General features: G+C 38.2%; 1 protein-coding gene across 6 annotated transcripts; it reads right to left on the bottom strand.

Moving 5' to 3' along the window:
* Nucleotides 1–46305: 46305 nt before the first annotated feature.
* On the bottom strand, nucleotides 46306–121460 carry NPNT (nephronectin). 6 transcript variants are annotated; one of them, XM_023220162.2, is made up of 13 exons: nucleotides 121183–121460; nucleotides 118922–119022; nucleotides 104450–104500; nucleotides 89891–89983; nucleotides 80175–80294; nucleotides 78752–78871; nucleotides 76970–77104; nucleotides 76538–76660; nucleotides 74485–74874; nucleotides 59629–59715; nucleotides 59112–59210; nucleotides 50571–50827; nucleotides 46306–49111 (listed from the first exon to the last, which is right to left on the bottom strand). In XM_023220162.2, exons 1-13 carry the CDS (start codon nucleotides 121251–121253, stop codon nucleotides 49016–49018), a joined length of 1743 nt encoding a protein of 580 aa, XP_023075930.1. In that variant the 5' UTR covers nucleotides 121254–121460; the 3' UTR covers nucleotides 46306–49015. The 6 variants fall into 6 exon arrangements, with proteins under 6 accessions (XP_023075930.1, XP_023075929.1, XP_023075931.1 ...); XM_023220161.3 differs by lacking the exon at nucleotides 104450–104500 and adding an exon at nucleotides 84552–84641 and having other exon boundaries at nucleotides 121183–121459; XM_023220163.3 differs by lacking the exons at nucleotides 59629–59715; nucleotides 104450–104500 and adding an exon at nucleotides 84552–84641 and having other exon boundaries at nucleotides 121183–121429.
* Nucleotides 121461–144179: the final 22719 nt, after the last annotated feature.

The raw sequence follows: 144179 nt of genomic DNA, 5'->3' as shown, positions 1-144179 counted from the left end.
CAGAGCTTTGCTCTGTCGCATTATTGCCAAGAGCCACCTCAAGCCACACTCAAAAGTTGGAGCAAACCAAAGATTCAAAGCTCACACAGTGCATGAACTGTCTCCAGGAGCCTGAATTCTCCATCCTATTTTTAGCTCTGATCCACCTCAGGCTCATCAGATGCCACAGTGATGATCACTGTAATTTCATGGGAAAGATACAGGAAACCCAATAATAACAGCAATAATTCAGCAGCCTAGCAGATGCCAGATCTCATTTGTGTTTCTCCCATAGCATGACTGATGATACACACTATCAGGGCAAAGGAATGTTCATCTGTGGCAAAAGACCTTTGGCACATTTCCTGTAACCTCCAATTTGCAGCAAGTTGTGTTCCAGTTGGTAAGTTAGCTTGTGTCTTCTCCTAACACATTTCCCGCAGAAATGTTCGACATAGTCTAGACTTCCTAGAAGGCCCCTTCCTCAAGGACCGTTTAATCCACGATGAAACTATAGTTCAAGGACTACTCCTCAAAGGCTCAACATGGGAAGGCATCCATTTTGTCCTGTTCTCTCCCGTTTTTTTCTCCATTGCTTTACAGCCCCTCTTATCTTATCCTCCAGGCCTCCTACCCATCAGTTGCTTTACTAGTCCACCAAATATAATAATTTCTGCAGTAAGAGGGAAGAGGGAGAAGACTACACAAATGATCGTTCTTCAGCATTTAAGGGACCCCCCCACCTCTACACCCAGAATGGTGTTGGTCAGTAATTCATACATAAGGAACGTGCAAGTGTGAAGTTCCGGAGTCAAAACCTACATTGCCTGAATGCAAGCAAGCAAACCTCTGCTTTAAATGCATAACATGGGAGGGTCAATGTGTTTTCATCTATGATGGCAACGGAGGCACCAGCTTGAACATAAATGGGGCCCTCTGCGAAGATGCACGTGTCTAGGTGTGTCTCTGTTGAGGGGCAGGACCTCTAAGACAACTGGTGGATCAGAGGCCCTGGGGCAGCATAGTTATTGTCCAGAACAGTGGTTCTCAAAATGTGGTCCCTAGAACAGTAGTACCAGAATTATCTGGGAATTACTTTGAAATGTAAAATCTTAAACCCCACTCCAGAGTTACTAAATCAAAAAGCCTGGATAACACCCAGAAATCAGTGTTTTAATGAAACTTTCAGGTGACTCTAATGCATGCTGAAGTTTGAGAACCACTAGTGTAGAATGTGGATCCTCCTACCTGAATCTTTGTAACTGCATTGCATAGAAAGAAGGAGCTACAGGCAGAAGGTGGAGGCTATGTTCTCACAGGGTTTTGCATGACCTGGCAGCATGATCATGGCTCCGCAGGAGGCGAAGGTGACGGAGTGGGGAGACAGTGTTGCTTCAGCCTGGTGAGAACTCCAGAAAGTACAGCCATTCCTTGGTACCCTGCAGGTTGCTGATGTGGCCACTAGAAGAAGGTGAGCCCTCCATTCCTTGGCATGAACATTTAGACTCTCAAGAATACCACTGAAGCCATGCAGAGGTAAGGTGAGGCACAACCACCCTCAGATGGCATCTTGATCCCCAGCTATGAAACCCTGAACAGGAGAGCATAAAAGAACTGTTCCTGAGGGCACGTGAGATCCCACTAGTGAGTATCCAACACTGGGTGAGACTTTGATGGAGCCGGAGCCTCTGGGCCATGCATTGGTGGTAAGGGGTGGGGGCTGTGATATTTTGGCTATTCCCATTAATATAATCCTGTTAGATTGGGGAAGCTTGAGTTACAGGTGAAATAGAAATTCATCCTTAGTGTAGGGTTTAGCACAACGAAAACTTCACTTCTCTCTGCTGACTCTGGTTTATACACCAAGCAGATAAAAATTGGATTTAAAAGCAAAGAGAGATAGCCCATTTTCCTCCTCAGTTCGCTTGCTCTCTCTCTCTGTCGCACACACACACACACACCATGTATGCACACTCACACGCACAGGTCTGCATGGCACACTGCAGTAAGTAATTCCCAAGTGCTTCCTGGCTGACAATGAAAGCCTGCTTGCCCAAACAGCAATCAGATCCACAGCCTACCCTGATAATTACCCCATCAACTTTAGCCCCAGTAAAATAAATGAGCCATTCAAAGATTTCTGGAAACTTCAGTCCCAGCAAGCCCTCTTCAGATACAGTGGTTTGGCAGTTTGGGGTCTCCTTGTGCTCTCACAGAAAGGATATCAAATTTCAGACCACTTTCCCTGTGGTTGAACTGTTTCTCCTCCTTTGAAGATCATAATTTCTGAAACATTGGCATCTCCCATTTCTTTCCTACTTGTTTATCCTCTGTAACTTGAAGGTTCTGAAAGCCAAGTCATAGAAATTGTTAATTGCACTCTTGGATTTTGTTAAACAAAACAACTGGTGATGGCTCTTGCTGGGGCTGCCAGAAAATACAGCTTATTTGGCTGGGCATGGCTGGAGCCCACACTAAATGTCAGCTCCTCTATGGAGCTATCTCCTTCTCACGATGTCAGCTTAGACCTCATTACTTTTTAAGCTACTGAGTATCTGGACATTTCATTCTTCTGAAAGTTTTTCTAGAAAATTAACTTTTGTGGCGGAAATCATGTGCTATATTAATTCACCCCAGACACTATCAGTTTCAAAGTGAAATCTCCAGGCATTAGTCAATACTGGCTCTTTGTAAGTGTTTCACGTCTCCCAGGGCATCAAGAGATCAGACTCAGAGAGACAAGGTTGTAAAATTCTTGTCAGTGTTTCAGTGCCCACTGTTTCTTGTCTCCTGTGGCTTTGTGCCACTGGATCCTGTAACACATCCTTGTCTTGCCTGCTATCTTTCTTCACTGAATTTCCCATACCAGGTATCAGGTAAGTCAAAGAACACAAATATTTTCTAATGCCAGCACCTGCTTAGAGCCCTGTTCACAAGGCCTATCAGAGAACCCAAAGCAAAAAAAATCTTCCCATCATCTGCCTTTCAGTCATTTGGTGAGGAGTCCTTAATGCTGGAAAAGTAACTCAATGAAATGGAGCCAGAGGGAGAGAGCAAGTGAGCCATGTTCACTATAGAGTTCACAAACTTCAGGCGTGAACCTTAGGAACCCAGAGTTGTAGTAAGCAGCAAAGACCCCCTGAAGATGCAACCTACAATCTCTCAACCATGGGACTGGTAGGACATGTGTGCATTCCAGGTCCATTTACGTCAGGTCAGACTGCTTTAGTCCTGCCATAGAAATAAAGCCCTAAACTAGGATCAGGTGTATCCTGTTAAGACCAAAATACAAACTTAGTAACAATGGCTCCTTTGGTGTTCTGGAAAGGAAAGGCTGTTGGCACAGCTCACACATCTCCTTTTGTGAGGGAAATTGCTCCATCTTCCCTGTTTCCCCTTCTTTCCTCCCCTTGTACTGCATGATAAACAAACCAAGTGATATCTTCCATTTCACCTTGAATGAGCTCTCTTATCCCCACGTATTGATATCACTGACATTTGATTCTGCAATAGGTGATAAACAGCTATACCTTTTATAGAGGATCTAAAAAGAAAGGACAGTAAGAATAAGTAGACTCATTGTTGACAAGGTCTGCAGGCACCTTCCGGCAAGGTGGCCTGTTCACCAGGATACTTTGCTTCCCTTACAAATGGCTTTGCCAATCTGGCATGGCACAGTGACAGAGGTGGGGGGGGTGGGGTTTTGATGTTTGAGAGACTGTAATTTAAAATTGGCTAACGTGGTATTCCTCAATTGAAAGTTTTCTGGCCTGGTATCAATAGCAGTAAAGTTAAGTAATGAACTGTGTTCTTTTTTTATGTTTCTTTTTATAATCAATATTAATTATATTTTGTTTATTCATGATCTCGTGTAACCAGATGGTAAGATATACAACATCCTTTGCTTTCAGCCCAGTAATGGAAATAGTTCTCAAATAATGAATATTTACAACTATGACTTTCCTGGCCCCATTTTGTAAAAACTAGTCTAGATCATTTCCTGTGGCAGAAAGCTTAACCTCGTAAGTAAACAAGTGAGCCCTGAGCCCCAAATATGCCATGATTTCTACCCTTAAACTGTTTGGCTGGAAGGCCTTGTAGAGTCATAGGAAGGACCCGGAATTCAGAATTAGACAGATCTGCTGGATTTGAATCCCAGCTCTACAACTCACTGACTTTGTGAGTTTGGGTGTGTTGTTTGACCTCTTTAAAAGTCAGTTTCCCCATCCATAAAATGGGGGAAATAATACCCATCTTGTGGGAATTTAATTATCTAGTTTATGTTAAATTCCAGACATTCTCTCATCAACTATTGCACTTTTTGTACCTCAATTCTATTCTTTTCTCTGTTCTATATTTTAATTTGTTTTGTCAATAAACATTGAACAGGTAGGATGCCATATGCTTAGAAACATTTTCCATATAACCCCTTAGGTTAAAAGAGAAGAGGTTTGAAGATACCCAAGCCTTTCTAAATTTAATAGGTTCCTAAACATAATAATTCTGTTCCCTTCCATTTGCTGTCAGCTGACTCTTGCATATATATGCCCAAACCAGACCTCTCCTCTACATGCCAGACTCAGTATATCCAATGATCTCCTTAACATCTCAATTGGATGTATAATTGGCACCTCACACTTAAATATTCAAAAAGAAATTTCTGCTCTTCCTTTTTAGACCTGCTCCTCTCACAGTCTTCCCCATCTCAACTAATAGCAACTTCACCCTCCACTGCTCAGGCCTAAAACATTAGATTTCTTCTGAATGCCTCTCTTTCTCTCATACCCCACATGTATTCTACCAACAAGTCCTGTTGGCTCAACTTCAGCAGAATCTAAAGCCATCTCACACTTTCACTGCCATCCTAATTTAAGCCGCCATTATTCTGTCACTGAATTATTCTGTCCTAATAGATCTTGCTGCTTCCATACTCTGTTCCCAATCTCTTCCTAACACCACAGTCAAAGAAATCCTTTTAAAGCCTAAATCATATCATGGCTTTCCAAATGGCTTTCCATCTCACTCAAGTGAAAGCCAAAGTCATTACATGTAGCTCTCAATGTCCTATTTGATCTGCACCCCTTAACATGCCCCCAGTGTGGCTCATTCTGCTCTAGCTGATGCTGCATTTCTAGCCAGTTTCTCCAAACTCACCAGAAACATTCCCACCTCAGGATTCTTGTACATACTGTTCCATTGACCTGAAACATCTTCATCAGATACGTGCATGCCTCACTTTCTCACTTCATTTCAGATCTTTACCCAAATATTCGATTTCCAATTAGACCTTCCCTGCCTACTCTATTTAAAATTATAACCTGTTCACCATCCCTGGAGCCCATTTCCTATCCCTTCCTTGCTTTATTTTTTCCCATGGCCCTCATCACTATATGAAGATAATGTGTTCAACTTGTTTGTTTTATTATTAGTCTCCTCTCATTAGAATGCTAGCTCCATGAGGACAAGGGCATTTTTTCCCTATGTACCCATCACATATTAAGTGTTCAGAAAATATTTTTAACAAATTGAACTGGTGAATGAAATCCTCAGGGTTTCTTCCTGGTTCACTCCATACAATTTTGCTTGATCCTTTATACTTCCTCCCAGACTTTTGCTTCTGGCCAAATTAGAATAACAGAGGACTAATTTATCCTTATATCTTATAATCATGGTCAGCAAAGGTATCAAGTTATAATCCCTGAACTTGTAAATGAGAATTTATTTGGGCAAGGGATGTTTGTAGATGTAATTAAGTTGAGGATTTTGAGATGAAGATGAAGAGATTACCCTGGATTATCTGGGTGGACCCTTAATGGCGTTATAAGTGTCCTTCCAGAATAGAGGCAAAGGGAGATAACACAAACACTCAGAGGAAAAGATGATGTGAAAACAGAGGCAGAGATTGAAGTGCTGCGGCCTCAAGTCCAAGAGTGCCCAAAAAATGACCAGAAGCTGGAAGAAGGAAGTACTGGATTATCTGCCACTTCCTTTGGAGGAAATGTGGCTCTGCTAACATCTTGATATTAGATTTTTGGCCTCAATGACTGTGAAAAAAACATAGTTCTGTTGTTTTAAGCCATTCAGTTTGTGGTAATCTGTTATAGCAGCACTAGAAAACTTAGACTCTTTTTTTTTTTTTTTTTTTTTAAAGGATATGGAGTCTTACTCTGTCACCCAGGCTGGAGTGCAGTGGCACGATCTCGACTCACTGCAAGTTCCGCCTCCCAGGTTCACACCATTCTCCTGCCTCAGCCCCCTGAGTAACTGGGACTACAGGCACCTGCCACCACACCTGGCTAATTTTTGTATTTTTAGTACAGACAGGGTTTCACCATGTTAGCCAGGATGGTCTTGATCTCCTGACCTCATGATCCACCTACCTCGGCCTCCCAAAGTGCTGGGATTACAGACGTGAGCCACCGCACCCGGCAGACTTAGACTCTTTTTAAGTAACTTAACAAGGCCCTAGAACAAAGTTCAAAAACCTATAAGGAAACATGAAATATCCAGAACTCATAAAAAGGTAAAATCCACACTGTTTGACATCCAGTCAAAAATTACAAGTCATGCAAAAAATCAGAATTAAGACGCATAATGAGGAGAAAAATCAGTGACTTGAAACTGGCCCAGAAATTATATAGATGATAGAATTAGCACATGAGGACATTAATTAAAATAGTTAATACTATATTTTATGTGTTCACAAAGTAAGGGAAAGCATGAGCACATATAGGAGAGATATGAAAGATATTTAACTTTAGAAATGATGAATACAATATCTAATATGAAACATGTACCATATAAAAGCAGACTAGACACTGTAGAGTAAAAGATCAATAAACTTGAAAACAACAATAGAAACTATCTAAAACAAAACAAGGTAAGAAAAAAGACCAAACAAAATGAACAATAACAACAACCTCAAGAAATTTAATGTACATGCAACTGGAGATGGCTCAAAAGGGTGCAAGGTTGGGGGGCAAGGGTGACAGAAAAAAATATTTGAGAAAAGAAACAATTTTAACAAAAAGCATAAACCCATAGATCCAAGACACTCAACAAACTGAAAACACAAAGAACATAAATAAAACTGCACTGAGGCACATTAGAATCAAATTGATTAATACTATTGGGAAAGAGAAAACCTTGGAAACTGCCAAAGAAAAAAGAAACATTATGTACAGATAGCCAGACAGAGGGATGACAGCAGATTTCTCTTTAAAAATAATGGAAGCTCAAAGGCACTGAAATATTTTCTTTAAATACTGAAAGGAAAAAAAAAAAAAAAAATCCTTTCAAGTAGAATACTATATCCAGTGACTAGATCTTCCAGAAACAGAGGGAAAATAAAGACTTTTTAAATTTATAAATCCTAAAAGAATTCATTAGCAACAGATCTGCTCTACAGTAAATATTAGAGAGAGTCTTGCAGGCAAAAGGAAAATAATGCCATATGAAAATGTGGATCTATGTAACAGAATAAAGAGTACTAGATAATAAACTCATGGGTAAAATATAAAATACTTTTTCCTTATTTTAAAAATCTCTTGGCTGGGCGCAGTGGCTGACACCTGTAATCCCAGCACTTTGGGAGGCCGAAGTGGGCAGATCACGAGGTCAGGAGATGGAGACCATCCTGGCCAATATGGTGAAACCCTGTCTCTACTAAAAATACAAAAATTAGCTGGGTGTGGTGGCACATGCCTATAATCCCAGCTACTCAGGAGACTGAGGCAGGATAATTGCTTGAATCAGGGAATGGGAGGTCACAGTGAGCCAAGATTGTGTCACAGCACTCCAGCCTGGCAACAGAGAGAGACTTTGTCTCAAAAAACAAGCAAACAAGCAAACAAAAAACACACACAAAAAACCTCTCTGAAAAGTTGGTTGACTGTTTAACAGCATTCAAGAAAACCTGTGCACTAAACACAACTATGACCAAGGACCCTCACTGAGTCCACTTTACTGTGGACTGTAAAGCTGTCTCCACCAGAGCAAGTGCTGGTATCCATGACTGCAAGACTTGAAGATGGATTACATCCCAGGACTCTTTGCAGACACTCCCCAGTACCAACCTGGAGCACAGTAGCTCTGATGGGTGGCTAGACCCAGAAGAGCAATAACAATCACTGCAGTCTGGCTCTCAGGAAGCCCCATCCCTAGAGAAAGGGGAAGAGCAACACACCAATGGAGCACCCTGTGTGACAAAAGAATCTAAACAGCAGCCCTTGAGCCCTAATCTTTCCACTGACATAGTCTATCCAAATGAAAAGGAACCAGAAAAACAATTCTGGTAATATGACAAAACAAGGTTATTTAACACCCCCCAAAGATCACACTAAGAAATCTCTGAATTGCCAGAAAAAGAATTCAGAGGTCAATTATTAAGCTACTCAAAGAGGCAACAGAGAAAGGTAGAAACCAACTTAAAGAAACTTTGTAAGAAGTACAGGATATGGACAAAAAATTCTCTAGAAAAATAGCATAAATAAAAAACAATCATAACTTCTGGAAATGAAAGACACACTTAGAGAAATGCAAAATACACTGGAAAGTTTCAACAACAGAATCAAACAAGTAGAAGGAGGAACTTCAGAACTCAAAGACAAGGCTTTCAAATTAACTGGACAAAGACAAAGAGAAAAGATTTTTTGAAAAAATGAACAAAACCTCCAAGAAGTATGGGATTATGTTAAACAACCAAACCTGAGAATAACTTGTGTTCCTAAGGAAGAAGAGAAATCAAAAAGTTTAGAAAACATATTTAAGGGAATAATCGAGAAAAACTTCCCTGGGTTTGCTAAAGAGCTAGACATCCAAATACAAGAAGCTCAAAGAACACCTGGGAAATGCATCGCAAAAAGATTATCACCTAGGTACATAGTCATCAGGTTATCTAAAGTCAAGATGAAGGAAAGAATCCTAAGAGCTGTGAGGCAAAAGCATCAGGTAACCTATAAAGGAAAACCTGTCAGATTAACAGTAGATTTCTCAGCAGAAACCCCACAAGCTAGAATGGATTGGGGTTTTATTTTTAGCCTCCTTAAACAAAACAATTATCAATCAAGAATTTTGTATCCAGTGAAACTAAGCTTTATAAATGAAAAAAAGAAAGTCTTTTTCAGACAAAAAAAAACAAAAAACAAAAAGCTGAGAGAATTTGTCACTACCAAGCCAGCACTACAGAAACTGCTAAAAGGAGTTGTAAAACTTGAAACAAAACCTTGAAATACACCAAAAATAGAACCCCCTGAAAGCATAAATCTAACAGGGCCTATAAAACAATAACACAATGAAAAAAAAAAAAGGCACAAGATATTCAGGCAACAACTAGCTTGATAATTAGAATAGTACCTCACATCTCAATACTAATGTTGAATGTAAATGGCCTCAATGCTGGGTCAACAATGAAAGCAAGATGCAAATTAAAAAATTATTTGAACTAAATGATAATAGTGACACAACCTATCAAAACTTCTGGGATACAGTAAAAGCAGTGCTAAGAGGAAAGTCCATAGCATCAAATGCCTACATCAAAAAAGCCAAAGAGCACAAATAAACAATCTAAGGTCACACCTCAAGGAACTAGAGAAAGAAGAACAAACAAAACCCAAACCTAGCAGAAGAAAAGAAATAACAGCAATCAGAGCAGAACTAAATTAAATGGAAACAACAACAACAACAAAAAATACAAAAGATAAGTGAAACAAAAAGCTGGTTTTTTGAAAAGATAAACAAAACTGATCCATCATTAGCGAGATTAACCAAGAAAAGAAGAGAGATATAAATAAGCTCAATTAGAAATGAAACAGAAAATATTACAAACAATACCACAGAAATACAAAAGACCATTCAAGACTCCTGTGAACACCTTTATACACACAAAATAGAAAACCTACAGGAGATGGGTAAATTCTTGGAAATATACAACCCTCCTAGATTAAATCAGGAAGAAATAGAAACTCTGAACAGACCAATAACAATCAGCAAGATTGAGATGGTAATTTAAAAATTGCCAACAAAAATCTCCAGGAACAGATGGATTCACACATGAAGTCTATCAGACATTCAAAGAAGGACTGGTACCAATTATATTGACACTATTGCAAAAGACAGAGAAGGAGGAAATCCTCCTTAAATCACTCTGTGAAGCCCTATTACCAAAACCAGGAAAGGACATAACAGAAAAAGAAAACTACAGACCAATATCTCTGATGAACATAGATGCAAAAATCCTCAACACAATAGTAGCTAACTGAATCCAACAGCATATCAAAAAGATAATCCACCATGATCAAGTGGGTTTCATACCAGGGAAGCAGGGATGGGTTAACATATGCAAGTCAATAAATGTGATACATTACATGAACAGAATTAAAAATAAGTACAATGTGATCATCTTTATAGATACAGAAAAAACATTTTATAAAATCCAGCATCCCTTTATGATTAAAACCCTCAGCAAAAACAAATTCGAAGAGACATACCTTAAGGTAATAAAAGCTATCTATAACAAACGCACAGCCAACATTATACGGAACAGGGGCAAGTTGAAAGCATTCCCCCTGACAGCTGGAACAAGACAAGGATACCCACTTTCACCACTTCTATTCAACATTGTACTGAAAGTCCTAGCCAGAGCAATCAGACAAGAGAAAGAAATAAAGGACATCCAAATCAGTAAAGAGAAAGTCAAAGTGTCTCTATTTGCTGATGATATGATCATATACCTAGAAAACCCTAAAGACTTCTCTAAAAAGATCCTAGAACAGGTAAATGAATTCAGTAAAGTTTCAGGATACAAAATTAATGTACACAAGTCAGTAGCCCTGCAATACACCAACCATGACCAAGCTGAGAATCAAATCAAGAACTCAACGTCTCCTACAATAGCTACGAAAACCTTAAAATATTTAGGAATATACCTAACCAAGGAGGTAAAAGACATCTACAAGGAAAACTACAAAACACTACTGAAAGAAATCATAGATAACACAAACAAATGAAAATATACCCTATGCTCATGGATGGATAGAATCAATATTGTGATAATAACCATAATGCCAAAAGCAATATACAAATTCAATGCAATTCCATCAAAATACCACCATAATTCTTCACAGAACTAAGAAAAAAAATCCTAAAATTGTATGAAACAAAAAGAAGCCCACATATCCAAAGCAAGACTAAACAAAAAGAACAAATCTGGAGGCATCACATCACCTGACTTCAAACTATATTGTAAGGCCATAGTCACCAAAACAGTATGGTACTGTTATAAAAATAGGCACATAGATCAATGGAACAGAATACAGAACCTAGAAATAAAGCCAAATACTTACAGTCAACTGATCTTTGACAAAACAAACAAAATATAAAGTGGGAAAAGGACACCTATTCAACCAATAGTGCTGGAATAATTGGCAAGCCACGTGTAGAAGAATGAAACTGGATCCTCATCTCTTACCTTATACAAAAATCAACTCCAGATGGATCTAAGACCTGAAATCATAAAAGTTCTAGAAGATAACATCGGAACAATCCTTCTAGATATTGGCTTAAGCAGAGACTTCATGACTAATAACCCAAAAGCAAATGCAAGAAAAACAAAGATAAAGAGATGAGACTTAATTACACTAAAAAACTTCTGCACAGCAAAAGAAATAATCAGCAGAGTTAACAGACACCCCATAGAGGGGGAGAAAATCTTCACAATCTGTGTATCTGACAAAGGACAAATATCCAGAATCGACAAGGATCTCTAATCAGCAAGAGAAAAGCAAACAATCCCATCAAAAACTGGGCTAAGGGCATGAATAGATAATTCTCAAAAGAAGATATACAAATGGACAACAAACAAATGAAAAAATGCTCAACACCACTAATGATCAGAGAAATGCAAATCAAAACCACAACTTGATACCACCTTACTCCTACAAGAATGGCTATAATAAAAAAAAATTAAAAAATAATAGATGTTGGGATGGAACAGGGAACACTATTACACTGCTGGTGGGAATATAAACTAGTACAACCATTATGGAAGAATATGGATGTTCCTTAAAGAACTAAAAGTAGATGTACCATGTGATTCAGCAATCCCACTACTGGGTATTGACACAAAGGAAAAGAAGTCAGAAAAAAAAGACACTTGCACACGCATGTTTATAGCAGCACAATGTGCTACTGCAAAAATATGGAACCAGTCCAAATGCCCATCAATCAATGAATGGATAAAGCAAATGTGGTATGTATATACACATTCACACCATGGAATACTACTCAGCCATAAAAGGGAACAAAATAATGGCCTTTGCAGCCACCTGAATGGAGCTGGAGACCATCATTCTAAGTGAAGTAACTCGGGAATGGAAAACCAAACATCATATGTTCTCACTTACAAGTGGGAGCTAAGCTATGAGGATGCAAAGGCATAAGAATGATACTATGGACTTTGGGGACTCAGAGGGAATGGTGGGAGGGAGGTGAGGAGTAAAGTACTACACATTGGATACAGTGTACACTGCTCCAGTGATGGGTGCACCAAAATCTCAAAAATCACCACTGGAGAACTTATACATGTAACAAAACACCACCTGTTCCCCCAAAACTCATTGAAATTAATTAAAAATAAATAAATATGCTGAATGCAGTGGCTCATGCCTGTAATCCCAGCACTTTGGGAGACCAAGGTGGGTGGATCACTTGAGACCAGGAGTTTGAGATCAGCCTGGTCCACACTGTGAAACCCCGTCTCTATAAAAAATTAAAAAAAAAAAAAAAAAGAACCAGGAGTGGTGGTGCTCGCCTATAATCCCAGCTACTTGGGAGGCTGACGCAGGAGAACAGAGTGAATCCAGGAGGCAGAGATTACAGTGAGCCAAGACTGTGCCACCGCACCCCAACCTGAGCAACAGAGCAAGACTCCATCTCAAAAATAAATAAATACATAAATATTGGTTGACTGTTTAAATGAAAGATAATAACAATGTATTGAGGGGTATATAACATGTAAACATTAAATTATAATAATAACACAAAGGCAGAGAAAGGTAAATTATACATGAAGGAATATGTTACTTGAAGCTAGGTTATGATAAATTAAAGTTATATGGTATAAAACCTAAAACAAATATTAAAACAAAACCAACAACAAAAACCTATATGACAGCAAAAACCAGAGAGCTAAGAAGCCACCAAACGAGATAAAATGGAATAATAAAAAAATGCAATCAATCTAAAAGAAGGCAGATAAGAAAAGAGAAAGGGAAGCAAATAACAAATGAGAAAAATAGAAAACAAATATAACAAAATGGTAGATAGAAGTTCTACTATGTCAACAATCTCAATAAATTTAAATTGCCTGCACACCTTCATTAAGGCCTGAGGACATGTAAGTCATGTGCATTTGCAGCATTTGTGTCTTTAGAGCAGTTTCCAGATTTACCACCTTGACTTCTTTCATTCAGGTTTGGTAATAGGCTCTTTCAGGTTATGGGGAGCTGGGACACATTTGAGTATATTCTAAAGATACGAAGAGAAGTAAGTGAGGCAGAAAATGGTCATAACTCCCACATTAGCTGCTTTAAGGAAAACCTCAATACCTTTTAGAACAAAGTGGAAATTGTAAAATTGAAAGTCACAGAGAACACAATTACCATTCAGGAGAAAATACAGATCTGAACTTCTGGGGATCTTCTAATGCTATGCTATTCTCTGCCTCAGCATTTACTGCAATGCTAATTTTCTGTCTCAGGTTCAGACTCAGGAGAGAAGTCCCAGCTGTACAATACAAGTGACTGTCTTCTGTGAGGTGCTATATCAGTTAGGCTTAGCAGGAACCACACAACCCATACCACATGGTGCAATACAGTATACCGAATACGGGCAATTAATTATGGACCTGTGGGAAGACCCAAAAAGGCAAACAGCAAGGGACAATGAGGCAATCCAAAAGCCAATATCTCCCCTAGGGCTGAAGAGACTCAAAGGAAAAAGAGTTGTTACTAGAGCACAGAAGCCCAGGCTGCCTAGGAAGCTCAGAATACACAGTTTGCAAAGGTCAGTCCCATGTTACTCAGAACAGAGAAAGAGAAAAGACACTAGATCTGAGAGCAAACACAAACAGGCAAATGACTAGCCTAGCTGCCTTACTGGGCAGAGTCTTAACACTAACCAATTAAATGATTGTGGCTCACATGCCTATCACTGGCCTCTTGGTTTGGAAGGCTTTGAAAATCATGACTTTGACAACTGGAAATTTCCATATTCAAACTAATCTCAGATATGAAAATGGGTCTACATTTGGTTTAAAATCCCACCTTCTCTCTTTATGTAAGGAATTCTATTGGGATTTCTGGAAAGCAGTTTTTTGTTTTTGTTTTTGGTTTTGGTTTTTAACAATTCTCAGCAATGCTCACTGCTAAATTTTATTTTCCATCCTATCCTGCCATGAGGCACATTATCAATTGCCCAATTATAGCTCAATAGCTTTCTCTTGGTTCTATACCTAAGGCAATACTTGTGGGTTTTGTTTTTGTGCCTCAGTATTTCAAAGACTGGGAGACTGATAGAATTCTGACTGTGACATTCTGCAGGATGTTACTATGGATCACGTAATATCTGACACACTCAGCTCCTTTTGTAGTGTGATTTCATGGTATGAAGGTCATGACTCTGAATGCTTTGCCATGTAGCTAGGCATTTGTGTGCAAGGGCTAGATTGCTTCCTAATGTTGGTCTAACAAAATATTTTACTTAATCACCCTGAAAGAGCACCTTTTGTTTGTTTGTTTGTTTTTGCTTGTACAGTTCTTGGTTGAAAAGAAACCAACTCTTGATTTAGCCTTTTCATAGATTGTGAATCTCATTTAACTTAGATTTGTGTTTAATTTTGGCAATTTTTAAAAGGGAACACAAGGAATTTCCTCCTGTAGAATATGTTCCTGATTAACATGTTCATAAAGACTTTCATTGATTTGTTCCTTTAACTGAATGGAAAGAAATTTAAAATCTCTAGTGTGAAATACTGCTGGCTTAGAGGTCACTAAAGTTTTCTCATCTGTTCTTTATTCTTCTCCACTAGAATATAAATTTCCTAAGAACAGAGATATTGTGTTATTCACTGCCATATCACCACTAGTTAGAGTAATTCCTGACACAGAGTCAGTTATCTTATTTGCTGACTGAATTAAGTGATTAGCATCATTTAACTTAAAGAAATAAACCCTGTATAGTAACTGGGACATGAGCATCAAAAAATACAATGTGCACTATGGTAGCTTATTTAAGAAGATGGCACAGTGTATTAGTCCACTAGTGCTGTCATAACAAAATACCATAGGCTGAGTGGCTTAAACAATAAAAATTAATTTTCTCACAACTCGGGAAGCAGGAAGTCCAAAATCAAGGTGCTGGAAAATCAAAGTGCTGGGTGTCTAGGGAGGCCTTTCTTTCTGGCTGGCAGATGAAGCCTTCTCACTCTGTCCTCTCATGGCCTTTCTTCTGTGGGGGCAAAGCAGTGGGATGGGGAAGCTCTGGTTAGAGCTCCTCTTCTTATAAGGACACGAATCCTGTCAGATTAGGATCCCACTCTTATGACCTCATTTAACCTTAATTATCTCCGTTCTGGCCCTATCTCCAAACACAGTCACATTTGGGGTTAGGGCTTCAATGTATACATTTTAAGGGGGTCCGAGTGTAACATACAGATTTGTTTGTTTGTTTTCTTCCTAGGAAATGTCTAAACCAGTGTGAGTCAAATCTATAGCACTTTGGAAAAATGGAACATTTAACTGCTAAAATTATTTTCTCTAATTGAATGTTCTCTTTATTTAAGCATTGTAGAGAGTGAGGTTCAAGGGTTCTTCTCCCAAAGTTACAGCACCTCTGAGGTGGTGGAGGGTGGCAGCAGGACAATGAGATGAGGGTCAACCCCTGTGTCCCAGTGTGCTACATGCTGCTCAGCTCCATGTGCACTAGGGCAACAGCCATTGTTTGTAGGCTGATTTGATCTAGAACCACAATTGAGTCTAGTTCTGAAATCTCGGACACATGCAGAACCACACTTTGTCTCCAGCTGCTACAAGTCAAGTCCACCTGTGTGCAGACATCTACAACTGTCTTGTAAAATTAGAAAACAGAGATACAGGGACAACAGTATTATCTATATTTACTATAGATTAATTATTCATTTGCATTGATTCTTTGTCTTTTGCACTTATAAATATGAAATTTGTATATAAACCTGAGTGTGTTTTATAATATAAGATATATATATATATATCTTTGAAAGATTATTCTCTGTGCTCTTTGGCCTAAATTTCTAAATGGAATTATCCTGTGTTACAGTAACCTGTGTCTGAAAATTTCTATCCACTTAGAGTAATGAAGGCACGGGGTCATAATGAGAGCAACAAAAAAGTTACACTTTACACTGGGAAAGATACTCACCTTATTGTTCATTTACTTAAGTTTTTCAGTTTGTTTTTTTAAAATATATTTTGAAATATTGAAGAGAATAAAAAACTCAAGGCACATCTCATTTTATGTCTAATCTGTACAACTAAGAAGCAAAAACAGTCTGTCAGGAAGCCTTTCCCTGGGGATCTGGTTAATGTTTCCACGTTTCTCTAGAAATAAGTACCCTGATTTCAGAAACACACTGGCTTTCTAGTCTATACCAGATCACACCAGTTAGCTCATTCACAGGCAACAGGTTATCAAAGAGGAAAAACCTTCCCTCTAGCATTTCAACATTCTTTTTCAGAGAGTTAAAGCCAGATATCTGATGTATCTGGAAAGAAGCCTTTCCTGCTGATAGCAAAACCAATTGTGTCCAAAGGTCTTGAATTTAGAGATAAATTAGGCACCTAACAGAGACTCATGCGGAAAAGTTTTCTCACTAGAAGTCCATTAGAGAATAATCTTATTAATGATTTGCTCTCCAGGCTACCGTTTGTTCAAAGGATCACAGCATTTTTTTTATTTTGGTGAAATATAACATGCAGAAGTGAATTAAATATAAACGTACAATTAACAAATAATTATAAAACAAACACCCATGTAACATCTCCCAGGTCAAGCAATAGAACATTGCCAAACCCCAAAGTTTCCAGTATGCCTCTAACCAATTATAAAATCCTCCCTTTCCACTATTCTGATTTTTATTATAAATACTTCTTTGCTTTTCATTACCATTTCACCACCTATGCATGCATCCCTAAAAATCATAATTTACTTTGACTAAGTTTTGAACTCTACATAAATGCAATCATACCATATGTATTATTTTGAACTTGCTTCATATGTACATTATAGTTATAAAATCCACATGTTTCCTATAATATGATGTATTTTTTCTCATTGCTATCCAGCGTTTTGTCATACGAACATAGCACAATTTATTTATTCATTCTACTTTTGGTGGACAGTGGTTTGGTTCAGACATTGTGCAATTATGAACCATGCTGCTATAAACTTTCTTGTACATTTTTTTTGGGGCACATGTGTATTGGTTTATCTAGGGCATGAAATTCTCTAGAAGGGGAATTGCAGGTATGCACAGAGGGCATATATCATCACATATACCAGACAATTTACTTTCCAAAGTGGTGGTACCAGCTTACAATTCCACCAGCAGTGCATGAAAATGCCGTTGCTTGACATTCTCACCTATAGAGTTTTCTAAGACTTCTACATTTCAGATTTGATTTTTGTAAAAGTTTCCACCTTAACTTTTAATGAAATACAATTATGAAGCTTAGTATGATATCTTTACCATATGCCCTCTCCTCACAACCTAGCAGAGCAGACAACTCTGTTAACACTAGTGCCCACTTCTGCACAAGTGACCAAGTGGCCAGTAGGTTGGTTTCATTTAGCATGGATCCAAGCCTCTTCACAATCCGAGACCTTCTCCTGTGCATATACTTCACTTTTTCCACATCTCTCTTAACATGTGGTTTCCAAAACTGAATACTGTCTTCCCCAAATGAGCTGGTGAGCGTGGAGAATAAGACTCACTGAGAAACTATTCTGAAGCATCATAAAGATATGTCAAGGTACATACAGGCTACTTGCCAAGAAAACAGAAGCAAGACAGGGCACCACGAGTCTTTGTCTGCAAGATGAAGGTGGTCTAAGTGCTTAACTATTAAGAAATTTTAGGTTTTCCCTTCCTTACATCTGAACTAAAAAGTAATGGGACTGCTGGAAAGGATCTATGAGTGTGTTTTGCAGGCTCAGTAAACAGCCAACCTTTGCTGCCTCCGCTTAGTAAAGCAGTGCCCTGCCCGCCACTTAACATTTGTAGAGAATGCAAGAATAGCATCCTTTGCTGCTCACAAATATAAATTAGAACACAATTGTGGTTCTTTAGATGATCATATGTTAAATAATGCTGGTGAGACTCAGAAAACCACTTGGTAGTTAATGGAGAACATTCATTCTGAAGCTGGATGAGCAAATAGAAAAACACATGTATTTCAAATGTTCTAAAATAAGGGAATTACTGCTATTTATGGAGCACATATAAATTGTTGGACACTATATTAAGCAATTCCATACATTGTCGCACATGTATTTCAAATGTTCTAAAATAAGGGAATTACTGCTATTTATGGAGCACATATAAATTGTTGGACACTATATTAAGCAGTTCCATACATTGTCGCATTTAACCTTCCCAACAGCCTGAGACCTGAAATGCTCTTCCCCTCCCCGTTTTTCCATGCCCATTGCAACCTAGCTCACTCCTGCTTAGGGCTTAGCACTCACCTTGAGGGTCTCTTCCTCCAGGGAGCCTCCTGTGACACACCAACCCAGGTTGAATCTAACTCCCAAGCATTCCCATGAAAGTCTGTCCCTCCTCTGTCTTAGAACATAACACACCACATTGTAATCTCCTTTTTCATCTCTGTTTCCCTATTAGCTTGTAATTTTCAAGATAATAGAGACTCACCTGTTTATAGTTTTAACTCAACATTATTTCAGCATATGAGCTAGAATGGAGGCAAAAAAATGTTGAATAAATGAATGATTATCCTGATTTTAGAGACAAAGTAGGAAATTAAGGCAAGATTGGAATCCTGGTCAGCCTGAAGTCCCAAGCCTGTGTTCCTAATCAGCACAGTAGCATGTTTCCCAGTAGCTGCCTTCTTTTAGTATCTGTAATAGGCGAGGCACCGCTCTCATGCTTTATACACCGCATCTCTCTCAATCCACACACTAGGTCTGTGAGAAACGTCTCTCCTGCTACCCCTTTACAGATGAGGAAACTGAGGCTCAGGGGATTTAATACCTTGCCTTAGAGCTCCTATTAAGTCCAGAGCAAGGAGCTGAACCTCTTAGGCTGTTCCCCACTCATCTCCTGCTACCTGCTCCACCCCACAGCATTCCTCTTTGGACGAATTAGTTGCACAGAGTTTGGCTTTTGCAAAGGAAACCAGTGTCAATGGAGCAGAGAATATTCTTTGGAATTGTGGGTAGAACTACCCTCAAATTCTTTCTTTTCATCTGCTAATAACTCATGGATAAAAAACATCAACTGAGCAATGGCATGTCTTACCTAATATTAAATTAGGAAACAAATGGAACTACTGTGAGTATTAGATTGGGGCCCTGGAGTCAAATGATCTATGTTCTGCATATACCATCTGGTATGGAGGAACAAATGCATACCTGTTCCTCCAGGGTTGTGTAACCTGGGCAAGTTTCTAAACCTCTGTACGCTTTCGCTTCTTGTTTTCCTACCAGTATGATAATGATGTATGTCTTGGGGTTGGGTGAGGATTGAATGAAGCAATACACATAAAGCCTTAACACAATGCCTGGCACACGTGTGCTTATTAAATGCGGGTGGATCCCTTAGGATGCTTTTGTTGCCAGTAACAAAAAAAAACCTTGACTAGTTTAAGCAACAGAAAGTACTACATCAAATAAGAAGACCCAAACTCAGGTGACTCCATAGTTCAGGTTGATTCCCCAAGGGCTCAGTGGCTCCTACACACTCCAGCCTCCAACTTGACACTGTCCACTTCCTCACAGAGTTTAATTTCCCCCAGTATACTCTGAATATTTCCAGACCTGGATCAAGGATTTGAGTTCACCAGAAGACTAGAGAGATGTTTTCATGTACTCCAAATTCCATTAACGCTGCAACTCTGAGCTTGGACCAATTGCTGAGCTTTCTGCGAGTCCCTGTGGATGCGTACTGCTTTTTATTCACTTTCCTAGAGCAGGCACTAAGTAACACCAGATTGTTATTCCTGCTTCCCTTTCCCATCTCCTTTCGCTTCCTCCTAAGATCCAGCACTTCTCAGACCCCATAGATGGGGTCTGAGAAGTTCTGTCCTCCCTGGAGGGCAGCTCCTGCTTCGTGGTGTGAACCTGAATTTCCAGCAAGGCCCTGTTCTAGGCTCTTCTAGATCGGAGGCAGCTAGTCTGAGTTTCCAAGCCACGGGATGTAAGGGTAGTAATTCGTGGCACTGTCCCAGGAACTCTTGTCTGTTGAAATAGTTTTCATACATAAAGTGATAATGGTGGAAATTCCAGACACTGAGACAAATAAGTGGAGTGAACATTTTAGCACAGTTTAACTCTTAACTTTTTCTGTAAGGTTTGTCTTTTTCTTGCTTGCTTTTTAATTTTTATTTGTAGTCCTTATTTCAAAAAGCAAAATCTCAAACCAGAAAAATTTGAAGACCCAGAAAAACAAAAACGTGTAAGCATAAAAACATTCACAATTCCACATTACTAGTAGTCCTTTCGTGTATGTATGTATGTGTATACATGTGTATGTATATGCGTATATTAATATACATATTAGTGGTTTTTTGCTATACAAATACTTTTTATTTTCAAACAGAGATTCATACCCTATATTCGGTTTGGTAACTGCTTTTCTAACTAAGCAATGTAATATGAATATCTTTTTATGTTAATAGATATGGTCCCTCAAAATAGATCTTAAGAGCTGCAGATTATTCCATTGTTTGAATGTACCATAATGTATTTCAGGAAGCCTCAGGGTGGGACAAAATGTTGTCATTACAAACAGCATCTTTGTACACAGTTGGGCAGGTGCATTCTTGGGTTTGTTCTTAAATCATTATCTAAGTTGGTACTTACACTTCCAGCTGTGCAACTTTGAATAAGAAATTTCTTTTCTGACATCTGTTTTGTTCATGTTAAAATGGAAATGAGGTCTACCCCTCAGGGTCATAGAATTGATATCAATGAGAGAATATAAAAAGCTATAAAGCTTTAGAAAGCTGGAATGGTTACTCCTGGGTACAGTTATCTTAAAATATAAATTGAAATGATGAGTCCTTGAGGACCTCTCCGTTTGCTTGTGTTAACTCTGAAAATGATTGTGGATGGCGTTTCATCCACCTTATCAGCACGAGCGGGTTTGCTGTGTTTTGAAGGCATCATATTCATGTGGTTTCTCCTCAGTCTTTCTAGTGCTTCAGGTGCAGGATAACTCATTTAAGTTATGTTCACAGACCAGACTCACGGCAGACGCCCTTTTCCTCCAGAAATCCCAGGGTATGAGCTGACGTTGATAGGCACCCTTGACTAATTTTTAACCTTGCAGTACAAGCCATAAGTCATTGTCAGAGGCTGGATGGATTGATCTGGAATGTAAAGGTTTATTTATTTACCAGCTCCCTGATGTGCAGGGTTATGTTACCAGTGGTGATGGTGTTGTCTTGCCATGCAGGAAATGTGCACCCTCTTTGAAACCAAGGCTTAACAGGTGCATAATATTCTGACCCCAGTGAGTGGTGATTTTCCACAGCAGCTAAAACTTTTAAAGATACAGTAGTGGCAGGCAGGCTTACTGACCAGAAGCTAAAGCAGAACACAGCTTTGAACACTAGATTTTGCTTTCACTTCCTGAGCCTCTTTCCTCCCCACCACACACACACACACACACACACGTGTTCAGTTTCCAAATCCTTCTTTTAAGAACCATCTCAAGTCCTTTATCTTTCATACATCTTCACTGATCTCTTTCCACCCTCTTAGATTATCTCTGTCCTCTAAATTCTTTCAGCACTTAAAAGTCTATGCTACACACAATTGGCACTTAATTGTGAACTGCCATCTGTTCAAATACATTTGGCTTGTCTCCCCAAGTCCACGTCCACTTCTGTCTCCAGAAGCTTTAGTCAGGGGCCAGCACAGGGATAGTGCTCAGCCACTTCTTTGGAAAGACTGATTCAAAACAGGACTGCCTCTTTTTCTTCTTGCTTAAATTTCATTCAACCAACATTTATCAAGGGCCCATGTGTTCCCGGGTTCAGACACAACACTTCACAGATGAGGGCAATTTCAGTCACTTCTGAGACCATCAAATAATGGAGAAAACACCACTGAATATACGACTTGCTAACTGTACAGTGCACATCTACATAATATTAAAACTGAGCATTTTTTTTTTTTTTTATCATTTGTCTCTCCCTCTGCTATATGCGGTGCTCTTCCACACAGAGGGAATCTGAGATAGCAATAGACGCATAATCTCCAAGGAATGCTGCTGGAGGACTCTAGCATGGATAGTCACAGTATTAACCCCCAAGCGCAGGGAGTCAAAAAAGGAAACCAAGGGTCATTATCACGCTACAGGGCGATGGGAAGTGGCTGACTCATCAGGTTACTCACGCACACTTGTTAGGTGACCATCACGCACAGGTGCTGCCTGGCTGCTGACCCAGTGGCAGCCAAGACAGAAGGATCTACCTCCTCGGTGCTCAAAGGTGCTGTCACCCCATACACATTTCAAGTACTTATAAAATTGATGTCAATATTTCACAGCAGAGTTGGGTCTATATTTTATCACTTAGCCACTGTGTGTATAGGAAATGCATTTGTATAGCAAACCTAAATCTTTCCTGCTATGTCCTTCTCAGATATGAAGTCAGTGCCACAGAATTCTGGGCACATGGTAGGCACCTCAGTGAATATTTACCGAATGAATAAACAAAGAATAAAATCTTTTTAAAAAAACTTTCACTCTAGAGAACAAAAAGGTTGCTGAAGTCATAATCATTGTCTTCTTAATTCTAGAATCCTTTACTATAAATGCTACATAATAGGATTATCTAATTTTTAAATGAATAAATGAAGGAGTATATTGGCATCTTGAATCTCTGTAATATTAGTGATTTATAATAATAATGACTTAAGAGATTACTGAGAACAACTCTTCTCTTACCGAGGACGTTCCAGCCCAGAAGAGTTAAATGTCCTGCTCAAGGTGACACAGATATTTTTAAGGCATCAAAATTACAGGCCTTTGTGCAAAAAGCTATAAAAATCTTTTGTATTCCTCAGTGACAGACACTACAAAAAATGCATTGTTCAGTAAAATAGTTATATGTCAAGATCCCATCTAAGTAAGAGACTCTAAGCACTTAATTCCTTTAGTTGTATGGAAAACTTTAAGAGTTTCTCGAGGAATTCTTTTTAGTAAGATAACTCCACATAAAGAATCTACCAAATAAATGAAAATTCACCTAAAGCTTTCTCGAGTTGGTCCCAAAGTGCTTGCTGTGAGAAACAATTCCTTGTTAGTGCAATACAATACAGCTCACAAATCTTACTTTAATTATGTGGCCTGTACCTGGAGCATTCAGTTGTGTATAGGAAAATGGTAAAAATTCTCAACTTTGTCCTGGCAGGTTAGTATCACAAATCTAACCATGAAAAACATTTTGTGCATCAAGGAAAATTATAAGAGTAATATCAACATAGCTGTTTTAACAGCTGTCATTAGTTATGAATAATTACTTTTTTATTTTGCAAAGTATGTTTGAGTTATTTATTTAGAACACATTAGCAGACATGGAGGAAGCACAGAGCAGTAAGACACAGAAGCTGTCCTCAAGGAAAAGGCTCTGGGTTACAGGGACAGAGCGCTGGCTTAGGCCTCCAGTACACTTTACTGCTCCATGTAACTAAAATGCTAAGAGACAATTCCACCTTCCATTGAAGCTTGATCCAGTGACTCACCCATGTCTCCAAGGACCGAGGTTCTCTCTATAGCTCTCTGTTTTCCATGGGGTCAAATCTATCCTCAGGCTCCAAACTTTTCGTAAGAGCATCAGATGCTCTCCTGGTGGGGGCAGGTGCTGCCACCCTCACCCCACACCGTCAAGGAAAGGAAAGCCTCTGATAACTTTCCTAGCAGAAATTGGGGTCTACTTGGTTTTGGCCAGCTCAGGAGGAGGGCCAACATTTGGACCAGTCACCTGAGCAAGGGGAGTGCTCCAAGGGGCTTGGGTCTGTGTCACCTGCTTGTGCCTGAACCACTAACTACAAATTAATCAGCATAAGCCAAGCAGGGCAGGCCCTAGGATGGAGACAGCTTCAGCTAAATCACTCTCAGGGAGTGGAGAAAGGAGAGTTCCACTTAATTAACCACAGGCTTCTGTTGTCTACAGTAAGCTAAATGGAAAGTAGGGAAACAATCTACAAATGTCTGCCAACAAATGCCTAAAGGTAACCTCAGGGTAAGATAGAAGTGAAGATTCCCTCAACCAAGAGCTGCTTGTGCCCCGCAGGTGACACTTTGCTGCTGCAGACAACCAGCCGTGCTGCAGGAGCCACTGTGCAGTATTCACGTGTGAGTGGGTGGCTTCAACTTTCACCTGGAGGACTCATTCTGCAGGAAGGCTGTTGTGCTACAAAAGATATGTTTCATTTCACTCTTACTGAAGTGACAGAGGCTAGGAACTCAAAAGCAAACTGCAGTCAGAGCCATCTGAAAAAAGTCAGATCTGGGGGCTCCTGCCAGAGCCAGAGCCCAATGAATCTATGTCCCACCGCACACACCTTGGCAGCAACTTCTTCAATACATAATAATCGTATGAGTGTAATGTTGTCAGAGGTGTATTAGAAAAAGGAGAGAGAACATCTGAGAGACAGAAGCAGTATAATCACAGTGAAGAGCTTGGAAATGGAAGCTGAAAGGCTCAGCTTCTAGTCCAATCTATGGCAGGAATTCACTAGAGGCCATGTTTGCACTTGGGCTCTGGAGTCAGTCGGTTTCACAGGCCACTAACTGTGTAACCTTGGGCAATTTACTTAACCTCTCTGGCCCCAAACTTTCTCCTCTTATTATAAAATAATAAGAAGAAGAATCCTTATTCTTAGTGCATCTTGCTGCACTTCAGTTTGCTCCCATGTAAACAAGTGAGTGAATGTTTTAAATAGCACTTATTGATTGCCTGGTGGATGGATATGAGAGGTGGTGTTATACCTGTGACATGGAAAAACATTGGGAGGTGAACAAAGTTGACTGTAATTTGTGCAACATAACAATTTGGAGATGAACCCAAACCTGCTCACTCCCCGTGCACGTGATCTGGTTGCTGTGCTGTTCCCGGGAGGACGGGCTCTATCCTGAGGACATACGCTGGTTGGACGTGACCCAGGGCTGGCAGGAGTAAACCGATGGTGTCTCTTTATAATCATTTCACCATTTCATGCTTCATTAATAACCACGTTTTCTACTCTGAGAGTGTTGAAGTCAGAAGAATCGGCCCCTGTTGAAGCAAAACCTTTCCTTAGGAAATTTTTCAGTTATCAGGAGAAATGCTCCCAGACTCTGGATCTTTCCATTGCAGGAGGGTCTTGTCTTCACCTATGAAGACAACTACACATTCTAAACAAAGCCCTGCAATGTGGCCAGTCTTGTAGAATACATAGTTTGGGTTTGATTTCTGGTTACACCCTCCCTATGTGACTTTGGACAAGTTATTCAAACTCTCTGAGCATTAGTTCATTTCCTCATCTATAGAAGAGGTGTGGACAATAATACTTTGCAGGGTGGTTGTGGGGATAAATTTGATGAAAAGTATTTCACTTGATTCCTGGCACATAGGATTAGTGAGTGGTGGCTTTATTTGTTGAAACCACCTTTTTTACTGGAATTTTGGAATTTGGGCTCAGAAAACTAAATTTTAAATATAAAAGGTAAATAAATTAATTGATAGTAAATAGTCTGTCAATTAAATTTGTATTTAAATGGAAAAGTATTTAGTGTTGTTGTTGCTTTAAAAGTGTCAGCTTGTCAGGGTGCCCAGGTATTGTTTTGAAATATAGACGATGGGTTGCTGGTCAACAAGACATAAATGCTCATAGAAAACATGGTTCAAGGAACCAATCACAGGATTTCTAAGAGGAGAGAATCTTAAGGAGTGCATTTGAATGTTCTGTCCATGTGACCCCACCTCCCGCCAGCCGTTCTGATTACTGTGCTTTAAAATGGCACTGTCTGTATGCAGGCGCAGCTGCCTTTTGCAGTAATGGTGCTGATGTGACAATCGGCAAAGCAGCATGTGGGTTATCAGGAAGACTGTGAACTTCCGAGCCCAGCTGCTGCTTACTAACTAGTATGTTAGTGACTCTGACCAAGCCGTTTAAACTCTCTAGGTCTGAGTTTTCTCATCTATAGAATGAGCATAATGATATGTCTCCATAAAACTGCTGTGAAACTTATATAAAACAATGTGTCAACTGCTTGGCCCATAGGGAGCAGTCAATAAGCAGCTATTTGTGTGCTCGTGTGGTTTTCTAATTTTCCCTGGTTCTTGGCACGTATTGGGTTCATTGGCTTTGTCCCTATATTACACTTTCTAGATTCAAAGAATATGATAAATGTCTAACTTATTCCTAAAACTTTGTCTTGTCCTATTGGTTAATTAATAATTTTAGTTTGGATGCCAGAGTTTTGTGCTCTTTAGACATCTGAGTCCTGTTGTCCCAGATGGAGTTTGAATTCCCCATGCCTTCTGACTCACAGGTATTCTAAGATTCTCTTACTTCAAAGGTGAATGGTCATGGTCTCATAACCACTAACCAGTGAGTTTCTTTGTCCTAGACCTGTTGCTTGAAGTGGATTCAAGAACGTGCCTCATGAAGCCATTTCCACTTACATGGCTTCCTTCATCCTGGAGAATCCCCAGTTCTTTCCTGGGCTGATCTGTGAGATGACTGGACACGCCCATTTGTTTTGTTCAAAATGACTGCACTGTGAAAATCGAGGATAAAAACCCAAACACTGCTCTTTTCTCTCCAAACTAGCTGTAGAAATGAATTTTCATTGTATGTTGATCTTGTTGCTCTGAAAATAACAGGTATATTTTATACATAATATAGGTATGCTATGTGTCATAAAATAAATGCTAGACATTCAAAGAGTTAGGTGTTTGGAGTCAGAAACTGGAGCGTATGTGTTGGAATATATACACATATGTGTGTATTACAAATATATGAACATTAGCCAACCTAAATAAGCCACAAGTAATAATAATAGTTATTACTATTAATAGTACATTATTACTATTGTTATTACAAATATAATTCCATTTATTATTAATCTTAATAATACTGCTAATAAGAATAATGACTTCCTGTTTATTGAATGCCTCTCATGGCTCGGTACTATGTTAAGTGCTATACAAATGTTACACTCCTCAAACTGATCTGCACATAAATCCTGAGGGGAAGTATTGTATCTCTTATTTTAAGAAAAAGAAACTGAGAGTCAGAGAGGCTGACTAATTTGCCCAAGGTTACAGTTGGCAATTGGCAGAGCTGACCATTAATGGGTTGTGGGGACAAGCCTGTGATAGTGTGGATAATGAGAGGCCTCTTGGGCCCATGAGCCAGGAGGACATGAAGAAGGATGGGGATGAGGTGCCATCAGGCAGAGTCGGTGCCAGTAGGGGCAGTGTCAGTCCCTGCAGCCGCTTCTCCCTCACTCTACCCAGTGCACCCCGAGGCAAACACAGTTCTATAGAAGAATGAACTGGACCACAGAGACAGAGTTCAAACTGTAGGTTCTGCAGGAGTGCAGCCACTGCTCGAGATGACGCTGTCATGGCAACAGGGCCCAGCAATTCTACCGATGCTCTGGGAGCTTATAGTGGCCTCACAGAAGCCCTTAGACAGATATATCATTTCCTTTGGGCCTGGGGCATCCTGTTCAATAACAAGCAATAAGCTTGCTCCCATCACCAAAAGGAAAATAATATAGACTCATCTTTCGTTCTCTGCCTGCACACGAATATTACCTTTGCTGAGCTAAAACCAAGGCAAATGCTAACAGGAGGTTGGAGGGGAGTTCTCTTTTTGATGTGCACTTTGGGTGAAGCAGGATGTTTTAGATTCTGTGTAGATAATCAGTTCTCTACATCAGGCCACTGGCCACACCATTTTCCTAGTCATCTAGGTTCCTTTTCTGTCTTTTTAATGGAATCTTTGAGTCCAATATACAAAATGGTCACCTTGGCCAGGTGCGGTGGCTCATGCCTGTAATCTGAGCACTTTGGGAGGCCAAGGCGGGCGGATCATGAGGTCAGGAGATCGAGAACATCCTGGCTAACATGGTGAAACCCCGTCTCTATTTAAAAAAAAAAAATACAAAAAATTAGCCAGGCATGGTGACGGGTACCTGTAGCTACTTGGGAGGCTGAGGCAGGAGAATGGCATGAACCCAGGAGGTGGAGGTTGCAGTAAACCAAGATTGTGCCACTGCACTCCAGCCACAGAGCGAGACTCCATCTCAAAAAAGAAAGAAAAAAAAAGAAAATGGTCACCTTACTGAAGTCTGAGTTGGTCAAAGTCATGACTCTTAATTTAGAGTATATGACAAGTTAGGGACACAGTTTTGCTCCTACCTCAAATACACTGGAGACCACAGCCAGCACTGAAGCTGAGTCAGCTCTGGCTCCCTCAAGGATCATGACCGCTGTCCTTTTCTGTCAGCATGACTCACTGAGGATGTCCACCTTTTGATTCTCTCATGCTGTGCCCTGGATACTGACCAGGCCTATTTTAGCAGGTTTCACAGGCCTGGCTTCCTGCCCAGAGTCTCCACCAGAGCTTTGGTCTACCTCCTGTGCTTGGCTGAAAGCAGGAAGAACTAAACTTGGCCTGGTGGCCCACATCCCAAGTGCCCTCATTTCACAGGACATCCGGCTCTTTGTCTGCCTTCCTGATCAGGCCTCATGAAGTTGCTCACAAGCTGTGCTGCCCACAAAAATCCCATTTGCTTCCCTCAGGTCTGCTTCCCTGTGAGGGAAAGGGGAGAGCAGAACCAGGTTGATGCTCGTTATTGGCATTTGAGGACATTAATTCATAGTACCCATCTCTCCTCTGGATAATGGATAAACTGAAAAAGACCCAGTCAGAGACCAAAATGCCAGTTGTATCACTACTAAAGCAAGATTGTGAAGGGCTAGATCTTTACCCAAGATGGGTAAAGGCATCATATCATTTCCTTTGACCCTGGGGCATCCTGTTCAATAAGCTTGCTCTCATCCCACCCTTGACCCAAGAGATGTTCTTAGCCAGAATAGCTGGATGATTATAGAACTTCACCACCCTCCCCCTTCCAGGGGCAAAGTCTTTTCTGAGGGTTTACAAGATGGAAGAAAACATGAGACTGGATGGGACTGAGAGAGCTGAAAGGAAGGCTCCATTAGCCTCACTCAGTTGGGACTCATAGACCAAGAGTGTGGCCTGACATCTGGACATCTCCCCCAAGAGAGGAGAGCGAATGCAGCAACTTCCCTGATCCTTCAGGGAAGGTAGAAGTTCTGAAATTCATGAGCTGGTGGGAATCTAGGGAAAGGGGAAACAGCACTTACCACCCCACCCCATTCTGAACACCCATCACTATACACATACAAGAGTTGTAAGAACAAATAACCAATGGGAAGACTCTAGAGGCAAATGAGAACGGCAAGGAAGAGAAAACGGGCAGGGACCCGGGGCGTAAGGTTAGAAGGAAACATTAGAAATTTAAAATATATTGACAGGTAAGTTAGGGACCAAAGTATCCATTATCTTGTTGACATTTTTTTAAAGAACTAAACATTATGCATTCTGACCAAAACACACGTAGGTTATAGAAGAAGTAAAAGAGAGGAATGGCTGGCATTCTCAAATCACAACTACTCACTCAGAAATATATGTTTTATGAGGTTTGTTGAGACTAGAATTTTTAAAATGACTAATACTTGTTTATTGGAACAGTTAAGGGCTTCATTGGATGTAAACTAAGATCACATCTTCATTATTTGATTTTTTCAAGTTTTAAATTAACCAAAACAACTACGTTAACCCAGATTTCAATAAGGCATTTTTTCATCTCCTTTGAAAATGCTGGGAGTGTAGAGGTGGCATTGCCAGGTCAAAGGGAAATCTTACGCTTGGGACAAAATAGCCCGTGACCTCATATCAGGAGTTGCCAACCACTCCCTCTAATGGGAGGATTTCCTTCATGCCCGAGGAAATGACAAGTTTTCTGTAGCAGAACAGGAGGGTGGGAATCAAGCCGGTATTTAACAGTGAGTCTTAAAAGGCCTTTCCAGGGGTGTTCTAATAAGGCCACACAAACTTCGGAGCAAAAAAGAACTTGTTTAGGACAGCTGGCTAATCTTCTTGGATTAATCAAGTTGGAACCAACTTGACAGGATACAGACTTGTTAAGAATACCAGTGCACACATGACCAACCCCCCCATTAATGCTATTTTTAAAAATACCTTGAGGCTTAACATTTTAATAAAAATAACTTAACATTTTAATAAAAATAACTTGGTATTCTTTGCATACAAGTGTGACTCATTTAAGGAGAAAATTTATGGCAGCCAGTTCCTCAGTGATATCATAAACATATGAACAGAGGGACATTTGCTTTTGAATATAGGGTAAAAGCTAGCACATCAAAGTGGAAAAAGTATCTTGCAAAGTAGTCCTCCCAGGATTATCACAGCCCCGTGAAAATGCGTCATATACAGAGAAAGTTTCTTATGATCTTGAAGGACTTAGATGAAGGATTCTAAGTTCTTGACTCCCATTCAGATACTTCAAACACAGATCATATTTAAGAATATTTTAGGGTAGAACTGAAGATACTTTTTAATGTTACAAATCAGATATATTTAAATGGACCATTGTACGACATGTCCATGACTATATGCATACGCCATGTATGATTTTAGAACCCATCTTGCCGGGGTCATTTCTTTGCTAGCACTGAGGAAGCAAGTTGTCCTATTGGGGAATCCCATGTGGCAGGGAACTGTGGGAGGCTTCAGGGAGTTGAGGGCAGCCTCCAGCCAGCAAGAAAATGAGTCACATGCAAAGAACTGAATTATGCCTACAACTGCCTGAACTTGGAAGTGGATCCTTCCACAGTTGAGTCTCGGCTGAGACCACAGCCCTCCCTGATACCTTGATTACAGCCTCGGAAGACCCTGAAGCAGAGAATCTAGTGACACCATGCCCACCCAGACTCTTAACTCACAGAAACCATGAGATAATAAATGTGTGTTATTTTAAACTGCTATTTGTGGAAATATTGTTAGGTAGCAATAGAAAACAAATGTAATCCATCTCCTATAGTGGATTTCAAATATAGGGTATTCAGTCACTCATCTCAGAGGCTATCTATAAGGAAATCCATGAAGGAGTCAAATAAGTAGATGATGGTGTAAATATCTAAAAATTACAGTTAGAATAATGCTCATGTAAAACTCAAACAAGTACCTATTCACCACATAGACTGTAGCAAGGTTGGGCATTTAGAAGGTCTTCATGGTCTTATAGAAAAGCATACCTTGGAGATACAGAACTCTCTATTCCTTTAAAGGCCAGAACAATAGAGTCTCTACAGTATGTTCTCATCAAGCTATCAAATGATATTGGAAAAAGTCAATTTCCCACATACTTCTTATTAGACCAAAAAGATACCTTTAAAAATTAGCCATAATGCAAATGCAGAAACAGTAGGTACATCTTTCTTATTCCTTAAAATGAAGAACAGCCTTCTTAAAAACCAAGACTCAGAAATAAGCCAGGGACAGAAAGATAAATATCAGATTTTCTCGCTCATATGTGGGAGCTAAAACACAAAATTGAGGCCATGAATAGTAAGAGTAGAATTGTGGGTATTAGAAGCTGGGCACTTTGGGAGGCTGAGGTGGGCAGATCACGAGGTCAAGAGTTTGAGACCAGCCTGACCAACATGGTGAAACCCTGTCTCTACTAAAAATACAAAAAATTAGCCAGGCATGGTGGTGCATGCCTGTAATCCCAGCTACTCAGGAAGCCGAGGCAAGAGAATCACTTGAACCTGGGAGGTGGAGGTTGCAGTGAGCCGAGATTGCACCACTGCACTCCAGCCTGGGTGACAGAGTGAGACTCCATCTAAAAGAAAAAAAAAAAAAAAAGAAAAAAAAAAAAAGAAGCTGGGAAGGGTATGGAGGTGGAGGAGGGGAGGATAGCAGAGTTTGGTTACTACAAAATTACAGTTAGGTAGGAGGAGTGAGTCTGGTGTTCTGCAGTACTGGAGGGTAAATATGGTGAACTATAATTTGTTGTATAGTCTCAAAAAGCTAGGAGAGAGAATTTTTGAATGCTCACAAGACAAAGTAATGATAAACATTTCAGGTGATGGCTATGCTAATTACCCTGATTTGATCATTACACATTGTATACATGTATTGAAACACCATACTGTATTTCATAAATATGTACAAGTGTCAACTAAAAACAAAAAGAAAAAAATTATTTAAAAAACTCCAGAAGTTCAAAGGTTATTTTTTTCTTATTATTTGTTAGCAACTAAAGTGATGGGGGTGAAGAAGTTCAACAGAGAAGAGAAGACTGCTTAAAGTGCAAATTTTCTTTACCCTATTTTGTGTCTGCCTCTCGAGCATGACTTCTCTAGGTTAGTGTGCTGCCAGAGCAGGAGGTCCTTTGGAACAATCCAATACAGCTGAGAACAGCTGTGAACAGTGCAGACCATGGCAATGACAGAGAGATACAAGGGACCTGAATCCCTCATTCCTCTGCGGGAGAACAAATAGTCATATTATTTTCCTAACCTGAGAGTAGATATATTACAGAACTTGGTTGCATTCAATTTCCAAATGAAAACCAGGACCAGGCAATTCCAAGATGGCAAAATAGGAACAGCTCCACAGCGACGCCAAAGACAGGTGATTCCTGCATTTCCAACTGAGGTACTGAGTTCATCTCACTGTGGCTTGTTGGACTGTGGGTGCAGCCCATGGAGTGTGAGCCAAAGCAGGGCAGGGAATTGCCTCACCCAGGAAGTACAAGGGGTCAGGGAATTCCCTTTCCCAGCCAAGGGAAGCTGTGACAGACAGTACCTGGAAAATCGGTACACTCCCACCCTAATACTGCACTTTTCCAACAGTCTTAGCAAATGGCACACCAGGAGATTATATCCCACACCTGGCTCAGAGGTTCCCACGCCCAAGGAGTCTAGCTCACTGCTAGCACAGCAGTCTGAGATCCAACTGCAAGGTGGTAACAAGGCTGGGGGAGGGGTGTCCACCATTGCTGAGACTTGAGTAGGTAAACAAAGCGGCCTGGAAGCTTGAACTGGGTGGACCCCACCTCAGCTCAAGAGTCCTGCTTGCCTCTGTAGACTCCACCTCTGGGAGCAGGGCATAGCTGAACAAAAGACAACAGAAACTTCTGTAGACTTAAATGTCCCTGTCTGACAGCTCTCAAGAGAGCAGTGGTTCTCCTAGCACAGAGTTTGACATCCAAGAATGGACCAACTGCCCCCTCAAGTGGATCCCTGACCCTTGAGTAGCCTAACTGGGAGACCTCCAAGTAGGGGTCAACTGACACCTCATATGACTGGGTGCCCCTCTGAGACGAAGCTTCTAGAGGGAGGATCAGGCAGCAACATTTGCTGCTCTACAATATTTGCTGTTCTGCAGCCTCCACTGGTGATATCCAGGCAAACAGGGTCTGGGGTGGACCTCCAGCAAACTCCAACAGACCTGCAGTTGAGGCTCTTGACTGTTAGAAGGAAAACTAACAAACAGAAAGGACATCCACACAAAATCCCCATCTATACGTCACCATCATCAAAGATCAAAGGTAGATAAAACCACAAAGATGGGGAGAAACCAGAACAGAAAAGCTGAAAATTCTAAAAATCAGAGTACCCCTTCTCCTCCAAAGGAACACAGTTCCTCACCAGCAACGGAACAAAGCTGGATGGAGAATGACTTTGACGAGTTGACAGAAGTAGGCTTCAGACGATCGGTAATAACAAACTTCTCTGAACTAAAGAAGGATTTTCGAACCCATTGCCAAGAAGCTAAAAACCTTGAAAAAAGATTAGATGAATGGCTACCCAGAATAAACAGCATAGAGAAGAACTGAAAACCATGGCACAAGAACTATGTGACGCATGCACAAGCTTCAGTAGCCAATTCAATCAGGTGGAAGAAAGGGTATCAGTGATTGAAGATCAAATGCATGAAATGAAGTGAGAAGAGAAGTTTAGAGAAAAAAGAGTAAAAAGAAATGAACAAATCCTCCAAGAAATATGGGACTATGTGAAAATACAAACTCTACATCTGATTGGTGTACCTGAAAGTGATTGGTGTACCTGAAATGGAACCAAATTGGAAAACACTCTTCAGGAAATTATCCAGGAGAACTTCCCCAACCTAGCAAGGGAGGCCAACATTCAAATTCAGGAAATACAGAGAACACCACAAAGATACTCCTCGAGAAGAGCAACCCCAAGACACATAATTGTCAGATTAACCAAGGTTGAAATGAAGGAAAAAATCTTAAGGGCAGCCAGAGAGAAAGGTTGTGTTACCCACAAAGGGAAGCCCATCAGACTAACAGCGGATCTCTCAGCAGAAACTCTACAAGCCAGAAGAGAGTGGGGGCCAATATTCAACATTCTTAAAGAAAAGAATTTTCAACCCAGAATTTCATATCCAGCCAAACTAAGCTTCATAAGTGAAGGAGAAATAAAATCCTTTACAGACAAGTAAATGCTGAGAGATTTTGTCACCACCAGGTCTGCCTTAGAAGAGCTCCTGAAGGAAGCACTGAACACGGAAAGGAACAACAGTACCAGCCACTGCAAAAACATGCCAAATTGTAAAGACCACTGATGCTACCAAGAAATGGCATCAACTAACTAGCAAAATAACCAGCTAACAGCATAATGACAGGATCAAATTGAAGTGAGAAGAGAAGTTTAGAGAAAAAAGAGTAAAAAGAAATGAACAAATCCTCCAAGAAATATGGGACTATGTGAAAATACAAACTCTACATCTGATTGGTGTACCTGAAAGTGTTATTCACACATAACAATATTAACCTTAAATGTAAATGGACTAAATGTCCCAATTAAAAGGCACAGACTGGCAAATTAGAGTCAAGACCCATCACTGTGCTGTATTCAGGAGACCCATATCATGTGTAGAGACACACATAGGCTCAAAATAAAGGGATGGAGGAAGATCTACCAAGCAAATGTAAAAAAAAAAAAAAAAAATGCAGGGGTTGCAATCCTAGTCTCTGATAAAACAGACTTTAAACCAACAAAGATCAGAAGAGACAAAGAAGGTCATTACATAATGGTGAAAGGATCAATTCAACAAGAGGAGCTAACTATTCTAAATATATATGCACCCAACACAGGAGCACCCAGATTCATAAAACAAGTCCTTAGAGACCTACAAATTGACTTAGACTCCAACACAATAATAATGGGAGACTTTAACATCCCTGACAACATTAGACAGATCAATGAGACAGAAAGTTAACAAGGATATCCAGAAATTGAACTCATCTCTTCACCAAGCCAACCTAATAGACATCTACAGAACTCTTCAGCTGAAATCAACAGAATATACACTCTTCTCAGCACCACATCACACTTAGTCCAAAACTGATCACATAGTTGGAAGTAAAGCACTCCTCAGCAAATGTAAAAGAACAGAAATTATAACAAACTGTGTGTCAGACCACAGTGCCATCAAACTAGAACTCAGGATTAAGAAACTCACTCAAAACCACTCCACTACATGGAAACTGAACAACCTGCTACTGAATGACTACTGGGTACATAACGAAATGAAGGCAGAAATAAAGACGTTCTTTGAAAGCAATAAGAACAAAGACACAACATACCAGAATCTCTAGGACACATTTAAAGCAGTGTGTACAGGGAAATTTATAGCACTAAATGCCCACAAGAGAAAGCAGGAAAGATCTAAAATTGACACCCTAACATCACAATTAAAACAACTAGAGAAGCAAGAACAAACACATTCAAAAGCTAGCAGAAGGCAAGAAATAATTAAGATCAGAGCAGAACTGAAGGAGACAGAGACACAAAAAACCCTTCAAAAAATCAATAAATCCAGGAGCTGTATTTTTGAAAAGATAAAAAAAAAATTGATAGACGCTAGCAAGACTAATACAGAAGAAAAATGAGAAGAATCAAATACATGCAATGAAAAATGATAAAGGGGGATATCACCACCAACCCCACAGAAATACAAACTACCATCAGAGAATACTATAAACACCTCTATGCAAATAAACTAGAAAATCTAGAAGAAATGGATAAGTTCCTGGACACATACACCTGCCCAAGACTAAAGCAGGAAGCAGTTGAATTCCTGTAGATCAATAACAGGCTCTGAAATTGAGGCAATAATTAATAGCCTACCAACCAAAAAAAGTCCAGGACCAGACAGATTCACAGCCAAATTCTACCAGAGGTACAAAGAGGAGCTGGTACGATTCCTTCTGAAACTATTCCAATCAATAGAAACAGAGAGAATCCTCCCTAACTCATCGTATAAGACCAACATCATCCCAATACCAAAGCCTGGCAGAGACACAACAAAAAAAGGGAATTTTAGACCAATATCCCTGATGAACATCGATGCAAAAATTCTCAACAAAATACTGGCAAACCAAATCCAGCAACATATCAAAATGCTTATGCACTACGATCAAGTTGGCTTCATCCCTGGGATGCAAGTTTGGTTCAACATATGCAAATCAATAAACATAATCCATCATATAAATAGAACCAAAGACAAAAACCACATGATTATCTCAATAGTTGTAGAAAAGGCCTTCGCCAAAATTTAACAGCCCTTCAGGCTAAAAACTCTCAGTAAACTAGGTATTGATGGGACATATCTCAAAATAATAAGAGCTATTTATGACAAACCCACAGCCAATATCATACTGAATGGGCAAAAAACTGGAAGCATTCCCTTTGAAAACTGGCACAAGACAGGGATGCTCTCTCTTGCCACTCCTGTTCAACATAGTGTTGGGAGTTCTGGTCAGGGAAATCAGGCAGGAGAAAGAAATAAAGGTATTCAATTAGGAAAAGAGGAAGTCAAACTGTCCCTGTTTGCAGAAGACATGATTGTATATTTAGAAAACCCTATCGTCTCAGTCCAAAATCTCCTTAAGCTGATAAGCAACTTCAGCAAAGTCTCAGGATACAAAATCAGTCTGCAAAAATCACAATCATTCCTATACATCAATAACAGACAAACAGAGAGCCAAATCGTGAGTGAACTCCCATTCACAATTGCTACAAAGAGAAAAAATACCTAGGAATCCAACTTACAAGGAATGTGAAGGACCTCTTCAAGGAAAACTACAAACCACTGCTCAGCGAAATAAAAGAGGATACAAACAAATGGATAGGAAGAATCAATATTGTGAAAATGGCCATACTGCCCAAGGTAATTTATAGATTCAATGCCATCCCCATTAAGCTACCAATGACTTTCTTCACAGAATTGGAAAAAACTACTTTAGAGTTCATTTGGAACCAAAAAAGAGTCCACATTGCCAAACCAATCCTAAGCCAAAAGAACAAAGCTGGAGGTATCACACTATCTGACTTCAAAATATACTACAAGACTACAGTAACCAAAACAGCATGGTACACCAACATGGCACATGTATACATATGTAACAAACCTGCATGTTGTGCACATGTACCCTAGAACTTAAAAAGTATAATAAAAATAAAAATAAAAATAAAACCAGGACCTTGGATTTGTAAAGAGGCATCTAATCTGCTTGAAGAAAATCAAACTATATAATATGAGAGAGAATGGAGTGAACTGACCAGGATCAGTTCTCTAAATCAAAATGAGTGCTAGAGGTTCGGACAAGAGGTTGGTATCGAGCTGTATGACTATGTAGAGTGTTGTTTTGTATATCAAAGTACCAACTCCAGCTCTCGGATGGCTAATGGGTCTCAGTGTTCAATGCTAGCTCCAACTGATTAGGAAGGACTGCTTGGCAGGGTGGTGCAGTGCTCACAGCCATAATTCCAACACTTTTGGGAGGCTGAGGTGAGCTGACCTCAGGAGCTTGAGACCAGCCTGGACAACATGGCAAAACCTCATCTCTACAAAAAATACAAAAATTAGTTAGAATGTGGTGGCACATACCTATAGTCCTAAATAGTTGGGAGGCTGAGGTGGTATGAGCCCAGGAGGGTGAAGCTGCAGTGAGTCATAATCTACACTCCAGCCTAGGTGACAGCAGAAGACCCTGTCATAAAGAAGAAGAAGAAGAAAAAAGAAGGCCTGCCTGCTAGGTGTTGTCTAGAAGCACTTAAAACTGAATCAGTGGGAAAGAATCCTCACTGATGGAAGAGTTAGATCTCTAAGCTGAGTTCTCCATACAGGCCTGTAAACTTTGATACCAGCCAGCCATGTGTGCTGAGGAGAGCTGAAGGACACAAAGCCAGAGCCAGGAGGTGATATATGTCATGGACCGAGAATGTACAAGAAAAGCTCGCTATAGGAACCCCACAGGAAGGGGACAAATCCCCCTTCCAAACCACTTGAAACTGTTGAAAAATCCTTCTTTTGTCAGCTGAATACTGTCAAGGCTAAAACTCTACACATTTCCAAGCAGATTAAAGCAAGGGTTTTAGTTTTAGTTTTTTCTTATTTTGTTTTCACATATTACCCCAAAGCTCCTGGATCTAGTGACATTTTAATGAAGAATTCTTTTTCTTAGAGATTTAGAAAATCTCCAAATTGGAAGTTTTCTATCTCCAATTTGGCTAACAGGTATTCTGCCTTCTATGGTAAGCTTTCAGAATGAAGCTGAGTTATCCACAAAGGCATCTAAACTTTAACTTTAGCTTCAATGTTATAATGCTTTAATTATCAAAAACTTAGAAGAATGGCACAATGAGCTCAACTATGCTGCAAACTCAGCAACTTCCATGACTGCACTTTGCTTCTTCCCCTTCACTGAGCAGCTGGGAGGAAGCAGGAAATTTTGTTGCCCTTTTCCTTCTGTTGTTTAGAAATGAAACGTTTTTGAATCTAGAAAGATTCCTATTGGAATGTTTCTTCCCTATTTCTATTTCTAAAGGCTGACCAAGTACTCAGGTCTGGCTTTTCTGGGAAGCTAACATCAGGCCCCCAGGGAATGCTTCCATGGTTCACTGGAGCGAGTGAGGAAAGGAAACAGCCAGCTATTACAAATAGATCATGAATCATTTCCTGCAGCATAATTAGGCTTCTGGAACCCCTAAAAGACCTGGTTACAGAGACAGTCCAAAGTCCCAGAGAAACAGTTTAATGTTTATGGTTAATCCTTTCAATAGAATACTATGCAGTCATTAAAATGAAGTAGTAGAAACAAGTTTGTATTAGTCTGCTCTCACGCTGCTAATAAAGACATACCTGAGACTGGGTAATTTATAAAGAAAAAGAGTTTTAATGGACTCAGTTCCACATGGCTGGGGAGACCTCACAATCATGGTGGAAGGCAAAGGAGGAGCAAAGGCATGTCTTACATGGTGGCAGGCAAAAGGATGTGTGTGGGGGAACCGCCCTTTATAAAACCATCAGATCTCATGAGACATATTCACTATCACAAGCTATTCATGAAGCCTTGTTAGTTAGAAGTCTTTACATGTAGGTTTGGATAGGTTTAAATAAAGGAAAATAATCTGAGAGTATATATACCAAAGTGTCAGCAATAACTATTTCCAGATTGAGGTATAATGGATTTTCTGTCCTCCCTTCCTCCGTCCTTTCTTCCTTTAAAATTTTTCTCAATATTCTACAGTAAGTATTTATGACTTTTGTGCATTTGCAAAGATGTTCACTGAGTTCCCTGGGTGCAACCAGGTGATTGTTCAGACTTTGAAGGCTTTTTCTGTTCCTGATCTTACCCCACACTCCCGCAGAGCTCTTATGACTTGCCACTCTTATTCTGCATAGATTAGAAAAACTTTGAAATCAGAACCCAGGTTGAATCCCAGCACTGAAATGACCTTTGGAAATTTGGTTAACTCAACGACCCTCATATTCCATGTTCTATAAAATTAGGGACTTACTACCTACATGAAAGCACTTCAGTCAAATGAGGAAATCATTTTCATCAAATGAGGTTAAATGAGATATTAAGTGGTATTTAGAGGTATTAAATACCATTTAATTCCTCCTTTATCTTAGTATTTGTCAACTGTAAAACAATCTGCATTTGGTAACTCTTATCACAATTTCTTTGCTGTTTATACAGGAATAGAAAAAGTCAAAAGGACTCAAGCACAGTGTGGCAGGATCACTTCTTACAAGTGGGTTGGGAGCATGTAACCATTCATCATGCCCCTAACACACTTTTAAATGGATTCATAATCATTCATTTTTGACCAAAATGCTATTATCTAAATTAAATTTCCCTCGTTGTTTCAATAATGGTCTTTCTACTTATTTTTTCCCAATCTGGCATTTAATCGAAAAGGCTTTAAGAAAACATGAGCTGTGAAACCTGAGGAAAGTGACGTACAAGTAGAAGGAACAGTTTACTGAGATGTACAGTACAAGGGTCAAAGCAACACATTAAAAGCCAGATTCTCAAAAAACCCCTAGAACTTCTCTGTGTGAGATTGGGCTTATGCCTGGGTTAAACAGAACACAATCATATTAAAATAGCGACAAAAAATTGCCCTTTTGACAGTGATTTACCCCAATGAAGAATATTAGAATCAACGGTAAGCTTCACTGCAAAAAGAAAGAAGTTGTAATTGCACCTTGCTTGTTACTCATTTGTCTGTCCACTGCTTTCTCTGAGTGCTGGCACAGATAAGTTCTTTCGTACTTAGAAGCTGTTTCACAGAAGGCCTGAAGACACACACAATGATAAGGAAGAAGTATACAGTCTAATCTACTTGGGCAGATAAATGTTGAAAGCTTTGTGAATTTTACTTTTCAAAGAAAAGTTGCAGATACTGTGCAATGAAAACTCATAAATCTTGTACCTAGATTCACCATGTTAACATTTTGCCTCATTTGCTTTATCTCTTTCTCTATATGTACATATATTATTTTTGTTGTTACTGTTGAACCTTTAAAGAGGAAGTTGTGAATTTTCTTTTTCATGGGTTTTTCTTCATTAATCTGAATGTCTGAAATGTATTTTCCAAAAGGTAGAAAACATTTTGGAGTTTTCAGCTACTTTTGAAACTTCTCTATTTAACTTTCAGACTGCTGTTAGAAGATCTCTCAGTAATTGTGCTTTGTGCGTTCCAAAACTCACCCTGGCCCTTAATAATACTATGGGCTTTTGTGAGTAACTTAATCCTTCTCAAACTCAGTTTCCTCATCTGCTGCAGGAGGTAATTATATCTATACCCTTGGATAGCAGTGAGGGTTAAATGAAATATTGTGGAAAGCACTTTGAAAGCCATATATTTTCTGTGCATATAAAAATGTTATTCAGACTACCAATGAAATAACATCGACTCAAGTTTTCCTAATTATGCATTGGCCCTACAACCAGCAGTGGTTTTTAGGCTTCAGTGTGCATCAGATTCACTGAATGGTGGTGAAAACCCAAACTGCTGGGCCTCAGCTGCAGAGTTTGATTCCGTAGGTCTAACATGGGCTTGAGAATCTGCATTTCTAACAAGTCCTCTAGTGATGTTGAAGCTGCTGATTCTAACATCAGACTTTGAGAACCCACCACTCTAAAGCATGGCTTACCATCTGCCCATCTACCTTAGTTGAGTAAATTTGTTTCATGGATGTTCCTATGTGGGAGAAAGCTAAGGTTAATAGAAAAAGTGTTACACAGTACTCTAAAGTGGTACTTTGCAAAACTTAATGGGCCTACAACTCACCTAAGAGTTTTGTTATAAGTGGATTTTACTTCATTAGGCCTAAGGTGGGCCCATGATTCCCAGGTGTTGCTTGAACTACTGGTTCACTGACTACGCTCTGACTGATAAGGCTGAACAGTGCAGCTCATGGCTGTGCCTTTGCTTTCTTTAAAAAAGAAATGGATATTTTTGAATTTATTACTAAATATGTCAAGTTTTCTGCTCTCTGCTACTTGTCTGCTCTTCAGATAATTTGACAGTGAATTCAACCTTGCAATAACCAAATTTTTTTCTTTTAAAAATTATATTATTTAATAATAGATTTGAAGGAGTTTACAAAAATACATATGAAAATACATACATAACTTCTGCTCTACATCTGTGGCAGGGCTGTCCAAGGCCACAGACATTTGGCTTCCCTGGGCCACATTGGAAGAAACTGTTTTAGGCCACACATAAAATACACTAACTCTAATGATAGCTGATGAGCTAAAAAAAAAAAAAAAATCACAAGAAGACTCAATGTTTTAAGAAAGTTTATGAATTAGTATTGGCTGCATTCAAAGCCATCCTGGGCCACAGGCAGATTGACAAGCTTGCTCTATGACTTCTGGATGCAAAAGAAGTAAGACTACTTCATGAGAGGGAATGCAGCAGTACTATTTTTTCCCCTATTAATTTTAGGTGACATGTAATAATTATACATACTATACAGTACGGGAGTGATATTTCGATACATGTATGCAGTGTGTAATGATCAAATCAGGATATTTAGGCTATCCATCACATCAAACATTTCTTATTTCTTTGTGTTGGGAACCTCTCCTCTAGCTTTTTGAATATATACAATAAATTATTAACTATGTTTGCCCTGCAGTGCTATAGGATGCTAGAAACCATTCTTCCTGTCTAACTATAATTTTGTATCTGTTAACCGTCTTCTTATTTCCCAGCTTCTAATATGAACAATTCTACTGTCTTTCCATGAGCTCATTTTTCTCATTAGTGAGAACATGTGATATTTATCTTTCTGTACCTATTTTAACGTAAGTCCACCATGCTTATCCATGTTGCCATGAATGACACCATTTCATTCTTTTTAATGACTGAATAGTACTCTATTGTGTGTGTGTGTACAGCAGTTTCCTTACCCATTCATCTGTTGTTAATTTAGGGTGATTCCTTATCTTGGCTATGGTGAATAATACTGCACGAAACAGGCAGGAGAGCAGAGCTATTGACCAATCATTTAAAACACCTGGTGAATTAAATCATCAGGGAAAAATCCATTCTCTTAAGTTTAAGATTTAAAAAATGTTCTCCTGTATTTTTGCATTTTTGGTTGGTGGGTTGGGGGAAAACTATTTCAGAGGCAGAACTGTTAGAATTTGTCAACGATTTGAAGAAATAAAAATAAAAGAAAAATAAAACAGAAAACCAGTGACAAATTTCAAAGATTAACGAAATTGATGTTAGTGCTTTTATTCAAAGGAACGAAGGACTTAGTAAGGGCAAGCAGGCTTTGGGGAGAAAGAGGGGTAGATTAATAAGCTGTAATTAATATTGTTTGGAGCTCCTTTATGGCATCTCCTTGGACCTTTCCAGTAAACAGTTGGAAATGTGGGAATGTGGCTCAAGGAAGCCAAGGGAGAAGTGGATATCAAGGAATATCAGATGTGCTCATCACTGCCAAATGCTGCTTATGTAATGATACATGTGGATTAAACACTGGAACTTATACACAATTATACAAGTTAATAAGCAGCCTTCAAAACAGTAATTTTGGTAGAATAGTGATGTTAAAGTTCAGAGTTAGGGAGTGAGATAGCAGTGGTAGCAAGGCACTGGAAAATTGGTCTCTTTCTAGATAGATGATGAAAAACAGAAAACAATAAGGAAAGAATCTTAAACTAAAGCACATCAAAGTCACCTGGAGAACTTGTTATACACAGATTGTGGGGGCTCCACCTCAAGTTTCTGATGCTGTTGGATGGCCATGGAGGCCAAGAATTTGCATTTCTAACATGTTTCCAGTACTGAGGCAGCTAGTTTGGGGACTACTCTTTGGAAATCATTGATAATAATCACTGTATTATCATTCAAGGCCAGATTATTCTTAATTGTGTGGAGTTGTCCTGTGCTTTATGAGATGTTTGAAAACATATCTAAACACTAGATACCAATAGCACCTCTGCGTTGTGACAACCAAAAATGTGCATTACCAAATGTCCCCTGAGGGTGAAAACTGCCTGCAGGTGAGAAAACTGCTTTGGTTGACCCCACAAATCACAAGTGTCTGCAACCAGATCCCGAACACCAGAGTGGGGCTTGGTCTAGAAAATGAAGATATGTGTGAAACAACAGAACAGAGCCTCCAGGGTCAGTCATCTATACTCCTCGAAATTACATGATCAGGTTATGAGTGAGGGCTCAGTTTTTAGCTTTTAATGAATTAATCCCAGAAAAATCAAATTAGAACTCACCTCTACTGGAATTTCAGATTGCTTTCAAGTTTCTGAGTCCTGGAGCCCTGAAAAGCATGCTCTCCAACTCATGAATGTCCCTTTGTCTTTTAAAAGACATGCTTCCTGGATCACTGCCTCACTTATATTTAAGTGTCCTCAATTATAACTTCCTTATTCCGAAGGCCCTGCCATTTGTTTAAAAAGCAATGTTCTGCACCAGGTGGGCAAGTTTAAATATTCCATGCTCAGAAAAGAAGTTTTTTGAAAGAAGAAAAATACACTGGGACTTTGTAAATTTTTACGATCCAGATCTTGCAACTATGGGCCTTCAGGCCTTTCAGCCGCGAATGTTAATGAAGATGAAGGCCCTAATCCCCCTCAGTACACTTACCATTCAGGCCTTGTCACTCAAATTGTGGAACCAGGACAAGCAGCATAGGCATCACCCAGGAACTGGTTAGAAATGCAGCATCTCAAGCCCCACTCCAGATCCATTAAATCAAAAGCTGCATTTTAACAAGATTCCAGGTGCTTCCCATGCACATTAAAATGAAAAGCAATGGGTAAGAGTCTTGAAATCCACCACGCTTCCAGAACCTTCAAAACACCACCTGTTTATTCAGAACAGCAATTTTGTGTTTATATGACTTTGATAAATGCCCACCTCCCTCCTGAGACTGAATCATTAAAGGGAAAATCTCCCACTGTCGGACCCTAGAGGCCCCCTCCCCTCCCTTACACATCGGTATTTGAAAATCTGCTAAATCAATGAACTACACCCTGGAATCGAATCTCATCGTTATCTGCTCCTCCCAACCCACAACCTCAAATAGGTTTCAGAAGAGGTTTAATTCTTAATTAACATGCTAAGAAAACCTGAACCTTCTCAAGATCTCTGAGGGATGATTATGAAAGATCTCTGAGATAAGTTATTCCTCACTTTTTGCTTGAATTATATATTTATCCAAGATTTTGTCCCCAGCTAAGAGTTCTCTGCATATTGGAAAGAGAGAAACTATTGAGTATATTCTCTATAATTCTTCATGAGGACTAATTTTTATTCTTGTATAATTTTTAAAATTCTCTTTGTTGTAGTTGTTTTCTCCATCAGGAAAGGTTATTGGAGTATGAGTAAAGTGTTATAAATTTAAAACATTACTAGTAAAAAAAGACTTCACTTACAATTCACATATTTGTATATTTACTTATAGCTTAATCTGCCTTTCCATAATAGAATTGAAAGCACCTGTGCATAGTAGCGCACACCTGTAATCCCAAGCACCTTGGGAAGGTGAAGTGGGAGGATAGCTTGAGGCTGGGAGTTGAAGATCAGCCTGGGCAACATAACAAGACCCTGTCTCTACCAAAAAAAAAAAAAAAAAATTAAATACAAAAAATTAGCCAGGTGTGGTGGCATGTGCCTGTAGTTCCCAGTTACTTGGGAGGCTGAGACCAGAGGATTGCTTGAGCCCAGGAATTTGGGGCTGCAGTGAGCTATGATCGCACCACTGCACTGCAACCTGGGAGACAGAGTGAGACCTTGTCTCAAACAAACAAAAAAAAGAATTTAAAGCAAACGTTTACAACGAAATGATAATAAAACATAACTAAAGCAGTTTACTAAGGCATGGCATGGCATGGGTTTTAGTGATCTTCCGATCTCTTTCCCTGTTCATGCTGATTAAAAAAAAAAAAAAAGGTGTCTCATGTTTTATAACCTAGAAAGTGTAATACTGCAGGCAATGTCTTTGTTCCCACCATCCAAACAGTAAAAGGGATTCTACTATGACTTTTGTGAAATATCATTTAACTACCTCAATGCTTTTTTCCAAGTCAATAAAAACAAAACTCAAAAAACAAGAATAGACAACTAGTATTACTAACAGTGGTTTTATTTACAAAGAATTGTTTTTATTTGGCCATTTGGAAAACCACTAACATTTTTTACTTTAGAAAACATTAAATAATAAACAAGATGTTATACAGTACTTTGGATAACTTCTTCCATCAGTTTAGTGCAATGCATCATTGGCACCAAAAAGTAAAATTTTCATTTCTTTTCCCCTTTCACCTTCAGTTGTGCAGTTATATGACCATAAAGGAAATGAATCATTAAAAATGGATCTACAGCCATATATTCTGCCGTTACTCAAAGGCTTAATGATTTATTTTCCCCCCTCCAGCCCTGCCTTTACCAGGTTAAATGACAAAAGACCTTTTATTGTACCTATTGTTCAAAAAATATTACTGTTCTGTGGAACCTGGGAGAGTCCAATTGGTAAGGGAAACTGAATCATACTGATGAGGTGAAGGAAAGGTCTGCCAGTGTGGGGCAGGGCACTCTTTCTCAGCAGCCAAGATAACTTGTCACACACGAAGCAGAGAGAATGCACCAGATGAAAATCTCTCTGAACTGTATTCCTTGAAAGATCTCTTAAAAGAAACAAACAAACAAACAAAAAAAAAAAACTGAAACATCATCCATTGAACAAATGAAAGGTTTACACCTTTACCATGAAGAAACATTTAAAACTACCACCACACTAGGACATTACTGAGATACTAAAATATCTGTCCATCATACTCTCATTTGGAATAAATAGTTTCCTTTTTTCTTCAATACTGCTAGGATTGCCGTAAGGGAGAGACATTTCAGTGAGCTCAGCATTTGGTGGGCTCTTCGCCTTTCAATTCCTCTCCATTAGGAGGTCAAGAGGGAAATGCCTAAATTAAGCCTTGTCCAGATTACTTAGTTCTAAAGATTTTCATTGCATACTACTAGTAGGATCAAAACATCTTTTGGGAAATTCTATAATTTGTTACTTTACCTTGGGGTAAGAACATCTTTAACCATCTTAAATAGATAAAATTTTATCTAATTTTTTAGAAAGAGAAAGAAAGAGAGAGATACTGAGATTTTCATGCTTCTTTTTTTATGAAGTATTCTAATTTAACAATGGCCCCCGCCAAGAAATGCTCCCTTATACTCTAGTCTAAGCCCGTTTCCTCTTGTTCTATTCTTAGTGCATATGGAAAACAGCTGGTCACCATCCTCTCTGTGCCAACCCTCCATATACTTGGAAACCATCAATGGTTTGCCCCTCAGTCTTCTCTTCTCCAGGCTGAATCATCCCAGTTCCTTCAATTTTTCATCATAGATCTTTTTTTACCAATCCTTTAATCATCTTTGTGATTCCTGGCAAAAACAGCAGAAAATATTTTGATTACTTAATAAGAAATTAAGAAAAACCTCAGGAATAATGCCTTTAAAAGGTACACTGTTTTTCAATATATAGGTAAAAATATGCAGGGAGGAAATACAGTTGGGGGTTCATGGATCTTACAATTCCAACTTGCCCTGCTCCTCCAGTGTGTGTTAATCCCATTCCAACACATCCCATGTCTCTGAGCATGGGACTTGCTTCCTATCCCATCCTGACATAGCACATGAGCAACAGAAGTTATGAACTACAACTGCCTAAACTTTCATCTATTTCAAATATTGTGTGAAAATCTGTTCCAATGGAGTTTTCCCTATGCTTCCTCTCACCCTGCTTTAATACACAGGATCCTTTTTCTGAATCAACCAAAACTTTTATAAAGCTTCCTACATATTACCAGAGAGAGCAATGCTATGATGGTAAAAGCTGTGAGAGTTTTATGTATTAACTGCAGTTTCTTGTCTTCCTAAAGGGTTCTTATCCTTTGCAGGGATCAAACTCAAGGCCATTAAAAAAAAAAAAATTCATCACTCCGCTACCACAACCCAACACTTCTGCCAATTTCCTACTGCTGCCAATATAAGGTCATGGAACTGGATGACATTTTACCATGTATTTTTTAACTTGAGATCGCAAGCTGCCCTTTACATTGCAACTAGAGTCTGAAAATACTTGGAACACGTAAATACTTAATATCAATAGCACATTTACACAAAACACAATACTACTAACGAGGGATTATGTGCCCACTCTACATAATTGTCTTTAACAGAAAAAAAAAACAGATAAAAATAAATGTATCTTGATATATTACATACCCTTATTTTATAAAGTGAATGGCAGTACAAGTCAGAGTTCAGGTCAGGCCACAACTAACTTAAGTGAAGAGGGTAAGTCAATTTCACAAGCACATTGTACATCATATCTCAAGGGAAGTCAATACTACTCATGGTACAACACCGAACAGATAACATCATGGCCATTTGCAAAGATTTCGTTTAAAAACTGCTCCCGTAATTCACTCCCATAATTTGCTACAAGGAGCACCTTGTAATCAGGATGGAGGATGGTATGGGTCACACATGCTGAAGGCCTTCCTGAAGGAGACATAGGATGGAAGGCAGCACCTACAGATGGCTTTGATGTATCTATGATGCCCCTGTATTTCAAGGAGGGTGTCAGTGTTCATGGGATTGCACAAAAGCAGGCCAGCAAAACCTGGGTCACCAAATAGAATAGACTTCCTCCTGACCCACTGACCCACTCTTCTCCTAGGCCTGACAAAAGGGAGAAGAGGAGAGAAGATAAGAATTGGAAAAAGAGGATGGAGCAACATAGGAGTTCATTGCTGGTTCTGGAGTTATTAGCGTTCTTCAGAGCAGTGGCCTTTTTTCAGGCTCACATCATCCAATCCAATCTCCCCAGTGTGACCACGCCTTTTTTCACCTTTGAAGATGACCTAGGGAGAGAACGCACATACCAGTCAAGCCTCCTCTGCCCCTTTCTAATGCTTCCTTATTAAGCAAAAAATAAAGGCAAACCTTCCCCCAAATCAATTTTAAACTTATTTTACAGGAGGAAAAAAACAGAATATAGTTGCTGATATCACTGAAGTTTTCAGTAGAAACTGAAATCATCAAACTGTTCATCAGACCACATTACTCAGAATCAATTACTCTTTAAAAAGCCATTCTAAGCTATACACCAGTTCGATTTAGGATTGTTTATAAAGTGGACACTTGTCAAGGATTACCAAAGTTAGAAGAAGAGTGTGATAGAATATAAAGGAACAGATATTAGGAGCCAAAGATCTGAAAGATCATAATCACACAGCCTATCTTAGATGTTTCTTAGTTCTTTTTTGGTTAACATAGCTTTCTTACTGAAAATGGAATAGAATCAAACACCATGATCCAATCATACTGTTGTTTTACCTATGTAAAAACCAAAAACTTTTATTGTTCTTACATTATATTTTCTATAGAGCATCCTTGCTCCTTATAAAACAAGAGAAAACCTGAGTGCTATGATTTAAAATGATTTATTATCTTGTTTTATTTCTCTAAACAATAAAAATACTGAGAAAAGTTTTAAGAAAAAATATATAAGAATTAAACAAAATCCAAGTACTCTGGTAAAAAACTGTGTTAATGAAATCTATCTTTTCTTTCTAAAATAGTTTCTTATAAACTATACCTATATATAGGCATAGGTATCTCCCAACAGCAAGTTTCATAAGCACCAGCATAAAGATGACATTTTCCCAAATGCATTCATGATTTTGCTGGGATGCCATAGACCATTTTCTTGCTACCTATGTCTTGATTACTTAAGATCAAATTTATATATTCCATCAAAGCACTTCCCACATCCTGTCCTGAATAGAGTAGTGCTTTCCAATTGTAGTTCTGAGTTCCCACCCTATGCTAACTGTGATCTCTGAAACAAAGAAAAAAAGTTGAACTTGAAAGAAACATTTCAAAAAAGAAAAAAGAACCATCTCCTGGGTAATTTATGGTAGTAAAAGTTTGAAATATAAGGAATTAAAAGGAAAGGGAAAGCAGGAACAATTAAGCTCACCACGCCACCCTTGGAAGTTTCTGTTGATCAACTTAAAAAAACAAAACAAAAAAAAACAAAAAATTTCTATTCCTAGATTTTTTTTTTCCATTCAAAAAAAAATGGATCTTTACCAGGGTTATGGAGAAGTGGTGATCACAGGTTGCAATGAAGAAGGATGAAGAAGCAGAAAGGGGTTTCAGAAAGAGACACTGAATGGAGTCATCAGGCCCAGAAAAAAACCCAAACCTTTGTCTGAGCCTGAATTTACAGAGCAAGACTTCTTCCAATTCAGATTCCAGAGTTCTCCTATGAAAGGAAAACATCCCAAGTCCCGCCTCCTCTGTGGATCTACTTACACTCTTGATGTCAGCCCCTCGCAAGGTGATCTGTGTCTGCCTCCAGCCGTGGCCACCATTTCTTCCCCACAGGGCTGCTCCGTGGGCACTGTGTTTTCTCACAAACACCTGGAGTGTGCCAGAGTGCAACCCCGTCACCTTGTGCCTGAACGATAGGCACAGGTCCCCTGAATGCATGAGGCGGCCAAGAGGTAGCACCAAGCGTGCAGCTTTCCCCCCTGGGGCTTTGGCTGCTGACACTGTCAGATACTGTCCACCTGGAATGGGAAAAGCAGGGCTGTGTGTATGTGCCAATATCCCTTTCTAGAACAAGCAGCATGGACAGGAGTTTTAGTTTTCTTTGTTTTCTTGGTAAAGAATTCCAGATTTTTGAAGAAGAAAAATACGACTTATTTGTATGCCTGAAGTTCTACGGTATGTGTTTATAGAAAACATTCACTTACTTTGCTCATGGAAAGTAGAAGTAATGCCAGAGACACACAATAGTTAGTAATCCAAACACTATGAGTATTTCCCATTGAATATGATCAGACATATAGGCATACAACAACATATACACATTCACCACCTTCTGACCCTCACCAGTTTATGATTATGTTATCCAACACCCCTGCCTATCTGGCTTGGTGGTTTGGTAAAACTGACCCTAAATTTCCAGGGAGAATTTTCTGGTGGATAATTAACTCCAGACAGTAAAGCAGAAGGTGATTTAAAGGGCCCTATATCTGTTTATTCTCTCCTCCCCCAACTTAAAAAAAAAAATTTCTAAATGTAAAGGTTCTTTAAAAAAAAAAAAAAAAAAAATCAGGGTTGGCAGTGCTTCTCACACTGGTGTAAATCTAACGGCAGGCAGATACAGACGTATTCAGGAAACCCTCCATGTCTTCCTGGAGCATCAGTTTTATTTGGAGGTAAGCCGTTTAAAACATTTTTATAGTAAAACAAATCTATATCATACCTATTCTATAAATATGTCCTATTATATATACATGAACACAAATATTAGTAAAAACTTTCACTGTAGATATACCACTTTGATGATGTTCTCAGATCCCTAGGACTACAGAGTTTTCTTCCCTCTGCTGTTAAGGAAACTGCATTTTAAAAAATGGTTAAGCAGCAGTGAAGTGGGGGGGTGCTGCTTCTCCAGAGAGAGAAAGTTGCTAGTATTTTGAAGCTTGATCCATGTACAAACGACATTACCTCAGGCTGTTTTATCTCAGTCAACTGAAAACACACTGTATGTTTCAACACTGGTTTTTCCATAGAAAAATGGTTGGAATGTTGAACACGCGTATCTATTTTGGTAGAAATCCCATTTAGTTTTCAGTTAACAGATAAACTATTATCTCCTTCTTATGCTTAATTTATACAAGACCTGATAAAATTTGGTATGTCTTTTTATTCCAGTGTCTTCTTCTCTAACAAGTACCATCTGAGCTCTACAGGTGATTTCTGTGCACTTACTATGTGCCAGCCTCTGTGCTAACGGCTCCCCAGCAGGTTGTGAACAACTTAAAGTCTGAACCAAAGTTTCCCCCAAACCTCTGTGTTACCCTGCTAGCAGGTAGCAGGTGCTTAAGGATGTTTGAATCAACTAATGATGTTTCAAGGATACAGCAAAAAACTGCAAGGAAACAGATCTTTGATTCACATACTTGAATCACTAAAAATACATAATGTCTTAAGAATCTTTCTCCCACTTCCCTTGTCCCCTTCCTCCACAAACTAATCCAAACATATTTTGGGCCAAAATATTTACATGGATTTTAAAAGTCTCACTATAAGTCAGCTTTTGAATCATCACAGGTACTCTAGTTAAGATTTAGATATAATGTCATTACAGTTAACCTGCAAGTTTCGAGAAAACAAGGATTAAGTCCCTGTGGAATGTACACTGATACTATTCTGCCAGACGCTACCTGCAAACAAGACAACCTAACACACCAAGGTATTCTTTGCGTATGTATTTAAAACTCTAAAATTTACAACCTGATAAATGAGGTTACGATTGTTCTTCCTCTATAGAGCTACTCTATGGGCACCAGGTTTTGCTTCTGCTTTTTTTTGCCATGAAGAATTCATTCCCTTTGTAACAATGGAAATGACACAAGTTGGAACATTAACTAAGGGAAAAATTGATTCAGTGTCAAGCAAGTTACCTATTAAAATTTTCACTTCTGATTTCATAATTCTGGTGATAAATACACGATTATATTACACATTCATTCAGTTTACAGTATCACAACATCTAAAGAATTTTGGGGAGGGAGGGTAAATAATAGATGCTGCAAAACTTGACCAGAAAGTTGGGTTATAAAACGGTAGTTTATTTATTTTTAATTCTGTAGTGGTTGGTGCCTTTAAATTTTCAATTTACAAAATCTAGAGGTATTTGTGAAGGTTTTGACTTCTGAACTTTTCTTATGTAATACATTCACACAAATGCACATGAATATGAACTTTTTTTTTTAAAAAAAGGAATACTACATTTGTAGTGTTGTAAGTTGCTTCTTGTATAACCATTTTTCTATGGTAGCAAATACACTTTCCATTGCTGCAAGTATGCCAATGACCATTTAGCCAATTTCTTACTGAAGAACATTTAAGTTTCCAAATTTGCATGTTAAGATAAAAAAATACCATAAAATAGACAAACAAAAATGTTTTTAAATATTTGTAACACATTAAAAAAGGATAATTTTTCTTTTTGTATAGAAAATTTTCATATATCAATAAAAATATTAAATAAAAATAAAGAACATTACAGAAAAATGACAAATATATGAAAAAGTGATCAACTTTTCACAATAAAAGAAATGTAAAGTAAAATTAAAAGAGATCCCTTTTAACCTACAAGATTGGAAAAGATTTTGAAAATACTTTTATATTATATGTTGGGGATGGTTTTCAAATATTGTAGGCAGAAGTGTAAATTGCTACAACCTTTATAAAGGGCAATTTAATAAAATCTATCAAAATTCAAAATACAAATTCTCTTTTGACATAGCAATGTCACATTTAGGAATTTATAGATACAGTCTAACATATATTAAATAATGAATGTACAGGGTTTTTCACTGCACTATTGTCTGAACTACCTAAAGTCTTGAAACACCTTATGTTCCTTTGTGGAGGGCTGGCTAAATACATTGTGGTACATCTGATGAGTAATGGAATAGCAGCCAGCCATAAATAAGAATGAGGGTGTTCTGTATGTGCTGATAGAGGACATGCTTCAACCACAATGGCTAATACTATTTTAGCGGTAACTCTGGACGAGGCACTGCTTGAAATGCCTTATATATGTTTAGTGGATAGTACTGATTATCCCTGTTTAAGTAACTTGCTCAAGGTCAAAGCTAGTATGCGGTGGTGCTGGGTTCCAGACCAGGTATTCTGGCTTCAAAGTCCATGTTGTTCCTGTTGACTCTTGAGATAATATCAGTAAGTGACAAAGGCAAGGCACAGAAGAGAATGCCATTGCATCCAAAAATATCTCTCTGGGAACATAATCAAGAAACTGGCTGCATCTTGCCAGGTGGTGAATGGGAGTCAAGGATGGTAGAAAGCTTTCACTGATATTGTTGACTTATTTTACATTTATGTATATTTTAAAATAATGTTTTAATGCTGAAATAGACATACTTGTATGTACATGCTGGCATACTTGATACATATGTAAGCAAATTCCTTGTAGCTATCAGTGGCAGACAGAGTGCTGAGTCAGTTGCCCTTAATCCTTGTTCTCCAGAGATCAAGGTTCCAGGAAAAGGGGTTTAGTTCTAGCTTTGACACACACAGGAGAAGGGTGTGTCCCCAGGGCCAGAGCTACATACCTGCGGCATATCACCATGTCTGTCAATAGCACAATTTTGCATTTCTTAGAGGCATTGTTAATTTCACATCTCACCGTGACTGAATGTAATAAAATCTAATAGCACCATGAAAGGTAGCTAGCAAATTGCACTTATTTTGCGGCTGTTTCTTAAGGGTGTGAGTTTTGAGAGTTTTCTTGGAAATATTAGCATATAAGAATATTTACAAATCTGGATCTTGGATTAGAACTGCACAGCATTAAAATCATCCATAATTGGATATCCAAACATATATTCTTTTATAACTGGTATAATCTAGATAGACATAGGTTAACAATTAGCTTGGTAATTAGAATAATACACAGAAATTATTTATTTATTTGTTTGTTTATTTATTTATTTATTTTGACGGAGTCTTGCTCTGTCACCCAGGCTGGAGTACAGTGGTGTGATCTCGGCTCACTGCAGCACTGCAACCTCTGCCTCCCATGCTCAAGAGATTCTCCTGCCTCAGCCTACCAAGTAGCTGGGACTACAGGTGCCTGCCACCATGCCCAGCTAATTTTTGTATTTTTAGTAGAGACGGGGTGTCACTATGTTGGCCAGGCTGGTCTCGAACTCCTGACCTCAGGTGATCCCCCCGCCTCAGCCTCCCAAAGTGCTGGGATTACAGAGGTGAGCCACCATGTCTAGCCGACTTTTTTATATTCTTCTCTGGCCTTCACATGTGATACACACACACACACACACACACACACACACACACACACTCCATCTGCCTGAATTTCCTAGAAGAAAAAGCCATGAAAAGGTAAGCTTTATTAGTATTTTCCCATCAGTGCTGGGTTATAATTCTCTCAACATATTCTAAAAATATATTCTGCAATTCCATCCTCATATATGCAGTCCTACCTTCCAACTCTCTGCCATCTTTTGGTCTTCCCATCCTTCTTTCCAAGCTAGAACCCTGCTCACTGAATTTCTTGGGACTATTTCCACATTCCATATTGAATCAGGCTCTCAGAGATGGTTTTGAGGTTTTCTAATCCAACTCTTACCTGATGCTCAAAACCTTTTAACAATATCTTGCCATATGTCACCCAGTCAAATGCTTCCACCAACAGATAATTCACTCCTTCCATGTCAGCCTGTTCTCTTTTTAGATGAAAGTGAGCCAAAATGAATCTCCCTGTATTTTTTACCCATCAATCCTATTCTCATCCCCTTTTGGTCACAGAGAACAACTCTAACCCTAGTCAATTATTTGAAAAGGAACCCTGCTGCATCATTTCTTGTCTAGGCTAAACGTCATGGTACCTTTGTCTGTTTTTCCTCAAGCTTGGAGATACCTTTCCATGCATGTCATCCTCTTCTAAGTGACCAACTCTATTCTTCTCATATTAGAAAAAAATAATTCTCGAAAGTAGATTCAGCACTTAACCAAAGTGGATTTTTCATTCTTGAAACATACCATATTTCTATAGAGATGGTGCATATTTCTGGCAGCAACATCACAAGGTTTGCTTAGATTGATTTCATTACACACTAAAACTCTAAAATCTTCTACACTTAGTGATATGTCAGGTCTTTCCCCTCATTCAAGTGTGTGACTGGTTTCTAGACTATGAGCCATAACTTAGACTCAACCCCATTACATTTTACCTTCTTAATTGTGACCCATTAATCTAATCTTTCTAATGCTGGCTGTGTCAGCACACATAGTCACTTTCCTCTCCAGATGTGAGTCAACTGTAGTTTGGTCAGTTTATCTTCAATATTTAAGTTCAATGTCCTTTTTATCTAAGTTCTTGGTAAAAACTTAGACCTATTCTAAAAAAGCATCCTCCAGGGACCACAGCCAATCATCACGGGTTATCCAATCACTCAAGCAGCCATCTCTTCCTTTCAATTTGTTCTGTACTAACACAGTCCAATAACTATTCCAAATTTATTTGTCTATCATTCTAATTTCTAACCCACTTCTCATTTTTCCATCAGAGGGAAAAGGAGATTGGGTCACAACAAATTTAAACATTTACAAATATAATGAATAATTTGAAAAATGTTGACAAGGACTAAATTGGTTCTAAAATACAGTGTTTAAATTCTAAAAATCAAGATTTTACATAGATTGTTTACCTAGAAGTGCAGTGAATTCTCCTGAGTTTAGCATGAATTACTCTCCCCAGTGTACCTTACTTGAAGGAATCATTCATTATGACCATAAATATTATTCACCATTCTATCATACATGACTGCCAAAGATCCCTCCTTCTGTAGCAAACTACTCCAGGTCAGTGGTCAGTCAGTTTAAGGTCAGTGGTCAGTCAGTCTAATCTACAGGTCTGTGATCTGCTAATCAGATTGTGCACACTACCACATGCACACCTACTGAGGCCAGCCTGTGGTACAGTCAAAAACACAATAATGCTGCAGATATCTGAGTATTGAACTGTCTAGGAGCCTGCATGAGTAGTACACGGTGGTTTGGACTTAATTCCACCACTCTCTAGCTCTGTGGCCTTAGGAAACAGATAACTTCTCTGGGTGTCAATATTTCCTTTGTGAAATAAAGACAATATTACTTGTTTATATACATATACATACATACACACACACACACACACACACATATGTAGATATGTTGGTTTCTTATTCACAGAATCTGTGACATTAATGATAATGCTGTCCTGCTCAGAGTTAACTTTAAATGAGTAAGACAGTAATGCAAGAATGACTGAGAGTACTGTGTGTGAGGCACTAAATGATACTGTCTTTTACAACTAAAAGAAATGTATGAACCAATTTGAATTTATTGAATATTCCTATATTTAGGAAATTACTTCACATTTTAATTTTTAAGTATATCTCGATTTCAACCTTAGGGGATATAATGAATATATTTTTGGACTAACTTTTTAATACCTTGTTACTCAAAATGTGCATTGAGAACCACCATAGAGATCTTCAGGGAGCCTGCTAGAAATGCATGAAAATCTGCATTTTAATGAGGCCCTCAGCTGCTCTGCATTCACAATGAATTTTGAGAAGAGCTGGTTTAAGATATCATGAGTTCTCTGAAGTTAACTTTTTGTGTTTGGTGCTCTTACCTGGTATGGTACTAAAGAACTAGGCTTTTATTTATTTATTTTGTAGGGGAAATTGCTTAGAAAATACTGTGATTTTATTCATAGTATATACACCACAAAACAGACACTTTCCATTATTTTAATTAGTTCAAAATTTAAAATCTGCTTGTTTTTCAATTGATTTTTTTCTTATTTATTTATTTATTTATTTATTTATTTATTTATTTTTATTATACTTTAAGTTCTAGGGTACATGTGCACAATGTGCAGGTTTGTTACATATGTATACATGTACCATGTTGGTGTGCTGCACCCATTAACTCGGCATTTACATTAGGTATACCTCCTAATGCTATCCCCCCCCCCCCCCTCCCCCAATCCCACGACAGGCCCCACTGTGTGACGTTCCTGTTCCTGTGTCCAAGTGTTCTCATTGTTCAATTCCCACCTGGGAGTGAGAACATGCGGTGTGTGGTTTTCTGAAGAACTAGCCTTTTAGAATAAATGAAATAACATGCTTTTCCTTCACATTTTGTATCTTTCTTCTTAAAATCTAGAATCACGAGTATAAAAAGGAAAAAAAAATGAAACCAAACTCCTCATCCTTCCATTAAGTAGGCCTTATCCATAAAAAATTCAACTACTGGCTGGACGTGGTGGCTCACACCTGTAATCCCAGCACTTTAGGAGGCCGAGGTAGGCAGATCACAAGGTCAGGAGATCGAGACCATCCTAGCTAACACGGTGAAACCCCGTCTCTGCTAAAAATTACAAAAAATTAGCCAGGCATGGTGGCATATGCCTGTAGTCCCAGCTACTTGGGAGGCTGAGGCAGGAGAATTGATTGAACGCAGGAGAATTGATTGAACGCAGAGGTTGCAGTGAGCCGAGCTGAGATCGCACCACTGCACTCCAGCCTGGGCAACGTAGCAAGACTCTGTCTCAAAAAAAAAAAAAAAAAAAAAAAAGATTTAACTACTGAGGGAGAAAAGCTATCTTGAATCCAGAAGGAAAGATGTCTTATGAGTACTAAAACTTTAGATTAATAGGAATTGTGCAATTTAAAACTCTGTTGATTTCAAAGGAACTATGTCTAAATCTACCTTTTGTTATAAAATGAGTGGTGGTGATTTGTAACCATTTCCTTCAGCATCCAAGTTAGAGTGAAATTTTTTCAGAGAGATAATCGCAACTTTATAGAAACTTCCACTGTGTCCTTCTACTACCACTCAAATCTTAAAAAAGAACAAAAAACAAAGAAAAAACAACTGGGGACTACCTATTACCATGGCTTATATACCACTATATTATTTTTATTCCCGGGAATGGGTGCTACAAATAACTAGAGAATTATTTTTTCAAGAACTAATCTAAACATTTTATTTATCAAGCTTTTTGAGAGAAATTAGCTGACCTTTTAATTAACTACTTGTCTCCCATAATATAGTGCTAGTAGAGTTAACAAATTTAACTCTCTCAAAGAAATGAAGTGTAAATCTGGGCATGGTCCATTTTGACCATCTTTATTAAATAAACAGAGATGCATTACAGTAGACTTGATTAGCAGCAGTGGAGTCTTCAGATAGTATCACATTGAAATGTGTACCAGAAAACGTTAAATGAAATGGTTTTACCTGCTGGGTCCCTGATTGGTTCCCAGTGCAAATCATTGTCTTTCTCCCTGATCCATCCACAAAGTCCATGGTCAAAATTACAACTGTGTACCAGAACACCTACAAGAAAATCAAAAACAACAAATGAATCTATGAACTAGGAGTATCTAGACAACACGTGTTCTCTCCTATCCATATAACCAGAGCTTCTTTCCACGAGACCAAAGGGAAAGTACATTAATCCTTTCTCAGCACAATAGTGCATCATCTGTAAAAATAGAACACACAAATGTTGCCAAATTATAACCATGTTACATCATCACTTATGAAATATGATTTCCTTTTTTACAATTTAAGTACTACTTTAATATATTTTTTTAAAAAGAAAATGATGATTTAACTACAAAGGAAATCCGAGTTGTTAAAGAAAACAGGTATAATTTTCCCAAATGGCCCAAACAATCTACATTTAAAAGTTATTTTCATGGAGAGAAACAATAAAATGTCATTATGATGGCACTAAGAGTGTAAGTGTCACCTGGATCATCCTTTGCTTCATCGTCTGCACTGACTCCTCTTTCTATTTCAAATATTTCAAACAAGTCATTTGAAGGTTGCCGTGGAACTGCAAGAGAAAAGTTTTGAGTTTTTTTGTGTGTCTGTGTGTTTGAGGTATTGATAAAGAGGTATTACCTTTAACAAGGGCAGGAGGAAAAGACCTAGTCATTTTATTCATCTGGATGAATCCAAAATATTTAATTATATCTCACATGAAGATTCATGAATTTTGTTCTGCAGCCATTTATACTGCAACATTGATCTGGCTACATTTTTAAAAAATGATTTTCAAAAGTTTCTAAAATTCAACAAAAATAACGTAAAAAGTCTTTATTTGGAAAATACATTTTAATAGAGCAACCAATTTCCAGCCAACTATTCATCTCTATGAAATTCTAAAGTTCATCTCTATGAAAGATACATTATTATGATCTTTACATTAAGGTTGTTTTAACTGCAAATACCTATGATGGAAGTCAATGGTTTGGTTTCTAATCACAGCATCTACTCTCCACCCCCAATGAACTCTGCACATTGTTGCACTCTAATATACATTTCCTACCATGGCCTCCCTTCCTTAAACAGTTTCCCTGGCTCCTTTAAGATCAAATTCAAACTTCTTGGGGCAGAGTTTACAATCTACCCCACCAAAATACACAATGCTGTCCAAACATGCCATTCATTTTCACGTCTCAGACCCCACGCTCTCTTTTCTGCTAATTAACCTGCCAAAAATCTCTTCCTTCAAGGCCCAGCATAAATATCACTGCCTCTGCAGAAATTTTCATGCCCCAGGCAGAATCAAATTCTTCCCTCATATACCTCAAGAGTTCATGCTTATAAGCCCCTATTACACACTTTCATAAAGAATTGCAGCTATTTACACATATGTGTCTGTCCCTCTGCTAGTCTCTTAGGTCCTGGAGGGCATCAATCATGTCTTATTTGGGTGGCATTTCCAGGGCTTGACCTGGTGGCAGGCACTCAGTAACTGTTTACTAAGTGAATACAAATATCCTGTTAGAAAGCCATGTAGTATTTCAACACTTTTATTCAAAGGACACAAGTGGAACAAAGCATAAGAATCTACTTTAAAAAAATAATTGATTTCTTTTAATCATTGATTGATTTATTCAATCAGTGTATATTTGATGGCTAAGCAGATGCCAACCACTGTGGCGGACACTAAGTAGACAGGGTGAATGGGATAGACAAGACTGAGGGTCTGGATCTTACGTGGCTTGAATTCTAATGGGAGAAGCAGACTTTAAATATGGAGATAAGCGAGTGCTGTAATTTGAGATTTTGATAAGCTTTAGGAAGGAAGACATCATGGAGAGTAACTTGTGGGGAAACGCGTGGGAATGTTCATGGTGGTAAGGGGAATTCTTGGTCAAAGGCCAAGGAATACTCCCTTCTCTTTGCCAGAACTTCAATTAATTAGCTTTATTTTTATAAGGCAGGGAGTAGGAGATGTAGAACACTATGAAACCATCATCACTCAAAGGGGTTCTTTTTTCAATGATGTTCCTATTGTTTTTAGCAAAAATTCTTAAAATTAAGTAATAATCCCATAATATTTGCACAAGTTGTTTTTAGCTTACTACTTCTGAGTTTTTTTCCTTTTTGTTTCAAACGTTAAAACAGTGAAGTCCCTTCCCCTCTTACAATCCATACTCGCAATATACCCAGCTGGGCAGCAAAGACAGAAGAGAAGCTCTAGGGACACAGCTGACTGTGGGTGCCCAGGGGATGAGGCAACCCCACTCACTCTTTTGTAGCCCAGATGACTGATAGCAATGACATCCAATTACACTTTCCTTATTTGGTGCTCTGAGAGGGGGAGTGCCTCTTTTATTTACTAGAAATATTACAAAATTGTAGGCAAGCATGCTTTCTTTCTTGTGACAGAAAGTTATAAAAACTCAATAGAACAATCATGTTTTTGTCTCCTTCTTTTGTTGTAACTTGTATAAATCATCTCCAAAATGGAATGGGCTCAACTCTTAAAGTACCATATTCCAGGGACGTTATGACAGTTTTTCAAGCTCCACCTCCCCCCACCCCCCTTTTTTTCCTTCCAGATGAAGGACTATCAAATGGCAAATCAAGTCTTGATGTAAAGGTTTCCTGGCTCCCGGAGCCTGTTTTATAAAAAGGGAGATCAAGAGGTCCTCTCTGAGGAAGCACAATTTAAACTGAAAAGGGAAGAATGAAACTTTCCAAGCAAAAAGCATAGCACTGGGGTTGGGGAAGAGGGAGGCCAAAGTATAAAGTACAAAGAAAGTGCTTGGAAAATTTAGAGAAAGGAGTTCACAATGGCTGGAGGATGTTGAGAAATGAAGAAAGCAGCATGGGATGAGGTTGAAGAGAAAGGAAGAGATTAGATCGTACAGTTAGAAGATGGCAACACAAAGAATTAGTCATGTAACAACTTGTAAAATGTCAGATGGTTTATTAATATTATATGTACTTGGTTTCTGAGAACTATTTAATTTAGCAGCAGATAATCATGTATACCTTCATTACAATCCACTGGGAAACATTCCAAGGAATTTAGAGACCAGAAGTGCTCAGAAGCTATTGGTTCTTACAATTTTGTGTGCTCTACTCTATAACTATACCAAATTATTTAACGAATTTTCCTTCCTTACACATACCAGTATGGATTACTAAGAGCATCCCACTGAAGTGTCAAGAGAAGAAACGCTACCCACTCCCTGATACACTTTAGAGTTTATGTGAAAAGATTAAGTGAAATAAGTAGCAGAACAAATCATTCAAGCAGTATTATGTTATTATCACAATCATGTACAAGAAAAACAAACCAAAAAAAAAGGACTAGAAGAAAGAGGGATAAATACACCAATATGCCAATATGCTAATAGTGGTAATCTAAGAATTAGAAATGAATTTTTTTTTCATTTGTGTTGGTTCACCTTATTTTGTAATTCTATGTTTTTAGGATTGTTTGTAAAAAGAAAAAATATAAATATGAATAAAAAACTTAACTAAAACATCTACATAAAAGAGGGTTCTGTTAGATCACATATAAATAGCAATTATATGTCTGTTATTTGTATTTTGGCAATTCTAAGTATTCAAAGAGAACTCAGAATAGACTTGATAGTTGCTGAATGCAAGGCTATGAAATTGAAATATGTTTGTGAAATTCAAACATTTTCTTTGATTCAAGGGAGCTATTTTGATCAATGCAGAAAATGCTAATTAAAATGAATGACTAGCCTTGCCCAAAAATGGACTACAACCAGGATGGACACTGGTACATGATTTTTCTAATTATTATTTCCCTGCTTCATACTTTGGCTAATATTCAACTTAAATACACAATATATGTGTTTTATAAAAACAAATGCATACCTACTATTCTCTGTAGTTACACCATTAATTCTTAGAATGGTATAAATTTAGAAACTAAAACAGAATCAGAGAGGTGCTAGCAATACAATTCCTCCACCATCTGTCCATGCATCCTGCCTCCTTCTATTCCATCCATTCATTTATGCAATCAACCAAGAAACTGAGCATCAGTTATACAAAGCATGGGCTAAGAGCGTGTTATAAAGCATTGGGCATACTCTTGCCTTCATGGGATCTACATTCTAGAAGTGAAGGCAGATTTTTAACAATTTCCCCAGGTAATGTGTGTCTTAAAGAGGTAGAGGATGCTACGTGAGTATGGGAGTGGGGTGTGAGGGACTGGCTAAGCCAGGCTGGGGAGGATACACGTCGTGAAAATCTCTGAGAAGTGATGCTTTCTCTATGACATAAGAAGTACTATGAGCTATGGCTCTGGAGAATGAAAAGAGCAGGGATTGAAACACCAGAATCACTGTAGACCTTACAGGGGGAGGGAGGCAGGGTGCAGGAAGAAGGGCATCAAATGGAATTGGAGATAGAGGCAGAGTGTGCAGGAGCTTTCAAAGCCTTGTAAATATTTTGGACATTATCCTGGTGGAAACTGGCAGCCTCTGAAGGAATTTAACAGAGGAGTGTCAAGAACAGGTTTGCATGGTGAAATGACCATTCTGGTAGTAGTTTGGAGAATGAACAGGAAGAAGGTGAGAGTGGGTGTCATAGGGAAATTATGACTAAAATTAACATCAACTATGAATGTTCATATATTTTTAGAAAATGTGCCCAGAATCTTTCTACCATTGGTCCATGTTTTACCCACCAAAAGATATGTCTTGACTGTTGCTTCTTACAGCCTTCTGCATAAACTAAAAGAAAGGGAATGTACAGGTACTGAAGCAAGTGACAGCTGGATAAAGGCATGGTTGGACTGGGCTGAGGAGCAGAGTACTTTCTAATGGCTACTGGATCCTGGAATCAGGGGTAAAATCAGCCACAAAAAGGAACAGGAAAGTTCTTGTAAGAAATGCTTGCGTGGCACTTTCTACTAAATATGTGTTTTCCCCAGGGATGTGATCATATATAACCTGTGTTCACAAATGAGGTTTCCCAAATAGTCAATTTTATATTTTTACCCAGAAAACATTAAGAGTAAGCACAGAGAAGTAAATGTAAATATTATCATATACACCTCCCACTGCTCAACTTCTTGCCAAGAGTAACTATAGTGAAATGTAAGCATTATTCAGTAAAGGTAGGTTTGCAAATTCTCTTTATGTTTCATAGGAAACAAGGTGGTTCCTATGGCATTACCCAGGCCAGTTCTGGCATTTGTTGCTGGACTAAATGATTAAAGATAACACTGTCTTAAATTACTTCTATGCTTAGGAGTTTAGTTCATTGAAGAGAATAGTACATATGTAATTATTCTAATATTCTGAAGGCTGTTTCCAGTGGCAAAACCTAGAGACTTTTGGAGACACAGATTGGAGGGTGGGGATGAATGACAAGGGTTTTATGAGATGGTCTCTCCTCCTCTCCCTGTCTCTCTTTCCCTCTATTCTCTCCCCAGATGCAGGACATATGCATCGTAATTTTAAGTGATCAGAGAGAAAAGCAAATAAAAGGGCTGGAAATCAGTTTCTGAAATTTCTTTAACCATGTTAGAGAAAAGTTTTAGCCATCTATTCATTATAAGCCAAAAGAAAAAGGTTGTTGGACTCACAGAAATAAGACCTTGTTTGTCAAAGCTTTCATCCCATAGGACGAATCTACAAAGTTTCACAGACACCTTTGGGCTGAGAGTAAAGAGCAAAATTGGCAAAAAAAAAAAAAAAAAAAAAATTAAATCTCTAGTTAAAGGTGGAACACAGACATAGCTAATCAACAATAAGCCCAATTTTTGTGACATACCTATTTCTTCTTCATGTATTGTATGAACCTTTAATAAAGTTTTAGAAAGACACAGAGGCACTGCCTGGAGACAGGATAATTTTTTTTCGAGACAGAGTCTTGCTCTGTCGTCCAGGCTGGAGTGCAGAGGCACAATCTCGGCTCACTACAATCTCTGCCTCCCAGGTTCAAGCAATTCTCCTGTCTCAGCCTCCTGAGTAGCTGGGATTCCAGGTGCACACCACCACGCCTGGATAATTTTTGTATTTTTAGTAGAGATAGGGTTTCACCATGTTGGCCAGGCTGGTCTTGGACTCCTGACCTAGTGATCCACCTGCCTCGGCCTCCCCTTCTCCTCTCTTCTAAGCCAAAGGTTACCATGAAGGTTAGGCTCTGCCAGGAATGAGTCCTTTGCACCAGAATGCAAGTAGTAAGTAGACTCTCGGATAAGGGCTGCTTGGACTGAGTGCAGCATGAACACCGTCTAGGGTGAGCAGAAGCCCACCAGCTGTTGGGGACAGGTGTAAATGCACTCAAGCCGAAAGAATCTATTTAAAGAAGGAATGGAAGTTTTTATCCCATAGAAAGTCTGAACTAAAATAGGGTCTGAACTAAAATAACATAGAATGTTTATTTATGATGTAGATTTCTAAATCCTTATGGCACATTTACTAAATCAGACTTTCTGGGGAAGGAAACTACATTCTATTTTATTTTATTATTTTATTTATTTATTTTTATTTTTATTTTTTGGAGACAGAGTCTCACTCTGCTGCCCAGGCTGGATGCACTCATCAGATCCACCATGTAAATTTCCCATCTAGACAGATGCATCTCTGAAAAGGCTATTGTTATTATTTTCACAGTAAAGAAGTTGAGATGATGCAGTCTCTATTTTAAAATCACAACTGTCTAATGATACTATAAACACCTGAATAAAACACAGTATTCTAAGTGTTTGGTAATAAGCTTAGAATAAAATAGCAAGTTTCTATTTTCATTTTCTCCGTGCACCTAACAGCTCACACTTGCAAACCAATTTGTTTCAAAAGGATCTAGTTAGTTAAAAATAACATTAAAATTGTAATGAACCATAATAAAAAGCATGAGAAACATATAAACTCAGAACTAGAAAACAGCATAGGCTGTCTTTTTATGAATTAAGTAGGAAATGTTATCATTACTATATAAATGAATTCAACATCAATAGCAGCAGTAATAGCTAATGTGTATTAAGTTATTATTATGTGCCAAGCACTACAGTAAAAGTTTTAAAGGTACCCTTGCATCTAACTCTCACAACAGCCCAATGAGGTAGATACTATTACTATCCCTGACTTGCAGATGAGAAAACAAACGCACAGGAAAATTTAGTGATATGCCCCACATTACAGACTGGCAATGAGCACAATACTTGTAATTATAACTCTATTGACAGATGTGCATGTAACTTAAAAAAAAAAATCTGATTTCTGACTGTGGTCACAATCACCGAGGGCTCAATTTACACTTTTTGGAGAGAATGATATTTTCTTTACTAGCTACTATAGGATCTAATCAAAATATAAATAAAAAATCTTCCAAACTTTCAGAATTCACAGCACCAGATCCTAACCTGTGAGAAGTGACAATTCGCTCCTTCAAAACACTAGCAGAAATTTAATTTTCAAGGAGGTATCAGGCATCTTCTCAGGGTCTCTGCAGGTCTTACTGTTTACAAGAAAGCAAACTAGTTTGAAGACCTTTTCACCCCTCAGCAGAAACAATCTTTTTACTTATCACTACACAGAATCAGAAAGACCATAATATTTCCATGACCAAGAACAATGTGATTGAACTAGCCACAGACTCTGTAAAATCTGTAGAAGAGAGATGAGGGGAAAAACCTCAGGACAACATGCAGCAATCAGTAAAAGAAAACAATGTTCTTCTTACTGCTTGGTACTTGGAATTGCAGCACATTCTCATGTTGTATAATAACCGCAACAATGAGGCTGGTTCTCTGATATGGCCACTCATAAGAGCACCTGATACATATTAATAACATTATGTTCTATAATCTGGCTTCTATTAACGCCTTTTCTCTTTATTTTACATGAGTCAGGTGGACACATACCTAGGCACAAATGCTATATTTTAAATCCTACATTTGGCTAGTTCTGATTCCATCCAGAATATGGTTCTGCTGGGTTGGAGCTAGCGTTATGCTTTAGAAAGAGCCCTGCTATCCAAAGTGGGGACTGCAGATCAGAAACATTACCTGTGTTTGTTAGAAATGCAGAGTCTCAGGTCCTACTCCAGACACATTGAGTCAGTCTTCATTTTAATGAGATCCCCTTGTAATTTGTATACACATTAAAGACTGAGAACAGCCAGACGTAGTGCCTCACGCCTGTAATCCCAGCACTTTGGGTGGCTGAGGCAGGCGGATCTCTTGAGGCCAGAAGTTCGAGACCAACCTGGGCAACATGGTGAAACCCTGTCTCTATTAAAATAACCATTTGTTGCAGGGGGAGCAGGAAAGGAAGGGGCTCTTCCTGACAGGTGCAGGTTGTCAGGCGTTGGAACCCTGCTGGGTCTGTCATGTTCACACCCAGGTCACGGCTGGTTGAATAAAAAGTTGAGTGTTGGGGACCAAGTGTGTCTACTCAGATGTGAATCCCTGTCTCTATTAAAATTACAAAATATATATATATATAGCTGGGTGTGGTGGCGCATGCCTGTAATCCCAGCTACTCAGGAGGCTGAGGCGCAATAATCACTTAGGTTGCAGTGAGCCAAGATCATGCCACTGCACTCCAGCCTGGGTGACAGAGCAAGCCTGTGTCTCAGAAAAATAAATAAATAAGTAATAAATAAATAAAGATAAAGACTGAGAGATACTTTCCTTAGTAAGTCTGATTTAGTAAATGTGTCATAAGGATTAGGAATCTACATCTTAAGATAAGCATCCTATGTTATTTTAGTTAATAAACATCCTATGTTATTTTAGTTAAAATGGGCTTCTGACAACACTGGGGCAAAAAAAAATCTGTTTCCTGGTCCAAGTTATGTTATATTCCTTCTAGTAATACAAATTTCCTAGCTAAAATTGGACATATCTATCACAATCAATTGTAAAGGAAAATCTGAAAGGTTATAAATAGAAGTTAATAAAACATTCAATGAATTTTTAAAAATCAGTATGTCCAAAATAAAATAAACATGATTAAGAATCAGAATCCTCACTTTCCTGCTGAGAAGAGCAGGGTTCTATTACTCTGCCCCCTCTCTGAAGGAATTATTGCTATAATGAATTACTATTATCAATAATAGTGCAGTTGGACAGTTTAAAGATTACTGCATAAAGTCAACAAAAAGACAATGAAAATCACCCAAAATATCATAAACTGGATATATTCATGGTTACTATTTTGGTCTTTTTTTCTTACAGACTTTTATATACATCCAGACATATGCAGACGTATATTTTATATCTAATTGGAGTCAAATGGCAAGTACAGTTTTGTACTTTTCAGGTAACATTTTTGTAACATGGGTGTTTTATAAAATTATTAAATATTTTCCAAAAAATATTATGGTTAATAGTTGTAAAAGATTTCATTATATATTGCTAGACCAGAAAGCATGTCCCCCTAACTTCCTTTAGTTTGGGTTCTGCAGAAAATTTTCTAAAATTTCTTTGCTCTGGGATAGCTCCTACCCCTCTGAAACCAGAGTTTTGTCTTTACAAAGTGGCTTTTTAACAATCCCCTGCAGCGAACCTATGGTGTCCATACAGGCATACCACCACTTACGGCTGCTTTCCAGGCTAAGTTTGTGCAGCACATTTCCGCTCTCCACAACCCTCATTCCTAAATCCAAGGTCAATCCATTAGTCTCAAAAAACAGGCAATGAGAGCCATAATTGGTGAGGGATACGGGTTTTGTGGAGTGTGGTCTCCATACTTCCTAGTTTAGCCCAGACTGACATAAAGTTGATTCCAGTAAACTCTAATCCCAAGACTCAAATAATCCCATGGTTAAAACAACTTGGGAAAAGATACATTATATGCCTCTCTTAGAGATTTACAATACTGTTAGCACATTAGAGTATGGAGAAGTCTTACAGTTAACAAACCTATTTAACTTAGCTAAACCTAGGATTTCTTAAACGTATTTGACCTTAGAAGTTTTTAACGCATACAATTGCATAATATTTTAGAGAAATAATGCTCTATAAAACACACTTGGAGAAGCACAATTCTGTCTCATTAATAAAAGAACAAGAATTTTATGCTGTATCAGATAACTTTAGTGTTGCTCAAATCATGCCTACTGGATTAGCCCTGTATAATAAGAAATACATCTTATTATATTTCTAGTCATATAACCTAAGAAAACCTAGGGTCCCTCAAGCTAAAATTGTTTTTAGGCTGGGTGCAGTGGTTCATGCCTAGAATCCCAGCACTTGGGGAGGCCAAGGTGGGAGGATTCTTTGAGCTCAGGAGTTGGAGACCAGCCTGGGCAACATAGTAAGACCTCATATCCACAAAAAATAAAAATAAATAGCCACCCAGCTACTTGGGAGGCTGAGGTAGGAGGATCGCTTAAGTCTGAGAGACTGAAGCTGCAGCAGCCTGGGTGACAGACTGAGACCCTGTCTCAAAAAGAATTATTTAAAAAATGTGTTTAATATTTCATATCACACATAAAAAGTTGCAACCTTAATCACATATTAAGTTCTCCCCATCAAGGTTATTTACAGTGATAAACAAAACACAGTAATCTTTTACATTTCATAGTAACTCAGAATTCACAAACACTAGATCCCTTATCTCTGATCTTTGAAGCTACTCTATGAGAAAGGGAAAGCTAGGAATATTCCCTCCATTTTACAGAGAAAAAATTGAGGTCGAAAGCACAGTAACTCTTCCAAAGACATGTACCTCATAAATACTCATACTAGTCCAAAGTCATGTACCTCATAAATAGAGGTGAAAATCAAGACTAGGTTTTCTGATTCAGTATATTCTATCTTTAGTAGTGTTAAAACCCCTCAATTCCAAATGTTTCAATGCTATTTTCATATTCCTTTTCTATGCTTTTCACTATTTCTCAGTGTCATGCTTAAAATTTAGAAGTATATTAGACTTAGAATTTTCTAGAGATTGTTTATTTTCAATGGCTATATTAAGCTGTATCAAGACAAGAAAAAAACCATAATCTGAATTAACTTTGATTATTTGGGGAAGGAATATCAGAACCAACAAGTAAAATTTAGCTAGTTAAGCATGTGAAGGATTACTTAGAATGAAAAAAACTAAATCCAATATAAAATTCCATTTCATTCCGTTCAACAAATATTTTTGCGTGCCCACTATGTGACCATCTGAGGAAAAAAACATCTGGAGATTAAATAGCTCCCATAAATCTCTACTTTGCAACAAAGAGAAATGATTTAGATTACAAACCATGTTAAAAGACACCCCCCCGTGATCAGTATTGGGTCAGATTTGACTATCTTTGACGCCATCATTTGTGACAGATTTGGAAAATAATGTTCAAAGGACCAGCCAAAAAGATTGTTAAGTGGGTTGAAAAACAGCATTTCTAAGAAAAGATTAATAAAATATAAATTATTGGGCCCAGTGAAGAAAGAGTGAGTCATTTCCTGAAAGTGTCTTTGAGTACATGTCATATGGGAGCTGGGGACAATGAACAACTGTGCCCATTAATCTTGAGTATCTGACAATATTAAAAAGGCATAAACTGTAGTTTCACAAATTTAGGTTAAATATAAGGAAGACTGCTCCAATGGTGGGATGAGTTATTAGAAGGGACCTCAGTCACCTTTGGAGATGCTGGATATAATTGGGAGGATTTAAAAAAGACCTCATAAGGATATCACACTTAGATAATTAATGTTGGTTTAGATGAAAATTTTTAGGCCCCATATTAAAATACCAAAAGTCTATTATAACTACCACATCTAACCAACTACTTAAAGTTTAAATAACTTTTCTGTTTTGTACCCCTTTCTTTTGGAAGTAGCAAATGGACAAAACCTCCAGTGTCAATGGTACTTTGTTTATACTTACAGGAAACATTGTTTTAAGGCATAGGAAGATATAATAATATGCCACAGATCACAGACTGGCTATGAGCACAATACTTTTAATTGTAACTCTAGACAAATGTATATGTAACTTTATTAAAAAATCTGATTTCTGATTTTGGTCACATTTGCCAAGAGCTCAATTTATACTTTCTAGAGATAGCTACTTTTTTTCTTTAATAATCATCATAGGATCCAATTAAAATATAAATAAAAAATTTGCCTTAAATCTTGCTAACATTAAAAAATTTGTGCAAGCTAGTAAATATATGCTGTGAGACATCACCTCTGAGTTAATATCATTTTCCTTTCTTTAACATTGGTATGTTCACAGTAAAAACACTAGAGAAAAATCAGTATGTTTCACTACTTCAGTGTGTACTATATAGTATATATATCTTATTGATTTTCTGAAATCTAAAAAATGCTGTATTCCACAAGTCATTTGGATAAAGGATTTTGGACCTGTACTCCAGGGGAGAGATGACTTGGGCCAGGGTAGTAGCATTGGAGTTGGTGAGAAATGGTCATACTTAAATATAATTTGAAGGTAGAGCTGAAAGGATTTCCTTACATATTGGATGTATGTATGAAAAGAGTAATTAAGGATGAATCCACATTATCAGACCTTAGCAACAGGTGATGGAGGTCCCATTACCAGGGATAAGAAAGGCTGAGAGTAGAGCATGTTTAAGGGAAGAAGAGGAACAATTCTATACATGTTGAGTTTGAGACGTCTATTTTCATCCAGCTAGATAAGTTAAGCAGTCAGCTGATATACAGATCTAGAGTTTGGGGGAGAGGTCTGGGCTGAAGATGTATTCTTGTTGTAATGTTTTTCTTCCTTGATTTTCTTTTAGAATATCTTTACAGTCTTTTATCAGGGCGACAACGCACATACATTATATAAGGAAAAGCTCTCTTTCACAACCTCTTCCATTACAAGAAATCTTTCGTACCCCATAAATATATTATTATGTCAATTAAAAATTAGAATTTAAAAGTATCTTTCAATGTAAAGAAAAACACAATTAAAGTAGAGGGCTATTTGAAGGAGACTGTCAAATAGTGGCCATAATTCACATCACCTAAAAATTTATGAGATGAGGTGAGCTAAATTCTGTTCCCAGACCTGTGGAGAATAAGGATGGTTTAAGAATTTATGCCAGAAGCGAAAAAAATGTTCAGTAAAGAAATGGTGTTGAACTGCAATAGTGCTAAGGTTCCTTTCTGTTTTCACAGTGAATAGACGCTGGTTATTTGTCCTGAATTAAAAACTTAAGCGCCCTTGCCTTTTTTAGAATATATGCTATAACCACGAGACAGCAAGTCAAAAAGCATCTAAAGCATTCTCACACATGGAGACTTAATAAGCAGCTATTGCTGAAGATGAAATGAGAGTGGAATTTAATTTTTGGCAGGCGTTTCTAAAGGCAGCAATGCTATCTGTGGCATGCAACAGCCTTGGCATTTGATCAAGGCAATCCTTTCCCAGAGCATGTCTTTAAGATCACACTCTCTTATAATGAATGCTCCCAAACATCATTGGAACTCTGTATTTCCCCAATTTTATTGCACTAAATTTTATTGGTGAACTTCAATGTCATTTTTATGTATTGGCATAGAGAGGAATACTGGAAATAAAGAGAAACATTTTAAAAAGAGGAAGTATTTTTTTAAATTCTCAGAAAGATGTATTCTTTCATCATAATGAAAAAAATATTTAGCAAATCATCTTACATTAAATAGCCAAATTCCCCTGTTATCCTAAGGCAGCAAAATAATATAAATACCATAATTACTTAAGCACTCATAAATAAAAATCCCATTGTATGATCACAATGAGATGAGAATTTAAAAAGGAGAGTAATAGGGAGAAAAAGACAATATCTGAGATGCAGAGAAGGGGCGAGGAGAAAATTACAAAAATATAAATTTCAGAAAATAGTTATGCACATATAAAATGTATATTTTGAGAACTACCATCTAATTCCCCTAAAAATTATATTGATTATCCAACACATACACGACTATATCAGAATTCGAGAATCTCGATCTTTCTTTAAATGGACAATTACCCAGAGGAGAAAATTTAATTGAGAGTCACATACAAGCAAAATTCAGTTCTAATATCCCCTTTATTTAGTATTTATTTATTCATTTTCTTGAGACAGTGTCCCACTCTGTCACCCAGGCTGCAGTGCAGTGGCACGGTCACAACTTACTGCAGCCTCAACATCTCAGGCTTAACCAATCGGTCCTCCTCAGTCTCCCAAAGTGCTGGGATTATAGGTGTGAGCTGCCACGCCAGCTTAATTTTCCCCTTTAAATAATAATAAATGTGAGTATTTTATCACCTGATAAAAAGTTATAAAGGTATTAATTTAAAAGGCACAAACTTTAGCTTCATCATGGAGGAATGAGAAAAGGAACAAAATAAACTGGTAATGTATAAAGGAGGAGACAGGCAGAGTGACTGCAAAGGTAACTAAGAATAAGCGAAGTGACACAGGACAAACAGATAAATATGAGGAACAGATGAAAGTTATAAAATGCAAATTTTGGCCTGGTAATAAATTAACCTTTTCCTCCTTCAAAACTCGCTTCTCTTCCTGAATCCTCTATCTCCATTGGTGGTGCTACCCTTTACCTAGTCACCTGCTAAGAATCTGGGAGCCTTTGATCTAATCCAACCCCAGTGTAGGTCTAACTACCAGTTTACAGCAATCCAAGGGGTAGCTGTCCAGCTTCTCTCATCTGTCCCTGACATGACCCTCCAATCTACTGGCAATCTACTGCCTGTTACACTGCTTTCTACTTCTTTGCATTTGTTGGGCTGTCCCCGTTAACTATAATATCTCCCTTTCCTCATCCACTTCACCCCATTTCACTCGGGAAGCCCTCCCTGAATATTGCCTACTCAAAGACTGATGAGGTATCCCTTCATTCTCCTCCCATAGTGTCCTACACAGATCTCTTTCACTAACATATTACCACTGGTATCTTCTGAGTAACCATCTTTCCCATCAGACTGTGACCTTTTCTGTTTCATCTTTACATAAACCTAATGGCTAAGACAAGGACTCCTTGACACTCTAAAGACATTCAAAAATGTTCACTGACTGAATGAATGAAGGGTTAGATTAAAAGTAACACAGCATGGAATACAGTTAAGTTCCCCACCTCTGAGAGTTTTCAAGTAAATCCAACTATGTCAGAATTCCCATACTGGCTAAGAGCTGTCATCTACCATATGACTTTGTGATATTCTTTCCGTTGCTACATACATTTTTACTTGCCCAATTAGACTGACTCTTTATGCAGCTCTTTATAATATTTGTCGATAGGGACATATGACTTTACATAGCTAGTTCTTTATACAAGTTTCATTCTTATTCAAGGCATGGCCTGTGGTTGAAAAGTCATTATAAATAAGCCCACTGAAAATGTGCTAACATTTATTAGACTTACTGAACACATCTCCTCTGGGTTTCTGAGGATCTATCTGTACCCTGTTGTCAACTGTAATCCCTCCTGGAGGTGTACTGGCAGCTGGTGCTATAGTTGTCAGTCTGGTGGTTGGCCTTTCTGGGGTTGTAGCTGGTAGAGGTGTTCTGAGCTCTGTTGGCAGAGGTGGTGGTGGTGTAGGAAGTGGTGTTGGCTTCGGTGTAGGTCTTGTTGTTGGCTTAGAAGTAGGCCTGTTGGTAATGATAGGAGGAATATATGTTGTCTTCGGAGGCCACCAAGTACTTCCAACATCAGGAATCCTATTATTATATCCTCCGTCACCCTTTAAAATGGTACCATTTCCCTTTGGTACATGAATTGGACCCGAAGGTTCAATCATAACTTTTGGGATATCTGAAAGAGTCAAAGACTTAAATTAGTATGTAACCATTCCTCCCTAAAGAGTGAAGCATTATACTGACAGACACATAAAAACATCTCATGACAACTAGTATCATTTTTCAAATTTAGAATATTACCTACTGTAAGTCATACTATTTTCCAAATAACAAATATGTGTGTGTGTGTATATAAAACACACACATACGTATTCATATATATACATATATTCATCCTTTGCATGTATGTAACAAATACATTGGTGTGTTTCCATAAAGAATATGTATTATTTGCAACATAAACACATTTTAAATATTTGTGCAGTGGAAACAGACAACAACTAATGAGAATTTTTAAAATGCAGAGACATTCTAAGTTTTTTTAATATAAGAAATGCATAGTTAGAATCTATGCTATATCCCTATGCTACATGTATATTATAAAAGTGTGTTTAGAATTGTCTAAAGACAAATACTTTTCTTATCCACACTTTATATAAATTCAATTTGCATAAATACAGTTTGAGTAAATGTTCTACATATTGTTTTATGGTCGGTTTTTCTTCCCCTTTACTGATAGATACAACTGCTTTTAAAAAGACATTTTCAGAGGTTGCAAAGATCATCTGTGGCATCTTTTTCCTTGATAATCTTCACCAAAAAGAATCAATATTTAATCTGCCTGGAATGATATACTCCAGACTGGGAATGATTACATGACTCTTTAAAAACCCTTTAATCCCCATGATTTTATGCACCATGGTTTTCAGTAAATATTTTACTCAGGAAATTTAAAAAATTATCTTCTGTCACATGAAATGTATGTTAAATTATGACTTTTGGGCTTTTTCATGTTTATCTACTACATAACCACTACTCCAAATAAAACTTTTAAAACATTTAAAAGCAAAACAGTTCTGAATGTAGAGGAAATAAATAAGGGAATGACTTTTTTTTTTTTTTTCTTTTGAGACAGGGTCTCGCTCTCTTGCCCAAGCTGGAGTGCAGTGGCATGGTCACAGTTCACTGGGCTCATGGCAGTCTTAAGATCCCAGGCTCAAGTGATCCTATTACCTCAGCCTCCTGAGTAGCTGGGACTACAGGTATGCGCACTGCACCTGGCTAATTTTTAATTTTTTTTTTGTAGAGATGGGTCTCATTATGTTGCCCAGGCTGGTCTTGAACTCCTAGTCTCAAACAATCCTGCCACTATGGCCTCCGAAAGTGCTAGAATTACAGGCATGAGCCACCGTGCCTGGCGGGGAATGATTTTTTTAATAGTAGAGTTAGGAGGCATAAAACAGAGGGGAAAATGTAGAATATATTCAGATTATCCCACCATCAAAATCTAATACTAATGGCAAACATGTATTTCTGATTTTAACAAAAGCAAATTCTCAGGGAGGACTCTATAATTTCTTTTTAGCTAAAAAGAAAATATTGAGAGATTTCAGTGAAGAGATTCAAACTCTTAAGATTATAGTGTATCACTGAGTCCTTAGTTTTTACAAGTACCTGAGCAAGTGATTTTATTGTTTGTGGAAATCACAGACAAATATAACCAATTATGGCGATTATACTTCTTTGATAATCTTATTCCTTATCTTCCCTAGCGATGGCCTTTGTGTAATCCTGTATTTCCTGCTAGAATTTAAAGCTGAGAGACCAATACTACTCACACACACAAGTCAGTCCATCGCCCTGGTATCCTTCTTTACATTTGCACTTGTAGGACCCATGTATGTTATAACATCGAGCAAAGCTGCTGCACTGATACTGACCAAGTGAGCATTCGTCTATGTCTGCATCAGAAAGTAGGAAACGAAGAGGCTTATTTAGGAGATAAATATGATGACATGAAAAATATATACAGTTTCAAAAATGATTTTTTTTTGGCAATGTGTTGATCTACATAAAATTGGCAGATAAACAGAAGAAATAAAGTACATGCAGACTGGGAACTACCAGTAGTTGAATTGGATGTCTGTTGGTTTTTTCAACTTAATGCCAGTACTCTCCCCTGCCCCTCACATTCCAGTCATCACCACAATTACAAGATCTTTCAGTGCTTTAGGAAGAAACAACACAAAGCAATGGTTGGGTTTCATTACCATGACATTGGTATTTGCCTCCAATATACATGAGATCGAAGCCTTTATGACACTTGCAGATGTAGCTCCCAAAAGTGTTGACACATTGCCTAAACCTAGGGCAGGAGGCTCTTCCTGTAGCACATTCATCAACATCTAGAAACATAAGTCAATAGCATTTTAGGAAGAGCAAGGGCATGTTAAGACAGAGTGGGTTTCAAAATAAATAACTGACTACAAACGGTTGCCTGGCATCTAGTAGCTCATCATAAATGGTATCCAGCTGGTTGCCCCTATAGGCAACGTAAATTCCACATATCCAAATTTCAACTCATCCTTCTAAGCCAAGTTATTATTTTCTTGTACCCTATATATTAGCACATACTGCACCTATATCTACCAAGTTGCTTAAACTAGAAACTTGAGTCATTCTTGAACTAGAAACAACCTTCTTTCCTTTAACTCCCAAATCATCAAGTCCAGTTAATTCTACCTCTTAAAAAATTATTTGATTCTGTCTACTTTTCTCTTAATCCACCATCACTACCCTATTTGAAGCCACCATCTCCCGGGTTAGACCATTACAAAAGCCTCAAAACTGCTCCTTTTGCTGTTACTTATCCCCCCCAAAGCATTTCCAACCCAACTGCCAAAATGATTCCATTAAAACATACAATCAGATCATTACTATGCTCAAAACCTTTTAACTATTTCTACTTGCACTTTGAATTAAATCCACATTCCTTCCCCATGTCCTTGAAGGTCCTGCAACAAATCACCCTCACCTACTTCATCCATTAATTATATCTCAAGCCACCACTCCTCAAACTCACACCCCGTACTTGAGCTACATGGGCCTTCTTCTTTGAAAAACCTCACATAGGCCAACCTCTCTCTCATCGCAGTGCCCTGCAATCTCTTCAGCTGCTTGGCTGTTTCTTCACATGGCTAATGATACAGGTCTTACCTTAAGGCTAATAGACACATTCTGTTTTTCTCTCAATACCTCATGTTAACACTTGGCATTGTCTGTAATTTTATGGGGTATTTATTTCTCTTCTGTCTCCCCTGTTAGCATGTCAGCTTTGTGGGGATCAAAATCTTGTCTGTTTAGTCCACTGCTATACATCCTAGCACTCAGCACAGTGTCTGCAGTATAGAAAGTACTCAGTAAATATCTCTGATCACCAAACATTTCCATTCATTCAAGGATTATTACATGCTAGGTATTGTGCTAAACTCTTTGCATCCACAATCTCATTCAATCTTCCTACCAGTTCTATGTGGTGTTATTTCCATTTTAAAGATAAGAAGACGCAAGCTCAAAGAAACAAAGTCTCTTGCCTAAGGTTACATATCTAGTATATGGAAGAGTCCAGACTCTCAATCCTACACTGTCTTCCTAATTCACCAGAAAAAAATTTGAGGCCGGAAGTACAACACATACAATCTAGCCCTGTCTACCTGTTCAGCTTCATCACTCATTGCTCACACTTGCCGCTTACATTCTAAGAATACTGAGCTCTTCTCATTTCCCTAAACATTGTGCTTCTCTGAACTGCAGGCCTTTGCACATAGGGTTCCCTCTGCCTGAGGCCTCCTCCTATTTCTCATTTTAAAAACAATAAGGCTCCCATTATCCATTCACAGAGATGTCCTCTTCTGAGACATCTGACATCTTCTGAAAGACAGCTAATTATCTGACATAAGTAATTGCCTTTTTTTCCTTACTCCCATCACCTTTCACTTTCTCCCTTTATCCTATAGAGGCTGCTGACAGAGATGCTTGATTTTACAACTCACCTACACAGGTCCTCCCATCAGGAGCCAGCTGCAGGCCAGGGGAGGGGCACTGGCACCGTATTTGTCCTTTAACAACATCACAGCCATACTGACAGTTTGCCATGGAGCAGGTCAGGGCACCTGGAAAGAGAGTGACTGGCTGACCCAGACAGGTAGAAAACAAAATCTGTAAAGGAAATAGCTATATTTTTTCACTTGTCCTGAAATCAGTGACACTGAACAACAATGAAGTCAAAGAGGCCTTAACTATCAAACATCTAAAGAAAATAAAAGGGGAAAGGAAAGAAAGCATTAAAAGGCAAATATAAAACTATTGTGCATAGATTATCTGGAAATTTTTCCAGTGGCCAAGGAAAGTGAAGAATTGAGGTATTTCTCCAGAGTACTCAAGCTAAGTGCTATTCTTAACTAAACATCCAAGTAACTGTCTCAACTGCCCATGAAATTTCTCTAGGGGAACAGCAGATTTCCCACCGAGTTGCACAATGTTAAACATGTATTCACCTCATTCCAAAAAGTTCCATGCTATACTTATGCAATGTTAAATAAAATTAGCTAACTATTTTTATCTTATGCAACTCAGTTAAATGACAATTCAGTAAAAATAAAAACCAAGTCATTAATTGTTGGATAACATATGAATACCTCAATTCAATGAGAGAATTTTAGGGCATATTAGACATACTATGTATATTTCCTATTCAACGACATGGATTAATAGATAATTAAATTATGCTAATAGGATACTTATGCTGGTGGTTCCACACAATAATATGTCTAGTTACAAAATTGTTTTCAAATCTAATGTATCCATCTTATACATCCAAATGGTAGAAAACACACATTTCTTCCTTATAAAGATATACATGAATTCTACTTTTCTGGTATCATATTCATTTATTTTTTATTTGAAATTCTTTTCTAGAAGTCTTAGACTATTATTAAAGTCTAAAATTCTATAAAAGCCTAAAGGCCTTTATAATGAAATATAACAATTAAGTAAGAAAGTATTTATGAATGATTTAAAATCACAAAACAGACCTGATGGATTCTATCTGAGCAGTCCCTAAATAGTCAGTAGTGTTCTTTTTTTTTCTTTAACCTGGAATCATTCTTCTATGCCCAGATAGAAGACAGAGGTAAACATGTTTTTAAAAAAATTAGAAAACATACTTAGTTTTGTAATTCTTGATCTAAATACCATTTCCTAATCAATTTAATATTGGCACCCATGATAGAAGAATATTATACATCGAAAATGGTGCCACTTGTTTTGATTTTCAGTTCCTCAGGCACATATATAAACACATGCACACATCTTGTTTAGCAGAACCCAGGAGGCCACTTTCAGAAAAGCAAGCTCCCAGAGCACAACAGAAACAAGCCCAAAGCACTTTTATAACAGTTAAGATTCTTGACATACTTGAGCAGGAACCATCCGGCATGAGCATATATCCGTTGAGACAGTAGCACTTGTAGCTGCCATAAGTGTTCATGCACCTGTGCTTACAGGGCCGAGGCTTCAGGCCACACTCATTTAGATCTGAAAACAATGTGGGTCAAAGCAGAAAAATTACAAAACTTCAGCACTAATGTAAACCTTTTAAAATTCTTTTCTATATTAAAAAATGAAAGAGAAAAATAGGTCAAGCTACAGTAACTATTATTTACATGAGATAGAGAATGTTCATGCAATATTAATTTGAAGGTTGTTACACTAGGGGCAACCAGGAGTCGCCATGACCTTTATGAATTTATGTTTATAAAGGCCAGTTAGGAAAATTCTCAACAACAGGTGCCTACCTTATCATCCCTAGAAACAGCAGCATACTAACCTCCTCATGGGCAGAGGTGCTCTATCAGCTACCATCTGTTTGCCAATATTCTTAAAATATCTGGGGTCTATTGCTAGATTTAATCCTGACAATGTAACCCTATTCGTTCAATGTCTTCCTTTCTCTGTTTAAAGAACGTATTACATGAGAATATTTTACTTTACAGGAACTGTACAGATTTAAAAACATTTGACTGCTTTGACCTTCCCAAGGGAAGGCTATATAGGCTATATTTTCAGAGGATAAGAAAGAAATAAATTAAGAGTGATCATTATTGTAGTTTTTCTTGTTCAATCTGGTAGATTTTATATGATTTCAGATTAAAGAAGAAACTTCAGTTTCCTGCTTTAGTAATGCATTCAAGTCACAAAATGAACTTTAAAACACCCACCAACATATTTTCATTTATTCCGCAGTTAAGAAAGGCATATGGAAATACTAATGGACAAAACGTAATAGACTATCATGTATTTTAGGTTTATTGGTTTAAGTATCAATATGAAATGAATTAATAAATTTCACATTATAAAAAAGTTTTAACCTAAATTAAACACTGCCTCAAGTGAACATAAAACTCATAATGACAAATAAACATTGAAATAGTAATGCCTAAAATATACACTTCATTAAAAAGAAATGTGACCACATGTTTGTCTGGAACCACCAGCATAAGTACCCAATTAGCATAAGTTAATTATCTATTAATCCATGTCATTGAATAAGAAATATAATTTGTCTAGTTGCAAAATTGTTTTCAAATCTAATCTATTTCAGTCTGATCTGCTCATTTATTGGAAATCTGTATATTTCACTTAACTAAATCACCAAGTTCCATTATGTTTTAAAAACCACCAAATAATTATCACATCTAAAAAAATTTTCATATCTTACTGATTTTCCAAGTAGGTCTTTTTTCTGCCCTGAATGCAACTGTAAGCAGACCCCCAGCTGGGCAAATCCTGGAAAGGTTAAATAAACCAAAAACTTTTGTCATCTCCTATGCTTTCTTCAAATTTCTACTTTATTGTCTCTTGACTAGTTAAGGGTTTTTAAAACAAAATCACATTCTAAAATATTTCAAAAAAAATTTCCTCATAGAAAGTGCCATGCAGATTACAGTATCAAAAATGTTTTCTCCCTCTGTTAATTGAAGCAAGAATCAAGGAAGAATGATTGAGAAAGAAATTTTCTACCCTTCCCATATTCTTCTACTTTGTATTTCAGTATTTACTAAAAATGAGAGGGAATCTTTTCTCATCTTTTAAGAGGAATTAATGACTATTCCTAATATGGTCCTGCAGAGTCACACCTGTCTTTGATAAATCTTTTTAATATTATAGTAAATAGCATTTAAAACCAAATATGGCATTAGAAAAAGGCTTTGTGTTTCAAATATTTTTTCTGCACTAAATAAAAATAGAACAAAACCACAAAATAACACAGTAAAATCAAAACCTATATCTCAAGAAAAGGATATTGATGGATTTTTGTTTATGTGTCAGTTAAGAATCCCTAGGTTTATTTTCAGAGCGTGACAGAAACTGTTGTGAGTTCCCGATGGGAATGGATTAGGTGTTTACAGTTCCAGGCAGCTCATAAACAAGGAATATTTATGCTGATGGAAATTTCTTCAGACACTATGACCATGAACTAAACCTGAAGCCCAATTAGGGCAGCTTTTATACAATTTGGCTCCAGTCTGGGCCAATAAAGGGCCCCTTAGGATTGCTATGGTAGTATTCATAATCTGGACTGGAGCTGCTGGTGGTTTTAGATAATGGCTTTGACCCAACTTTATCCTTCTGTTCCCATAGCAAAAGCACTTTGGGGTTAAGAATCATGAAACTGAAAGGAAAGAAAGCCAATATGCTGTCATGAGTCCAAAAAAATCTGGACTGTATGAAATAATACGAGAAAGGAAGAATACATGTAACATTCAATGGGTAAATGTGGACATATATTGGCTATTTTACCTGTTATTAATGGGCATATGAGTATCCAAAACATGGAAAGCAATTGAGAAAGCTGTGCTCCACCAGCTGTTGATGGTCTGGATGACATGCCCTGACAGCTGACTGTTGTTAATATCCCTAGTGACTGCCATCATTGCCCCATCTGCCACAGGCAGGTGTCTCCTAAGACTTCACAATGACCCTTATGAAAGCCACTTCAGATACTATAAGATTCCACAGTCATCCATGTTTATCAAAATTTGCCAAATATCAGACTTTTCCTAAAGTACAGAGCTTCAAAAGATTAAATGCATCTGGTGTCCTGGTAAGAAGCCTTTTTGTCCTCAGTTTTCTTAAGAGTTTCTTGTATTTAATTATGTTACCTTCTTTTCTCATTGACCTAGTGTCATATTAAGTAAGTTAATATGTGCTGCTTTCTATAAATGCTGTATTCATTATCACAATATATTGGATATTCTTCAATTAAGCAAGAAATTAAAAAACTACTTCCAAATTATAGTAAATACTCCTACAATAATAAGCAGAACAAAATGAAGTCATTGATCATACTGTCTCAAATAAATCTTAAAAGATGATAAGAGAACCTGGAAATAAAACGTTGGTGTTTTTGTTGTAAATTTACTTATGTTCCTTTTTCTCTGGAGGTTTATAATATATATAAGGAAAATCTATCAAACAGGAAAATTAAAAGATGTAATGAATTCTTTCATGTGCTTATCTTATACTAAAGGATAGAACTTTACAATAAGCCACTTACATTCATAATGCTTCAATTATTACGTATATAAGTCTTAAAGTGAATCTATTATTGTCAGGAATACATTTCAGTAGGTTGGTGGATTCAGGAGTTTGGATGGGAGGAGAGGCAGAAGGAGAGGGAGAAGGGAACTGGTCCAGAATGGAAATGCAAGCTGCATAGCATTATTATTAAACTTCAGGAAAAAAATCAGAAATTTTATTAGCATGCAGACACTAAAAAGTAGCTGAAAAATTCGGAAGAGATCATTCAGTAAGATAACTAGCTCAATGGATTTTTTTTTTTTACATAAACTTTCATTTAACACATTTGGACTTTCTCTCTGCTTTGGTGCTAAAATCAGGCAGTCATAGGCAAACATGTCAATATGTAACTACCATAACTTTATTTTTTAAATTATTAAAGACTGAAATTAATTCTTTTGCCCTAATTCCTTGTGCAGAAAATATACAAAAGCATCAAATTTCCTCTCAGCAGAGACAATGATTAATAATTTCAACTATTTTAATTCAGTTATTCTAAGTTCTTAAACCTATGAATGGGTTACAGATAAAATATCCTAGAAGAGGAACTGTAAAATTATGCTACACATTATTTTCCTACAAAGCTTTCCAGCATGATGAAGACATGAATATTTTCGGTGTTTCTATTCTTACGCCAACCCCACAGGCAAATAGGGCAGGAATTACTGTCTCCCTGTTACTGATTGGTTAATGACTTGCTTATAATCAAATAGCAACTAAATGCCATCTTGGAATCAGAACTTAGGCTATCTGATGTTACACAATGTATACCAAAAGAAGGTCACTAATGTATACTTTGATTTTCAGGTAACCTAAAACTCTGTACCTCAAGAGTGGGGAAGAGGACTTGATTTCTAAAATCTACTTGGCAAAGGGCATCAAACCCCCAATTTCACTTGCTTTGGAACTCCTCAGTTTGCCTACATATGAAAAAAGTTGTTTTGCTATCTGATTTTTAGAAAATATTTCAAAATTCAGAAAAGAAAAAGAAAAGCAATGATACTCGATGCATTAAAAGGACAGTAGAGCTCCATGCTTTTCAGAGCATAGAGAATCAGCACCAGGTGGCAATTCCTGCTGCTTGCTGTACATGCTCAGGGCTGAAGGCTGGACACACCTGGGCTAGTCTTCAGAACATTTGCAAGAAGTGACATAACTGCAGGAAGCCATGCAGGTGGCAAAAGCAGACCACCTGGGACAATACACGCTCACCCCTTGAAGGCAAACTTGTGGCTTGGTGATCCAGGGGTTGGAAAAGAGGCTGTTCACTGCCTTGGTCAAGAGGAGTTGGGATGTGCTCGTCTTCATACCAGGAAGAAGGTAATAAGAGTCAACTTTGAACTGATGTCAATTTTAGCCCTAAAAATCTTTACAAGTATATATTAAACAATTACATACAGTTGGTAGAGTTTAAAAAAAAATGCATTAGATACTTTATAAACAATAGTTTATTTTATGGTTCTTCTGGTTTCTCTTTTCCTCTATTTTAATTTTCTTAAAAATGTATCACTGTCATCTTGTTTTCCAAGGACAACACACACATTATAAATGAGCAATCCATTGTCATACAATTTTTTTAAAAACTCCAAACAAGAGATCATCATTTTAAAAAGTATTATTTAGTCATAAACAGAAGGAAGAAAACAAAAAACAAATTATAAAAATATTGATTATAATCCACCTGCTCTATTTAAGGTCACTGAAGTCTTAAACGACCAACTTAAGATTTTTTTCCCTACACTATCACGTTGTACAATAGTAGTTTAAAATACTCCAAAATTATGAACAAATGTATGAATTGCATAAAGATTTTATTTACATAACAGCATAATAGATCGTCAATATTATCATTTAAATGTAAGAAATTAGGTTTCTAGAACATACGTAAGAAGCTTTATGCAAAAAAAAAAAAAAAAGTGTTAACTGTTGCCATTATTTGTTTACCAAAAGATAAGATGGGTGAAACTCAAAGTAGAGAGTTGAGACTTAACAACCACGTTCTGTTTCAACACCATTACGTTATTAACAGCCAGTTAAATGTCCAGATCAAATGAACATTGGTTTTGGGAGTTGAAACTATACATCTTCCTTTTTTTTTTTTTTGAGACGGAGTCTCGCTCTGTCGCCCAGGCTGGAGTGCAGTGGTGTGATCTTGGTTCACTGCAAGCTCCGCCTCCCGGGTTCACGCCATTCTCCTGCCTCAGCCTCCGGAGTAGCTGGAACTACAGGCGCCCGCCACCACGCCCAGCTTTTTTTTTTTTTTTTTTTTTTGTTTTTTTTTTTTTTTTTTTTGTATTTTTAGTAGAGACGGGGCTTCACCGTGTTAGCCAGGATGGTCTGGTTGTCCTGACTTCGTGATCCGCCCGCCTCGGCCTCCCAAAGTGCTGGCATTACAGGCGTGAGCCACTGCGCCTGGCAGGAACCATACATCTTTCGGGCTGTAGGTAACCACCTTAATATTAGGGTTAAAGCCCTTAGATTTTGTGCTTAGCAAAGCAATCAACTTTCAGATGTAACTAGTCCACAAAATAAGTATTTGCTTCTGACCTACAAGACTCCAATTCTTTCCTTATGATAAAGAATTCAACATATGAAACATAAACCATACTAAAACATTAGGAATTGACATTTGTAAATATTTCCTTCTGAAATTATTACAAAGTACACTGTAAATTCCTAAGAATGTCTTTCATTTCTGAAAATATGCAATGATATATTTACATACTAAAAATCACTCCCCAATGGAAAAGTTATAAAAAGATTATTTCCTATAATAATATTTTTTTTTCTGGCTGGGGGAAAAAGAGGTTTGTATTGGTAAAGAAACTCAAGGAGGAGGGAAATATGCATAAATAAAAGTAAAAGTAAAGGAAGCAAATGATCGAAGAGAATCTTGCCAGAATTTGGGTTAGAACTTCATCTGCTTTGAAAGGTAACATGTGCCTTATAGAATATGTTAATGATCAGTCCAAGCCTGTAATTTCATAATGATTCTAGGTGTAACAAATCCAGAAAATGACTTAGTGGGGAAGAGGAAGCCACCAAAAGCAGATCACATTAAGCCAGTGGCAAGGCTGCCAAATTAAACCAGTTCCAAAGTGCAGCTTGCCATGGTATTCTGGCTGTTTCCCAGGCAGCTCTAAAGGCACTGGTTAAGCACTTGTTTATTCAAGCTGTTTATGCCATGATGCAAGTTTCCAGGGGGTTATTTCTTAAAGCACATAACTCGCTACAAAATTCTCAGTGAAAACTTGTCATATACCAAAAGCTACTTTTAATCAAAAGCTAATTTTCAGTTCTGTAAAGCTATTTCAAATTTACTTCCTTTTGACATTTCTCTCCTTGAGAAAAAAGGAGCCTCTTTGATTTCCCTTATCTGTGAAGCGTATTTCCTATTTTATTAAAACGCGTGGGCCTGAATGAAAACAGTCTAAGTTAATCTCCTATGTAGGCACTATCAACCATTTTCTCTAACAACTTTTATGGGAGTCTGTAGGCAGCTCTCACACTCAACCAGGCCACACATGGCAGCTTCCCTTATCCTGACAGAGACCTCAGTGTATGGATGCAGAGACTCTCTAAGATGCTGTACCAAGAACCTGTGGAACTCTTTCAAGTTTCCACGGGTGTTCAGGACTAAGAACCATTAGATGAAACTGTCATTCATTTAACATATTTAGTGTGCATTTACCATGTGCAAGTCACGTTAATAATAGTTTTCAGGAACCTAGAAATCAGAGAGGCAATAAAAAGGGTTTCTACTCTCAAGGAGCATAAACCTAGCCATTAGGAACCTGTCACTGCTTTTTTGTGAGGAGGGCAAAACAAGAGATGATTACAATACCTAAGTTTATTTTAAGCTGTAGTTTTATTTTCAAAACTGGACTTGAAATTACATTTTCAGTGCCAGCACTATTTTTGCAGGTGTAAAATCCCATTTTGCTACTAATCAAATCCTCTTCTCTTTAAGGAATATGGTTTTGGAGAACAAGATTTTAACTTGATATATTCGATTTTTTCTTTAGAGAAATAGGTATGTGTTACAGAAAAAAAAGTACATGTTAAACTGGTTTTCTGAAAATAAGAGCTATCCAGTGATGAACCCTGTTTCAATAATAGTAACGCATGTCTTTGAAGCGTGTTAAAGTTGATGCAGCTCCTGCAAAGAAATTTAAATGAATTTCTCTGCAATCTCAAAAGTGACTTATTTTAATCGTCTTCTTTATATTTTATATCCTCATGTTTGGACAACAGCGTTTTACAGTGCTGACATTAATGAAACATCTGAGGGCTTATGTTCACCACTTTAAAAAAAAGAAGTATACTGAGATTCTAAGATGAACATTGGCATTCAATAACCAGAACCTAACACACTGCTACCTGTAAACTTACGCTGGGGAAGAAAAATCAAGTGGATTTTTTAAAAGAGCAAACTGAGATAATAAGAGCACCACTTATTTAAAAAGATTATGCAGGTGTGTTTGGTAAATTTCAAGTTAAAAGGAGTATTATAAGAGAGAAAACAAGCATTGGGAAAATCAGTTCTAAATCAAATAGCAGATAATACAAGAACACACGTTAGAATAGCAACTTCTACCATTGGGACATGTCATTTCTGCTAGTGTGGATTTCATCTGATGGTTCATGAATAATTCCATCTGATGGTTCATGAACCACCATTTTGAGTATGTTTTCAAAAATCAGCATTCTGGATGATTGCAAAAACTGTGTCTTAACACAGGAACAGAAAACCAAACACCACATGTTCTCACTCATGAGAGTTGAACAATGAGAACACATGGACACAGGGAGGGGAACTTCACACATCGGGGCCTGTCAGGGGCGGGGGGCAAACGGAGGGAGAGCATTAGGACAAATAAATGCATGGAGGGCTTAAAACCTAGATGACAGGTTGATAGGTGCAGCAAATCACCATGGCACATGTATTCTTTTGTAACAAAGCTGCATGTTCTCCACATGTATCCCAGAACTTAAAGTAAAATTTAAAAAATAAAAATAAATAGTGAAAAAAAACTGTGTCTATAAATCACTAGTTTACATGACATACCTCAAGGAATATCTTGAAATAAGTATCAGACACTGAAGAATAGTAGTATTTCAGCAATATCATTTCTATATCAGATGAGGTCAAGTAAGTATGTAAGGGATAGTTAGACACCATATCATTATTTCACCTAACATTTAAGATGATAGTGAGTATAATTTAAGAAATAAGTAAAAATTGACTCATCTTTTTTATTTTTGACTCTTATCTGTTTAGTGAAATCTAACTCTAATCTTTATTTCTAGTCTAATTCCTAATAATGAAATTTTTCTTTCCTTTTTTTTTTTTTTTTTTTTTTTGAGACAGAGTTTCACTCTTGTTGCCCAGGCTGGAGTGCAATGGCACAATCTCAGTTCACCGCAACCACCGCCCGCCCCCTGGGTTCAAGTGATTCTCCTGCCTCAGCTTCTTGAGCAGCTGAGATTACAAGCATGTGCCACCACACACAGCTAATTTTGTATTTTTAGTAGAGACAGTGTTTCTCCATGTTGGTCAGGCTGGTCTTGAACTCACAACCTCAGGTGATCTGCCTGCCTTGGCCTCCCAAAGTTCTAGGATTACAGGCGTGAGCCACCACGCCTGGCCAATAATGGAAATTTTTTAATGAATTTAATTAACAAGACAAGCCTTGTCTGACTTGTTAGCATGAGTTCAAGGATCACATTTCCAAATATATTTTTTCATCCAAAACTAATATAGTAGAAAAAATATGGATTATATAGACCATAGCTCTAAGTTGACATGCTAGCTCTTTTACTAACTCTGTGAACCTGAGCAAGACACTTAATATTCCTATCCCTCAGTCTCTCCAAATAAAAAATGGATTAACAATAGATTATACCTTAATTATAATAAATAATGCTCTACTTCCTAATGTTGTAACAATAAAAATGGATAATATATATAAAGTACCTGCGGCACTATGAGTGTTGAATAAATATTTGCTTCTATAAACAACTGATACTGAGTTTTAAAAAAAGTGCTTGCTAAATTAATCATTTTTATTTATCATGGAAACATTCCAAACTGGTCAGTAGTTGAAGGGAGATTTAATCACAGAATCAAAGGGCTCAGAGTTAGGAGGAAACTCCAAATTTCAAATCAAACCCCCTACCTGACTTTAGCATTAAAGGGAAGCAGTACCTGGGGTCTGAGGTGGTTAATTATTTGGCCAAGGATTTCCAACTAGTTAGTGGAAGAACAAGGAGTACCAGAAGGCTTCTAAATTACTGATGCAGTGATTCTTTTCTTCAAAATACATTTGAATTAGTATCAGAGAATAAGAGGATACAATTTGTTTAATTGTCCTTTGATAAAAAAAATTTTACAACATTTATCATTAATACATTTTTATTTATCAGCAAAATGGCAGCTCACATATTTGTGGAAAAATAGCTACAGAAAGTAGTTTGAGATAAGAATATTTTTAATTTGGGAGTAATAGAGGTGTCTTTGATTGTGTATTTATGTCAGACTGTTTTCCTACCTTGATTGCAGGTTTTTCCAGCATATCCAGGATGACACTTGCACTTGTTCGGCCCAACACAGTCACCATGTTTGCATCGTGGTTGGCACACAGCTGTGAAAAGAAGATGGCATGCGTTATTTCTAGGTCAGCGAAACACCAATCATATAGCACTAATGTCGTGTATTAGTTTAATAATAAAAGAAAAAAAGGAGAATTTACAACAAAGTAGCCAAAATATACAAAATCAGTTTCCTATAAACATTCTGTAAGCTACACACACACACACGTGTTATGTGTGTATATGTGTGTATGTGTGTATCAGTTGAGGCTGAATTTTAAATTCAAGGACAATACTCAAATAGTCAAATAAAAGAAAACCTAGGTAAAACTATGCATAAGCATAACTGATATTTGTTCATAGTTACAACTTTACAATGTCCTGTACCCACAATTTCAAACTCAATTTCTCAAATATACTTCAAATAGCAGTGCTTAGTCCACAAATACTAAGTATGTATGAAATACAGATAAATTTCTAACTAAACATAAAATATTTATTTTACTAGAAATAATATTCCTAAGTATGAAATGATTCAAAATGAAACAAAAACTAAAACAACATTGTTTTGGAACTTCAATTCAAGGGTATTTCTGTATCTTGATCTTTCTTAATCCTAACATTACAACTGCTTTTCAATCTATAATGGCCTTTCTATGCCCTAACATAGCAAATAGGATGTTCTCAGTTTGACATTTACTCTTTTCCATCAACTGAGTTCCACTTTCTCAAGACTTCAAAATACTATAAACCATCACTCAAATATTTTCACTGCTTAATTGGAATTTATTCTGCTTATTCTCTATCAGTAATTCTCAGCTGGGGGGTACTTTTTCCCCCTGTGGACATTTGGAAATGTCTGGAGACATTTTTGGTTGTCACACTAGGGAGAGGATACTACTGGTATCTAGTGGATAGGCGCCAAGGATGCTGCTAAACATCCTAAAATGTTCAGACAACCCGCCACAACAATAAATTATCCAGCCCAAAATGTCATCGTGCCAGACTCAGAAACCCTGCTCCGTACCAAATATGTGCATGTCCCTATGTCAGACACTATAATAGACGAAAAATAATTGTATAGCACGGCACTGGTCTCAAGGAGTCTACAATCTAGATAAAAAGACAAAACCACGTTTCTTATTCAAAACAATATTTATTCATCAGCAATATGAAATCTGTGAAGAAATCATCTCACAAGCAAATCCATATACATTCGTGCAGAAAGCCTCATAGAGGAGGCTTATGTTGAATCTTGAAGCATGAGTAGACAGAGAAGGGAGCAGACTACCCAAGGAGAAGAATATTTCATAGCCGTGTAAGCCGCTGTTTAGTTAGGAGACACACAGGGGGCTCATTAAGCTAAAGACATGGGTAAATGGTGGAGGAAGAGTGAGAAACAAGCAGGTGAGTGGTATCAGGTGATTATGTTCCCTACATTTCAGAATGAGAAACATGCACTTTATCTCTAGGAAATGGGAAGTTTCCATATATTTATCATCATCAGGAGAACTGCCTGATACAAATCAAAGCTCTGGGAATCTTATCAAAGCGTTGGTGATGATATGTAGGATGGACTGGAGAGAGTTTAGAGGCAGAGAGGACAGTTGCAAGGCCAGTGAAATAGTTTAGGTCTGACATGAAGAAGGTATGATTTGTGTTGGTGACAGGAAGAAATGAGCTTCGATAATCACTGAGTGAAGAGCAGATAGTCCTTGAAGAGCAAGGGCAATGGACTCAACAATGACCCCGAATTTTGAAGCCCCTGACACCTGTTCCTACCCATTTTAACCCATGCTGTTTTCCATTCTGGGATATGCTCTCAGTTTCCTCTCTGATAATTATCAAACATTGTTTCCTTTAAGACTCTATACTGCTGCGAAACTGATGTGCATGTTTTTTTTTTTTTTTCTACGTTTCCTTGCCCAACTCTCACTAACCCTTCCCTCACCTTCCATTCCATAGGGCTTCTTTGCTAATTTTAGTTTCAGGCCTTCCTTGCCTGTTTGTCATCCCAGCTGGACCCTGTACCACCACAAATCCTTAGACAGTGCTGTGTAGGAGGTATTTAATGTAAAAGACTGCAGAAAGAAAAGACGAGCAGAGTGTAAACGATAGGGAAATGCCCTTGAAAAATTCTTAAAATCTGATTTTAAACATGGCATTAAATTCAAAGGGAAACAATTGTGTTCATATCTGTGAAATGAAATAAACTGTCCAGGAGGGCCTTTCTAATATTACTCTTTAGCTAACTGTACACTCGGCGGATGGTTTATGTGCAGTTTAAAATAAGTTGCAGAAGTAAGCCACTCTATGTAATTTCTAGGCCCTATCACCAAGAAATATCAGCTTAAAAATTATTTTTAATCTAAAAAGATGATCTTCCATAAATCTACACATATATGTATATTCATGCAACCTGAATAACCATGTATCACTGAGGCACACAGAATGCCATATTGAAAAAAATGTAAATGTCTCAAAATCATTAAGTGCAAGTCCAGGAAATAACCCCTTAAAATAATTGGAATTCGGAAAACTCTCTCAAAGCATGAAAAAGTAGTTTTAAAAATACCACTTAAAAATACAAAAAATTTATTTAGTACACTTTATAAAACAATTAAACTTGAGGCCCCCAGGCTGTAGCCTTTGGACCCTCGACCAGCTTGATAACCATCAATTTATAGCACTTTCAGGTGCTTTATAGGAACAAAGTTTTTATTGTTTCCTCTTCCCTTTTTGTTATGTGTTCTCAAGCAGAGTGCCCTAATCTTGGGCACATCAAATGCACACATTCCAACAGGCCAAGACTGTTAATGTTTCTTCCATGTTTAGGGAGTCCTATTTCAAAACAAACTGTTGTTTGCAGTTCCATCTGATAGGCTATTCAGTGAAGTAACCAAGAACCCTTAGATTAGCCAATGGCTATTAAATGCGGTAGGACACCTATAAAGTTGATATAGTCAATTTCTTTATTCTTAGAAAAAGAAAACCCTTTGGAAACTGTTGCACAAAAAGATTTTCTCCTTTATAGCACAAAGTTATCTTTCTGGCATTAGGTCTGGAATGGAATTCAATAAATATGTATCAAAGGTTTGTTACATATACTGTATTATAGGAGGCAAGTGTGGCGGGGGATTAGAGAGTCACAGAGGGTATGAAAAATTAGCTGTAGAACTAAAATATATCAGCTAAACCACAACAAGGGCTTTGATAGAGAGGTGAAAGAACCAAGGAGGGTGTGTAAAAACTACAACGGCAGGTCGGTGTGTTACAGGCAGTGTGTTAGAGGTAAGAGCAGTGGAATAGGAGACAAAAGACTTTCAGAAAATAAGCAAAGTGGTGGGGGCAGTAAAGGGGACTGCTTCTTAGTGAGTGCAAAGTGTTCTCGTGGGGCTACAGTGTAAAGTGCTTAAAACAGCAGATGAGATCAAAAGAAAGGCCGAGACAGATCATAAAAGGCCAGCTGCATTATTACCAATATCTCTTTCCCTTCTGCTTTAATATAGAATGGCTTTTAACATTTTTATTTTTTTGAGTGGGGGATGAGTTAGTAATGGAAAACTATATTCTCTATTCTCCTTGGCAGATATGGACAGCCAAATGACTAAATTCTGGCTAAATGGGATGAAAGCAGAAGTGATGGGGTGGGGCTTTGGAATGCTGTGTAAAAAGAGGGCTAAAAAACATGGCTTGTTCTGTGGTCTCGCCTAGAATGTGCATGTCATGACTGAACCACAGTGGCCTCTTTATGACCATGAGACGATCTTGAGAATGGAAAGAGGGTACAGCAAGAAGTCATAATATTAACCCTAAATCACCATCCTAGCAATTTAGGGCACTGTTCTTTGTGTCACATTACTTGTAGCTAAATACAATTCCTGACTTTCCTTGATCATTAGGCGGTGGAATCTGGACTTCGTCTGTGTTTATTATCAAGCCAGCAAAGGCTTCCTTTTGATACAAATTTAGGATAGAAGTGTTATGAGTAGATCCTAGTACAGAAATAAAACTTGTCAAATTTATTGTATACCTACAATACCATATACTCAGGGGAATGTAAAAAAAGAAACTTTATTTCTACATCTAAGTAAATAGTAAGTAAATTTCTACATCTAGATTAGAAAGTGCATAACCATTTCAAAACTGAGAAAAGTAATTCCCAACCTCTGTATAAACTGTCCCACCTTCCAATAACACACTCCACTGTAATGTGAGCTCTCAGGGGTCAGCAAAAACCAACCTTTTCAGCAAACTGCATTACTCTGTGAATATCAGGTCATCCTTCCTTCTCAAAAAAATAAAAAAGGATAAATGATCTATTTTCAGTGGTCTTCAAAAGCATTAAAAATAGAGTATATTCTTGTTTGGAGTAAACAACGTGCCTGCTGGTGCTACTGGCTATCAGAAAATGCAGCGTTGCTTCTCTGACCTTCGTGTGGATCAGGAACAAGAAGTTTGGGCCGTATTTGATGGTCTGCTATCACTAGCATCCAAATAGTGTTTAGCAATTTAATAAAGCTTAAATAAAGTCCAGGTAAAAATCACAGATAATCAACAAATGATAGACATTTTCCCCCAAAATCAGTTGCCAGAATTAAGTCCAAATGGGCAATCACACTCAAAATTTGCTCTCTTAACATTCCTGTAGCATAATCTCCAAAGTGCCCTCAAAATAACCTCTAAGTCATTGTTTTAACTAGAAAAAGAAACAAGTTTCAACTGGCAAAACAAACATAGTTATTTAATGTCACATGTCCAAGCCTCTTCTGTTTGATCGCAATCTAAAAGTTTAGTCTTAAAAATCCATCCTCGGAGTTCGTGACCAGCCTGGCCAACGTGGTGAAACCCTATCTCTACCAAAAAACTAGCCAAGTGTGGTGGTGGGTGCCTGTAATCCCAGCTACTCGAGGCTGAGGCAGGAGAATAATTTGAACCTGGGAGGTGGAGGTTGCAGTGAGCCGAGACTGTGCCACTGCACTCCAGCTTGGGCAACAGAGTGAGACTTGGTCTCAAAAATAAAACAATAGGCCGGGCGCGTTGGCTCAAGCCTGTAATCCCAGCACTTTGGGAGGCCGAGACGGGCGGATCATGAGGTCAGGAGATCGAGACCATCCTGGCTAACACGGTGAAACCCCGTCTCTACTAAAAATACAAAAAACTAGACGGGCGAGGTGGCGGGCCTGTAGTCCCAGCTACTCCGGAGGCTGAGGCAGGAGAATGGCATAAAACCTGGGAGGCGGAGCTTGCAGTGAGCTGAGATCCGGCCACTGCACTCCAGCCCAGGAGACACAGCAAGACTCCATCTCAAAATAAATAAATAAATAAATAAAAATAAAAATAAAAAAAATCCATCCTAACTGATGTAACTGGGTCTCTGAGAGTTGGAAAATAGTTTCTAACTCTAACATAAGCAGTGAACTATCAAATAAGTTATGAGAAAATTAAACTCCCACAACAATCCTATAATGTTTCTTATGTAAGGTAATAGTGCCGGGAGTAAAGTGCCAACATTTGAAAACTAAGGATATGTTGAGATGCCCAAGGAGATGGGGGCTCTGAAAAGTAACAAGGGAAAAGCCAATCCAATCTCAATGGTAGTTAGTAACTTGAGAAGGATTTTCTCAATATGAATAAGATTATCTTTAGAATTCCAAGAATCATTTGTAATTTTTTCAATCTACATCATGTTATTATGCAGACATGGCACCACTAAAAGCAGAACGAAAAACCTTGTCCTCCAGGTTATGTTCACAGAAAGAAAGGGGGCAGAGAAACATGCAAGGGCAGGGCAGAAGAATGAATAGATATGAAACTGGAAGACTTCACAAAGCTGTTATTATACCCAACAAGCTTCACCGAATTCAGATATGGACAAATTCATTTGAGGAGAACAAGAAAATATGATAAGGAATGACTTTTTCAAATGGTAATTGGCCTTGGAAGAGGGGAAGTTGCTGAAAGCAATATGAAACAACTCACTGCTATATTAATAGGACCTGGGTGGAATGGAGGGAAATTTTACAGTGGTCCACTGAAAAGTGCCCTGAGCCATTGCATAACATGTACAGAACAAAACTTAGATGAAAGAATCCTACTGTTCAAGATCCCCAGGGGAAAACATCTTTCCAGCTTTCCTAATACCCTGTACTATAGTGTCAATTATCTGATGGTCAAATCTAAATTCCTGCTGCAGTAAAAGCTGAATAACAATGCCTCTGATTGTTATCACTATAAGACATATTAAATGCCCTCATGAATACAGAACTCTAAACCATTTTATATGACTGACTGAATTTATCCTCATGATATCCATATAAGGCAGGAGAGAGTAACACTATCTTCATTTTACAAGTAAACAAGTAAAAATGCAAAATATTAAGTGACTTGACCAATTTCAGGAAAAAATGTCTTATCCCAGTTCCATGCTCAATCCACTACGTCTTCTGGTGGTCAGAAAAAGACCAGAAAGTCCAGCATTTTGAGTGCATTTGATTATAACAAAATACTAAGCAAGAAAGGATGAGAGGGGTAGAGAATGTTAATAATGATTAAAAACATAAAAGTAAGTAACATTTACATAACTTAAATACTTCTTAAAAGGAGGGAAAAGTTGCAGTTCAGACTACAATCTATAACTTAAGAAAACTATTTTGTTGCTATTTGCTCTGGGCTTCACATTTTATTTAACATCATTGCAATTAAGAACTTAACCACAAACCATAGTCAAATACCAATGTCAATTACTCAATGATAATCTGGAACATAAAGTTAAATGAAGTGTCCAGTCTTTATAATGTTGTCTCCCAAGAGCTGTCAATAACTCATTTTATTTTTGTGTCTGGGAACATCCAATTCAGACACATTTATCAAGTATCTATTTGATCTCTCACTATTTAAATTCCTGAAGTGTCCCCCCCAAAATAAGTGGCAGCATCTGCATATGTGCATCTCAAGCTAAGTTTTATTTGTCATAATTAAGCACTTTCCCTTTTCACTTAAAGAAATTCTCTGAGCACTATTGTTGTTTTCAGGTAACTAGAAATTTTAACTTTCTCTTTCTGTTTTCATTGTGCTAGAGTGGAATTTAGATTAATGCCAAATACGACTTAAAGAACACATAAGAAAGTGTTAATATTTATTTGGAAATTTTTTTTTTTTTTTTTTAGTAGAGTAACAGTAGCAATGCCCACAGCTAGCACCTGGATCTTTGCTTCTAAATATTGCACTCCCTAATAATGAGGAATGAGGGCTAGGGGAGGGAGGCTAGAATACGTTTTCTGTTGCAAAAAGCAATTAAGTACTCAAAGAATGGTAGAGACATGTGAAAAGAATAGGAGCTGGCTTGGAGGAGTTCCACTGACTAGATTTGGGATTGTTTGAGCATCAAGAAGAATAATAGTAGTTACTGATAACAATTGAATAAAAAAAGAATCTATGGTTCTGAAGTGATTCTAAAAAAGAAGACAAGTGAGCTTCTCTTCAAAGAAGAATACCTACAAACATGTAGAAGAAATGGTGAAACTTGAAAAACAGAACTTTACAATCACCATTGAAATAATTAATTAGAGGAAAGATTATCCATAGATGTTAAAACTTTCACCAAGTGAAAGTCTGTTGGGGAACAGGATATCAAAACAGTGTGAATGTATTACCCCAAGGTTACTTACTAATTATGAAGAAAAAAAGGTGTCTTTCAGTAGAGAAATCTGATGGATATCACTTCATCAAGCGATCAAACTTAGTATCACCAATAGTAGGACAAACTGACATATGTGCAAAAGGAATATCATAACATACCATCATCTATATAATATTCTTACAAATAAATTTAGTTCTGATCTAATGATGCAAAAGAAACAGACAAATTTAGATGATGGTGGATTCTACCAAGCAATTGATATGGACTCTTCAAAAATATCATTGTCAAGAAACAAACAAACAAAAGCGGTAGAATTGTTTTAAAGAAATTAAAGGGGCATGTCAACTAAATGCAGTGTTTGATTCGTAATTGGATCTGGACCAAAAATAAAAAAATCCATAAAACCATTATTGGGACAATTAGGGAAATCTAAATATGGATTGTTTATTACATAGTATTATATCAATACTAAATGTTTCAAGTGTGAAATGATATTGTGGTTTGTAAGTAAATGTCTTTGCTCTCTGGAGATGAACATTGAAGTGTTTAGGCATGAAGTGTCATTATGTCTGTAAGGTACTTAAAAATGGCTGAGGGAGAAAGAGAGAAGGGTCGGGTGGGGAAGGAAGAGAGAGAAAGAAAATGTGTAAAACATTAACAATAAGGATATATGAGTATTTACTGTTACTATTGCTTCAACTCTTCTGTGGATTTAAAAAATTTTTAATACAAAACATGGAAGAAATATATAAAAAGGAGTACAATAACATGAATACACTGACAACTGTTATTTAACTTGTGAGTAGTTGTTGACTTTTCAATGTAATTTAGAGAAAGGTTTACAAGTATAGATGCTGGAGTTAGACTGCTGGGATCCCAGCTCTACCACTCGGGAAATGTGCGACCTATACAGATTACCCAGCTTCTCTCTGCTCTGTCATTTTTAATTTAAAAAACAGTAAATTCACAAGATTCATAGAGAGCTTACTCACAGGTTTATTGGGAGTATTAAATGAGAAAACCCAAATAAAGTACTTAGAACAGTACCCATCTCATTATTAAGAGCTCAATAAAATGCTAATTATGATAAGGATTATAGGTATGACAAGAAGGAAATGCCCCAGTATCTAAGATACTATATTAAAAATTGGGGATATAAAAATTAATAGGAGAGCAAGTTCTCATCCTCAAGCACATAAGTCCAGTAAGGAGAAACAGAAGTAAGCAAAGATGTCCTGATAACAGATGCATGTTAAGGACACAGAAGAGGCAGTGATTAATTACATAGGTTCAGGAAAGTCAAAAAGGTTTGAAAAAGACGTAGTGCTAAAAAAATTCTTTCAAAAAGGAAATTTAATAGATATCTGAAAGATATATAAAAGGTATCTTTCATAATGTAAGAATTCACAGAATATAATGAAACACATTACAGTATTTCTTTTATTTGAAAATTATCATATTTTAAAGATCTGATACTGTAATTTTGAGCAGGTTTGTTAAGGAACCATCACAAAGGGCCAGAAAATTTTAATGTAACTATCATCAACTCTTTAAGCAACCGAAGTCTCTGTGTTTAAAAGAATCACTGATACATGAGTTGAAGTATACATTAATTATTTTTAAAATTAAATCAATTTTGTTATTGGGTCTTGACTAATATGATGTTAGATTTGTCAGTTTGACCTTCGGTGTTTTTAGTTTGCTTATTTGTTTTCTAAAGAAAATGATAATTATTCCAAATTTATCTGATGCAGAACCTTAAACAGAAATTTGAAAACAACTTAAATGTCCATCAATAAGGGAGTGGTCATGGAAGTGATGGCACAACAGTCTTTCTGTGTCAGACATTGTGGACTTCAATTCAGGCCTGAACTGTTGCTAGAGGGACCTCCCTAACCCATGATTTTGGCATGCCATTCTGCTCCTTATACTCATTCGCTGGCTCCTCGTCATGTTCATTTAGCTCATTATACTATTTCAAACACTCAGCATGGCATTCAGTACCACATTTCATGATGTGACCCTTGCCTATCCCACTGGCCTCATTACCAATCACATTCATAAATATAGCAGCTAATTGCAGTTCTTAGAAATACACGAGAGTCCAGGAAATGGCATATTTGGGGGCCTTGAAAAGAGAAGAACTTGCCAAAATTTATACTATTTGTAGGTGAAATCTAGTGGAGATAATTTCTTGGGCTTGTCTTCCTAGCTTCAGGACAGCAACAGAGGAATAAAAAAGTCCAATCTGAGAGTCCTTATGAAAACATCCAGGGAGGCAACTTAAGAAGGCCTGTATAGAAATTTACACTCTTTTCGCTCTTATGTAAATAATCAGGTCAAAACGACTAAGACTGGTAGCCTCATTTTGTGACCAAATAAAAACATTGTTCTATTAAAAAAAAATACACTCGAGTGCCTCCACACTTTCACATGGAATGCCATTTTCCCCCTCATCTGCTACACTAATATCTAGACAGGCTTCACCTGTTAGTTTGACCATTATCACCCCTAAGATTTTCGCCCCTCATGCTGAGTTTGTACCCTCTTCAGTGCTTTCATAAGCCTTTGTGCATACTTCTATCATAAATTATATGTATATACAGGTTTACTTTTAAATATATATATCTTACACCATATTTTCAGAGTTGTTTTTCTTATCTAGCTCCCTCACTAGACTTTGAGCTCTTTAAATGCACAGCACCTGCTCTGAAGTAGTGTACAGTCTCCTGACAAAGACAGACCTGACAGGTGTACAAGGTGTTAAAAGAATAAAGAAGGAGGAATTTCTCTGCAGGGAGGCAGGAATAGGAAAGATACGAGGAAAAACTTTCAAGAGGAAATGTGAGCTGAATTTTAAAGGATAAGTAGAAATTCGCCACGGGAATGGGTGAAGGACCTTTGACTCAGACTGAGCAGCATAAGAAAAGCCAACAGGCATGAAGCAGCAGAAGTCTGGAAATGCAAGGGCAGTCTACTGCGACTGGGCCCACAACAAGAAACAGTCCTCCACAGATAAGGCAATGTCAGCCTGAAAAGGTTTCTACTCAAATAACCAAGATTCTACCCATAGTTGTGAACAGCCGATGGTCTGTAAGCAGTAGATGGCACAATCAGACTACCTTTATATGTTTTCAAGCACATCAATTGATTTCTTTTTAGAACCTTAAGCAAGAGAGATCTATGATATGTAATAAGGTCATAAGGTAGGGAGACAAATACATTCATTTTCTCATTAAACTGTTTCCTGAAAACCACAATATGTTTATTAAGATTACACCTTGTCCATCTTTTTTTTTAAATCCCTTTTATTAATAAATAGAAATGACTAGCTCTTACACCTTCAAAAGTGTACTGAACTGAACTGGACGAGGCATTGCAGAAGCTGTTACACTGGTGTAAAGATGTATAAGACAGAGTCTCCACCTTCATGAAACTAATAGTCTAGCAGAACAAATAATATAGATCCATAAATAAACACAATATAGGGCAATGTGAGATATGCTTCATGCAGGTGTTATATGTAGAGGAAGTACAGAAGATTTGCTGCTGTGAAAATCCGGAAAGCAGACTGGAGAAAAGTGGCATTTAGGCTAGGACTTGAGGCAGGGCTCATTTTTAATACATTGTATTAGGACAGAATACAAACTTAAAAAATAAATGTGCTTGGCTGGGTACAGTGGCCCACGCCTAAAATCTCAGTACTTCGGAAGGCCGAGGTGGGTGGATTGCTTGAGCTCAGGAGTTCAAGATCAGCCTGGGCAATATGGCAAAACCCTGTCTCTACTGAAAAAAAAAAAAAAAAGCCCCAAAATTATATGGGCATGGTGGTGCATGCCTATAATCCCAGCCACTTGGGTGGCTGAGGCAGGAGAGTCCACTGAACCCGGCAGGCAGAGGCTGCAGGGAGCTGAGATCGCACCACTACACTCCAACCTAGGTGACAGAGTGAGACTATGTCTCCAAAAAACAAAAAAGTACTCATTCATTATTAACAATGACTCACTTTTAGTCAAACATTTTCTTATAGTTAGGAGTTGTGGTGAGGTAAACCAAAAAAAGGCAACCAAAAGAGGGAAAAAAAGAAAATATGTTTGTAGAGGATGACTTTTTTTCAGCCCTTGATATAAACAAATGTTGAATTATTAGTTGCTTACAACTGCAGGCCAAAATGGTAAACTGGAAAGACTTTTATTCAAGAATGTAAAACTATTAGATAACATTTCAGCAGATGTGGATTTTTACCTATCCCACATTCTTCTTCTACGGTTTAAAGCTTTTCCTCCATGGAGATACTTGTGGCAATAATCAATGTTGACTGAAATTGACGAAGGAAAAGGAAGGAAGGTTTGAGTAGGAGAATAGTGGAAAGAAATAAAATCATAGCCTGTGTTCTGTTCAGATCTCACCCTGCAATCCAAGCACATATCAAATCTCTCTACTTCAAAGTCTCACAAGCACTTCAAACTGAACACATCCAAAATTGGAATCATTCTCTGCACCTTCTCCTGTGTTCTCTGGCTCACCAAATGATGTCCCAGAGACTTGGGAGTCATCTTGATTACATCTTCTTCACCTTTCACGACCAGCATTACAGATACTGCAGCCACCATGTGACTGAATGTGAATGTGAATATAAGCCAGTTGCTGAGTCAAATGCTTTGGGGTTCCTCATTTGATCCTCATAAAAAAATCCTGAACTGTTATCTATATTTTATCAAAAAAGAAGCTGTAGCTCAGACTGTTAAGTTTCTCAAAAACACAATTTGTGGTGGCAGCAAGTCTGTCTGCCAAGCCCATGTGCCCCACCGCTGCCCTAACACTGTGTGCCTGTCCATCCTTTTTTTTTTTTAAGTATCTTTCAATCCCTCTCCTTCTCTTTGTTCCCACCACCACTACTTAAAATGAAGCCTAATTTCTCACCAGGTTGACTTCCTACAGGTCCCAGATATTTGCACTAAAGGAAGTGAGCCCCACAGGGAAATGAAGCACATGCTTCTTCCAAATGGGCCAGCTACTGAAGAGGTCCTAGCTGATAGACTCCTCGCAGCAATGCAGACCTACTGAGTTTTCAACCAACTCTTATATATCCATGTCTCCTGTGAAACACTGACAACTACATGAATTTCAAAAAATGTTAAAACACTCCAAGCAAAATTAAATTCACCTGAGTGCTAGATCTGATCCATTAGCACCAGGTATCCTCTGAAATATTATGTAATTTATCTGCCTAAAATCTTTACAGTGTTCCTCTACAATTTTGTGATTAAGGCAAATGTGTTTAATATGATATCAAAAGCCTTCCAGGAGTCAGCCCTTTCCCACTTCTCCCACTGCATCTCTCATCAGATGCCCTTCATACATATATCCCACATATGCTGGGTTGAGATTCTTACAGTTCTCGGAATGTGCTCCTCCCTCTGGCTCCTGAGTTTTAAATGCATTTTTCTGTGTGCCCAGGATACTCTTCACATGACTGATTTATCCCTTGGGATTCAGCTGGGCCATCACCACTCCATCACTGCTGGTCTGGGCTGCTGCCCCCTAAGACATGTTCTCACAGAATCCTATACCAAAACATGCCTCTTATTCAGTATTGCCTTCCTCTGTGGGCTTTCAATACTGATCGTGAGTGACGTGAATGCCTAGAGCTTCATTTTACTGGGATGATATCTGCAGTAGTTGGTCCTGGATCATGCAGGTATCATGCAGGTAATAGCTGGCTCTCTCTCTCCATTCTCTCTCTCTCTATATATATATAATATATTATAATAATATATAAATAATATATTTATGTATTTAATATTTAAATATATTATTATATACTTATATATTATATTAATATTTATTATAAATATATTATATTATATTAAATATATAATATATAAATATATATATTCATGACATGTGATAGTTTGTTCAATCAGTTTAAAGAACATTGCCAAGCCAGATGCAGTGGTTCATGCCTGTAACCCTAGCACTTTGGGAGGTCAAGGCCGGCGGATCACCTGAGGTTAGGAGTTCAAGACCAGCCTGGCCAACATGGCAAAACCCCATCTCCAGTAAAAATAAAAAATTAGCCAGGCATTGTGGTGGGCATCTGTAACCCAGCTACTCAGGAGCCTGAGGCAGGAGAATCGCTTGAACCTAAGAGGCAGAGTTTGCAGTGAGCCAAGATCATGCCAGTGCACTCCAGCTTGGGCAACAGAGCAAGACTCTGTCTCAAACAAACAAACAAAAAGAACATTGTCTTCTTAGAACCAATTCCATTAAACATTACGATTCCACATATTTCACCAAAGTTTTTCACTAAAGTGTCATAGGGTGATAAGTGACATCATTTACTGCCAAAAATATCTTTGTAAACAAGGAACCCTTTATGTACCTAAAACAAGAGCATAAATGCCCATAGGTGTTATTATAACTGTTTACATATGTCATGCAATAAAAAATATTTCTTACCTGAGTTGTTCCATGGAGAATTAATGAATATGAAATACAATTCCCTCAGGTTAATGATAGGCTGGTGTTAGTAATTTCATTTGGTGGACTTTGTTTTTATATTTGCTTCTTTAAGTATTAAAAACATAAACTGTCCTTTAGGTTAGAATGGAGGTCAATTTATTAGATTCATAAAACAGAAGAAAGGAATTATCAACTGAAAGGGAAAAGTTTAATGTAATAAATTAATTAAAATTAACTTACTATAATTATGTATGGAATAAACACATCTCTAAGAAATATATAGTTTTCCTAAAGAGAAGCAACTCAAAAACACAACTAATGTTTTGTTTGTAGCTTTGTAAAATTATTTAGAAGGTATGCCTTTCAAGACATAGATTAGCCAAAATTATTTCAAGAAATATGTTCATCTAACCTTTGAGCTGGCACCTTATCCTGGCTATTCTCTGCCTTAAGACGTAGAAAGCTGCAAAACAAATGTCCAAAAAAAGAAATTCCAGATCTTTTCTCTGTAAGGAGGCTGGACTTGGGTATTTATCAACTTGTTACATTCCCGGAGACTTACACATATTCAACTTTCAGTGCTTTTCTGAAACAAAAAAAAATCTAGGACATGTTTAAAATAGTAATATTTTAGTCACCATTTTGTTATAAAAAAAAACATTTCATAACAAAAATATTAACCAATAATTGAAGTTATGCTATTCTTCTATAGTCCAAATTCTAAATTAAAATATTTCAGACCTTTTATGATGCTGTACTTTCAAATCCAATTTTTCATTTCCAGAATATTAAGTTCTGATTCCTAGAGACAGTATCCTTTTATTTAAATGGGAGTTGGAAAACACATGTGAAAAAATTTAAACTTTTGATCAATTAGTAAGAAAGGCTAATAGTTTTAAAATTGATACATTTTTACTTACCTGTTTCTTACATACTGTATGCTCCCTTCTCTCTCCAACTTTGGGGAGGAAATATAAATTTTTTTCTTCCCTTCCACAGCATTTTCTTCTTGCATGGCTGCTTTGGTTGTCAATAGCAACAAGAATTACCATGAAAGCACAGCCATTTAATTTGAACATACATAAATAACCCAGTTTGATGAAAGTAAAGGGAAGAAACTTGAAATGGTACTAATAATGGTCAGTGTTTGATCAACCTAGAGATTTTAGAGGTAAAAATGGGATAATTTTATTTTTCTCTTCTAATTAATGCCTTTAAAGGATTAACTAGCCATTGTAATTTACAATTATATATTTATTTGTATAATTTGTATAATTTAAAATTAGGTGAATGGGGCCTTCTTTTGGGTAATACTAGAAGAAAAAAATTCTAAGTCTAATTTGACTTAATTGAAGCAATAATTTAACTATTGATCCAGAATGATTGCTATGTATTTTTAAAGACACATATTACATTTGCTTGCTAGACTTTTTTCTTTTTTCATATTGGTCAGGTTTCTACTGTTAATTTGAAAAGAACTCACCATATCTTGATGTTGACACATTCCTTAAATAGAATAATAAAATACATCAGGTACAATCTAAGCAAACAGCTGAAATCAAAGTGTAAATAGCAAATTACATTCTGGATCACACATGTTATGACTATGGTTATATATGAGAAAGAAAAAATATAAAAGGATACCGTTTCTTTAATATTATTTAATTGCCAATTTTGAATCATCAAATTTATAAGGAAAAATACTTTATTATAAGAAAAGGTAGAACAACTTAATAAAGAATAGCAAACATCATTATGTTCTAAGTAGTTGTATTAGTACCAAATAGCCAAACAGTTTTGTATAGTTTATTTTATCCTTGTAGTATCTTAAGGTTGGGTCATATTTTTCCTACTTACCATAAGTTAGTCTTGAAATACCTAGATTTAGTAAGTTTTATGGTATCAATATATAACTGACTTCAAGATAAAATTTTAGCCAATATCCTATATTTTTTAATTTGCATTTTAAAACTACACAAAACTGCATTTTATGTCAAAGCAATGTTAAATCTGGAATAGATTACTTCTAGGAAGTTTCTGGGATCTATTGTCTATTGAAGGATAAGGAAATTTTTATACGCAACCATCACAACAATTTTTATGAAAGTTGCCAGAAATAAATGCCCTACACACATTTTTTTTTGCAGTATAAACCCCACTAAAAGATTCACTGAAATAGGATTCATTCATAGCACATAATACTGAAAAATCTGTCTCATTTTCTCTTGATAATTTGTTGCTCTATAGCCATCATAAAATGGCCACAGTAGCAAATACAAGCAACATTTCAGCAAAGCTACTCAGCTAGCTTAGAACTCTAGAACTCTCTCTGGCAATTTGCCTAAGAACCCTTGCTTCAGTTCATCTGAAGGTTCTTTACTATATGTGGTTGAAATTAATAAGCACTCTGATGATTTTATGAAACTGTGACTCATAAACCAGAGAAACTAAACTATTTGGGGATTATGTTTCTTGCTTGCTAAACACAGGTTTATGGGTTTGGAGCCAGTCCTGAACTTTGGACAGTGTTAGGAAAACCCAGGATAAGAAACCTTAAAGAACTGAGCCTTTTTTTCTTTTTTTTTTTTTATCCAAAGGTATGCCCATCTTCTAATGTATAGTTTCATTTACTGTAAAGAATTATAAAATGTCTAAATATTAGGCCAAGTATAAACTTTGGAAAAGAAATAATAAAATGCTACAGGCTAAGACTGCTGATGCAGTTACCACATGACTCAGACTGGAGGCATACAGCCCCTTAAGCAAGCAGCACAGCATGACACATGCACTTTGTTAAAGGTGATAAATGCCAGGTGCATGCATAAAAGGGAAAGGTCCTCCCTGACACAATGTACTTCTGCCTCCCAACCTTAATCATCACCTAGAAAAAGCAATAGCTCTAAAAAGGTCTCCATACCCCAATCTTAATTTTCATGCTATATTTTTCATTGTCAAAAACATTGATATTAGCCTGCAAACTCTTCACAGACAACTACCTAACTCTGTACATTTATAACACCAACATCCAAGACAACAACAGATCCTATGGACAACAAATTCAGTAGCAATGTGGATGATCCCAACTTTCAGTACACTAGTTTAGAACTATTAAAGATATAAAAATTTCTTCACACCTCAACACAAGATTTAAGAACACAGCATTTAGCAAACCTACACATTATTTCTTCATAATTTTATACTTTTCTCCCAAAAGGCAATTGTTTCAAAAATCACTTCTGCCTTAGTTAGGAAATGAAACTATACATCAGAATGTCTTAATTCTTGGCCATACATAGACACCAAGACGCAATCTTTTAATTCTTCAGTGATGTAAAAACTCAACTCAAGAGACAAGAGACCCTGAAACCACCATTATCTATGTCAAACATCATAAAATATTTCTATAATCATGTAAACTTGAAATAATCTATTACCATAGTTAGTATACACAATGTAAAATCAACTCTAAACACACAAATACACTAAAATTTATAAATAAACATAAACTGTGATTTGTGTTTTTCTATTATCAATGGCTTTGCCATTGTTGGTATGTAAATATTTTGCAGATAATTACCAAGTACCTACAAAATCTTAACACAAAAATAAAATAGAGGCACTAAACACTTTAGAACATTATTTTGGTGGGAAGTTTATGTTTGGAAAGTCCATCCATGGAGTTTCTGAAATTCAGCAACACAAACCTTTGACCATTTAGGGGCTTTCCTTAGAAACTGAATTTAAGAACTTTGATTTATGAAAATAAAGCTAGTCCAGGCACGGTGGTTCCCGCCTGTAATGCCAGCACTTTGGGAGGCTGAGGCGGGCAGATCACGAGGTCAGGAGATCGAGACCATCCTGGCTAACATGGTAAAACCCCGTCTCTGCTAAAAATGTAAAAAAATTAGACAGGTGTGGTGGCAGGTGCCTGTAGTCCCAACTACTCGGGAAGCTGAGGCGGAAGAATCGCTTGAACCCAGGAAGCAGAGGTGGCAGTGAGCTGAGATTGCACCACTGCAATCCAGCATGGGTGACAGAGGGAGACACCATCTCAAAAAAAAAAAAAAAAAAAGGCAAAAGGTTTTCAAAAATCAACATGGTTTTTGGCAAAGTAAGCATAAATCCAAAATTCCTAGCTGTGTTTTCCTTTTGTGTATATTATCACAAATTTAAACTGTGATGACACATTTCCTAACATTTCAGAGTTAGTGAATAACATTTACAAAAGGCAACCCTAACCTTGTGATCTGATGATGTTATAGCAAAGTAATGTCAGTTCTGGAGAATTTATATTATTAATCTACAGAATGGTTAAAAAGATATTGATCAAATGAAGTGTTTGGTTTTAAAATTTAGTTAAATCTTGACTCTCAACATGCAAATAACCCATGCCAAATTCTTATTCTCAAATTTGCACTCCCTTGGCATCTAGTAACTACCAAAGCTAATGTATGGCAGAAAATGAAGGCTTCTAATAAAATATGATCAGAATAAAACTGTTTGTTCTCCAAAACAACAACTATATTCTAAAGCTAAGAAATCACTTTGATTATTCATATCTCTTTCCTCCCATCAGAGTTAAGAATAACAGGTTGATTTAACAGTATTTCAGCAGGCTAAGTTTAAACTAAAATTCTTCAGAAAATATATAAAATAATATAGAATGAAAAAATAGATGTCAGTATTTTACCACACATCATAATGCTTTATCATGTCTGGCCTGTAATATACTCCTTCATTCTGGCTTTATTAGAAATTTTGTTAGTGATTCTATTATGGCCATAACTGTGTCTTTAATTATGTATCAGTAGCAATAAAATCAGAAAACTTAAAAAGAAGTCTTAGTGAATTAAAATAAAAAGTTTATTTGTATTTGATATTACTTAATTGAATTATTTACCTTATAACATACCAATTTTTAAATAACTGGTATATTTTGCACCCCAATTTGCCCTGGCATGTTCCCAAGGATGTACCGTCAATATGCTACTAGTATTTTTCAATGGTTGTAGTTGGTGATTGATATCACTTCGAATTTTTTTCAAGCCAAATTATCTTGGCTACATTTTACTATCTTTGAAGACTGATCATTTGTTTGTTCCCGTGAAGACAGAAAACCTTGACTCTGGCAATGCTAACTTTGTCAGCTCGCCACCACGTTGATATAGGGTGACAATTCAGACAGGCAGATTCTTGGTTCACGCTTGTCTCTGCAGAAAAGGCGTTTGAAGACCTTCTTTTTGTTACTCCCAAGGAGATGCGAACCTTACTAGATTGCTGCCCTCTCAGAATATCATTGAGTCATCTTTTTTAAAATCACTATTTGCGTTTTTTGAGAGAGAAATTATCCTACGGCATATGTGCATCAGGATTTCAGGTTCTATTGCCTAGGGCTTCAAGAGTACATGAGAATCAGACCTTCCGCACACCCCAGTGAAAAGATGACTTAGGTTTGGGTACGGGATGTTGATATGCAGAGTATTGCCTACAGACTCTGCTTTGAGTCTGTTCAGGTCTAAGCAACTTATAGAAATAAACCCTTATAAATCCAGGTGAATTAAGAAAACAGTTGAGGTTACTTTGATTCCCTGGAACACCTATAGCAATCAGGAACTTTGGGGAAATAAGCACTGGTCAGGGATTCTGTTGTTCCTGGGCTCACTGGTCCATATCCATGTATTGGCATCAGTAGGGTAAATGATGCCTGGGAACAATGTTCATGCCTTTCCTCTTTATTCCAAGCCACACTTGGCATGGAAATGAATAAGTATACAGCAAAATGGTGATGAATTTATATATTGCTATCCAATGGATACAAAATTGTTTTTAAAAAATCTCCCACTACTTTCTTTGCAGATCCTCCTTATACTGGAGCCTAGGCAGGGCCCTATCCATGCTCTATTCACAATGTCTCTGGATATCAACTCCATCAGTTGATTACTGATCTTCAAAATATATAGACTTAAAAAAGGAAGAAAAAATGAACTGGCCTTTAATCTGTTAAATAACACAGGGAACTTCAGAACACTGTTAGTGATTCTAACCTGAAACGATCTTGTCTATTCTGGAGCTGTCCATCCAAAGCCCTATACACTTCACTCATCACAGCTAGATATTCTGGGCTGGATCCAGCTGAACTGTCAGAAAGCTATGTACATAATGCTTCTTAAACTATGTGTAGAACAGCTTTCCATGAACTGTACTTTTAGAGTAAGGGCCTCATCTTATGTTGACGGATATTCTATGAAACAGCTTTTCAAAAACCACCACTGGCTTCATGGTAGGAATGTTGCTGTGGCCCCTTCCATTCCATCATTCACTACCACTCTGCAAAGGGCCACGTGAAAGTCTTCCTTCAGAACTACATGAAGGAAAACCGTAATTCCTGCCAAATAACTGGTTTGCTTTTTCCCTAACAAAGGACACAAATTAAATCAGCAACAACATCTTTTACCTTTGGCTACCAGAAGCTAATAACCAAATTGTAGTATGTATATAGGATCCTATGGCTTACATATCTGCATTTGAAAAACCCTCCACCTAATATTTCTATTTTACTCCCATTTTCCTCCATGTAGCCCCTATTTCCTTATTTAATTGTATGAATTTCTGGAAGCCACTTTATATACTTTCCCAAACAAGACAGGGCATAAACAAATAGAAATAAAGAAATCAATTTATTTTTTAAGGTATCTTCTAAGGAACCAAAAATAGAAGGTGACTGAACAGAAAGTTTCTACTCTGTAATATTAGCCATGATTGACTCTCCTTTACGTCACATATTTAACATAAGAAAATTTGTAACAATAAAATGAAAGCTCTTCAATTATTATACTAATACAGAAATCAAATGTCTTTAGATATGTCCTCCATATCTAAAGGTACACAACAGTGATGATGATATATGCAGATACTGATTGCAGCATGTTATATAAAAACAAAATATTGAAAAGCACTCAAAGGTACATAAATAGGGGATTTTTAAGTTAATTATGGTACATTCGTTCATGTAATGGCATACTGTATAGCCATTTAAAAGAACGAGTCAGGTTTAAATAACTGATGAGGACTGCTTTCCAAAATGTAGTGTTACATGAAAAAAAAATCAAGATACAGAATCGTTTGTACTTCATGCCATCATTATTGAAAAAGGGAAATTTTGCAAATGTTAAGAAATCTCTACAAGGATCAATAGGAAACAGTGGTAGCCTGTTGGAAGGTGGAACTAGGTGTCAGGAAAACAGCAAAGTTAGAAATACTTACCTTCACTGCCGTCTTGCTCTTAGTATGTGTCTTTTAATTTTTCACCTAACCATGCATTTCTTGCTTTTTTAAAAGGAGACAATTTAAGCATATAATTGGAATAAGGATTAGAATAACTAATAGAAAATATATGCCCCTATGGTTTTAAGGACACTATAAAAAGTATTTTGGTACAAAAATGTCTTAATATTTCCTGAAAATATTTTTATCATAAAAGGTGTCCCCAAAATGGTATTCAGATCTCAGAATTCTACATATTCCTCCTTAATAGGTCATGGGTCTAGAAAAAAAAAAAAAAGCCCATACAATATACATAGGTATAAACATTATGGCTAACGGCTGGGCCTGGTGTCTCACGCCTGTAATCCCAGCACTTTGGGAGGCCAAGGTGGGTGGATTACCTGAAGTCAGGAGTTCAAGACCAGCTGGACCAACATGATGAAACCCTGTCTCTACTAAAAATACAAAAATTAGCTCGGTGTGGTGGTGCACACCTGTAATCCCAGCTACTCGAGAGAGAGTGAGGCAGAATTGCTTGAACCCAGGAGGCGCAGGTTGCAGTGAGCCGAGATCCTGCCACTGCACTCCAGCCTGGGTGACAGAGTGAGACCCCGCCTCAAAGTAAAAAAAAAAATTATGGCTAAACTACAAAGATAATAAAATATCAATGAATTAAGTAATTCCTAAAGGAATGTGTGGATCTTTCTCACAAGTATATGATAGGCAGGAAGCCATTGGGAGACCCTGGCAAATGGACACAACTCACTCCATTCTCCTATCTTCAGCCCATTGCCTCTGGTCTGATGGGAAACAGATGATAAATGGGAGCAGATGGACATTCACTGAGTTGTCAGAGGGATTTCTTGGGAATGAAAAGGGATCAGAGAATCCTAAAATCAAGGAAAGATCAGACTCTGGATATGGGATTGTTGGAGCCTTTGGGTCAGCATTGCCATTCAGGCTTTCCCCTTAAACTATTTTCTCTACTGAGTAAGAAGCCATCGGGCAATTGATAAAAATTACAAATGTATCTGCCATTTGACCACACATAAAAATTTATTCTGCAGAAACGCTGAGAACACACAAAACAACATTTTTAACATATGTTCAAAGTTTTTTTTATAATTGCTTGTGTTAGCAAAAGATTAGAATCAACACAAATGTTCATCAGTAAGAGACTTGCTAATAAATTACAGTATAGCCATACAATGGAATGTTGAGTCCATAAAAAAGTAAGGAGGCAGCCAGGCAAGATGGCTCACGGTTATAATCCCAGCACTTTGGGAGGCTGAGGTGGGCAGATCAGTTGAGCTCAGAGCTTGAGACCAGCCTGAGCAACATGGCAAAACTCAGTCTCTACAAAAAATACAAAAATTATCCAGGTGTGGTGGCTCATGCCTGTGGTCCCAGCTACTTGGGAGGCTGATGTGGGAGGATGGCTTGAGCCCAGGAGGTAAGGGCTCCAGTGAGCCAAGATTGTGCCACTGTACTCCAACCTGGGAGACAGAGCAAGACCCTGTCTCAAAAAAAAAAAACAAAAAACAAAAACAAAAAGTAAGGAGGTCTATAAAGAAAACCTTTCAACAGGTACAGTTAAGAAAAAGCAGCAGTATACAAAGCAGTGTATAGAGTATGCTTTCATTTGCACAAAACAAGTAGGTGGTAGGGGAGAGATCTATTGCAATTTACCCATAAGTAGGTAAAATATTTTTAAAAGTATACCAAAAACTGATCATGCTTGTTGCTCTGAGGAGGGATATTTGAGGAAATGAATATATTTTCTCCTACAAAATAAATTAATATTTTCCAAAGATTGGTGGAGAAATTTAAAACACTGCAGAAAATTAATGGGAAAGGGGCAAGAGTGTCTACATGTCACAGTGGGAGGCAATAATGAGGGTTAGGCCATCAGAATCCCTCTCCCTTGCCCTTCCATTTCCCCCGCGATGAAGGCCCATCCCTGTGATGTATATTTTCCCTTAGCCACTGAAAGACACTGCATAGAATCACTGAGCATCACTAATTATCATCTGGAAAGCATGCAGTGGATTCAACTAACTCAAAATGCAAAGAACATGAATTCTATATATAAAAAGCAACAAAAAGAAATGCTGGAAGTTACACTTGTTACAGAAGGTGAGGGAGAAGCCACCTACATTTTTGAAAGCTTATCAAAAATTTCCACAAAGCAAACACAGTGTTGTTTCTGGCACCAGAAGCGCCTTTTTGGTCCCAGTGTGTATATGTGTAGGCAACTTCAAGCAGGAAATCTCTGTGGCAGGTATTTGAGGACAGATCTAGTTGCTGAACTGGCAGAGAGGAGAGTGCTTCCCTTTAGTTGGCCTGGCCTTCTTCCTTAAAAAGTACTAAAATTTCTAATCCATAAAGGTTAAGACCTGGCCAGATTAAGGTTATGAAGGCATCTCAGGAAATCAGTAGATCTTAATAGTATTACATAAGATCAGTTCTAACTGGGGAAAAGAATAAAAGAGCAAAGCACTTTCTTTGAAACTTAACTTTGAAGACTACACATACTAACAAATTACCTGTTTGAAAAGGTCAAGATTCTTCAATGCTGATCTTACTTTGGAATCTGCATTCCAAGACCACTTGAAGTTACCCAAAGGTACATGATGTTCTTAAACAACCTTTCAAGGAAAGTAGCAGTTAAATATTCTTAATCAAAAACTTCACTTCCTAAGGATTTGTGGATTCAAGTTTAGTGTTGCAAGTAATCATAAAATTACCCATTGATTTGCTTTTATTCCTACCCCCACCCCCAAAAAAAACCAACAAAAAAATCACCAGATTCTGCATTCTCACCTCAAAATTAGAGGAGGAATCTAATACACTAAGGACAATGAAGTGTACTTTGCTCCATTAGGCTGACCCCAGAATTCTGCTAGCAATCTTCAATATAGATGTAAACAGCACAATCCCCACCCCTTTTGAGAGCCCCTGTTGCTTCTTGGGTGCATACAGGTATAAAAATTACTTTTCTTTTTTTTTTTTTTTTTTTGAGACGGAGTCTTGCTCTGTCTCCCAGGCTGGAGTGCGGTGGTGCGATCTCGGCTCCCTGCAAGCTCCGCCTCTCGGGTTTATGCCATTCTTCTGCCTCAGCCTCCCCAGTAGCTGGGACTACAGGCGCCCACCACCACGCCCAGCTAATTTTTTTTGTATTTTGAGTAGAGATGGGGTTTCACCGTGTAAACCAGGATGGTCTTGATCTCCTGACCTTGTGATCCGCCTGCCTCGGCCTCCCAAAGTGCTGGGATTACAGGCGTGAGCTATCGCGCTCGGCCTAAAAATTGCTTTACATTTTAAATACTAATTCATGTTCAATGGAAGCTGTCATAGTTGTTGACCTCAAATACAAAGGCATTTACTAGTATAACCTCTCTGTGGAAAGAACACTATGTGTGGTCTTCAAAACAAATTGTAACGTTCTAACCGCTCTAATTTTCTCTTGATTATTTTAAAGAGAGTATTCAAAATCCAAATAATCAAAGAAGTATTCAAAATCCAAATAATCAAAGAAATATATAATCTATATAGTTTTGTGATTATGGACAGGAAGTTAATTACCAGTATAGGGAGCAAAAATAAATCATGTTCCATTTATAAGACTGAGTATCTGAACTCAGATAGGAGTAAGAAATGAAATGTAAAATTTAAATATTTTATTTACTAAATCAAAATTCTCTCCTCAAAACTAATAGCCATTTCATTTGAAATGCAGAAATAAATAATTCAATAATTTTTCATCATTTCCAATATCCATAATCATTAGCCAGTAATATGTTATACAACTAAAATTACTTGACCACTCCAAAATAGCTTCAGAATGAATTACTGTATCTCAGTCCCTATGTTTCACTAACCTGTAAGTTTATCTGAAGCTAATAAGAATCCAAAATTTTCACTTTACATGGAAGAGGCAGCAGGAAATGAGGTTCAGAGCTAACTAAGCAATGTCAAGCTGTAGGTGTAGGTTTCACGTCTTTCCAAAATCTCCAGCAGAAACATAAGAAAACATCTCAGTTTTCTCTGTTCTTACGGATAAATGATATAAAACCATCCTAATTCACATCATTTCCTTCAGAAACCACAAGTTGCTCAATAACAGCCGAAGAACTCAGAAACAGAATAGTTCTGTTAAAACTTGGAACTGGTTGTATTTTGAGTTTTTCTTCACAATTCTATAAAATGCTTTCAACAAAAATGCTATTGTCATAAGTCACATATACAGTCAAATCTCTGAGTAAACAGAAGGACAACTATACAAAAATACAATATTTGCACCCCATATACTTTTTCTACATTAAGGAAGTTTTCAGATGCAGTTTAGAGCTTCAACATACCTTAGGAATACGCTTGTGTAATAAGAAAACTGTAGCTGAGAAATGTTAAACAGCTATTCAGGTACAAAAGTCAGAACTTGAACTCAGTTATCCTAAATTATCTAGTGCTTTTGGTTAACAGTTGTTTCCACAGCACACACAGCTTTTAAAGATGAAATATACAACCCTGAAAAATCTTTATTACAGAGGTCTCCACTTGGTAGAAGGAGAGAAATAACAATATAATTAAAACATGCCATCAAGATGACAAAAAAAATTATAGAGCAAGAAACACACATTTTGTGACAAACCTTGGAGTGATTTAAGATGCTGTATGCTGTAAATATGCAATCATCAGTGTGTGAACATATTAAAAATTTTTCACCTGACAATAAACAGCCACATCAATAGTCAATAAAAGCAAAGCCCATGACAGTGAGAAAATCAAATGTTGAATTTTCAATATGCTAGAGACCTGTTTAAGAGTCAAGAACACAAAACAAAGAATCAAAAAAAAAAAAAAAAAAAAAAAAAGAAGCCAAGGGTATGACCTACAAAAGAACTATGAATACACAACCTGCCTATTTCTGGAGTGGGTCATGCTTTCCCCAGCAGGCAGGAATGTTGGGATAGAATGTTGGGTGGTACAGGCAGGAAGCAGCAGGACAGTTTCTATGCCCATTTGAGTAGCATCACTGATCCTTCCTTCCTCAGTCTTAGAGGGAAGGATATAAAGTTTCCCAGCTATGTCTGGCTCTGGTTAGACATAGTGAGCCAGAAGGAGAGGTTTACCAGCTTTAGCATCCTGCAACATTAGTCGGTTTCTCCAAACAAGTCCATGAATAGGAAGATAGCAAGTAAAAATGAAGGGCAGCATGTTTTGTACAGATATGTGTATTTGACTCACATGAAAATTAAGTTAAACATCTCACAAATGCTCAACCAAATGGAATAAACACTCACCAAAGGGTCACTGCACTAAGGCATAAGATCTGCTAAATAATATAATGAGGGTACCACCACCTTTCCCTACCTACAAATACACCTTCTGTGGGATAAGTTGGGAAGATCTACGCAGTAATGGGAATAGTTTCTTTTTGTTTTGCTATGCTGTTTTGAAGGAAAATTCCAAAGTGAATCATTCAGAAAAGAAGAGAACCAGAGCACCTCTAATGAGGAAGGGAGAATATCCCTTCCTTATGGGAAAGAACTACATGATTATCTAAAGGTCAAAAGGGCAAAAACATTTTTCACATTAAATTCTCTAGAAGTTATTTGGAATCTTTACGAGGAATCATATTAGATTGAATTGTTATACAATAGCTTTGTTATTGTTATATTGTAATTGTTATACAATAGCTTGTTATACAAGGCATTTTCTTGAACAAACATAGTGACAAAACTTTTAATTTCATAAAGCCTTTCTTTAAAAAATAATCATGCGTTTTCAGAGATATTTCATTCCCTCTGAGCAGCCTCTTTTTAATTTGTTCTGCCCCTTTGAGCTGACTTCTCAGCCCACATTCCTCTACCTGTTTATATCAAAACAAAGACAGGCAGAACTCTGAACTGACAAGAGACATTTGGGCCATCTAAGATGCTAGAAAAATAAAATACACAGAAGGAAACATTCACCTTTGAGATAATTTTTACAACCTTACCAATTTCAATGTTAATGGTAAAGAACCATTTGTGCCTTTTTAATGGAAAGGAATTTTATTTCACTGTAACATAGAGAACCTTGGAACTACTTTGATTTTGGAAGTATAAACGTAAAAGGTGAAGCAAATGTTTGCCTACCTGCTATGTGTGAGCCACTGGGCTAGACCCTTTGTACAGTGGGTCAATTGCATTCTGTTAAAGGGAGATGGTGGTAACTCCAGTTTCCAGTAAACGAAAGAAGTAGGCAAAGCTGCTGTGCAATCACTGGTTAGTCTATTCAATATTGTTTTAAGGGAAGATGATCGAAAAAGAAGAATGGTGCCTGGTGGAATTTAGTCTTCTACAGTGTCAGAAGTATTTGCACAGCTGGAGATTGCAGGTATAGAACTACTCATTTTTCATTCAGGATGGTTATGTGTGGGTGTGTTGGGCCAACAGAAGGGTCCTTTCTTCACATTTTGGTTATTAGAGTCTGTTGGTTCTCAAATTCCATACCAGGTAGGCAAATATTCATTTGCTTCACCTTTCTATCCCCAACCAGAGATTGTGGTCTTTATGTGCAATTAGAGTAAATCTGTGACTGTCCCTGTCCCTCTTTCACAAAATTAAGGAAGACATTGCGAGTATCCTCAAAAATTAAAATAGCAGAGGGAACTCCTAATTTTCCTGAACTTAAATTTGCCTGACTCCTCACACTAGCCACCCTTCTCAAAGGCAGGCTTCTCCATTGCCAGCTCTAGCCTTTGTAACTACCCTTCTCTCTTCCTCTAATCCCCTTCCTCACTAGCAATAAAATATATATCCCAATGTAGAACCCAACTTAGTTCCCATCATCTTACCAGAAGTGCCCTCCCACCCCCAGCATTCTAAGGGTGCTCTGGAAATGTACTTAATCATTTGAAGACTATTTTTTTGCAGTAGGAATGAGATACAATTTTAAGATCACAACAAAATACTGGGGACAAATTTCCTAAATTTCTCAAACTCTTTTGATGTAGCTCTAAACTTTACCATTAAAATATCCATTTGTGGTCATAGAAAAGGTGAAAATCACTTTTCTGATTTGGTACTTATTACATGAGGTTGGTTACTTAAAGAACTTACAAATAATGTTGTTTCAGAAGCTTTGTTTCATTATACTGGGTGGTCCATTTAAAATACTGTCAATACAACCCCACTTCAAAAAAGGATTTACAAATGGGCCACTTTACACAACAGCTATGGTGAGGATTAGAGTTTATTTTGTGTAAATATGGTCTAGACTCATTATCTTACCCCCATCTCCACGCCTGGAGAGAGAGAAAACAAAAAGAAAAAGAAAAAAAAAAAGGAATAAACCTGGTGAGAAAACAGGAAGGAGCTGCAGATTTTGAGGGAAAATGCTAAAATAAGCATTTAAGGTGGCTCTCTGTGAATGACAAAGCTGGGCCATAATACAGGTGGCTTAAGTTGAAAAGAAGCAAAATAAGGAGTCCGGACTTTACCTGAAAATCCCCAAGTCAGACCTGCAAGGCCAAGCCTTGCTCAGTAAGGAGCCCTCTGATATGTGGGGTGAAGCCATGAACCAGGTGGAAAGCCCCACCTCCCAGGGAACTGAAGTCTCCAGGCTTGATACTCACGCTGACACTGTCCCCAGGACTGGCGAGCCCAGCCCCAGCAGCAGTCAATCCTCCCACCATAACGACATAGGCCAATCGACGACACTATTTGCCTGGGCCACCTACCAAACAAAAAGATTCAAAATAAATAAGGACACTTTTGAGAAGAAAGGTAATTTCCTCTTTATTATTACTTTAGAAAAAATGTCAACCACACTCAATAACTTTCTACACTCTTTTATGCCTGCAGAAATTTAAGGTTAAAACACCTTCACAGAAATAGTTCCGCTATGATCTAATGTCAAATTTCAGACAGTTAAATACCCCATCCCCCAACACACAAGGGTAGGAGAAAAAAGGAGAGGGAAAGATGCTTTCTTAACTAGAAATAGCACCAGCTAACACCAACAATTCTCAAGGCTGCCACTCACAGGATAGTTTCTGAAGCTTGAAATAAAACAGAGTCCTCAAAGACCCACACCTGTTACTGGGGGGAAAGCCAGGTTTGACTGATTCACCATAAACTGAAAAGTATTAAATAAGACATGTCAAAGCAGAAAAAAATTTCTGCCTCATATAAAAGGTGGATGGGGGGAGGAGCAGAAAGAAGGTTTCTCAAAAATCAAGTGTAACAGAGCTCTTTTTGAGACATAACTGTGGGAGAAACCAAAAAACAAAAAAAGTACTAGAAAAAAAGTCTAAATAAAACCAAGAAGAGTTTAAAGTATAGCTGATAACTCAAGTGTCCTTGTGGTTTGAAACTTGCTTAGATCAACAATTCATAGTATTTTCCTCTCTAATGTAAATAATGCCTAAAGAAAGTAAGTAAGTTCAGGATACAGATTTATCCACCTGATTACACGTTGACACATTATTTGCTAAATTGTTTCCTTGTTTAGAGTCACACCTAAATGACTTTTTTCCTCTGGGTATCAACATTTTAATTGGCTGTTTTAGACATCTTTTTAAAGTTACAAAAAGCTATATGCATTCACATCATATGCATATCTTGTGATGGGTTTATTGTTGCAAATATATGTGCAAGAAATGCATAACATACCCAAATGTGAGCACAGAATTGCTTTTAAAAATAAAATGAAAAGGTCTAGACTCTGGCTGCTATCACGTTTTCTTAAAGTCTCCTTATCTTTTCATTTCCCCTTTTCTTTTACCTGCCTTTTCTATCCCCAGCCCCAAAGCACAAAATAACCCCGAACTTTCTATTTCCTCCCACCAGGTAGTAAACAAGCAGCTGTGCTTTTTCTTGGCGCTCCACTGGTTCCCCTCCGTTCGCCTCCGGGTACAAGAAAGCGAATCAATTGTGGAACTGATTCGTTCCAAGATTGTAGGTAAAACAGGTGCTGCATCTTTCTTTAGGACTAAGCAGGGACCTACACGGAAGGGTGGGGGCAGGGGTCGCTGAAGGAAGACGACTGGGCGGCGGTGTGCGCCAGAGTAAAACCTCTTACCGCAGCAGCCATCTGCACTCGGGGCGAGCCTGGTCTGTAATTGCGCGGAGGTGAGGGGGACCGAGCACACCCTCCCGACAGAGCCAGTGTCTCTCACACACCGGAGCGGCCCCGGAGCGCGGGAGGACTGGCTGAGTGACAGCGGAGACGCGGCCCGAGGTTGTTGGAACCTGTCACGGCACGCCGCCGTCAGGCTCGCCCGGGTCTGAGGAGCAGCGCAGTGTGTGCGCTCTCACACACACATCCACACACTCATGCTCACACTCACGGAGCGCCTACCCTCCGGTCCTCATTTTGAGCCTCCTTCCCTCAAGAAAACCAAATGGGGAGGCCCACAAATCTCCCCCGTAGCCCAGTTGCTGACTCGCGCCCACCCTCTGTGTGAGCGGCCCCGAGAGCCCCGAGCCGAGCCCGGACCTCCCCCCGGGCGCCTGGAAGCTTCCCCACTGAAGAGCCGTCTAGTTCAGGCGCGGGAGTTTCCCGGGTAAGGGATGTTCCGCGCGTCACCTCGGCGTAGGTGGCTCAACCGCGCCCTCCGAGCTGAGATCCCGGGCTCGAGCCGCTCCTCTCCCCCATTCCTAATTCCCGAGGCAGGGGAGTCGCCCTGGGGGGCCGCGGCTGGGGTCCCAGACTCGCAGGGGCGCGCCCGCCCCGCTTCGACCGCTCTCCTCGCGCCACGCTGTGAGGTGGCCCAACTTCTGGATGGGAGAGACGCCTCTCTGTCCGCGTAACCCCGCAGGGAAAAGTGACCCAAGACAGTGAGTGTGAAATTAGCGCGGGAAGGAGGAGAGGGATCATTGGGGCCCAGCTCACCTCCCATCGAACTCGGCGGCCGCCTGCAGGTAGAGCGAGGACACCAGAACCAGCGCCAGGAGAAAATCCATGTCGGGCAGGGGGTCCTGGGGCGCGGCGCAGTGGCGCGCGAGGAACAGGTTGGGGTGGTGGGCGCCGATGGGAGGTGACCCTCTGAGAGTCTCGGGGAACCTCCAGCCCACGCCGCCCGGGCTACTGCTGCCACTCCCGGAGGGCAGCGGCGAGGCGTGCGGCCAGAGCAGGTCTGCTGCGCGGCGCTGGGAGCCCCCTCCCGCTCCCTCCTAGCTAGGGGAGGCGCTGCAGGGGGAGCTGCGCCGCCCGCAGGGAGGGGCGCCAGGGGCGGGCAGGGGGTGCGCGTGCGCCCGACTCGCAGCCCTCCCAGCCCGGGGCGCAGGGTGAGAGCGCTGGGCTCCTCCCTGGGGGCCCAGCCCGGCAGGCAACTCCGGGGCAGGGACGCTGAGGGCAGGCTGTGGCTCTTGGGGGTTAGCCAAGCGGGGCGAGCCCCAGCTTGGGAGAAAAGTTGCAAACCCTCTCTGGGAGAGGGAAAGCAGGGTGCCCAGCAGGAAAGAAGGAGTCGAGGAGGAAAGGAGCCCGAGGCGTAGGTGCAAGCTTCGCAGGTTCCGCCCGAACAGGTGGTGACTGCAGGGGCGAACAGTAGCTTTCACCGGAGGGCAGAGAAGACCTAGAGCAGAGAGGTTTATGGGGCTGGAGCTGAGCAGTGTCTGCATTTACTGAAACCACAGCACGACTTGGACAAATTAGCAAAGGCAAACTCTGGGAGTTTGCTTTTCCCGCAGAGTTGGCAAAGGCGTATTTTTTATTTTTTAACTAACCAAAAGAAATATTTGGCTCTCCAGTCGGGTTTTGAAGAAGAAATGAGCAGACTGTTTCCATCTCTAACAGCTCAACTCCCGAACACATTAGGATAGGACTGCCCCTCTAGGGACCAGTGCCCGCCAGAGAGGAAGGGCTGCTACTGTCTATTAGTGTTGTGGTGCCTGATCTTGAGGGGATCACTCAGAAACCATTTTAAGTAATCATTGTTCAGTTGTTGCAGAGTAAAAAGTATTGTACTAAATAAAGGACTGTGTTCAAATGAAAACATGATTATCCTAAGATGTACATGAGTCCCGTCAAGTCACCCCTCTTCCCAACCTTACCTCGAAGGACAGCCTTGTGCAGTGATCATCTGTCATCTCCCATACCTCTCAATGTCCTCATTTCTCTTCCTCCAGTCCATGGCCTCCTTGCCTTTCTTGCACGTTCCAGGCATGCCCCTGCCTTGGAGCCAGTGACTGGCTGTTTTCTCTGTCTGGACCCAAATACCTACATGGTTCACACCCTCACTTTCTTCAGTCTTTGCTCAAATGTCAAGTCTTCGAGGAGGCCAATCATGACCATCCTATTTAAAACTGCAGCTTGCCCTCTGCAAATATCTACATGGCATACACCCTCACTTCCTTTAGTCTTTGCTCAAATGTCACACCTCTTTGAGGAGGCCAGTCATGACCATCCTATTTAAACCTCTAACTTGCCCTCCGTCTGATGCTTCTTGGCCTGCCCTACTTTGTCTTTTCTCCATACCACTCATCTTTTGTATTACTATATAACTTGCATAATTTTTGTTGGTATGTTTTCTTTCTGCTAGAATGCAAGCTGTACAAAGACGGGTATCTTTATCACCTAGAACACTGTCTGGCACATAGTAGGTACTCATAAATGTTTGTTCAATTCATTTGCTACATTACAAACGTTTCCCCCCCATCTTCATTTTCTTTTTGAGGTTTCTACAACTTCAAATTTTTAATGGAAAGTTCTGTGGCAGGGTGATCTCACGATCCCGATCATTCAGTGTGTGTAAAAACAGGAATTTTCTTCAAGGAAAGGAAAAATAATGGTTTCAACTTAAATGACTCTTTGATTTCTAAGTTGTTTTCAGTTAGCAAAACAAGTTTCTATTTTAATCTCAAGAAAGATCCATGCCAATTCAGGCTTGGGACATTATTTTAGGCAAACAGCTTGGTGTCATCCATTTCAGATCCTTCTAATGAAGTCCAAAAATGTAGAAGTCCAAATATTTTTTCTGCAGAAAATCAAATTTTTGTAAGTGTAGGCATGGTTCCAGGTTCCAGTGGCTACTCCTTAGCTGTTTTTGTTTGTTGGTTGGTTAGTTGGTGCCTGGGTTAGATTTACAAATAAACCTCACTGGAGCAATGGATGATTAGGGAGAAAGGGGGTAATATACAGCTAAAAAAAACTGGAGATCTAAGGAAAAGAGCGAGAGTGGTGGGTGAAAACAGGATAAATAAGTGGAGGAAAAAGTGTAATGCCCCATCTGCATGTGTCTTTCTTTTGTTTTCCATATATTTGCTTTGGCCTAGAAAACATTCCATTCCTCTTCCTTCTTCATTTGGACAGTCTCCGCTTACTCTCTGAGTTTAAATTTAGCTGACACTCCCCCAGGAAGCCTTTTCTTTTTGCTTGGCTGAGACTAGTGTTTTATATACTTCTATTACACTTTGCATCCTCTAAGGTAGCTCTTAATGTATTGTGTTATAATTCCCTCCCTACCACTCTGGGTCCTGTGAGACATTAGTCTAACCAATAGAAGGGCCAGGGCAGTGCCTGTCTTGTCACTATATCCCCAGCACAATGCCTGGCACAAGGCTTAAGTTCAGCAAAGATTAAATAGATGGATTGGATTAAATTGAATTCTGCCTGGTGAACTTTAGCTTCTCCTTTGAGTAAAATGTAGCTAATTATATCAGTCTTTGTTGAATCATGAAATAAGGAGACTCTAAAGGACTTCCAAGGTCTAACTGGTTATTATGCTGCAACTATGACCACCAATGATCATTCCAAAAAAGAGGCGGAGTTGCCATGGGAGTGACATTTCATTATCTCAGTCTCAGAAGCAAACGAACAAGAACGAGATCAAAACAGCTAGTTTTTAGCAATAACTCTACTGTTTTAGGGGGAAAACTTTTGATTAGTCTTCTTACCAGGTAATGACACCTTGCAGGTAGTAATCCCAATTTTCTCTTGCACAAATAATTTTCTATGACCAGCCACAATGTGATACAGATAAATAGCAAAATAGAACCACACAAACACAACTTCAAACCTTTAAAATTTAGAAGTTCATAGTCCTTTCTCTTTTCAGTAAATCTTTATTAAGGACCTATAATGTATTGGCAATTTCTAGCTAGGTGCTAGGATTTCAGCTAAGAACAAGACAAAGTCCTGCCCTGAAAGGGTTTACATTCCAGTGGGGGAGAAATACAAAAGGACTATGTAGAGAGGAAAAAGGAGTAACGAGAGGATGAAGGGAGGTTAGGGTTGTAGAAAATGATGGAGGTGTGATTGTAGATGGAGTGCTTTGGTCACCTTTGGGGAAGTAACATTTGAGCAGAAACTGAATGAAGTGAGGGAGAGAGCCACATGAGGGTGTGGGATGGAGCCTCTGTCCACGCAGAGGGAAGAGCAGTGTGTTTTCTCTATCAAGCTCTGAAATGACTTCTCATAGTTGGTGTCATACAAACCATTAAACAAGATATTGCTCCCCCTCTTCCCATACCTCATACACAGTAGTGGCACAGGCATAGGATGACTGCTTTTAAAAGCTCCTATTAAGAGAACAATATACATAGCTGCTTGTTCACAGCAATTTTGACTCCCAGCTGAGCAAGAATTATGGAGACTCTGTTCTGGCAGTGCAGAAAGTGCCTTTGTTAGACAATTGGGATACTCTGCTTCTCTTAGAGGAACTACCTTGTCCATAATCTTCCATAGCCATATCAGAAGTGACTGTTAGAGAAAATGCCTTCCTAGGGGGCTGTATATCATTTACAACACCTTTTCTGCTGGTAAAAATTTGAAGACTTGAGTATTGCTTTAAGGAACTAACAGATTCATGTTTCTGAGGCAACTAGATTTCCTTAAAACTAATAAGCTTCTGATCTAATTGCTTCCAGTCAGTTGCTTGTGGAAATAACAGCAAAGTCTTTTCTAGTCCTAGTTCTGAATCCTGCTTTATTTCTTTGCTTCCTTGTATCCATACTTTACTTTCTCATCTTAATGGAGGCCACCTTGAGGCTAGCTGAAATAATAGTGTTGTTTAGGAGGGCGATACCTTACTCTGATCCTTGCCACAAGGCTTGGATCCCCTCATATTTATTAATGTTTGAGTCACAAAAACAGCTGTCTTCTTCAGCCCTGAGAGGCCCTAAATTTCTGGACATTCTCACTTCCTTCCATTTCTGCTTGCAAAGCAACCAGTTCTTACCTGAGTTCATCTTTCTTATGATACCTTACTTAAATCAACAAAGAACAGTGAAGTACGCTAACATTCTCATTTTTTACAACTATATTCCTTTGACTTGGATATGTGATGTGCCTTCCAAGTTGTTATAGATAACAGTTTTATGAAATAGCATAAGCATCACCAGCTTTCTAGCCTACACAGAGCAGCTATAGTTATGCCTTGTAAAACCACAATCCAACTGTATAATCCCTCCAATGACTTCCCATCATAAGTGGAGTAAAAAACCTCTTTGCTCTGTCCTCCTACCTGTATCTCTAATTGCAAATTTGCCTGACCATTAAGAAAATGCAGGGTTTTAAATTAAGACATCATCTTTTCTGGTACCAATTTCTATGTCAGTTAAGGTGAAAGGTTAAAATGCTATAACAAAGAGACCCAAAATATAATGACTTTCAAAAGATAGAAATTATTTCTTCATCATATAACAGTCTGAAGTGAGTGTATCAGGTTGGTGGACAGCTCTGTTCTATGAGGTCTTTCAGGTCCCAGCCTGACAGTGACTCTCTCACCTGATTCACAGTCACTCTAATAGTTACCATTCTAGCTAGTGAGATGGAAGAAAAGAAAGTATGGAGGAGGCACACTTGTTCTCATAAGGACTAGAGTCAGGAAATAGCACTTATTAATGCTGTTCAGTTTCACTGGGACGAACTAGATCAGATAGTCACATACAATTGCAAGGGAGACTGGAAAACATAGCCTAGTCATTAACTCAACCTTCTATCGCTATGGAAGAAGGAAGAGCAGAATTTAGAGAGCAACTAATAGTCGCCACCACAGACTATTATGTGAAGTTACACTTCAGACAAGTGAAGTGTGAGATGTCTTATCAAGTGCAGAAGTCAAATAGGCAGTATGCTGCACAACTCTGCAACTCAGAGAGCCTAGGGCTCAAGATGTAAATTGTTAGTCACAATAGTATTTAAGTCTCTGGGACTGGATGAGAGAAAGTAAATGTAGATGTAGAATGAAGAGAGTGGAGGGAGAGAGAAGAAATCTAATTAAGAGAACTAAGGACTAAGAACTAAGGATGTTCCAAAATTTAAGTAGGGAAGAAATCCAGGAAAATGAAAAGGAGGAGATAGGGGTGCAATGGGAAACTCAAGCAAGTATATTGTCTTATAAGCCAAAGATAGAAAGGTTAAATAAGATCAGGACTAAGAAGTGATCATCAGACTTGACAAGGAGATCGCTGATGATCTTGATAAGGCTAGTTTTTAGTGGAATGGTGAGGATGAGCGCCTGATTCTACTGTCTTGAAAGAGAAAATAACTTCAAAAGCAAAGTACTTTAGAGGTGAGATGAGATTAGATTCAGTCTTCAAGTCAAAATAAAAAGTTATAAATAACAACTGAAAGTACAGAATATCTAGAATGTATTGATAAAAACTATATTTAGTTATCTATACATGGCTACATCTGTTGCTATATTGCTGGTTAAAAATCACTCCCTGATTGGTAAACCACATTTAAACTGGAAGAACCAGATACACCTGTTAGCAAATGACTGGATCTCCTGTGTACAGTGACTATTAAGGGGCATATCCCTTGAAGGGACTCTGGGCACTATGTCTAAGGGGTTGTCACAAGAGACGGCATGAGTCTATCCAGAGGGGCTTGAGTCTATCAAGCCAGGACAGTTTCCCACCCCTGTAAAGTGGGTCACACCTTACACCTGAGCTGTACTGCTGTGTAAAGTGTTCCACCAAAGAGACACACTTGATGCTACACTGGCCAACTGTGGTCACTGTCCTGTATCCTTCTGTATAAATAGATGCCAGATGTAGCCATGATAGTCTCGTGAGCCTGAAAGTTTACTTAATCTCAAGAAGACCTCTTAAGTGTGCTATAGACCCTATGATCAGCACTATAGAATCCAGATTAAAACAAAACAAAACAAAAACCCTATTCATAGAAGAGAGATGGATCTATTGAGATATATTTCTATCTGAAACAAAAAGCCAGAATACTATATAATGGGGAAATCTTGGGAGAATTCTTATTAATGTCAGGAACAAGAAGAGGGTGCTGATATCACTATTTTTTATTTTGGAATATCCTGGAAATATTATTTGATGTAATTAGACAAGGAAAATATATATAAATACTTGAAAGCAAGAGGCCAAGTTCTCATTATCTGAAGATGATATGATTATATAACTAGACCATATAGTCATTTAAACCCTATAGAAAAAAATAAGAATATTCAAGAAGCTACATAGCTATAAAAATTGGTAATTTAAATATGGGCGAATACACATATATATGAATAATTTAAAAATATGAAAAAATTACCAACTTAAAAGAATGATCTTCAAAATTTTACACTGGCTTTCTCTTTACAAACTGAAAGCATTTGATATGGTTTGGCTGTGTCCCCACCCAAATCTCATCTTGAATTGTAACTCCCACAATTCCCACATGCCATGGGAGGAACCTGGTGGGAGGTGATTGAATTACGGGGGCAGGTCTTTCCTGCACTGTTATCATGATAGTGAATGAGTCTCGTGAGATTTGATGGTTTTAAAAACAGGAATTTATCTGCACAAGCTCCCTTTTTGCATGTGCCATCCATGTAAGACATGACTTGCTCCTCCTTGCCTTCCGCCATGATTGTAAGGCTTCCCCAGCCATGTGGAACTGTAAATCCAATTAAACCACTTTCTTCTGGAAATTGCCAAGTCTCGGGTATGTCTTTATCAGCAGTGTGAAAATGGACCAATACAGCATTGGTCTTTTGGTCTAATATAGCACACATGAGAAATGAACAGCTTCAGGCATAGCTATTACTGTGGATGTTTCTCACTTCAAATAATTTTGCCAAAGAAAGTAGAAGACCGTATTTAATGGACCTTTACTTCCATTTTAATATCACAAGAAGAACTGAAATAGGCAGAAATGGCTGACCAATAAATAAGAAAGCAGTTTCAAGTGTTACAAAGTAGTTATATTTTAACCTTTCAGCCTTTAAAAAATTGTGTCAATGATCTGATACATTTTTAAATTGTTGTTTTATGTTTTTATTTATAAAATTGGAAGATTATTCTATGTTGACAATAAATTTTTAGTATCACAAAACCAGGAGTGGTAAAGCTACTTATATCCTGTAACACAATACTCCCAACATCTTTGGCTTAACACAATAAAAATTCCTTTCAATAGTGCAAAGTTTAATGCAGGTTGGACAGCTCTCTTAAATAACTCTCTGTAAGTGGCTACTCAAGAATCTGAGCTCCTTCCATCATTCTCTCTTTTAGGAGTTCTTTTGTAGACACATGGACAAGGGAGAGAGAGAACATGGGCAATCAGACCTGGAGATTTGTGGTCTGCCATTTGCCACTGCCTAGTCACAGGGCCCCCAACTTAACTGCAAGGGAAACTGGAATATGTATTTTTCTGGTGTGCCAAGGAGGAAAATGAAAACCTTTAATTGAATGCATAGCCTTCTATTTTCCATGTTCTTCAAGAAGCCAGTGAACTTAGTATTTAATTACTGTCAGAAAATAGCTAAACATTATGACATTACTGAAAAACATATTTTCTTTGAAAATCATTCTTCAAATTCCATTTAGTCAAGGATTCTCCTCATACAGCAAGTCAATATATTCACTGAGGAATTCTTAACATGTAACTCACCCAGTTAAACTAGGTAAATTGCATAAAGTACGTAGCCCCACACATGACACATGTAGTAAGTACTCAACAAATATTAGTTGCCTCCTTAACTCAAGTGGAGACTTTCCTGCTGGAAATTTAATGGTTCTCTACTCAGGTTTTTCTATTTCCAAGGCAGACCATTGCAAACACTTACATTAACATTTCCTGTGCCTAAACCAGATCTTGCATGTTGTGTAGTGAATCACTAATCACAATTGAGTTTTTAATCAAAGTATTTGTGCTAACGTAAAGTTGCCTAAAATACCCTTGCATCCCACTGCTACATTGAGAAAGTACTAGTTAAGCTTTTCACCTTTCATAATAAATGGTCATTCTACCCTTCTGGACTCCAAAATATGCATCTATTCTCAAACAACACAGAAGACCTATTTTTCTTACCAAACTTTAGTGCTTGTGAAAATCCTTGTTAAAATAAATATTTATGGAAGTGAGTCTAGATAGGAGATACGTTGTCAACTCCTCTGGGTTTCATAAGTATTAACCTTTGATCAAGCTAGTCTCTTATAACTAAATTTAGAACTTGGAAGACTCTTCTCTTACTGAGTTGGACTTTTAGCTTTTATGACTTTTTTTTTTTTTTTTTTTTTTTTACCAGAAATAGTCAAATGAGATTTGCCTATACCTTCTGAAAGACTGTTGTGGATGTTATCTGATGTATCTATCTTGATCCCATCAGGTAACTCATTTCTTATAGAATTTAGGGCTATGAAAAATTTTGTCTCTTTGAGAAAATGTTATGTCTTCTCTTTTCTCATTAAACATACTATATCAAACTTTCCTTTTAAAAGTGAATTCCAGAAAACCATGGCAATGGTAAAACCATCAGTGGTTTCCAGTGTTGGAGGGAAGGATGACTAGGCAGAAAACAGAGAATTTCTAGGGAAATGGAACTATTCTGTATGACACTATAATGGTAGATACATGTCATTCTATATTTGTCAAAACCCAATATATATTTGTAGAATGTACAACACCAAGAGTGAACCTAATGTAAACTATGCACTTCAGGTGATAATCATGTGGCAATGTAGGTTCGTCATTTATAACAAATGTACCTGTTGATAACAGGGGAGGTTGTGCACGAAGGGACAGAAGGTATATGGGGAGATTCTGTCCTTTCTGCTCAATTTTGTTGTGAACCTAAAATCAATCTAAAAAAGAAAGTATTACAAAAAATTTAGAGAGAAAATCAAGACCAGGGCAAGTACGGAAATAACTTGTGACTGCCAGGAATCTCAGAGTTAAATTCTGTCACTAGAATTATTTTAACTCTTAGGGTAGGTTAGCATGTGTGTTATTTCCGTACTTGCCCTGGTCTTGATTTTCTCTCTGTTTTATTAGCCTTATTTTATATGGTGATTTCTTGAGGATTTTCTCCAAGTCCATTTTAGAAAGAAGCAGGACTAAGATAAACTCAATATGCAGAAGATAAAAACATAGTCCCTCATCTGTTAACATTTGAGTTTGATTTCAAGGTTCCAGCTTAGTTGTTTATTTGTTGTTTTGGTATTCCCTATCAGTTTTTCTTTTTTCATGTTTCTTTTTATTATTATTATTATTATACTCTAAGTTCTAGAGTACATGTGCACAATGTGCAGGTTTGTTACATATGTGTACATGTGCCATGTTGGTGTGCTGTACCCATTAACTCGTCATTTACATTAGGTATATCTCCTAAGGCTATCCCTCCCCTCTCATCCCACCCCAGTCCCTGGTGTGTGATGTTTCCCTTCCTGGGTCCAAGTGTTCTCATTGTTCAGTTCCCACCTATGAGTGAGAACATGCGGTGTTTGGTTTTCTGTTCTTGCAATAGTTTGCTGAGAATGATGGTTTCCAGCTGCATCCATGTCCCTACAAAGGACATGAACTCATCCTTTTTATGACTGCATAGTATTCCATGGTGTATATGTGCCACATTTTCTTAATCCAGTCTGTCATTGATGGACATTTGGGTTGGTTCCAAGTCTTTGCTATTGTGAATAGTGCCGCAATAAACATACGTGTGCATGTGTCTTTATAGCAGCATGATTTATAATCCTTTGGGTATATACCCAGTAATGGGATGGCGGGGTGAAATGGTATTTCTAGTTCTACATCCCTGAGGAATCGCCACACTGTTTTCCATAATGGTTGAACTAGTTTACAGTCCCACCAACAGTGTGAAAGTGTTCCTGTTTCTCCATATCCTCTCCAGCGCCTGTTGTTTCCTGACTTTTTAATGATTGCCATTCTAACTGGTATGAGACAGTATCTCATTGTGGTTTTGATTTGCATTTCTCTGATGGCCAGTGATGATGAGCATTTTTTCATGTGTCTGTTGTCTTCTTTTGAGAAGTGCCTGTTCATATCCTTTGCCCACATTTTGATGGGGTTGTTTTTTTCTTGTAAATTTGTTTGAGTTCTCTGTGGGTTCTGGATATTAGCCCTTTGTCAGATGAGAGATTGCAAAAATTTTCTCCCATTCTGTAGGTTGCCTGTTCACTCTGATGGTAGTTTCTTTTGCTGTGCAGAAGCTCTTTAGTTTAATTAGATCCCATTTGACAATTTTGGCTTTTGTTGCCATTGCTTTTGTTGTTTTAGTCATGAAGTCCTTGCCCATGCCTATGTCCTGAATGGTACTACCTAGGTTTTCTTCTAGGGTTTTTATGGTTTTAGGTCTAACATTTAAGTCTCTAATCCATCTTGAATTAATTTTTGTATAAGGTGTAAGGAAGGGATCCAGTTTCAGCTTTCTACATATGGCTAGCCAGTTTTCCCAGCACCATTTATTAAATAGGGAACCCTTTCTCCATTCCTTGTTTTTGTCAGGTTTGTCAAAGATCTGATGATTGTCGACGTGTGGTACTATTTCTGAGGGCTCTGTTCTGTTCCATTGGTCTATATCTCTGTTTTGGTACCAGTACCATGCTGTTTTGGTTACTGTAGTCTTGTAGTATAGTTTGAAATCAGGTAGCGTGATGCCTCCAGCTTTGCTCTTTTGGCTTAGGATTGTCTTGGCAATGCAGGCTCTTTTTGGTTCCATATGAACTTTAAAGTAGTTTTTTCCAATTCCGTGAAGAAAGTCATTGGTAGCTTGATGGGGATGGCATTGAATCTATAAATTACCTTGAACAGTATGGCCATTTTCACGATATTGATTCTTCCTATCCATGAGCATGGAATGTTCTTCCATTTGTTTGTGTCCTCTATTATTTTATTGAGCAGTGATTTATAATTCTCCTTCAAGAAGTCCTTCACATCCCTTGTAAGTTGGATTCCTAGGTATTTTATTCTATTTGAAGCAATTGTAAATGGGAGTTCATTCACAATTTGGCTCTCTGTTTGTCTGTTATTGGCATACAAGAATGCTTATGATTTTTGCAGATTGATTTTGTATCCTGAGACTTTGCTGAAGTTGCATATCAGCTTAAGGAAATTGTGGATTGAGACAATGGGGTTTTCTAAATATACAATCATGTCATCTGCAAACAGAGACAATTTGACTCCCTCTTTTCCTAATTGAATACCCTTTATTTCTTTCTTCTGCCTGATTGCCCTGGCCAGAACTTCCAACACTATGTTGAATAGGAGTGGTGAGAGGGCATTCCTGTCTTGTGCCAGTTTTCAAAGGGAATGCTGCCAGTTTTTGCCCATTCAGTATGATATTGGCTGTGGGTTTGTCATAAATAGCTCTTATTATTTTGAGAAACATCCCATCAATACCTAGTTTATTGAGAGTTTTTAGCATGAGGGGCTGTTGAATTTTGTCAAAAGCCTTTTCCGCATCTATTGAGATAATCATGTGGTTTTTGCCTTTGGTTCTCTTTATATGATGGATTATGGTTATTGATTTGCAGATGTTGAACCAGCCTTGCATCCCAGGGAAGAAGCCGACTTGATGATGGTGGATAAGCTTTTTGATGTGCTGCTGGATTCGGTTTGCCAGTATTTTATTGAGGATTTTTGCATCTATGTTCATCAGGGATATTGATCTAAAATTCCTTTTTTTTGTTGTTGTATCTCTGCCAGGCTTTGGTATCAGGATGATTCTAGCCTCGTACAAAGAGTTAGGGAGGATTCCCTCTTTTTCTATTCATTGGAATAGTTTCAGAAGGAATGGTAACAGCTCATCTTTGTACCTCTAGTAGAATTTGGCTGTGAATCTGTCTGGTCCTGGACTTTTTTTGGTTGATAGGCTAATAATTATTGCCTCAATTTCAGAGCCTGTTATTGGTCTATTCAGGGATTCAACTTCTTCCTGGTTTAGTCTTGGGAGGGTGTATGTGTCCAGGAACTTTTCCATTTCTTCTAGATTTTCTAGTTTATTTGCATAGAGGCATTTATAGTATTCTCTGATGGTAGTTTGTATTTCTGTGGGGTTGGTGGTGATATCCCCTTTATCATTTTTCATTGCATGTATTTGATTCTTCTCACTTTTCTTCTGTATTAGTCTTGCTAGCGTCTATCAATTTTTTTTTTTTATCTTTTCAAAAATACAGCTCCTGGATTTATTGATTTTTTGAAGGGTTTTTTGTGTCTCTGTCTCCTTGAATTCTGCTCTGATCTTAGTTATTTCTTGCCTTCTGCTAGCTTTTGAATGTGTTTGCTCTTGCTTCTCTTGTTGTTTTGATTGTGATGTTAGGGTGTCAATTTTAGATCTTTCCTGCTTTCTCTTGTGGGCATTTAGTACTATAAATTTCCCTCTACACACTGCTTTAAATGTGTTCCAGAGATTCTGGTATGTTGTATCTTTGTTCTCATTGGGTTCAAAGAACTTCTTTATTTCTGCCTTCATTTCATTATTTACCCAGTAGTCAATCAGGAGCAGGTTGCTCATTTTCCATGGAGTTGAGCGGTTTTGAGTGAGTTTCTTAATCCTGATTTCCAGTTTGATTGCCTTGTGGTCTGACAGACAGTTTGTTGTCATTTCGGTTCTTTTACATTTGCTGAGAAGTGCTTTACTTCCAACTATGTGGTAAATTTTGGACTAAGTGTGATGTGGTGCTGAGAAGAATGTATATTCTGTTGATTTGGGGTGGAAAGTTCTGTAAATGTCTGTTAGGTCTGCTTGGTGCAGAGTTGAGTTCAATTTCTGGATATCCTTGTTAACTTTCTGTCTCATTGATTTAAAATCTCCCATTATTATTGTGTGGGAGTCTAAGTCTTTTTGTAGGTCTCTAAGAACTTACTTTATGAATCTGGGTGCTCCTGTATTTGGTGCATATATATTTAGGATGGTTAGCTCTTCTTGTTGAATTGATCCCTTTAACATTATGTAATGACCTTCTTTGTCTCTTTTGATCTTTGATGGTTTAAAGTCTGTTTTATCAGAGACTAGGATTGCAACCCCTGCTTTTTTTTGTTCTCCATTTGCTTGGTAGATCTTCCTCCATCCCTTTATTTTGAGCGTATGTATGTCTCTGCATGTGAGATGGGTCTCCTGAATACAGCAGACTGATGGGTCTTGACTCTTTATCCAGTTTGCCAGTCTGTGTCTTTTCATTGGAGCATTTAGTCCATTTACATTTAAGGTTAATATTGTTATGTGTGAACTTGATCCTGCCATTGTGATATTAACTGGTTATTTTGCTCATTAGTTGATGCAGTTTCTTCCTAGCCTCGATGGTCTTTACAATTTGGCATGTTTTTGCAGTGGCTGGTACCAGTTGTTCCTTTCTGTGTTTAGTGTTCCCTTCAGGAGCTCTTGTAAGGAAGGCCTGGTGGTGACAAAATCTCTCAGCATTTGCTTGTCTGTAAAGGATTTTATTTCTCCTTCACTTATGAAGCTTAGTTTGGCTGGATATGAAATTCTGGGTTGAAAATTCTTTAAGAGGCGGAGCAAGATGGCTGAATAGGAACAGCTCCTGTCTCCAACTCCCAGCGTGGGTGACACAGAAGACCGGTGATTTCTGCATTTTCAACTGAGGTACTGGGGTCATCTCACTAGGGAGTGCTGGACAATTGGTGCAGCACGACCAGTGAGAGCTGAAGCAGGGCGAGTCATTGCCTCACCTGGGAAGCGCAAGAGGGTAGGGAATCCCTTTTCCTAGCCAGGGGAACTGAGACACACAACACCTGGAAAATCGGGTAATTCCCACCCCAATACTGCACTTTAAGCAAATGGGCACACCAGAAGATTATACCCACACCTGGCTGGGAGGGTCCCACGGCCATGGAGCCTCCCTCATCGCTAGCACAGCAGTCTGTGATATAACCGCAAGGCAGCAGCGATGCTGGGGGAGGGGCGCCCGCCATTGCTAAGGCTTTAGTAGGTAAACAAAGCCGCTGGGAAGCTCAAACTGGGTGGAGCTCACAGCAGCTCAAGGAAACCTGCCTGTCTCTGTAGACTCCACCTCTGGGGACAGGGCACAGCTAAATAACAACAACAACAAAAAAGCAGCAGAAACCCGTGCAGACGCAAACGACTCTGTCTGACAGCTTTGCAGAGAGCAGTGGATCTCCCAACATGGAGGTTGAGATCTGAGAATGGACAGACTGCCTGCTCAAGTGGGTCCCTGACCCCTGAGTAGCCTAACTGGGAGACATCCCCCACTAGGGGCAGTCTGACACCCCACACCTCACAGGGTGGAGTACACCCCTGAGAGGAAGCTTCCAAAGTAAGAATCAGACAGGTACACTCGCTGTTCAGCAATATTCTATCTTCTGCAACCTCTGCTGCTGATACCCAGGCAAACAGGGTCTGGAGTGGACCTCAAGCAATCTCCAACAGACCTACAGCTGAGGGTCCTGACTATTAGAAGGAAAACTATCAAACAGGAAGAACACCTATACCAAAACCCCATCAGTACGTCACCATCATCAAAGACCAGAGGCAGATAAAACCACAAAGATGGGGAAGAAGCAGGGCAGAAAAGCTGGAAATTCAAAAAATAAGAGCGCATCTCCCCCTGCAAAGGAGTGCAGCTCATTGCCAGCAACGGATCAAAGCTGGTCAGAGAATGACTTTGACGAGATGAGAGAAGAAGGCTTCAGTCCATCAAACTTCTCAGAGCTAAAGGAGGAATTACGTACCCAGCGCAAAGAAACTAAAAATCTTGAAAAAAGAGTGGAAGAATTGATAGCTAGAATAGTTAATGCAGAGAAGGTCATAAACGAAATGACAGAGAAAACCATGACAGGAGAAATACGTGACAAATCCACAAGCTTCAGTAACTGACTCGATCAACTGGAAGAAAGAGTATCAGCGATTGAGGATCAAATGAATGAAATGAAGCAAGAAGAGAAACCAAAAGAAAAAAGAAGAAAAAGAAATGAACAAAGCCTGCAAGAAGTATGGGATTATGTAAAAAGACCAAATCTCCATCTGATTAGGGTGCCTGAAAGTCAGGGGGAAAATGGAACCAAGTTGGAAAACACTCTTCAGGATATCATCCAGGAGAACTTCCCCAACCTAGTAGGGCAGGCCAACATTCAAATTCAGGAAATACAGAGAACACCACAAAGATACTCCTTGAGAAGAGCAACTCCAAGACACATAATTGCCAGATTCACCAAAGTTGAAATGAAGGAAAAAATCTTAAGGGCAGCCAGAGAGAAAGGTCGGGTTACCCACAAAGGGAAGCCCATCAGAATAACAGCAGACCTCTTGGCAGAAACTCTACAAGCCAGAAGAGAGTGGGGGCCAATATTTAACATTCTTAAAGGAAAGAATTTTAAACCCAGAATTTCATATCCAGCCAAACTAAGTTTCATCAGTGAAGGAGAAATGAAATCCTTTACAGATAAGCAAATGCTTAGAGATTTTGTCACCACCAGGCCTGCCTTACAAGAGACCCTGAAGGAAGCCCTAAACATGGAAAGGAACAACCGGTACCAGCCATTGCAAAAACATGCCAAAATGTAAAGACCATCAAGGCTAGGAAGAAACTGCATCAAATAACGAGCAAAATAACCAGTTAATATCATAATGGCAGGATCAAGTTCACACATAACAATATTAACCTTAAATGTAAATGGACTAAATGCTCCAATTAAAAGACACAGACTGGCACACTGGATAAAGAGTCAAGACCCATCAGTCTGCTGTATTCAGGAGACCCATCTCACATGCAGAGACATACATACGCTCAAAATAAAGGGATGGAGGAAGATCTACCAAGCAATTGGAGAACAAAAAAAAAGCAGGGGTTGCAATCCTACTCTCTGATAAAACAGACTTTAAACCATCAAAGATCAAAAGAGACAAAGAAGGCCATTACATAATGGTAAAGGGATCAATTCAACAGGAAGAGCTAACTATCCTAAATATATATGCACCAAATACAGTAGCACCCAAATTCATAAAGCAAGTCCTTAGAGACTTACAAAGAGACTTAGACTCCCATACAAAAATAATGGGAGACTTCAACACTCCACTGTCAACATTAGACAGATCAACGAGACAGAAAGTTAACAAGGATATCCAGGAATTGAACTCATCTCTGGACCAAGTGGACCTAATAGACATCTATAGAACTCTCCACCCCAAATCAACAGAATATACATTCTTCTCAGCACCACATTGCACTTATTCCAAAATTGATCACATATTTGGAAGTAAAGCACTCCTTAGCAAATGTAAAAGAACAGAAATTATAACAAACTGTCTCTCAGACCACAGTGCAATCAAACTAGAACTCAGGATTAAGAAACTCAATCAAAACCGCTCAACTACATGGAAACTGAACAACCTGCTCCTGAATGACTACTGGGTACATAACGTACATAACGAAATGAAGGTATAACAAAATGAAGGCAACTCCTAAAGCTGATAAGTGTTCTTTGAAACCAAAGATGTTCTTTGAAACAAATGAGATCAAAGATACAACATACCAGAATCTCTGGGACACATTTAAAGCAGTGTGTAGAGGGAAATTTATAGCACTAAATGCCCACAAGAGAAAGCTGGAAAGATCTAAAATTGACACTCTAACATCACAATCAAAACAACAAGAGAAGCAAGAGCAAACACATTCAAAAGCTAGCAGAAGGCAAGAAATAACTAAGATCAGAGCAGAACTGAAGGAGATAGAGACACAAAAAACCCTCCAAAAAATCAATGAATCCAGGAGTTGGTTTTTTGAAAAGATCAACAAAATTGACAGACCGCTAGCAAGATTAATAAAGAAGAAAAGAGAGAGGAATCAAATAGACGCAATAAAAAATGATAAAGGGGATATCACCACCGACCCCACAGAAATACAAACTACCATCAGAGAATACTAAAAACACCTCTATGCAAATAAACTAGAAAATCTAGAAGAAATGGATCATTTCCTGGACACTTACACTCTTCCAAGACTAAACCAGGAAGGAGTTGAATCCCTGAATAGACCAATAATAGGCTCTGAAATTGAGGCAATAATTAATAGCCTACCAACCAAAAACAGTCCAGGACCAGATGGATTCACAGCTGAATTCTACCAGAGGTACAAGGAGGAGCTGTTACCATTCCTTCTGAAAATATTCCAATCAATAGAAAAAGAGGGAATCCTCCCTAACTCATGTTATGAGGCCAACATCATCCTGATACCAAAGCCTGGCAGAGACACAACAAAAAAAGAAAATTTTAGACCAATATCCCTGATGAACATCGATGCAAAAATCCTCAATAAAATACTGGCAAACCGGATCCAGCAGCACATCAAAAAGCTTATCCACCATGATCAAGTGGGCTTCATCCCTGGGATGCAAGGCTGGTTCAACATTCGCAAATCAATAAATGTAATCCAGCATACAAACAGAACCAAAGACAAGAACCACACGATTATCTCAATAGATGCAGAAAAGGCTTTTGACAAAATTCAACAGCCCTTCATGCTAAAAACGCTCAATAAATTCGGTATTGATGGAACGTACCTCAAAATAATAAGAGCTATTTATGACAAACCCACAGCCAATATCATACTGAATGGGCAAAAACTGCAAAAATTCCCTTTGAAATCTGGCACAAGACAGGGATGCCCTCTCTCCCCATTCTTATTCAACATAGTGTTGGAAGTTCTGCCTAGGGCAATCAGGCAAGAGAAAGAAATCAAGGGTATCCAGTTAGGAAAAGAAGAAGTCAAATTGTCCCTGTTTTCAGATGACATGATTGTATATTTAGAAAACCCCATTGTCTCAGCCCAAAATCTCCTTAAGCTGATAAGTAACATCAGCAAAGTCTCAGGATACAAAATTAATGTGCAAAAATCACAAGCATTCTTATACACCAGTAACAGACAAACAGAGAGCCAAATCATGAATGAACTTCCATTCACAATTGCTTCAAAGAGAATAAAATACCTAGGAATCCAACTTACAAGGGATGTAAAGGACCTCTTCAAGGAGAACTACAAACCACTGCTCAGTGAAATAAAAGAGGACACAAACAAATGGAAGAACATACCATGCTCATGGATAGGAAGAATCAATATCGGGAAAATGGCCATACTGCCCAAGGTTGTTTATAGATTCAATGCCATCCCCATCAAGCTACCAATGAGTTTATTCATAGAATTGGAAAAAAACTGCTTTAAAGTTCATATGGAACCGAAAAAGAGCGCGCATTTCCAAGACAATCCTAAGTCAGAAGGACAAAGCTGGAGGCGTCACGCTACCTGACTTCAAACTATACTACAAGGCTACAGTAACCAAAACAGCATGGTACTGGTACCAAAATAGAGATATAGACCAATGGAACAGAACAGAGTCCTCAGAAATAATACCACACATCTACAGCCATCTGATCTTTGACAAACCTGACAAAAACAAGAATTGGGGAAAGGATTCCCTATTTAATAAATGGTGCTGGGAAAATTGGCTAGCCATAAGTAGAAAGCTGAAACTAGATCCTTTCCTTATTCCTTATACGAAAATTAATTCAAGATGGATTAGAGACTTAAATGTTAGACCTAATACCTTAAAAACCCTAGAAGAAAACCTAGGTAGTACCACTCATGACATAGGCATGGGCAAGGACTTCATGTCTAAAACACCAAAAGCAACGGCAACAAAAGCCCAAATTGAAAAATGGGATCTAATTAAACTAAAGAGCTTCTGCACGGCAAAAGAAACTACCATCAGAGTGAACAGGCAACCTACAGAATGGGAGAAAATTTTTGCAATCTACTCATCTGACAAAGGGCTAATATCCAGAACCTATAAAGAACTCAAACAAACTTACAAGAAAAAAACAAACAACCCCATCAAAAAGTGGGCAAAGGATATGAACAGACATTTCTCAAAAGAAGACATTCATAGAACCAACAGACACATGAAAAAATGCTCATCATCACTGGCCATCAGAGAAATGCAAATCAAAACCACAATGAGATACCATCTCACACCAGTTAGAATGACAATCATTAAAAAGTCAGAAAACAACAGGTGCTGGAGAGGATGTGGAGAAATAGGAACACTTTTACATTGTTGGTGGGATTGTAAACTAGTTCAACCATTATGGAAAACAGTATGGCGATTCCTCAAGGATCTAGATCTAGATGTACCATATGACCCAGCCATCCCACTACTGGGTATATACCCAAAGGATTATAAATCATGCTGCTATAAAGACACATGCACATGCATGTTTATTGCGGCACTATTCACAATAGCAAAGACTTGGAATCAACCCAAATGTCCATCTGTGACAGACTGGATTAAGAAAATGTGGCACATATACACCATGGAATATTACGCAGCCATAAAAAAGGATGAATTTGCGTCCTTTGTAGGGACATGGATGCAGCTGGAAACCATCATTCTTAGCAAACTATCGCAAGTACAGAAAACCAAACACCGCATGTTCTCACTCATAGGTGGGAACTGAACAATGACATCACTTATACTCGGCAAGGGGAACATCACACATCGGGGCCTATCATGGAGAGGGGGAGGGATTGCATAGGGAGTTATACCTGATATAAATGACGAATTGATGGGTGCTGACGAGTTGATGGGTGCAGCACACCAACATGGCACAAGTATACATATGTAACAAACCTGCACATTATGCACATGTACCCTAGAACTTAAAGTATAATAAAACAAAAAATCAATAGCAAGAAACCATCTTAAAGTATCCTAGTATTTGTAAAATATTATCATTTTTTATCTACTCAGTCTCCTAAAATAAAATCATAAATTCTTTAGTAATGTTTAATCAATAAAAAAAAAAGAAAATTCTTTAAGAATGTTGAATATTGGCCCCCATTCTCTTCTCCTTGTAGAGTTTCTGCTAAGAGATCTGTTGTTTGTCTTATGGGCTTCCCTTTGTGGTTAACCCAACCTTTCTCTCTGGCTGCCCTTAACAATTTTTTCTTCATTTCAACTTTGATGAATCTGACAATTATGTGTCTTGGAGTTGCTCTTCTTGAGGAGTATCTTTGTGGCATTCTCTGTATTTCCTGAATTTGAACGTTGGCTTGCCTTGCTAGGTTGGGGAAGTTCTCCTGGATAATATCCTGCAGAGTGTTTTCCAACTTGATTCCGTTCTCCCCATCACTTTCAGGTACACCAATCAGACGTAGAGTTGGTCTTTTCACATAGTCCCATATTTCTTGGAAGCTTTGTTCATTTCTGTTTTTTTCTTTTTTCTCTAAACTCTTCTCACTTCATTTCATTCATTTAATCTTCAATCACTGATACCTTTTCTTCCACTTGATTGAATCGGCTGCTGATGCTTGTGCATGTACCACGTAGTTGTCATGCCATGGTTTTCAGCTCCATCAGGTCATTTTTGGTCTTCTCTATGCTGTTTATTCTAGTTAGCCATTTGTCTAATCTTTTTTCAAGGTTTTTAGTTTCTCTGCGATGGATTCGAACATCCTCCTTTAGCCTGGAGAAGTTTGTTATTACCGATCGTCTGAAGCCTTCTTCTCTCAACTTGTCAAAGTCATTCTCCGTCCAGCTTTTTTCTGTTGCTGGTGAGGAGCTGCATTCCTTTGGAGGAGAAGAGGTGCTCTGAGTTTTAGAATTTTCAGCTTTTCTTTTCTGGTTTCTCCCCATCTTGTCTTTGGTGATGGTGACGTACAGATGGGGTTTTGGTGTGGATGTCCTTTCTGTTTGTTAGTTTTCCTTCTAACAGGACCCTCAGCTACAGGTCTGTAGGAGTTTGCTGGAGGTCCACTCCAGACTCTGTTTTCCTGGGTATCACCAGCAGAGGCTGCAGAACAGCAAATATTGCAGAACAGCAAATATTGCAGAACGGCAGGTGATGCTGCCTGATCCTTCCTCTGGAAGCTTTGTCTCAGAGGAACACCTGGCCATATGAGGTGTCAGTCAGCCCCTACTGGGAGGTGTCTCCCAGTTAGGCTACTCGAGGTCAGGGACCCACTTGAGGAGGCAGTCCATTCTCAGATTTCAAACTCCATGCTGGGACAACCACTACTCTCTTCAAAGCTGTCAGACAGGGACGTGTACCTCTGTGGAAGTTTCTGCTGCCTTTTGTTCAGCTATGCCCTGCCCCCAGAGGTGGAGTCTACAGAGGCAGGTGGGCCTCCTTGAGCTGCGGTGGGCTCCACCCAGTTCTAGCTTCCTGGCTGCTTTGTGTACCTACTCAAGCCTCAGCAATGGTAGATGCTGCTCCCACAGCCTGGCCGCCGCCTTGCAGTTGGATCTCATTCTGTTGTGCTAGCAGTGAGCGAGACTCCATGGGCATGAGACCCTCTGAGCCAGGCACAGGATATAATCTCCTGGTGTGCCATTTGCTAAGACTGTTGGACAAGTGCAGTATTAGGGTGGGAGTCCTGATTTTCCAGGTACCGTCTGTCACGGCTTCACTTGGCTAGGAAAGGGAATTTCCCGACCCCATGAGCTTCCGGGGTGAGGTGATGCCCCGCCCTGCTTCGGCTCATGCTCCATAGGCTGCACCCACTGTCTGACAAGCCCCAGTGAGATGAACCCGGTTCCTCAGTTGGAAATGCAGAAATCCATTCTTCTGCGTTGCTTATGCTGGGAGCTGTAGACTGGAGCTGTTCCTATTTGACCATCTTGGAACCTCCTCTTTTTTTTTCCTGTTTCTTAATACAACTTCTGTTCTTACGAAAAAATTTAAAATTTCTGATTGTACCAGCTTTACTACATACAGGTAGTACACATTTATAACAGTTCACCCTTGCCCCTTGTTTAAAAGGTAAAATCTGTCTCTCATAGAATAGATTGCCTTTCCCTAGACAGAAATGGTAAGCAAAATTCCAAGATCTCATACCTCTTTAATGGAAAGACATTTGTGCATAATCTACATCAGTTAAGACTACTTTTACTTGTTCCTTTGAAGGTGGAAAAAACTAAACACCATTCTATACACAGCTTGAGCTATCTGATCTATTGTATGAGCAAGACCTTAGTCTCCAGTGCAAATAATCTAAAGTGTAAAATTCATTGAAATTGAGAAGTTGGAGGATATTGGTAGATTAATGTTTTTCATTATAGTATCTTTAATTCTGGTAAATGTGCCTGTTAACTGCAATTATTTGCAAAATAATTTCATCAAAGAAATCAAATCATCTTAGAAGTATTATCTCATCTTCCAAAATGTATGTCTAGGGATACAGTGTGATTCTGAACAATTTTACTTACTAAAAAATAATGCAGGACAGTACTTTAGGGTCTGTCAAGTTGCAGATTTAACCCCACTCATAAATACCAGTTGAACTCTGACTAATCATTTACCCTCTCTGAAACTCAATTTCCTTTTCTATTATACAGAAATACTATAATAATATGTGTCTTGCAGAGTTATTGTGAAAATTTAATGAGTAAATATATAATGCCATCACTACAGTGTCTGTTACATAGATGGCATTCAATTAATGGTAGCTGTAAAGTTTAACATAGGAAGTGCAACTGCAGCATTTATTATCCAGATCACAGTCTATGCTGTGGCATATGAGAATATAAAGCAATGGAGCGTCTATACTTCTATTTCTTTCCACAGCATCTGGATAGGGAGGAATGCTGGACTGTTTCTGCATTCTCATAGGTCTCTCTCTCTCTCTCAGCACAGGGTTTTCGTTTGTGCTTTGTCTCTTACTTTG

This window comes from Piliocolobus tephrosceles, chromosome 3 (assembly GCF_002776525.5).
Source record: "Piliocolobus tephrosceles isolate RC106 chromosome 3, ASM277652v3, whole genome shotgun sequence".
In the NCBI taxonomy this organism is placed as follows: Eukaryota; Metazoa; Chordata; class Mammalia; order Primates; family Cercopithecidae; genus Piliocolobus; species Piliocolobus tephrosceles.
This window is presented reverse-complemented; position numbering and strand designations above follow the sequence as displayed.

Bases quoted from the DNA above. Each gene is read 5' to 3' on its own strand.
- NPNT (XM_023220161.3), bottom strand. From the start codon at position 121,253: ATGGATTTTCTCCTGGCGCTGGTTCTGGTGTCCTCGCTCTACCTGCAG. The intron at 78,872-80,174 runs GTATGTCAAGAA...CTCTCTTTCCAG, and splicing joins GCCGGATGGTTCCTGCTCAA to GTGCCCTGACCTGCTCCATG. The intron at 74,875-76,537 runs GTGAGTAGTATT...TGACTCTTTCAG, and splicing joins CGATGGACTGACTTGTGTGT to ATATCCCAAAAGTTATGATT.